Source organism: Ictidomys tridecemlineatus, chromosome 3 (assembly GCF_052094955.1).
Source record: "Ictidomys tridecemlineatus isolate mIctTri1 chromosome 3, mIctTri1.hap1, whole genome shotgun sequence".
NCBI lineage: Eukaryota > Metazoa > Chordata > Mammalia > Rodentia > Sciuridae > Ictidomys > Ictidomys tridecemlineatus.
In genome coordinates, this window is record NC_135479.1 from 128,829,159 (window position 1) to 128,952,354 (window position 123,196).

The following is a 123,196-nucleotide window of genomic DNA, read 5'->3' on the forward strand; positions in this document are numbered from 1 at the left end:
CAGTGACCTTTTCTGGAATGCTACATTCTACCAGGATGCACTTTGACAATTAAAAATCTTAGCATTTCTGGGGCTGGGGTTATAAATCTGTTGGTAGAGTGCTTGCCTTACACGTGTAAGGCCCTGGGTTCGATCCCCAGCATCAAAAAAAAAAAAAATCTTAGCATTTCTGCTTAGATGAATTTTGTCACTGGCCTAATCTCTTTGACTAGTTCTGGTTCAGTCTTGTGCTTCTGGGAAATTACTCAATAGATGCTCCTATTACTACATCTTTATTATGAAAGAATGAATTTCATCCGCAAAAATCCTATCTAAGGTCAGACTCAAAAGATTCCTTTGTGCAGTCAGATTTGCCCCTCAGATTTCTAGGTGGTGTTGAGTTATATGTGAAACCAAAGGTTGGTTCCTCTCCCTTACACGCTGCCTGCCCTTTCCCTAGTCAATGCCCTTCTTGTCTTTCAGATGTGGTTAGTGATTTGTGACCCATTGGCCAGTGATGAAGTTAATTTGCTGGACTGTGAACAGCACTTCATGAAAAACTAAAATAAGATATACTGAAAGATGTATTTTATTGACACATGATTTTAAAAGTTTAAAAGCATTGCTTGTGGCCTATATAGGTTCAAAGAAGTTTCCATACTATTTTTCTCTTTGGTTGTTTTCTGAAGGTTCTAGAAGGAGTGATTTGGCACTCCTGGCCTCACAGTGGGCCCAAGTTGTGTTGCAGAAATTGGTCAATTCTTTTTCCAAAATACTGCCAACATCGGTGCAAGTGGTCAACACATCATTTTCTTGAACTCTTATCTGCTTCATAAAGCAAATAAGCCTGGACCTTGAAGCTCCCTGCCCCTGCTTCCCATTCAAACCCTGCCCTAGGAAACTCCCATGTCAGCATGGCTTCTAGTATTCCTAGGCTACAACCCTGGGATGACCCCCTCACACACCCTTTTGAAGTACTACCTGAAAAAGTTCAAAATTGTCGAAATAATTTACAGTTTGTTGTAGCTAACAACTGACCTCAGACATCTGAGCAGGCAAGAAGAAAAGGAAAATCTCAGTCTAAAAAAAAAAAAAAAAAAAAAACAGAAGTGAAAAACAGCGAATGGTAAACAGGCAGATCAATGCTAAGGCCAGGATGCACTAGACCTTGACAGGTCCCTAGACCAGGGATCTTGAACTATGACAGTGTACACAAACACAAAAGGAGGCATGGGCCCACAGGAACAGGGAGAGGTCTGAGCATCCAATTATCCCTGAGATCCCATAGGGAAATTGGCTGAGCATAAAGTTAATAAATGGCTGAGCATAAAGTCATAGCCAGTACACTGTCCATTGGATTTCTAGCCCAGAATCAACTCCAGAACAACTCTCCCCATGAGTTGAATCTGTGCTTCCCAAGGTTTTCCACCAAGACCTCCTAAGGCAGAAGAAGAAGAAACCAAGAGGAAATGGTCCAAAGCTATTCATGGAACACCAAATTTCTTTGGAGCCTCAAGTTTCCTTTTCAGTTGTGTAGGACTTTTGCATTATAATCCAAAACAAACCAAAATGATGTCAAGTTCTTCAGTGGGTGAGAACTACAGCCCTCCATCTCATATACTGATGCGAAAAGAGCGGGGTTGGTTGGGGCCTCAGAGATGACAGGGAAGACACTGGTAGAGGGCTTAGAAGTCAGATCTGGAATCAAAACCTAAAAGAGGGCATCCTGTAAGAGGGGGTGAAGCCAGGCAGGATGAAAGTCGCATAAATTGCAAATGAGTTGGGAAAGCTTGCTCAGAGAGGCAATGTGGATTTAGGGAGGGAAAAACTGTACTGTTAACCATTCTACAAAACAAACTTGGTGAATGTTGTCTTCTGCATTAATCTAAACTCTCTTGATTTACTGAAACATTTTAAATTCCCACCAACTACATTTAATTTCAATTCAGATAGTATTTATTTATATCAACCAAAAGAAGTAAAAAAAATCACTGATTATATACAACACATTCTTATCCATTCCATACACATTTTATTGAATAAATTAAAACTTCTTTAACTTATAAACAACATCCTTGCTTTGATCACTTAAAAAAACTACAATCTCATGAAACCAAAAATGCTTAAATGGTTTGGTTCACTATTTACGCCTATAAATATAAAAATCTGGCCTGTCAGGACTGGCTTTGCAGTATCTATATTTGAGACATATGGGAATTTACATGGAAGTTGACTCTTTGAATCATGAGATCTAACGCTTAGAAGAAAAAATGACTTTGCAAGCCCAAATTAGGACTTCATACAAAAAAAAAAATCCATTGATGTCTACTCATTTTAAAAATTATGGAGTACTTTTATTTTTCAAAATCAAATGGGACAAGTAAAGAATGAACACTACTACCTCAACTTTTATAAATAGCAAAGCTATGCTTTCACAGCTATAAAAGACTGTTGAGAATGATAATTGTTATTTCCCTGAGAGCATGGTTACTTTGAGTTCAAGGACATCGAGTTTGTACATGTGTGTGTTTCCTGAAACCACTGAGACCAGAATGGCTGAAAGCAAAAAAGAAGACATTTATCTGTCAGTGTTTTGGTGAGCTTAACTCCCTGCCTGTCAGACCAGCCTTGACCAGCCTTAACCTCTTCTACAGATTCTACTCCATCAAAGGCTCTGGGTCTTGTTATCTCCATTAGGATGCAAGACCCAACCAGGCAGCTCATAGGCCCCACAGCAAATTGCCCCAACTGTTGGCCCTGCTCTAACTTGTGCCTCAGTTCTAGGAAGTAGGTTCCCTCTTTGTTTCCTTGTGTGCAAGTCCCCTGCTCCTTTATTCTTTATTGCCCTTCTTGGGACTGGAGTCACGCTCACAAACTCCTGGGCCACAATATCATTTTCTAGACCCTCATCTTCAAAACCTGACATCCTCCTCCTCTACCATGACTATCCATGTAGAGGCCCTGCCTCAACATGCAACTGTGGCAGAACCTCCTTCTATTCCCCCTCTGAGTCCTGGGGTTGTTTCTGGGTTAGCCTCAGCTTGCTCTCCCATACTGGTGGTACATAACCGTTAACTTGGTGCAAACTTGGGGTTTTGTTTTATTAACTTGGAATGGAAAATAGATTTTAAGAGCTTATAGTGCCTAGAAGCTTAAACTCTGATGACTATACTTGCAAAGTTTCCCAAAAATGACTTGAACTTTTTTTCCTTTCCTAAAAGCTACAGGCTGGCAGCTTCAAATGCAGAACAGTAGATCATTTTTTTGGAGGGGGGGTTTCCAAGGATTGAACTCAGGGGCACTCAGCCACTGAGCCACATCCCCAGCCCTATTTTGAATTTTATTTAGAGACAGGGTCTCACTGAGTTGCTTAGCACTTCGCTTTTGCTGAGGCTGGCTTTGAACTCTCAATCCTTCAGCCTCAGCCTCCCGAACTGCTGGGATAACAGGCATGCACCACTCTAGATCTTCTTAATAGGTAAATCTGTCCCCTGACCCACGTTATTATTAAGAACTCCTGGATCTTGAATACCTGTAACTTTACCACAATTCACGTGTTTATTGGTGTTACAAAAATCATAGAGACTCCTCCCCTTATGTGCACTTAGACATTCTGAATTACCCCTGAAACTTCAGAACTGCATTTAAAATCAGGTTTATAACTTAGACTTTCCCAGCACTATCTTAACCCCCCGCCCACACACACACACACACACACACACCTCCAAAGAACTGTAAGTTTGCTGATTGCTTCTATCAAAGGATAGTCCCTATTGGATCCCTGGCAAGGAACATTCTCTTGCTGAGAGTTGTGTGCCAGTGATGTTGTCATTGGATTTCCTCTTTGGAATCTCTTCCCTGAAATGGCCTTTGGACTAGGACTGATTTTTCCTGTAAGTCACAAATGGCTCAGACAGTGATCTGCAAGAGACAAACATGTAAGCAATCACCACTAGTTGACCTAAGTGCACAGCTCTCAGAAGAGACCCCCTTGACAGGCAATCAAGTCTTGGACTCAGCCTCATAAGTATGCATCTCATTTTTGGCAAACTTGAAGAAAAGAAAAATTAGAATATTGATTGTTAGCCCATTTACCCATTTATTGAGGTCTCTCGGGTAGAGATTTGATGTTCCAAGATTGAGAAACATGCATTGAACTAGATAACATTGCTGAACTAGATTAAATTGTTGCAGTTGAGAGCTTCGTGAAGGTCACTAGAGCTTGTGGTGCATGACAGTGTGTTCTCAATATCCATAAGTATGTGTGCATTGTCCCGTCTTACTTTTCTTCTCAGGGAATAGATCACCTGACCCTAAGGCAGAGCATTTTACACACCAACATGTATTTATATAAATCATTTTCAAAAAGCTAGACATAAATAGAGATATAATTTTCCAAGTTTTAAATATATGTTTACAACATTAGGTTCTTCTGACCATAACTTTTTTTTTTCCCCTTTGTGGAACTGGGGATTGAATCCAGGGGTGCTCTACCACTCAGTACATCCCTACCCTTTTAATTTTATTTTGAAACAGGGGCTCACTAAGTTGCCTAGGCTGACCTGGAAGTTGCAATCCTCCTGCCTCAGCCACCCAAGTCCCTGGGATTACAGACTTAGACCACCACACTTGACTTGACCTTAACTTTTTTCCTGTAAATAAGTTCGCTATCAACTCTAATACCTCTGACTTCCCAAACCACTGAGAAGTACAAGCACAATATGCCCCTTCTGACATGAACTAAAACTCTATAAAGAGAACTGAAATCATACAATGAAAATAAAGTACCTGGGGTAATGCAATTGCTATGTTTTTAACTACAGAGTGTGAAACAGGATCTCTCAACCTGTTTCTCCATCTTGGGGATTAGAATGATTTTCCAGTGAGCTCATTTGAAAGCTCTTTTCTTAGCGTGAAGGGCAGACTCTGTTCTTAGAATCAAAATTGAGCCAAGCTTATTCAAAACTCAAGAAAATAGGTTTTAAAAGAGCCTGAAAACTACAGGTGAGTGGGTCCAGATCACTGTCTTAAAGTAGAAAGTACACTGTCAAGAAGAATCTGACATTCCTGCAGTGGCCAGCAGTGTTGAGATGTTTACATATTTAAAAAACAATAGTTTGAGTCTCTGGAAACCTCTTTTCTACATTACAGTACAACTGCTGGACATTAAGAGTCCAGGCACCAGACTGTGGTGAAGGTAATTCCATCTGGCAATGTCAGTTCAAGTCCAAAATAGGCCATCCAGTGACCATAAAAAAGAAATGCTTGGTGCCAGGAGAACAGAACACAAAACTTTTTATCTCTTTCAATACAAACTGGTCTTCCCAGAACTGCCTCCCCTGTCAAGTGGGATGGCCTATGAGAGAGACACTCTTGATAAAAGCCCCCAAAGGCTCCAACACTAAGGATTTCATAAGGTTTAAATACAGGAGTTAAAAGAAAAAAAGGAAAAAGAAACACTTTTATTTCCCTGCTTTGCTGAGTCAATCTTCTAACAGACTGGCCAGAACAAGACCCGAGTCAGGTTTGGGTTTTGATTTTCCTCCCCTCAGGCACATGGTGTGGAGGACATTGGCTTTGAACTGGAAAGACTTGGGTTTATACTCCTGGCTTAGCTATTTGCTAAATGAGTACCCTGGGGCAAGCCACTTGACCTTTCTGAAACTCAGTTTCCTCTCAGACTAGAGTGACAATATCCCAGCAGGCGGTCATTCCCATGGTTAAATGAGTTAATATAGAAAAAGACCTGGCATAGGGTAGAAGTGTCGCAAATGTTAAATATTACTCTTCTTCCAGCCTTCCTCCTGAGGTAGGTCATGCAAACATTCCTGGCCATTTTCAAGTGTTCCAAAGTTGTGACTTGCTAGGTGCCCCAGAGCAAGCCAGGTGGCTCCGGATGCATGGCCTTAAACACACGTCGAGCCAGCAGGTGGACACGCATGAAGGGCGCAAGGTAGAACTAAGTGCTCCCCATGGCGCCCTCCAGGGTCCCTTGTCAGTCACACAGACACAGCTCCAGGCACGATCCTCCGGATGTGGGTGTAGGACTTCCTGATGGTGACACTTCCGTGGTGCGACACCCCTCGGGGCAGGACGCACTCCTCGGTCAGTTTCTGAGCCTCGGGGTCCCAGCACAGTACCGTGGCGATGACCTCGTTCTTCTCGTCCCGCCCGCCGGTGATGTAGAGCCGGTTGTTGCAGGGCGCGATGCCGCAGCTGGCCCGCTCGTGGCTGAGCTGCGTCACCAGGCACCAGCTGTCCTCCAGAGGGCTGTAGGCGTACAGCGCTCTCATGGCCCCTCCTGGAGAGGAAGAACACACAGGGGAAGCATCCTACCATTTTTCTGGGTTTCTATCCTGTTAGCTACTAAAATTCTACTTCTGGTTAGGGCAGGACTCCCATCTTGCCAAGAGAAACAGTGGATTGATGGCCCTTTCCTAGAAAGCCAGGATGGATCCTAGGAGGACCAAGTTGCCACCGAGATGACTCACAATGTCCTTCCAATTCTGCAGTCCTGGTTCTAAAGAACAACTGGCTTAAGGTAGCTAACAAAATGTACCTTAAGACTGCTCCTGGGAAGAAACATGGTGCCTTTGGAAGATGTGGTCCATAATCCCAGCTCTGCACTTTTTATTCTGTTACGATGGGCACCAAGACCATGGTGGTTCAAAGATGCACATAAAGCATCCAGTAGAGCACTGGTTGATAGAAATCATCCATCCCTGGCAGTAGCCGGGTTGGCATCTCTTCAGAGACTCAGCATGATCTGAGACACAAGCCCAAGGTAACCATCTTGAGTTTAGACTTTTGGAACAGTCAGGAAACTAACCATGAACACAGGAGAAATCTAAAGCAAGGGAGAAAAGTGTTTTCCCCTTAATCTGTTCCAATGTTTTGCCCCCAAATACCTTCTTTGAATAGCTCTCATTCACTGAAGTTATTTATTTCCTGGCATCTTGGCATCTCCTTCATCAGTAGTTGTCTACCCTGGCTGCTCATTAAAATTACCAGGAGATTAAAAAAAAAAAAGTTATACTGTTCCCCAGCAACCTCCTTCCCTCCTGAATTCTGATTTCATTGGTCAGAGGTAAGAACAAGTTACCCATATTTTTTTCAAAAGCTCCCTGGTTATTCTAACTGGGAGCCACCATCCTTAACAACTACATGCCAACTGTGGTCTGGCTGGCTAGACTTTTCTCTCAACTAAATGTAACTTTTCAGAGCCCGTAAAAAGCAGCCAGAGAGAAATTTTCATGAACACAAACTAAGAATTAATAATAGCTACCACTGGTTGGGCACTTATTATACCATGCACATTTCAACTTTTATATCTTCCTAATGTTTACAAAACAACTTTCCTCCTGCAATGACTTCAGGCCTCTTCCTCTGGGCCACAGTATCCATCTGTTTTGTTACCCCTAAACAGTTTTTATTCTGCCTCTAGGACTGTAAAGGAAAATCCACCAAGACCTGAACCAACCCCAACTTTTCTTCCTTTTCAGCTTCACCCACTTCATCCAGGAATTCTCAAGAGAATTATATCTGATCTCTGGCATAGCTGCATGAAGGGGGACCTCAGATAAATAAAAAGCCGTCACTCACTCACCAACAACATAGATGCGGTCCCGGAAACTCACTGCATTGATGCATTTAGCCTCCACAGGCATGGCTGCCTTTAAAGTCCATTTATTGGTGGAAGGGTCATAACACTGAGTTTTGTCCGTGGCCAGTTTTCCATTAGGCCCTCCCCCAATCACATAGAGCTTCTTCTTGTGGCTGGTGGCAGCGAAGGAACTGACATGGACAAGGAGGGGTGCAGCCTGCAGAGGCATGGGGCACAAGAAAAAGGTGTCAGCTATGCTGCCTAAATTGCTGGAAGAACTCACAGGACATATGCTCTGGGATGCAAACCTGGGCATCCTTCTCCTGAACTGACAAGGCCCGTGGGCTTGACTCTTCTTAAGATGAGAAGAGAATCAAAGCATGCATTTCCCAGCCTCCATACAGGCAGGCTAGGGCAAGCTGTGTGTTGGGATGTTCCCACCTGTTTTCCCGAGTCTAGTTCTCAAGGAAGGAGAGGGTACAGGCAGAAATTAGTGTTATATAGATGAAGTCAGCCAATGTTGGAGGAAAATGATTTTTCAAACATATATATTCATTTACATGTTCATTCAGAAAATATCTGAGTGTCTACTATGTGACAGCATTGATTGTCTTTAGTGTTTATATCCAGGAATAAAAGCTAGTATATAGGTTTAACCAGCCATTTGAGGGCACATTGCAACTTTGGGGATTAAGACAGACTTGTACTTCTACCTTGTAAATCCCAGGATACTAAAAAGAATTTCAAGAGCCTATTACCTATTTGCATAACCTCTTTGAGTCATGGAGTAACTTTGTGATGGGACTTGATGATTGGGGAACATGTTGGGCACACCCCCAGAGATGTTAAGGGCTCCCTATATAGCACTTTTCAGATTGACAAGCCTTTTTTGGATGTTATGGTGATCTGGGGACCTTTGCTTGCTACAGTGACTGTGTTTTATACTTCCCAAAGCTGGAATATGCTCTGATGAGAAGAAAGAATATTTGAACTTGAGAATAATCTGGAACTACAGGAGGCGAAGTCACTTTACTTTTCCTGAGTATGACATTCACCTGAGGTCACACTGAGAGTCTTACATCTGGGCATGTACATGGTTCATCATTAATGGGGAAATAAATAAGGGCTGACTTCTAAATATGACCAAATGACTCTGGGTTCACAAACAGTGCAGTGTGTGCGGACACCCACATGCCTGGTGTGGAGACGAATCTCATGGAATGCATCTGAGGGGACAAGACTCTGGGCCAGACATGTGACCATGGGATCTACCATCTCAGGGCAGGGTAAGCCTCCCCTCCACAGCCTCCACATAGAGGGCTCTGGCTGCCCAGAGAAAGCCTCCCCACCTGGAAAGACATTATTGCTTTGCCTTGATCAGCAATGCTGAAGCCCTGACTCCTAGGAAAAGGAATGTTCAGAGCCACCAAAAATGTTCTCCATAGGAACAAGGCAATCAAAATGCTGGCCACCATCATAGGCACGTGCCTTTTTTTTTTTAAGCTCTGAAGTAATAATACAGATAGAGTTAGTCATAGAAATAATCTCCTATACCTCCGACCAGCAGTTGTGGAAGGGGTCGTAGGTCTCCACGTTGTTGATCCTCTGTAAGCCATCAAAACCTCCAATTACATAGACCTTGCCACCCAACACCACCATTTTATGCCTCCAGCGGCCGATGTTTAAATATTCAATCTGAATCCACTTGTTGATTGAAGAATTGTATTTCCAAACATCGTGCTGTGTTTCTTTGCCACCTATAAGAAGTAACAAAACATTTAAGAAACCACCAGATGAGTCATAAATGCAGCTTCTCCCATCATTTCTTAGAACTCCTAAAGCGCTAAATCCTCATGCCAGCCTCACTCCAAGGGGAGACAAGAGAAATCCTGAAGGTGAATATGGTCTATGGCAAGACTCGGGGGAGACAAAGCAAATACAGGGATCTGGGGGTGGGGTGGGTGGGCTGGGAGGGGAGCCATGGCCTCATGGTGTGCAGTGCCACATCAGTGCCACTGGAGTTTAACCTGGGTGAGTAGGGAGGCAGAGGGAGCCTGGACTCTGTGTTTTTGCCCACAAGGAGCAGGGAGTGAGACCTGGCAGAGATGGCAGGACCTTGACCACCTGGTAAATTAGAAGGCAGCTTAAGTTCTAAGTTTAAACAAAACAGTAAAGACACAAATTTGGAAAAATCAGCAAGAAATCTTACAAAGTTCTCTTGGTTCATAGCTCTGATCTAGTAAAAATACAAGTGGGACTTGCCCTTTTCTAAAATTAATTTTTGTTATAAAGTAAGAAGTTCTCACAATAGTTCATTTGAGAGTGAATTGGTCAATATTGAAGACAACTCTTTTGATAAACAGAAAATACATAATTCAGCAGTTAGTGAGAGAGACCAAGACAAAGGAGGGCTGCCTTTTGGGGTGACTTTAATAAAACATTTAAACATCTTTATGTTTCCATTTCTCCACCACCATGCAGCATCACCAACTGCTTGAAGCAAAAGACTGTATTTATCAGACTTATGAATGTGCACTAGTGGAGCAAAGAAAAATATCACTGACAATGTTCTGGGTCACAGGTTTAAGTGTTTCTATAGGGTGGAACCCTAAAGTGGGATTTCTAGGTCAGAGGCATGAGCACACACCAAGCATCTTTAGGAAGCTGTGACCTTTCCTCATGTCCCACCCACAGCTGGCAGGGGAGAGTCCCCCTGCTCCTCTCTCTGCTATCCCACTTTGGTTTTTCCTGACTCTAAGGGAGGCTGAGCTTCCATTCTCTGAATTTCTTATTCATTATACTCTGACCATTTTTCCTTTGGCTCATATACCTTTTAGAAGTCTATTCAAAACAGTATGATATTTATCCCATTTAGGTAATGTCAAAGATTATAAAGTAAGTATAAACTTTCAGAGAATATATGCAATCTTTATTTAAAATAGGAAAAAAGCTCTATGATTTTATTTCTGGATTTTAAAGAAAATCTGACTAACTGGAAAGCATAGTGTATGCGTGGGTGTGGAGACATGTTATTGCAGGGATACCAACCCTCCCTCAGGGGATCTGCATACTCAGTGCCTGAAGGACTTTTTAAAGGGAACTCTACAGGATAATTTTAAATTTCACTGAGAAAAGAAAATTTAGGATGATTTTTTTTTTTTTGGTATTTTTGTTTGTTTTTCAGGGCTCTTATGTGCTCTACTGCTGAGCTGCACACTCATTCCAAATGCACAGTCACTCTGATTGGCTCCTTGAAGGCCAATTTAAAGTATACTTTTACAAAAACTGTTGTTGTTGTTGTTGTTGTTTTTCCGGTGCTGGGGAGGAAAGCCAGGGCCTTCTTGCACATGCTAGGCAAGTGATCCATCACTGGAAAAACTTCTAAGAAATATTTGAAAAAAAAAAGAATAAAGTAGGCTTTCCTCGGCAAATATTAAAATATGCTTAAAAGCTTTTATTAAAATAAAAACACTACAGTGTGAGCACAAAAGTAGACAAACTGATTAATTAATAACAAGGATACAATCAGGACTAAAATATATAGAATTATTTAATAAATGTTATTAGAACAATTTCTATTCATTTGGAGAAAAATTAAGTTAGATACCGATTTCACATTACATTTAAAATAAAAGTCAAATGCAACTGCTGTAAAAGTAATTGGGGAATATATAAGAAACCATCTTAATAATCTTGGGGAGGGGGGGAAGATTTCTTTATTTTTTCTTTTTTTTTTTTTTTTTTGGTACTGGAAATTGAACCCAGGGAAACTTAACCACTGAGCCACATCCCCAGCACTGTTTTATATTTTATTTAGAGACAGGATCTTGCTGAGTTGCTTAGGATTTGGCTAAGTTGCTGAAGCTGGCCTCAATCTCACAATCCTCCTGTCTTAGCTTCCCAAACCGCTGGGATTATAGGCATGCACCACCGTCCTGGCAGACAGGGAGAAGATTTCTAAGCATGACATGAAACTTGGAATTATATAGGAAAGAAAATGACTATATAAATATAAATCAAAGTTAAAAAGACAACCATTATCTGTTTGCAACACAAAAGGCAAAGGATACATAATAAGACCTCCCAAATATTAGTAAGAAAAAGACAACAATCAATAGAACAGCCCAAGAGTATAAACAGATAATTTTTTATAATAAATGCAATTAGATAATAACTATGTAAAAATATGTCCAACCTCACCAATGCTCCAAAAGTATAAATTTAAACATTTAGTCTATTAAAAATGTAAATGATAATTAAAATTGTTAGCAAGGATGTTGAAAATGGGCACTGTCATCCAACATTGATTGAACAACAAATTGATACAAACTTTCTGGAGGACAATTAGCAATATATACCAAATTTCTCTATTCACAGGTCTTCTGACTACTTCCAGGAACTTTCCAAAGAGGAACACAAGTATATAAAGTTTAAGTGTTTAAGAATGCCTACTGGAGTGGGTTTTTTCCCCCCAAGGAGATTTTTAAAAAGAAAGTTGTAAAAAATGATGGGTTTTTTTTCATTCAGTAGACTGCTTTACAGCTGTCAAAAAGAAGAGCAGTGGTGTCAGGCCTGGTAGCACACTCCTATAATCCCAGCACCTCAGGAGGCTGCAGCAGAAGGATCACGAGGTAGAGGCCAGTCTCAGCTACTTAGTGAGATGCTATCTCTAAATAAAAAATTAAAAGGCCTGGGGATGTAGTTGAGAGGTAAAGCATCCCTGGGTTCAATCCCTACTACCAAAGAAGGGAAAAGCACTGGTGAAAATGATAGGTCTCATGGAGCTCTCACCATGTAGCTGACATGTAGTATGTCACTTAGCATACATATATCCATTGTGCCAACATGTAACGATACCCAGGTTATACTGCTAATGGAAGTACACGTTTCTGTTGATTTAACTGTGTTGACAAGCATGCTTGCATGTATTGCTGGTATCACTTTAAAATGAAAAATAAATTCAAGAGGAAAAGGACAGTGGTAGAATAACGTGCTGTATAAATGGCAAAGATGGATTATGACCACCAACCCTGTTCCCCACTCCCTCCCCCCACACAAGGCTAAATGACATTTCCTAGGACACCTGTATGCTGGGAGAGAAGGGTATACAGCTAGTCTTTGCCAATGGAATGTGAGCAGAATCGAGGTGCGCTTTCCAGGCTGAGAGGCTTTTATGAGGACATGTGCCTTCTCAACCCACTGGGTTTCTCTGTCTTCCCTAAATGGAGGCCACATGTGGGAAATGGAAGCATCACAAGATGGAAGAAGGCTGGGTCCCTGAGGGCCTGAGTGGAAGCAGATGGACCCCTCCCCTCACTCCCACATTCTATCATCTTAATTCACTGAGATTTAAGATTGTTACATCACTAATACTACTTACCCCCAAACAATATCACTATTTTTGTAAAAATATAGAATTATAATGGCACAAAAATATCACTATTTTTGTAAAAATATAGAATTATAATGGCACAAATATAGAATTAAAATGGTACCTATTTTCTATATTTGTATTGTTTGAATTTTCTATAACAATTACAAATATTTCTACAATATAAAATAAAACTAGAACCTAATCGATGGTATGAATATATACAAAGAAGAGCAGACTTGCCCTTCACTTTGGAGGAAACCAGCTTGGGAAACTGCTCTTCCCAAACAAGTTCATTTGCAGAAAAGCCTCCAAGGGTGGGAAGGGATGCTCAACTCTTCCTAGGGTCCCAAGTAGGGTTGAGTTTTTTGATGTGAGGATGAGAGCCTGGGACTCAGGCTCAGCACCTGGGTTGGGATCCTGCCTGACACCTACCAGGGTGTGACCCTAGTTATATTCTAGAACCTCTCTGAGCCTCGGTTTTATCCTATCTACCTTACAGAATCAATGTGAGAGCAAATGATTAAATGTTATTAAAGTAGATTCATCTACTATGCAATAAAAATGTTGAGACTATGTCATTCAATAAATATTGATTGAGTGTTTACTCTGAAGTCAGGCATAATGCTAGTGGCTGGGGACATAGTGTTGACTTGCATGGCAACTTCAGGTCTAATTGAAGTCAGCCATAAAGTAATTGTGAATAATTGACAATTTAGCAAGAAAAAATGTATGCTTTTCATATTACTTCAAAGTCTTTCAAAATATGACCTAATAAACTTAGGAGGGGGTCAGGTTTGGGAGAAGAGCAGAGGTTTTCATTCCTTACTATATTCCCACACCTGGTTCAGAGTCCTATGCTAGCTTGTAGCAGACCCTGAATAAACCCTGGTATCTCTTCTTCCTTTTCCCAGAAGGACTGGACCTGTCTGCCTGCTCCCCTAGATCCCAGTACAATGCTGCTCACGTTTTGGAGTTTATTAATTAATAATGCACTCTCCAGGTAAGACTACCTGAGCTCCTGGTTCCATGACCTGACCCAGTCAGAGTTACATCATTGCCAACTCACAGTCATTCTCATAGGATGGTTCCCTGGCTTTCACTTGGGAAAATGTGGCATGCTATCGCGGAGTATGGGCTTGCTTTGGCTCCACATGGCTCCTGCTTACCTGAGATGTAGACCTCATTTTTTAATGTCACACATGCAAACTCCACCCACTTCTTATTCTCAATCTCCAGCTCATGCTCAGTCAATGGGAGCTTGGCCACCTCCAGGCGACTGCGCCTCAGGGGATCCAGGCAGGTTACCTCTGCCACAAACCGTTCGTCCTTTGTACAGCCACCAATGATCATGAACACCTCAGATTGGAATTCGTGCATCCTGGGCTTGGTGCGCTCCGAAATGATCTGAAAATCAATGGGGGGGACATATAGGCAGAATAACATGATGAAGCACAGCTCAGGCTGTGAAGCCATATGGAGCAGGTCCCAATTCCAAAATCTGTATGTATGACCATGTGACTTCACCTCAGTGTGCCTCTGTGTCATCTATACAATGGAAATTTTAGTGTTAACTACCTATGGGTTTGTTGTGAGAATTAAGTAGCTTGATATATAGTGTGCTTACTCTTGAGCCTGGTGTGTAATGTGTACTCAATAAATGTTACCTATTGGGTTTTCTTTTATTCTGTTTTAAGAAGACAGGGTCTATTTGCCATCAAATGTACTTACTGCCCTCTCCCATGCTTCCTACCTGGTCTGAAGCCTTAAATTCTTGAATTTAATTTCGGGCTATTTCCCAGTTCCCCTGATTTCAATTTCTTAATATCTCAGATTTTGCTCTCCACCAACCTCCTTTTGGAAGGAAAGTCCTTTACAGTGACATATAGAGCAGAAACTTAGGAGGAAAAAGAAGCAGAGCCAGAGAGGCTGGGGAACTGGTCCTTACACAGTTTATGACCCTTCAGAGACTTGAATAAGGAACTCCACACTACAGGTATTCGAATCCAGTTGTAAAACCAGGGGTTTGAAGGTCAAGTACACTGGGCTTCAATCCCCTGTGGCCATGTGACTTTGGAGAAGTGATACAGTCTCTGTAAAATGCTTGTTACTGGTTCTGTGTCTTTAGGTCATTGTGGACACTCTTGATGTCATGAGGTAGAGTGGGGCACCTGGCACATACACAACCCTCATCAGATTGTCCTGTTTGTGGGAGCAGTAGCAGATGTCAATGGCTATCACTAAGAAAGGAAGAGCTGCCTCTTCCTGGTTGCATCCCATCCTTGGTTCTCAGTGGGGAGATTCCTTGGGCGTACTGATGAGAGTCAGAGAGGTAGTGCCCCCTTGTCCACCGCCAAAGCAGCCACTGTTTCCTACAAAGTTAGGCTGATCTAACACAGTTATAGAACTTTGATTTTGCTTACTGGTGTTGACAAATTGGTTACATTACCAAAGACTGAGTCCTTACAGGGTGAATTCAATGGCCACAGTACACCCAATCTTGACTTTTCCATGAGTCTTTATTTCCTTGTTTTTCTGTGCCAAAGAACCAGCTCCAATAAATTCTTGAGACTGGACCATGGCCATAGAGTTTGCAGCAGGACAAACCCTAAGCAATGGGCTGAGCCTGAGGGCATCAACAGTACAAAGTAGGAAGGTCAGGAGGGATGCTCCAGGGAACTTGGAGTCAGTTGAAGGCACCAAAGCAGCAGGACAGATCTAAGCAATGAGTTGGCACCAAAGACAAACTTTGACATTTTGCAACTTTCCTTCCAGCTACCAACCCTAGTTCCCGTCCCTAAATTTTCCCTACCTACGTCTGAGACACAACATCCAGCACCAATCTGGTCCTCTTTCAGAGGAGATTTAGGTGTGGTTGGGTTTTGTGTAAAGGACAGCATCATCCTTCAGAACTGGTTCCTCTGTGACTCTTATTTCAATTCTGACAACCAGGCCTCAGCCTTCTCTTGGAAGCTTCCTGTCTTATCCACCAGGCTTATACTCTCCTGCCTCAACAACCTTCTGGGCAGTGGAGGCTGATGGGGACCTGGACTGGCAATGGCTTTACTTCCTGGATCCCAGGGCTGACAGGGTATTCTTTGCTCCTGAATGTCAAATATTGGTGTAAACTAAAATTGTGGGTTTCAACACCAACAACTGGAGCTTATGGGTTTCTATACACGTAGGGTGAATGAGTGAATAGGGGGATGGATGGATGGATAGATGGGCAAGTTAGGTAACCCAGCCCCTTACATGGATTATTTTTTCCATTCTAAATTATTATGGTAACCATCCTCCACAATGGCCGCAGTGATCCCTGCTTTCCAGTAATCACACCTTATGTAGTTCTCATCACACTGTTCCAGAATTGATCTCTATGATGAGTAGTAGAGCAGCAATGATGGTCCATCAGGCTTCAAGGGGCATGACAGCTTCCATTTTGGTTGCTCTCTCATTCTCAGAGGGAAGTCAGCTGACATGGAGATTCCCACATGGCAAGAAACCAAGGCCTCCAGCCAACAGCCAATAAAAAAACCTGATGCCCACCAACAACTCTGTGAGTTAGCTTAAAGTGTGTCCTACAACTCCACTTGAACTTTGAAACTACTGTAGCCCCAGCAACATGACTACATCCTGGTAAGGGATCTTGCATCAGAAATACTCAGCCTAACCCCACCCAGGACTTGAGAATGTTTGCTGTTTGAATTTTTTTTTTTTACAGTGCTGGGGGTTGAATACAGAACCTTGCACATACTAGGCAAGTGTTCTTCAAGCGGGCTCCACCAGCTGTCTGTTTTGTTTTAAACAGTTGAGTTTTGGGGTAGTTTGTTTTTCAATGATTGATAACTAATACAATTAACTAATACAATCATCTTCATGATGTGATTGGTTGGATATTGAGAATTGCCTTGTAACTAAGCTTGAAACTTAATAGTGCTGAGTGCGGGCACTATCATCAAATTGCAAATTTGGTAAAATATTAAACCCCAAGGCTTGAAAGATGTCGATTTGAAGTCAGAGATTTGAAAAGTTTGTTGTAGACTTACATAAATATTTTCCAATGAATTGCACTCAACGATCAGGTCTAACCAGTCTAACTTCAGATTGTTAAAAACAGAACAGATAGGGATAGGGATATGGCTCAGTGGTAAAGTACTTGCCTGGGTTCAATTGTCAGTACTACAAACAAACAAATCAAAATGAACAGTTGTACCTGACTAATTGCTCATTGTTCACAGAGTTATACTTGAGGAAAAATAGAAATGACCATATTGGTCAACAAAGCTGTCCTCAAGAGTGAGCCTCTGCCTGCATCTTCCCATATCATACTTGTCAGAAAAACCTTTGTAATAGACCAACTTAGTCTCTGGAAACTTAGAAAGCAATTAAATGAAGAGGCGACTTTTTTCTGTCCTAAAAAAAAACAAACAAAAAACCTCTTCCAATGAAGGTTCCAGCTACTACTTTTAAACAAAATGTAGATCAACATTTGCTTTTAAGATTCTAAAATTTCTATCATTACCACCAGCCTACAAGATGGAGAAGATTCTAGGGAAGACGAGTTGAAGGTTGAAAATGAAGGTTAAGTGGAGGAGTGTATTCACAAGAGTAACCTCCAAATTCACTCTACTACCATCAGGAATAAACCTAAGATTATTCAAGCAGTGCGTAGATTACAGTTCAAGAGACCAACTGGCAATGAGACCCAATTTGGAGATCTGTGATTGATTCAGTTGTCCAGAATATAAAATGGAAATGAGAAAGTGCCTTGTTCAGGATTTGAAGAAATAAGGCAGCAAAAGACTGAGACCAGTGAAACAAGAGATTTGAGTTCCAGAGAAGAAAATGATTGATTGTGAGAGACAGAGCAACCATAAAGGAACTGAGTGAGAATAACACCAGCTTCCATTTGTGGGACACTTATCAGACACTAGACACTGTACTAAGCACTGTACTATGCACATTTCATTTATTATTTTATTCAATTTTTAAAACAGTTCTGTCTCTTGTTAGATATTATTATCCTTGTGTTACAGATTAGGACTGAGCCTTAGAGTAGCAAAGGAGTTTGCCTGAAATTACACTGTCAATAAATTGTACAGTTAATATTAAAACCCATATCTGCTCACCACCTCACCCCACCCTCTGGGCCTTGAAAACACAAAAGACAGTGAAGATGTGTAATTATAATAATTTTGGCAGAAAACAGGATAGAGACTTTCTATATGAGAGGAAAACCTTTATTGTCTGTATCTTAAGGTCTTAGAAAATAGCAGGTAGAAGCAAAAGTAACTAGCATGTTCAAGTATAGAATATTAGAAGTACAGTTAGCCAAGACTCTGTACTTTAAATTGACCTAAGAGAAACCTTTCTGCAGTTGTATGATACCCAGTGTGAATTATCTGCCAAGTTCCCGCATATCCACCATGGGAAAGGACCTGTGTGGGTGGTGATCTGGGCTTCTCCCATAGTCTAATTGCCCCAATGTCTCTGTCAGACCAAAAGGTTAGTGAGGCAGAGACTGTCTCATTAGCCAAATAAACCTCTTTAATTTTTAAATTACCAGCCTCCAGTTATTTTTTATAACAACACAAAATAGACTAAGACATAAGTTGATGTTCAAGATTTATCTGTGAAAAATGAAAGTACAGCATTTTAAAATATATGGTTTGAGTAAAAGTAATTCTTATGTGGAAATTTTCAGCACTGATGCTAATATTAAGGGAAAAAAAAAACTCAAGACCAGTGTTCTCAGCTCCTACCTTAATAAACTAGGAGAAGAGTAAATTAAATCCACAATAAGCAGAAGAAAGAAAATAATCAAGATCATAGTAGAAATATAAAAATTTTAAAAAATAGAAAAACAATAGTAAAAATAAACCCAAAAGTTAGCTATTTGAGAAAATCAATAAAATTGATAAACTTCTATCCAAACTGTTCAGGGAAACAAAAAATAGGATATGAAGTTCCAATATCTGGAATGAGAGATTGGATATCCCAACAGATCCTATAAATAATAACATGGTGATAAGAGAATACTATGAATAATTGTATGCTAAAAAACTCAGCAACTTACGTGAAGTGAAACAATTCTTTGAAAGACAAACTACCAAAGCTCATTCTAAAAGAAATGGATAACTTGAATAGAACTGTATCTATGAAAATTATGCTATTTGTAATTTTAAAAATCTCAGAAAGAAAATTTCAGGTTCTGGTAAATTCTACCAAATATTTAAGGAAACATTTCCAGAATGAATGAATAAAAAGTGGATCTAAGAATGACAGAGAGCTAGAAAATGACACACGGTGGGGTGGGGGGAAGAGCCAGAGGAGCCTCAGACAAATGATTGCTGAGCTACCTTTGGGTAAAGTTTTCCCCAATGGTCTAACAAAGAAGGCTTGGTGGCTAATCTCAGAACTCTTGTATAGTGACACATGTATATGGGTCTGCATGTGTACAAATCATTAGCAAGATCTCCCTATAGCATTACTTCCTGCCAGTTTTGTTCTTCTATAATACACTTGCTCTCACATTTATAAAGTTTTGAATAAAAAAAATTCTTCAGAAATTGTTAAGGAGACCCAGGTAGATCCAGATGCTCTGTGTATTCACCATCCTGGTATTTGTCTAAGCACTCAGTAAACATTGACCACCAACTCACTATGCACCAGAGACTCGCTTCTAAGATCTGGAGATGAAAAGTCCAGTAAGTTACATTTCCTACTATAACAAGCTCTCTACCTAAAGGAATATACAGATCCTGAACTCAAGGTTTACCACATGACAGCTAGTGCTATAATTAAGGAAGTCACCAAATGCTATAAGAACACACATAGGTCTCTGAAGAACATGCTTGAACTGAGTGTTGAGGTGGGAGTGGAAGTTGACTAGAGGAAGAAAAAGAAAAAGGCATTCGGATATCACCTGCCTTGGCCTGGAGACTGGACTACACTTCCAGTTTGGAGAACAACAAGCAACACATCAAGACTAGAGCAGAACAGGGAGGTGGGAGATGATGCCAGCGAAGCCAAGCTGGGTGGGGGTTAGGCAGAAAGGGTGGTTTTCACCCCAGAAATGACGGGGATCCAGTGAAGAAGGTAAGCCAATGAGCAAGAGATTCACACTTGAGTTTTAGATAATCCTACTGGTGGAAATGAATCAGTGTGAGACCAGACTGAGAGCAGGGAGGTGAGTTCTGAGGAACTTTCAAGAAGTTTGAGAAGCAAAGGATGAAAGTCTGAACCAAGGTAAAGTAACATAAGAATCCATCCAAGAGATATAAGGTTTCACCAGAGTGGACAAATTAGGAAAGTGGCATGCCTCTGGACAGGGCACGGTCCTGTCTGTACGCATTGCCCCTCACCAACCTCCTGCTCTCACACAATTGAGAAGAGCAAGGATGCATCAGGTGTGGTGCTGGGTGGTTTCCTCTGTCACCCAATCCTCTCAGTAACTGTCTGAAAATGTAGTATCATCCCCATTTTACAGATCAGGCATTCAGGGCTTCTGGAACTTCTTGACTCAAACTTTGAACAGTATAGCATCTTCTTTTTTTTTTTTTTAATTTTAATATTTATTATTTTTTAGTTATCAGCCGACACAACATTTTTGTATGTGGTGCTGAGGATCGAACCCGGGCCACACGCATGCCAGGCGAGCACGCTACCGCTTGAGCCACATCCCCAGCCCAGCATCTTCTAATTAATCTGGTTAAACATAGCATCTCTCATCTCCAACTCACCTCATTACCAGAAAGGTGGTACATCCTGGCTTCCTGGAGCAGTGGGAAGACCTCTGGGCACTGCCTGATGAGAGGATCTGCTTCGACCGTCTCCACAAAGTACCACGGGTCCAAAAGTGGCAAGCGCACATTCTCGAGAACACAGGGGAGCAAGCAGAGTCGTTCTGACTGTTTGTGGCGGACCCAGCTCATCACAGTCTCAAACACCTGAGATTCCTCAGTCACATAAAGGTCGTCACTCTTCAAGATGTGGTACAGAGTGTCCACGGGAAGTTCAAGGAACTCCTCGGAGTTCAGAATCTGCACAAAGTTTTGAATGATGTAATTCTGAACTTGCTTCTTTAGACTGTCCAAAGAGTGTGTGTCTGCCAACCTCAGGATTCCAACACAGTTTTCTGGGTTCAAGGCTTCTGTGAGGAAGCTGGCGCAGGCATCCACCATCCGCAGGAACTAATGGAATAGAAGGGAGCGAATCAGGCCAGAAAGTGGACTGCCACAAGGATGTTTATCAGTGAGCTGTGTAGAGCAGCAAAAGCAGAAACAACTAAAACGTCCAACAACAGCCTAGATAAATTAATGATACATTGCTCTAGTCAACAACTCCATAATCATTAAAAAAAACACATTATCATAGGATAATAAATGATGTGGAAGATACTTATAGTGTATTGAGTTCTTTTAAATCTATCACTGAATCTAATTGAGCCTAGATTTATTTATTTGTTTGTTTGTTTATTTATTTATTTATTTTTGCAGTGCTGGGGATCAAACCCAGGACGTCACACATGCAAGGCAAATACTCTACTACTGAGCTACATCCCTAGCCCAAGTCTCTAGGTTTTATCAACATTTACTGGAAATACAGTGGAAAGAGGAACATGCTAAGTGACACCATAAAAACACAATCAGCAAAATCCAGACTGAGGGAAATTCCCCAGGACAACTGATTCCGTTTCTTCAACAAATATATTTACAAGAGCAAAAAGAGAAGGAGAGGGCAAACCTAAAGATAAAGAGACTTAAGAGACATATCAGCCTACTGCAAACTAAGTCTCCTGCAAAATTAAATCTCTGATTTAAATAAAGAATAAAATACTGTTGGAGAAATGTTGATAATGACTAATATTTGGTGATATGAAGAAATTATTAATTTTAGTATTATTAATTTTGGTATTATGAGTATTTTAAGAAAAAATACTTATCTTTTAAATCCTTATTTTCTAAGATTATATGCTGAAGTTGTTCAGATGAGAAAAGCATTTCACCAAATAATATGCTCATTTACAAGTCTATTTTTATAGAGAAAAATATATATGATGTAATTACTGAAAAAAATAGACTAAAGTATTAACAGTGTTATTTCCCTGTGCATCAATATAGGTATCTTAGAACAGATTATACTGCAGTAGCAAACAACCTTCACACCTCAGGGGCTCACAAGAGAAACGATTATCTCTCACTGTTACTGTATGTCCTTCACAGGGCTCTTTATTCCAGGACCCAGATGAAGGAAAAGCTCATAACTGAAATACGCTGGTCTCATGACAGAAGGGGAAGAAAGATGGCAGAACCACACAAGAGCTCTTAGAGCTTCAGTGGTGGCTCTGTGCTATTTGCATTCACACTTAACTGGCCACAGTAAGTCATACAGCAAAATTCACCATCAAAGGAACAATAGTCCTCCCACATAAACAGGTCCCACAGAGATGGATAAGATATTCAGTAAGAACTGTAATCCAAGGAACCACACACTCTAATTAGACCATGAGAATTTTTTTCCTATCTTTATTTGTTATATATATATATATATATATATTACATATATATATATCATATATATATATTACATATATATATCATATATATATCCTCTAAAGTGAATTAGTATCATTTTAATAGTTAAAAATTAATTGGTAGAATTATTGATTGGCTTCCATATCCCAGTTTAACTTATCATCATCCTCATGAGAATCTTAATCTTTTGTGTTTGGACAGCACTTTACAGATTTTAAAGCAGTGTCATATCCATTATATTATTTAATGCCCATTTTACAGATGAGTTGCCTCAGATGCATCATCAGTCCATTCTTATTTGTTGTTCTATGGAGCTTAGCTTTTATCAAGTCCAGTCTCCTATCTTCCCTCTTTGTCCACTGGGCCCCTTGAAGAGTCGAGTTCTCAGTGTGCTTGGGCAGGTCTATTAATGAAAGGAGAGGAAAGTGAAAGGCTGAGAGGAAGGGCATGGTGGAGAAGGCAGGCTCTGGTGAGAGGATGGATGGGACAGATCTGGCCAGGCAGGGGTGAAGTGTGCAGAGGAGAGATCTGGTGATAGGATATGGGGTGGAAGGGACATAGGACTGTGGACTCTGAGGGAAAGGGTAGGTACAGGAGTGGTCTTAGAGTGGACCGAGTTGACTCAGGTTCAGAGCATCCTGGAGACATGCATCCCTGACTTTCTGAATTGATCTCAACTGCAAAATATAATCTTTCCATATCAGACCACATCTTCCCACTGTCCATTTAGAAAATATTTCCCTGGGATTCAAAGTAAAGTTGGAGAAAGCACAACTTCTGCCTCAGTCCCCTTGTCTGTGGCTCCAACCGCTCTGCTCCTCGCTTGAGCAACTGTGTCAACGGTTGAGACCCAGAAGTCTAACACCTGTTCAGTTGTTTGCAGATTTTCAATTCAAAGAACAAAAATACACAACCGAGACCAAGTATCACCGAGCCCTCAGAACTTGCCGCTAGAGTCCTATCTGGCCCTGCCCATGAAGACATCTGAGAGCTAAAAGGAAACTCTCTTAAACCGCGGCCTCCAGCGTAAGGCACCATATCCACCATGCTAGCTTCACACGAGAGGAAGACAATATGAAGTTAAACAGATATTTCTAGAAATTTAGACCCTCCATAGGGCGCCATTTAAGGCCTGGTAGCATTGGTAGTCTCTAGGAAAGGAACCTAATGGCTAGGTTCAGGGTCAAAGGGAGAATTACTTTTCATTGTTTACCCTTTTGTAGCCTCTCTCATTGTGTATAGGAATTACCTTTTTAAAATAGACAAAGTTTCTCAGGAGCAAAGACCATAACAGGAAATACACAAAATGCTAATAATGATTGTAGATAAAATGTTTTGACTTTTTAATATTTTGCTGTATAGACAATGTTTTCCATACCAAACATGACCATTTTAAAATCAAGGAAAACTTATAAAAATATTTTCTTATGGTTTTAAAGTACACAATGAGAAAAAAATCAACTTAAATGTAAAAAAACAAAACAAAGACACCTACTATATGCCAAACTCTTTATACTAAGAGTTATTTAATCATCATAATAACATGATGAAATAGATATTTGGGATCATTCCTTGTTTACAGATGAAGCTATAAGAAATAGAGCCAGGGCTGGGGTTGTAGCTCAGTGGTAGAGTGCTCACCTAGCATGCATGAGGTACTGGGTTCGATCCTCAGCACCCACATTTAAAAAATAATAATAAAGATATTGTGTCCATCTAAAACTAAAAAATAAGTACTTTTTTAAAAAAAAGAAATAGAGTAAAAGAATGAACTAATCTCATCTAATTCCAAAACTGTGTGTTTTTGCATTATTTCAAGGTGCCTCAGGTCAAATAACATGTGGAAGATGGCAGGGGGACAGGGACTGGTAGATCATTTGTACACTTCACTGCAGAGCTCAATCTAATCTGCCCCAACACAGGAAAGATGGACCAACAAGATGCCATTTCCATCCCTGTGTGACACCCATTGATAAACAAAAAAGGAAACAGAGACAAAATCAAATCAAGTACTAAAGCCCATGCTTGTTAGAAACATTGATCCAAGCCTGTCTCTTTCCACTCTGAAACTGTTAATTCAGCCATTAATCTACCTGTTCATAAACCAATATATATTGAGTATCCATTAAGTTGGACATTCTTGACTCATGCTAGATTCAGATGGTTCCTGGGACATGAGAGCTGATAGACCAGAGGAACAGAAGACACTAATCAATTAATCACACAAAGAATGTACAATTACAACTGTGACCAGTGCTGTGTACCCAAGTCCAGTGAGTCCACTGTCTGAAACCAAAAATAGTCCTCCTCCAACCCCTCAAAGCCATCCACAAGCTGGCTCTTGACATCACCATGACCCTCCCTCACAGTACTGCAGCCACAGCTAGACCCGTTGCCTCACCTCCAGACATTCCCTGAGAATCCCTGTTGTGCCTTCTGATGCTCACGCCATCTGCTTGGCCTGCACAATCCTGCTTTTCCAAGACTCTGTTAAAATCCCACATTCCTCAAGAGCCTGACTTTTAAGGAAAGACTCAGAATAGCTCGCCTGACTTTTCAACACAGGTTCCTTTTAAGTTTACCCAAGAAGGAGGAAGAGGTGATGATACTTGATGACATTACCATGCTGAATATCGAAGACCTTCATAGGGATGTTTTCTTCACTCATAGGTATTAAAGCAGAGACCAGTGGTTTGGCTTCAGACAGTCTGTGAACCCCTACAAGTATACACAAACCCTTGTTTGTGCATGTAGCATTTTTCTGAGAACTGAGTTTTCAGAGGACATTGAGTTACTCCCTGGTATCCATCCACCTGAGGACAGAGCCAGCAAATGAGGGAGAGCCACATCGAGAGAAATGGAGCCCTGTCTGGTCAGGCTGGGCTTGGAACCTTCCCCAACTCTGGACATTTTAAATTCTGGGTCAAAATTGTGTAAAAAGAAAGGAGGGGGCTGGAGATGTGGCTCAAGCGGTAGTGCGCTAGCCTGGCATGTGCAGGGCGCTGGGTTCAATCCTCAGCACCACATAAAAATAAAATAAAGATGTTGTGTCCACCGAAAACTAAAAAATAAATATTAAAAAAAAAGAAAGGAGGGAAATGGAAAATTGGGGGATGGAAAGGAAGTAGACAAATTCTACCTCTCTATGGAGTTTTTTCCCCCCTCTTTGATAGCTTCCAATTCCCCAACACAAAGTGAATTCTTCTCTCTGCTCCACTAGGTTATACCTGCCCCTTCTGTGAAGCACCTGTGTTCTGCCTTGCACTCTGGCCAGTTGAGACTAGCATCTCAAAGGCAGGTTCTAGGTCATATTTGTGTTTTTATTTCCAGCAGCAACAAAAGAAGAGAAAAGGGGGAAGGAGAGATAGAAGGAACCATTTCTCAGACACCTAGCATGTACTAAGATCTGTGCTAGACACTTTTCTATCTGTTATTTCATTCAACAAGTAAACAAAGAGGATATTAGTATTAGCATTTGTATAGAAAAAAGAATCAAGAATTCAGAGTTAAGAATGTTGCCCGAGGGCTGAAGTTTTGGCTCATTGGTAGAGTGCTTGCATGTGAGGCACTGGGTTCAATCTTTAGCATCACATTAAAAAATTAAATAAACAAAATAAAGGTATTGTGTCCATCCACAAATATATATATATATATATACACATACATACACATTACATACACACACATATATATATCATATATATATAGATATATAGATATAGATATAGATATAGGTAAAGAGAATGTTGCCTGAAGTCATTCAACTAGTGGCAGCAAAATGATCCTCACAATCTCTGCTTACAGGCTTAGGAGAGCAATTCTGAGGCCCTGTGTTCAGTCCCCAGAACTACGTATAAGTGTTCACACGCAGGTACATGCACACACATGCACACACCCCCATGCACACGCATACACAGTTTCTTCTTGCTAACTCTCCTCACTCAACATTACTCTGACAGTGTACCGTGCACTGTCAAGCTAACAAAATGCCAGAAGAATATCAAACAGCTTTATGAACACAGGGTGGGCAGGGGGCTCCAGGTTATCTATGTCTCCCCAAAATATGTTTTAATAACACTTTTGAGTGTCAGCATCCCATGATCCTGACCAAAAACTAGAAATTGGTTGATGTGATGTGCAGGGCAATCATGAGAACAAGAATTTATTTTTTAATACTTTTTTTTTTTTTTTTTGCTTTGCCACAAGATTTTGCAAGACCTTAGGGTAAATGTTCTTTCTCAGAGTATACCCATGACACATGAACTTGTTAGAGCTGAGATGACAGACAATAACAACAAACTGCCAACTTCCTGTTTTGGGAGACATGTGAACAAAAGGCTGCATACAGCCAGCACCTGACTCTCTTTCAGAGAGACCAAAAATATGATCAAAGAAACCACTTGAGACATGACTGCAGTTCCCATGAGAAATATCTGTCCCAAAGAGGCAGATATATTTGTATTTCCAGCAGCAACTAGCAAAAGGTCTGGCAAAAGATATATTTGTATTTTGTCTTTTGAAAAACATCTTGCTATTCAGATTATATGTCTGCTTTTAATTGGATTACATTTTAAGGTTTTTTGAGTTCCTTTTATATTCTGGATATTCATCCTCTGTCAGATAAGTAATTTGCAAATATTTTCCTCCATCTATAGGTTGTCCCTTCTCTCTATTGATTGTTTCCTGTGATATACAGAAGCTTCTGAGTTTGATAAAACCCCATCTAGCTAATTTTACTCTTCCTCAAAAAAATAAAAATAGATCCAGCCATCCCACTTCTTTTTATATATCAAAAGGAAATGAAATCAGTTTACCAAAGACATACCTGCATGCCCATGTTCATTGAGGCACTATTCACAATAGTTAAGATGGAATCAGCATAGATGCCCATTGACAGGTGAATGGATAAAGAAAATGTGGTATAAATACACAATGGAGTACTACTCAGTCTTAAATAAGAATGAAATTCCATCGTTTTCAGCAAGATAAATAGAACTTATGCAGAAAGATAAATATTTTGTATTTTCATATGTGGAAACTTTGAAAAATCAACCTGGGATTACTAGATTGAGAAGGGGTAAGGGAAGGGTGAAAAAATTGGATTTAATCAGTGCATGCTGGATGCCTATATGAAAATATCACACTAAATTCCATTAATATATATAGTTTACAAATGTTAATAAAAAATTTAAAAAGAGGATGTACCCTATGTTTCTCATCTCCAATCTCCTCTTCCCTTCCCCTTTACATTCTCCAAAACCTTAAGACCTTAGAGACTTCTCCCACGTGATCCTTCATCTCCCTTGAGGTGCCTACAAATCCGCTCCACAGTAACTGAAGTATTATTTTAGTCCAAATCAGCATTCCATCAACCCTAATGACTAAGTGGCCTTGGAGTTACTGCCCCCAGTCCCTTAGGATGCTCTCATCCCCCTCCTTTCAGTCCTTGCTTTAATCTTATTTGAGAGGTCTGCTTGTTCCTGGAAGCCATAAGGAGAGGGCAGGAAAGAAAGGAGGTAAGACCTGCAAAAGACCCACTCACTAAGGTGGGACAAGTGCAGAGAGACGCTGCCTGGAGTACTTTCCCCTCAACCCTTCCACCACTTGTTGAACTCTTACCCAGTCTGTGAGGTCCAGTCAATGTTCCTCCTTCCTGTCTGGAATGTGTTTGGATCAGCCACTGGGTGAGAGCACTTTGGGAATCTTTGTTTAGAGGCTTTGGGAGTAGGGGTTAGAAGCCTAATATGGAGTCAGAAGTTCTAGATTTAAACTCCAGATCATAGCTTCACCACTTGATGAACTGAACTGTCTCTGAGCCACAGTTTCCTCATCTGAAAAGTGTTAAGACTTTATCCAGATAACAGTAAAGAAATAGTTAAGCCAGGAGCAGTGACGCACACATGAAATCCCAGCAGCTAGGGGGCTAAAACAAGAGGATCACAAATTCAAAGCCAGCTTCAGTCACAGTGAGACGCTAAGCAATTCAGTGAGACCTTGTATGTAAATAAAATACAGAATAGGGCTGGGGATATGATATATGAGTTCAATCCCTGGTACCAAAAAAGAAAAAAAAGAAATAGTTGAGCTGATTTTCTTACCTAGGGTGATCAGCTACTCCAGTGTTAAGTGGATATAATCTAATCTGTGGGTCCCCCGTCAATGACAACAGAAATCTATTTGCACATTACCTACTTTTTACTATGTGTGTGGCGCTTAGTAGATACTTTAAATTGAAGCACTTTATTGGTATTAGCGTGTGGAATTCTTCCTCCTCTACTCATCCATGACATTTCTAAGAGCCAGGCCAAGTAATATTCATTGAGTTCTTAAGTAATTTATGAGGAAGTCCTACTCTGTAGTAATAAACAAGAATGACACATTCACATATTCATTCACACATTCACTCATCCAACCAATATTTATAGAGTGTCTACTATGTTCCATGGATTAGAAAGTCAGGAGCCAACCTAGGCAATTGGTTCGGCCACTGGCCACAAGACTGTCTTCCACATTGGTCTCATGAGCATTCATTTGTCACACACAGAAGAACTAACTAGAAAATAAGCAATGTTGGAATCTTCACCAAAGTCTCCTCAAATGGTCACCATGAAAAGAAGTCATGTCGCTGCTCTTAGGGTACCATGGAGGTATCATGTGACTCTTCCCAGGCCAGGCAAGATGACCAGCATCCCCCTTTCTTTCCCACAGAGAACCACCTGTGTTGATTTTTGGTTTTTGTTTTTCTTCTTCTAAGCTGCTGCTTCTAACCAACTGCTCTGTATTTTAAAAATCTTTCTCTTCCAAGATTAAATACAGGATATGGCCACCCTGACCTTACATCTTCTTACTGCCTTGTAGATAAGCTCCCAAGCCCTGATTTTTGTTTTCATGAGTTTTTATAAGAAAATGAAAAAGTGAAAGTAAATGAGTAAAAACAAAAGTAATGAGCATGGTGAAGTTCTCCAAGATTGAGAAATTTTTCCAACTTTATACAATCATTGTCCGGTGTCTATAGCTTCTTCCTGGCTGCTTACCTAGAACTCAGAGACTGGAGGTCCAGTTAAGGCACCCTGCTGGGTGATATTCATCTCAAAGACATCATCTCACAGAAAAGGATCCCTGGTCCTTTCCTTTTAGATGTCTCTCTTACCTTTATCTCTCCAAAAAGTACTCAGAGAAAAGCTGTTTCTCCTATAACCAACCAATAAATTTTGGTCAGCTTGCTTCAAAAGTCCTGTAGTAAGTAGATCAGTCAGTACTTGTACACAGTTCCTGACAGGAACTGTCCCATGTCAAGCCATACCCGATTGGTTTGAGCCACCAGTCTGCACACTGGCCAGCAGCTAATGAAGTTGCTCTTCCCAAACAGCAAGTGTTAACTGACTTGGTCAACGATTTGGCCCTTTGTGGACTGGAAAATTCTGGGAAAAACACAATTGATGGGTAACAGAAAGAGACTAAGAGAAGACATAAAGGGACAGGCAGAAAACAAACTGAGTCACCTCTGTGGTGTGAAGAAACCTTTACTATCAGGTGGGGTGGGGGACATGAGAGAATCTCACAGCCATTGATTTCAGTTCAACAAAGGAGGTGCTGGCTTCTGTGAGTGTTCAAAAATGATCATAAATATCACAGCACACTTTTCTTTACCTATGACTGAGTTAATTGAAATAAAGCATCTGTTCACTTCATACCATGTGGACATGATAAAAAAAATAAATAAACTTAAACATGGTACTTTATAATCCTAATTTGGGGTGGGGGGTAAAACACCAAAAAGATTTAGGGATGTTGTCAGGAATGGTGGTGCAGGCCTGTAATCTCAGTATCTCAGGAGGCTGAGGCAGGAGAATTGCAAGTTTGAGGTCAGTCTTGGCAACTTTGTAAGGCTAGGGATGTGACTCAGTGGTTAAGCATCCCTGGATTCAATCTTTAGTACCAAAAAAAAAAAGAAAAAAACTTAGGGATTCTTAGGGAAATGTTCTTGTAGCTCAGTGTCAGCCAGTTTATCCAAGGCACAAACTATGCAAAGTAAAGTAAAAATTAACACACAAATTATGGGAAGAGACTTTTCTTCAGCATCTATTATATGTCCAGTACTTTGCAAACATCATCTCATTGGATCCTCACAATATCGCTCCTTGGAAGGAGAGCTAATTTTACAAACAACTTAATTTTTACATCTTAATTTTACAAACAAGAAAGCTGAGGCTCAGAAAAGTAACTTGTCCACAAGCACACAGCAAACAAATGGCTGGCTTGGGGTTTAAACCCAAATCTGCTTGACTCTGAACCCATGGTTTTTCCCCTCTACCCTCTCTGCCTTATTTGAGACCATTATGGAGAACATGTCCCATCTCAGGAGACTTTAATAATATTATATGCTATTGAAAACACAAGGCTCTACACACACCGACCTATAACAATCTCCAAAATATATTATAAAACAAAGCAGGATGTGAAATAGAGTATACCAACATCTGTGTCTGGAAAATGAGAGCAATGAATGGGACTGGTATATGTGTATATCGTCTTGTATGCACCTAGAACAGAAAAAACTGCAAGACCTCACTAAGAGTGACAATGGCGAACCCTCACTGCCTTCCCTTCAGCCTTCCTGAAATTGGACATGGGCATGTTTAACCCATTCCAAAGAATAATTCTTTTAAAACTATGAAGTGATTTCAGTGACCTATTAATTTTTATCCTTCACATATGAAAGGAGTCCCAGTTTGTTTTTTCAAGTTTGACTTTCTTTTTTATTTTTTGTGACCAGTTTTTCATATCTGAGACTTCGTAGCAAGTAGTCCAGAGAAATCAGTAGATTAAATGGAGACCCAGAAGTCCACAGAGTGTTTCTCTAGTTTTCTTAAAATAGCCTTAGGGAGAAACTTAATTTTTTTTTCTTAGAAAGAGATTTGGAAAAATTTTAAGATTGGATTACCAGAGTAGAGGAATCAACAATGAACAGAGCTTGTCCTGTCTCTATCCTATCTTCCTTCTCCCACTTCTCTTGTTAAAACCAACCTCTCTATTGAGGCTCATCACCTGGAGAAGATGGGGAAAGAGGAAGAGGAGGAAGCAAAGGAGGAGATGGAGAAGGGAATTGAAGAAGAAAATATTTAATGCCAAAATAATTCCAGATATATAAATATTTAAATATCAAAGCTGTAAATACAAAAGATTAAATGAAGTTATAAGTGAATAAGCATAAGAAAAAGCAATGGAAGGCCCTTCTAAATAAGCCCTTCTAAAAATGTACACCAAAAGCAAAAAAATAAGGAAATGATGAATAGATCTGACTAAATACTTTTGTACGTGGAATAAAGCTGTAATTAAAAATTATGAGTCAAATGACCAGTGGCAAATATTTTCAAAAGACATTATAAAAGATCATAGTCTTTAATATCATAAGAGTTTTTATCTCTTGAAAAATCACCCAAAACTGAAAGGAGAACAAAAAACAGAAACATAAAACACCATCCTCAATGAAACCAGGCGGCACCAGTAACCCCAAACCACAGAAAACAAGAGACTGGCAAGTGACTCTGCTGAGAGGGAAGGTCAGGCCTAAAGGGGAACAAGCTTGCCCCTCTGAACCCAAAAGAGCAGGACTATTGAGGTCTTATGGAAGAAGGAAGGCCAGGGTAGGCGCCACTGACAGCAGGGGGACAGATGAAGAAGTTCCTGTGCCTCCTTTCACCCCCTAACTTCTTATGGTCTAATAATTCCTATCCCACTCCCACTAGAAAAGATTTAATTTCTGGAGAAAGAGGCTGTAGACTCAGGGACACCAGAACCTGAGGAAGACACATGCAGGCATCATATTGAAAATATAGGGGTTAAATGAAGATGATTTGCACACAACACACACACACACACACACACACAAACACACACACACACACAAACTAATACATGTAGTTGGCTTATAACCCTGGAGCAGGAGAAAAGAGCCTTATCTGGAGAAACTGAGCAATCCTAGGAAAAGCCCAATAGGTTCTAACATTTGGGAACCCCCTATAAAAGGAAAACTGGCAGGCTAGCTGAGAGCACTGGAAAAACTCTCCTGTCCACTGGCCTTCCACCCTGGCCTACGTACACTGAGCTTCAAACTAGCATATCAAAGCCTCTATCCAAAACATGACTAGATTACCAAGAATCAAATCATCAGAGGGTATTTGAAGAAACCCTCTGTGGAGGGTGGAATGTTGGGCCCCCAAAAGTTATGTTCATGCCATAATCCCCAGAACCTATAAATACTACCCTGTGTGGCAAAGGAGTGAATATTACTTATATGCCACATGACATGATTAAGGCAAGGAGCTTGAGAGGAGGTGTTTCTCCTCAGCATGGTACCTAAATGTACTCAGATGTACCTTTATAAAACACAGACACCTCCAGGGGACCTGTGGACAAAGAAGAGGCAATGTGGCCACAACTGCAGAGATTAGCTGTGGTCATGATGGAAGAAATGCCAGAACCCACCAGAAACTGGAAGGGGCAAAGAAATTCATCCCTAGAGCTTCCAGAGGGAATAGATCCCTGCAGACACCTTGATATTGAACTTCTGGCTGCCAGAACTCCAAGAGGATACATTTCTGTTGTCCTAAGCCACCTTTGCCTCCAGGTCAAACTGCCCCCCTCCTTTCTCTCACAAAGATACCAGCTATTATAGTCTTATCTCAAGATATTTAATTACATCTGCAAAGACCCTCTTTTCAAATAAGGTCATATTCACAGGTCTAAGGATTAGGACTCAGACATATCTTTCTAGGGAACATAACCCAATTCACTACAGAACTATTTATATGAACTACTTCAAAAATCCATAATTATTCCTTCAGTTTTTCATATCTGTTTCCAAATGACTTCCAAAAAAATTTCTACACACTTCCACCAGCAATGAATGAAAGTGTCTATTTTCTCTCGGTTTTGCAAATACTAAAAAGTATGCTGTATATACATATTGTATATGTTTCTGATAAGTCTCAACATCCAAGCAATGAGACAGTCTCTGCCTGAACCCATTAGACTCAATTTCAATGGTGTGACCTTCGACTCAGGTAAAGATGGTGACTTGGGATGGGACCCCTGATATAATTGTGGATGCAACTGACATCATCTATGGGTCTAATTATTTATGAAGTTAAATATAATTATTGTAACCACATTGAAGCCAACATAATTGGATGGGAAGGAATACATGTTATATTAAAATTAAACTTAATTCTGAGGGTTTTCAACGATACCCCATATTTTTCAGTCTTGTTCTTTCAGTCACTAGACAGTGTAATCACAACAGGCCCTGCTTCCCCCAGAACTTAGACATCACTGCCTGAGAAATTGCATGGTATTGTAGCAAGCATGTGAACCCTGGAATCAGAAAACCCAGGGTTCAAATCACAGCCGTGTCAATCATTCTCTGAATGGCCTTATTTTCCCTGGTCATGAATGGGGAAGTAATCACCTTTCCAGGTTGTGCTGAGAGTCATAGGTTATGCATATGAAGCACTGGCTGCAGGTCTGTCTCCAGTTAGACTGTTGCAAGATGTGTCATTGTGCCTGCAGTCAAGAACCATGTCTACGTTCTAGGCACCCAGATCCCCTGACTTCATCTCATGAAGGAGTCAATGTCCCATCTCACCACCTCTCATAAATTTTCTAAATGAACATCTTCTGACTTTCAAGTAAGCACAGGCCCAGCTAAGTGTGTGTGTGGTGGGGTGAGATACAGGCCTGGGAGCCAGTCCAGGTAGGTCTCTGGGGACTACTGCTTTCACCTGCCTAAGAGAAGAGCACCAAGTCCCTTTGTTCACACACCTGGAAGAGGTTGGCAGCTTCCAGGACCCGCTGGACGTTCTGCTTGGTGATGAGCGCCTTGCTGGTGTATGTGTAGTCCAGGAGTGTGTGCATGGTCTCAGCATCCACCCCTTTAATAATGATCCTCTTCTCATACTTTTCCTTTAAGTCATTGCAGAACATGGCCCTGGAAGAAAGATGAGTGAATATGAATACTCCTAGGACCCTTGATTCCAGACCTAAAGAGATCCCTTTTTAGACTTGTCTGTCCTCCTAGAACAGTGGGGGTCCCCAAGATCAGAACCCTGGCTGTGGCTGTTTTTCCAGCACCCACCACACATCAGACATTTATTCAGCGCTTCCTGAACTGAAATGTCCTGCTCTGCCAAGGCTAACTGAGGTCCCCAAGACCAGTTTCAGATCTATTTTATGGACTTAAAATGCTGGGGATCCTTCTTGGGAAATTTCAAAGCCTCATCTGTTCTTTCCTTCTTATTGCTCAGTACCAAACAGGGGATTTTTTGATGTTTATTTTATTTTTTAGTACTGGGGATTGAACCCAGGGGCACTCTACCACTTAGCTATAAACCCAGCCCTTTATATTTTTTTGTTTTAAAACAGACTCAGGCTGGCCTCAAATTTGTGATCCTCCTGCCTCAGTCTCCTGAGTAGCTGACTCAGTTCTCATACAAGCTCTCCTGTGGCCTGAACTTAGCCTCACCATTCAGAACCCAGCTTCCCTCCAACAGTGCAAATGGCTCTTGCAGCTGCCCCTCAGCCCAGAGGTTGAACACTTGTCCATGGATTCCCTGGACCAGAACTCCTCAAGGTCATTTCTCTGTCTCTTTTTTGGCCCTGATCCTCCCTAGGAATGAACTTTGCCTCTATCTTGAAAGCAGGGGAACAGGATTGAAAGAATGTTGATTTTAGCATCAGATGAATGAGGGTTTGAACATCAGCCCTCCCAATTCAAAAATGGGACGTGTTTTTCATTTCCATGAGCTCCAGCTTTCTCATCTGTAATGGGGCTTTAAGAGCTATTTTTAAAGTTTGTTAAGGATTAACTCATTAACTAATAGATAAGAGGAAACATGGGCTTTTTTTTTTTTTCACCCAATACCGGGCTCATATGTGAATTGATCCTGCTCTTTAAGTTTTTTTGTGTGTGTGTGCTGCTAGTCCTCAGGGAATTTGTATGAGCAATTTTGTTTATTTTTAAAATGCATTTAAATCTTACTATGCTTCTGGAAAGATTTCTGAAATTCTGTAACCAAATTCTGTTTAAAGGTGCCAAAAATATGGCAAGATTACGTAAATTTAAAATAGGAGGGAAGACAATAGAAAACCATGAATGGGAACATGAAACTAATCTGTGACTGAGGTCAAAATGCCCACCACGTGGCTGCAGCACCATCATCACAGGTGGTTCAGTCTACACATAAGAAATGCAATTCGGTCATATGCACAATTTCATAATCCTTGTGATAGATATTTTTAAAACAGATCCAAATGCTTAGAAGAATTATGATTGTTAGCATTACATTCTAGATGGAATTTCTCTTGCGGATGAATAACAGCCTCACAACATTCTTACCCCATGAGTCTGATCCTTAATAGCTGTAGCTGAGACAATTCCTTCAGCCCATTCCTACAAAAACCTGTTCACTCTTTGTGGCCCTTCCAGTAGATATGAGACCTCAGAAATTCGACAAGCTAAGAAAGCACAGCTTGTAAAAACCACTCCTTGGAGGTGCTGGAATTCAATTTCTTTCCATTCAACATACACTTATAGAACACTTACTTTATATAGAATACTGGGATAGGAATGAGAGGGGTTTAAATATTAAGCAGTGCTCTGAAGTGAATTGTAACCCCCACTCCCTGATCATACATTGAAACTCTAACCTCCAATGTGACTATATTTGGAGATAGGTCTTTAGGAGGTAATTAAGATTAAAAGAGGTCAAAAGATTGAGATCCTAATCTGATAGTATTGTTAACCTTACAAGAAGAAGAAAAAGAGCAGAATCCACCGTCCCCCTCTCTTTCTCCCTCTCCACCATGTAAAGACACAGCAAGAAAGTGACCAGCTGCAAGCCAAGAAGAGAGCCCCCACCAGAACCCAACCACACTGGCACCCTGATCTCACTTCCAGCCTCCAGAACTGTGAGAAAGGACATTTCTGTGGGTTAATCCACCCTTTCTATGGTCTTTTGTTATAGCAACCAAGGTAAGATGGATTTGGTTGCTAAGAAATGGGGCGTTCCTATGACAAATAATTAAAAATATGAAAGCTGGTTTGGGACTGGGTAATGGGTGGAAGCTGGAGGGGTTTTGAGGTGAATGCTATAAAAAGCCTAGATTGCCTTGAACAGAATGTCCATAGAAATAAAGGCATTAAAGGTCTTTCTGGTGAGATCTCACATGGAAATTAAGAACATGTTATTGTACATTGGAAGAAAGATGTTGCTCTCATAAATTGGCCAAAAAACAAACAACAAAAAAAAAAAACCCTCAACACTACAGTATTCTAGTATTTTGTAGAAGGTAGAACTCTTACGTGATTAAATAGATATTTAGCTGAGGCAATTTCTGAGCAGGGTTGAGGAACAGCTTTCCTTCCTACTGCTTAGTAAAACGAAAAGGGAGAGCAATTAATTGGAGATGGATTTTTAAGCAAAAAAGGAACAGAAATTAAAGACTAGGGAAATTCTCAGCATACCAACATTATAAAACATGAGAAAGCATGCTCTGAAGGGAGCACCAAGGGCTATCATTTGATAAAATGACCTGGGGTGATAAAATACTTACGGGATTACATGAAACATTGCCAGTTAGAACTGAAGGGATGGAGGCTGGGGAAATGAGGAAAAGCTATTGAACTTGGACTTGATGGTGGGGGACAAGATGATTCAGGTACTCAACTGCCAACATGCACTATTCCTCAAGAGGAAAAAACAATCACTGGAGGGTGATTTAGAGATAGAGAATCAGGGCCACCTGGTTCAATAGGTGGGACAGCCTCTGTCAAAGCTTTGGGGACAGGACTCCCACTTACAGGCATGGGAGTGATACTGCAACCTCCTTGGATCTGGAGGGCACAGCATCAAACCAAAGAAGATTATTCTCAATCCTTAAAATGAAATGTGATTTACCTTTCTAGGTTTGGCCTTTCCTTGGGAACCACCACCTCTTCCATCTTTCCTATTTCTCCCCTTTGGAATGAGAATATCGATCCTGTCCCACTATTGTATTTTGGTTTTACAGGTTCACAACTGCAAAGAAATTTTGTCTTAAGATGAGTTGTTCTTCAAATCTCACCCAAATCGGAGTTATATGATATTTACATGAGACTTTGAAGTTGACAAAGAAATAAATTAAGAGTTGGGGAGCTGTTGGGATGTAATCAATGTATTTTGCATATAAGAAGGGCATGACTTTAAAGGACCAAATGTGGAACTCTATAGACTGGATTATGTTCCTCCCAAAAGTCACATGTTTGAATCCTAACTCCCAATGTCACTGCATTTGGAGATAGGGATTTAGGACGTAATTAAACAAAGTCATAAAAATGTTATCCAAATCAGACAGGATTGGTGTCCTTATAAGAAGAGAAAAAGATCTCCCCCCTCCCACATTCACTTATATACTAAGGAAAGACCATGAAGACACAGGGAGAGGGAGGCCATTTACAAGCCAGGAAGAGAGCCCTCACAAAACCCCAACTATACTAGCAACTTGATCCCAGATTTCCAGACTCCAGAAGTGTAAGAAAAAAAAATTTCTACTGTTTAAGTCACCGAGTATATGATATTTTGTTATAACAGCTCAGGTTGACTAATACTGACAGTCTCTATTAACCCCAAACCCTAATAGTTCACAATTTAGCAGGGATATATAGGCACAAACAAAAGGCTATAAAAGACTACAATGTGCTGTGGAAGCCAGGAGTGGCTGCTCATGGAGAAGGAAAATTTTGATATGTGAAGGTTATGGATAGAATTTGCAGGTAAAAAAAAACACTATGAGTAGAAGGGACATAAAGAAGAAGGGCAGATAAAAGAACCAGCAAATACAGATGATTTCTAACTTATAATGGTTTGACAGGATTTTTCAACTTTACAGTGGTGCAAAAGGCATAAACATTGGGCAAAAACCATTCTTCAAATTTAGAATTTTGATCTTCTCCCCAGCTAGTGATATACAACACAAGACTCTCTGAAAACGCTGGGCATTGGCAGCGAGCCACAGCTCCCAGGCACCCATGTGAGCACAATGGTAAAGGGTCATTATAAGCGTCTATATGTGATTCAGCTGGGGTCCATGGATTGAAAGGAGGTAGTAAGAGGAGTCTGGGAAGGTAAACCTGGGTCCTGATTGTGAAGGGTCCTGGAGACAGGCCAGGGCACTAGGTTTTTATTCAGTGGACAATGGGGAGCCATTGAAGGTCCATAAACAGCAGCAGAGCTCAGAGAGAACATTTTTAACAGGTATACTCTCACCATAATTTGCTGGTGATGGATGCCCCTGGAGTCAAGAATTAACTGCATTCAAACAGAGTTGCAAGGCTTGTGACAATGCCAGGGATATTTCCCAGAAAAAAAATGTATTAACCGAAGCAGTAGGCTGCTGGAGAACTTCTCTAGCTAGTTTTCAATGAACTCTATAAGTCTCAGGTACCTGAACAACAGGTACAAATGAATATTGCCTGGAGAACAATTATCTCCCAGTCAAATCACTGAAATAGGAAGGTCCCAGAATGGAGCCCTGGTATTAAAAAATAGGGGTCCCCAAACTGGGACATCCATCTAGACACAGAGGGGATTATATCCTTATGTCCTGCTCCCCATTCCTTTCCCACACCTCCTATTTATTACGACTGGAAATAAATTGTCTTAAGATGAATTGTAATCACTCATCTGTTTCCCTTCCCCTTTACCTAATCTGCAAGACAAAGGTAGATTGTGGCTTCCCAGGATCAAACATCCAAAAGTCCAACACACACACACACACACACACACACACACACACACACACTCACGAGGGTGGAGGAATCATTTGACTTGCTGACTTCTCAAAGCTTTTGTTTTAGCCAGTGAGATCTTGCCCTCTGGTGTCCCTCTGTCCTCCTTTCTCTGTCCTTGTTGCTTTAACTAATGATGACCCTCCCACCCCTCCTTCCTCCTCCTTCTTCTGTCTTCCCCCAACTGGTGTCTTTCTTCTCACAAGACTATGACAACATGAAAGGAAGAGCAAATATGAATTCCAGGCTACCAAGTTAATAAATCCCAGCCTGGGACCAAAGAAGTAATGATGTCACTTGGGCAGGTGACTGATTTACAAGCCACTTTCTTCAGTCATAAATCCTCTTGGTCAGCAGCAGGGCGCTGTCTGCAGAACCACAATCATGTGCCTTTAAGAGTGATGTCATGCAGGTCTCGCCTTGCTGCCTCCTGATTTCATTTAAAAAAATCCTACTGGTCAACCATACAATGTCTCCTCAGCTAGTGCCTCTCGCTTGGAGGAACTGGACAAGCTCAGGCTGTGAGCCTCCCTTTGTTGGAGTTTCTAGGGCAGTGCTGCTAAGTAGGTCTGTAATGACATATGTAATTTGACATGTCCCAGTCATCACACTTTTTAAAAATTAAAAAGAGATGAAAACCCATTTTAATAACCTATTTTGCTTAACCCAGTGTAGACCTGATATTACCATTTTGACATGAAAGGAATATTTTCAAATTACTAATAAGATAATTTATATTATTTTGCCACACTAAGTCTGCAAAAATCTCACATTTATATTTTAGACTTAAAATCATCTTTGTTGAGACCAGCCACAGTTCAAATGCTTGACAGTCACAAGTGGTAGTGGTGCCATATTAGGCAGCACAGTTCTACAGCATCAATCCTGCACACGGTGTCAGGGTCACCCAGATCTGCAATTATCCCTCGATCATCCACATGAACATCCTATGTTCAAATACATGGAAAATAGGTCATTTAGTGGGCATGATCTTGGGGTTGGATGAAGTTTCACATAACGGATGCAACACTTCTGGAAACCCACCAGCATCAAATTTAGAAATGCTATTTCACTTCAAATGTGATTTTAAGATCAGTGAAAGGTGAATTTTTTTTGAAACCATTTGCAAGTGCTCTTCAACATTCTATGGATTCATGTGTCTCTAAACCCATAGTAAATTAAAAATATCATAGAATAAAAATGCATGTAATTAAGCCACTCAATGGTGGCAAATGCCTGTAATTCTAGGGGCTTGGGAGGCAGAGGCAGGAGGATTACAAGTTCAAAACCAGCTTCAGCAACCTATCGAGGCCCCTAAGCAACTTAGCAAGACCCTATCTCGAAATAAAATATAAAAAGGGCTGGGGATGTGGCCCAGAGTTAAACACCCCTGGGTTCAATTCCTGGTACAATCCCCACACACAAAAAAATGCATTTTACACACCTAACCTACTGAACATCATAGTGTAGTAACACGGTGTGCTATTGAGCCTCTGTGGTTTAGTGTTGTGATCAAATGACTTACTGGGAGCTGTGTGACTCAGAGCCACTGCCCAGCACCACAGCAGAGTATGAGACAGCACATGGTGAACAGGGGAAAAAAATAAAACTCAAATGTCGAAGTACAATTTCTCCTGAGTGCACATCACTTTCACACCATCAAAAAATCAAATTGAATTATTGTTAAGTCAAGGACAATTTGTGATCTTCAACATCCAGAAGAAAACTAATGGAGAGATGTTCTAACATTAATGAAGTAAGTGTGGAAATGGTCTCCTGTGACACCTGACACACAGGAGGACTCTTAAATAAATAATATGTATTTCAATGTGATATTTTATTGGTCTCTCTGGGGTCACTTGGACTTTTATTTGGGCTGTCACTGCTAGATTCCCCATCCAAATTCTTTCTTGGATTCACAATCACTGGATAACATCCTGCCCCGGCTCAGCCCATACCAACTGGTGCCTAGATTCTCCAGGAGAAGATCCTCCTATGCTAGTGATGTGTTAAGGGAGGAAGCCAAGTAAGACCAAAGTCATGCAGAAAATCACTTCAACCTGACCCTGCAAGGATCTGGAGACATATCTCAGAGTGGTCCCAAAAGAGGCAAAGGCAATAGGCTATGACAGTGGGTACTGCTGATAGCCTTCAGTTAAGGCCAACCCAGGAGTAGGAAAATGCTCAGGCACTTGTGGCTTTCTTTCTATGTGTGAATTGGATGTGCACAAGCAAAGGCGTTTTGGGGACTCTAGGGGCAAGCAAGGAAGAAGAGCTGCTAGCTAGCTGTTGGAAGGCAGAGAAGGGCTGCAGTCCATAGTAGGCTCCATGCTCAACACAGCACTCACTGCGGGACTCAGTGCAAGTGAATAAACATCAGTTTGCTCCTCTGTTCAATGATACAACAGTCACTGCCTCTGTGGATTGTTTGGAAGAATAAGCAAGGTAATGTGCATCAAGTGGTTAGCACAAAACCTGGCACCTGGTAAGCACTCAATCAAGGAAGGCCTTTCAGACCAGATCATAGGACTTTAGCAGGCTGTTGGGAGATACCCAGAGGTATCTGGGTGGACCGTGCATCGCTTCAGCTTGTGACCCTTGACCTGACAGCATTTGGCCTGATGTGTTTGGATGACTGGTATGACTGATGTCAGAGTTGCTATATTTCTGTCCACCATCCATCCAGAGCCAGGGAAACACCAACACACAGGTTGCTCTAAAGACATTATTCAGTAACTGTGCCTGAGAGAAAGGAGGGAAGTATTTTAAAACCAGTGTCCTTCTCTCACATTTGATTCCCAAATCCCAGCATTTCACTGCTCTTTTCCAAGATGTTTTTGCTTATTTTTCTGCCACTTAAATAGACTGCCCTGGGCCATGGCCACCATACTGAATATGAATAAAGTGAAACTGGGGAGAAATCTATTTCTCAAAAATTAAATTTCTAGGCCTCCCACTGCTCCCGCCGGGAGATCCAGGAAAACTGTGGTTAAAGTTTGGTCCTCACAGGTGATCAGCAATGGAATGGTGACCAGAACCTAGCATTTTGGATTTGGTCCATAACTCAACAGTGCAAGAAAATCAGCAAGAGTTCAAGGCCAAATTTTGTATAGGTGGGGTGGAGGGTGTCAGCTCAGCATCAGCCCTAAGTGTACCAGCCCACATTTTGTTCTCTGATCACACAGCTGGATTAATTGGTAACAATTTAACTCATAGTACACATTTAAGATATTGTATAATAAAAACTACTTTCCAAAGACGCTGACCAATTCTCATGAGTTTCTTGTAAAACAGAGGTAGCTATTAGGATCCTCATTTTACAGCATAAACGGTCTCATAACAGTGAGCCAGATGCCTAGTACAGTGAATCAGTGCTGACCCCAAAAAGCCTGAGCCAGCGAGCCCATCTCCACATCAGCCATGAGAACATCCACAGCCTGAAAGTGTTCTGGGGTGAAGTCAAGCTCTGCCTGGGCCCTGTATCCTTCTAATCTCTACTGGGCCTACTCCTCACTTCACATCTCTGCCCCAATGTCACCTCCTCAGAGGCTCTCCCTGATGCTGTCCCCAAACCAAAATAGTCATTCCCTAACACCTTCTCTTCCTTCACTTCCTGTATTTTTCTTCATAACCCTGCTATCACCTACTTGTTAACTGGTTTAACGATTGTCTCCTGACTAGAATGTGAACTGATTGAGGGTTTGAGTTCTGCCATATTTGCTACTGTATCCCCAAGGACTAGACCAGAGCTCCCACCCAGTAGGGACTTGGTCTCCAGAAAAAATGAGGGAATGAGCAAATGAAGGAATGAGTCATCTTGTCCTTCCTAGTTCCTTTGCTTTTGTTTTTGACAGGAATCTGCCACTCCAAGAATGGTTAAGTACCCTGTAGAGGACATGGATGGGGAGTCCTGCCCCACGTGCTCTCCACCTCCATGATGATGAACACATCACAGCCCCAGATCCCAGAGCCTGAAATTTGAGGAGGACACACATGCACTCAAGCATTCAACTTATAACTTTGATGAGTTCTAGGGGCTCCTGTAATTCTTAAACTCAGCAGCTCAGAACATTTCACCCAGCTCGACTATTTATAGCTCACTCACTCCCCAACCCACCATAGCTCTGAACTCCAAACACCAATCTAAGCCCTATAAACCCCATCAGCTCCACTATCTTATACTGGCTTCCTCCCTGCCTGCCTCTACTCTATTCTGCCTCCAATCCCATCACTATTCCCATTTATACCAAGAACTGACTCCTCTGCTTCACTGAGATAGATCTTCTGTGTTGGACTGGCTTTAACATTAGTTACAAAGTAAGTGAAGTTCTACTCAAGAATACAAGTGTCCATGTGTATGCAATCAGTTAAAATAATGTTTCAAACTAGTCATCCTGTGCTGCACAATGACCTCTATTGTTAAAAAGGGATTATTGGTTATAAAACCAATGCAGCCAATCATAGGGGTTTCCACTGCTAACAAAGCAGGGAGTCAGCAGATGCAACTGTGACCTGGTATGGCATGACATCACTCTGTATGCTTCCCAGCAACTCTAAGCTCAAGGCACTGAAATCTTCCTCCTGCTGTTTTCCACATAGTCCTAACCAAGGGAAGCAAATAAACATTCAGTTCAGCCCAATTTCTGACTTCAAGCTGTCCCTCAGTCCTATCATGCGGATCCCATCCCAACACTAGAGTCCTGCTTACATCCTCAGCTTCCAGATACAGCAGCCTCAGGAGGTAGGTCATAAAGCATGTTCCCTGGCCCAGCTGCCTAGTACTTTGGGTACCTGTTAAGAATCCAGAATCCCAAACCCCATCTACCCCAGACCTACTGAATTAAAATCCTCGGAAGTAGGGTTAGGGAGATGTATCTTATTATGCTTCTCTGGGCCTCACCTATAATTCCTTTGCAAAGTAAAGCTTAAGAATCATTGCCCTAGAAAGAAGTCACCCCATCTCCCCTACACAGGCTCCCTTGGTTCACATCTGAGAAGGAGATTCAATAAAGATTAAAGTCAAGGAAAAAATTGCTGCAGTGCTCGGGCAGACATGTCCCAGGAAAGTCCCCTCTTGCTGTAGAGTCTCCCTTTCACCTTCTGAGATCTAGCCCCCTAGAATCCTAGAATGAGAATGAATTAATCTCTTCTTCCTAACCTGTGTAGCTCAGATGAAAGAAGGCCTCATCCTGGCCTCTTAGTCTTCCCCTAGTTTAGATGCAAAGAAAAAGCACCACAGTTTATATTTGAGTAGTACAGTTCATTGGAGGTAGAAGTTTTGGAAGAGGGCTTGGCACCAAAGCTCTATTAATAATAATAGCATACAATTTTGTTCTTGTCTGCTGTGCACATGCAAACTGCATACAGTTGGAGTTTTGCCTTCTGCTGAGGTTTGTATGTGGTTTGTCCTTCAGGGGTTCATGTATTGGAAGCTTGGTCCTCCTTGTGGTGGTGTATGGTGGTGAGAACTTTAAAAGGTGGATCCTAGTGCAAAGTGGTTGGGCTGATGTGGGTTCTGCACTCAGAGGGAATTGAGGTGGTTCTCATGGGACACTGATGACTTCTCACAAGACAGTTGTTGTAGGAGAGTAATACTGGCCCCTCCCTAGTGCTCTCTGGCTTCCTGTCTCACCATGTGTTCTCTCCTTCTAGCATGCACTCCCACCATGATACACTGTTCCTGTGACACAGCCAAGGAGGCCCTCACCAAACCCAAGCCAGTGCTAGAACTCTACCCTTGAACTTCCAGAATGGTGAGCTTAATAAAATCTTTAAAATCTTTTCTTTTTAAAGTTCCCAGCCTCTGGATGTTTTGTTATAATAATGGAGAACTGACCTGTACATCTTCAGAGAAGCATTTGAATATTCATGGCCATCTCCAGTATAGATACAAGAATAACAATTCTCTACGTTTTTCTCTGGAGTTTGACATTAACTCTGAACCCCCAGCCACTGCTGAGTCTTTGCACCAAGATGACAGATGAAACTGGAAACCCAGAGCTTCCCATCATGGACTCTAAGCATTACCAAACCTTAAAAGAATTGCTGTCTGCCATGCTCCTTGGCTAAGTTCACCACTCCTCAAGGACACCTGGACCTTTCGGAGATATCAGAACCTGGCCATATTACTATGGAACTAGAGTCCTTCAAGACCCACGGGACCACTGCTGATGTCTCAACATGCCATTTAACTCACTCCATTCAAATTTATAACAGAAAGAAGAGCTTGTTTTATCCTGCACAACCAGGCTGGACAGAACATCAATCATAACAATGCTTGTGGCCAGGCTTCAGCAATGACTCAGTCTCAGATCTAATGGGCAGTTCTTGTTTTGCCTGCCCAGCACCATTCCTATCCTTTTCAGTAGGAGTACCCATATTTTCCACTGGGAGCTACCTCTCATCCTTTGTTAGCCTGGGATGTTTGGATGGGGCTGACCCTACCTCTCAGACCAGACATGAACACAGTCCAAGTCACATGTTATGTCCTCTATGCCACAGTGACTGGTTAGGGACAGACACACAACAAAGCTGATCTAAGCAAAGCCAATTCCAGAACTTTTCTGGAATTACTGAGGAACAGAAGCTCTCCTCCCATGAGATTGCTAAACTGGTAGAAATGAAAGTTCAAAGATACTTGCCTCCCTGTGTGAAGACCCTCCCTGGGAAAGGAAAGCAGTAATGAGAGAGAGAAAAAAAATGCAACTGAGTCCTGATGAGATTAGTTTGAGGACAAGGATCAACTATACATAAAACAATACTCCTAGATATCTTAAAATTACATGAACAAGCCAGGCATGGTAGCACATGCCTTTAATCCCAACGGCTCAAGAAGATGAAGCAAGAGGATTGTGAGTTCAAAGCCAAACCTCAGCAACTCGTGAGGCCCTAAGCAACTTAGGAAGACCCTGTCTCAAAATAAAAAATAAAAATGGCTGGGGATGTGACTCAGTGGTTGAGCACCCCTAGGTTCAATCCCTGGTACCAAAAAAAAAAAATTACATGAACAAGAGTTGGATGTGTAGCTGGGTGATACAGCACTTGTCCAGGATGCATGAGGTCCTGGGTTTAATCTCCAGTTCCACAAAAGAACTGAAAGCATATGAACAAATTCTTTTTTTTCCTTTATGTTTGAACCAGTATAAACTATCTGTCACTTGCAATGCAGAGTTCCAACTAATACAACCAGACAAGAGAAATCCTGAACAGCAAAAGGCCAATGAAGATTATATTACAGGTGCCCAGAAAAAGTAAACCTTGAGTCCTGTCAACATTGTCATAAAGGTCCTTTACAATGTGGTCTGAGCACTTCCTTTCCCATCCTACCGTGCAGCTATACCCAGTGACTAGCAGTTTCCAATACGTTCACATCAGCACCCTGGGCTCCAGGCAGGCCTCTCTGATATATTTTGGTGGTCTGGTTTTAATATGTCTTCTCTATTAGACTAATAAACATCTGAGGGAAAGGGATTAGATTTTATTTCTCTCTCAATTCAAATTACTGGCCCAGAGTAGACACTTCTAGTAGTTGTTGGGCAGACGGATGGATGGATGGATGGATGGATGGATGGATGGATGAATTGATGGATGGATGGATGGAAAGTAAGCCACACATACAATGTAGTCCATACTTCAAGTAAGCCCCATAGATTTGCCTACTCGACCCCAAACTCAAAACCCACATTTCTCCTCTAACTGCTATGAGAATAAATAGCAATAAGCTCCTGAGAGACTTTGTCCAAGGCATGTGTCAAGGAAACATAATACCTAGAAATTCTCTGAATTAGAATTCCTTGTTCATTGCTGTTTATCCCAGGACCTAGATATTTTTATATTACAGAAAACAGTGGTTATTCTCTGCTTTAATTTGCTTTTGGTTTTGTACATCTCCCACATCTTTGCTGGTGATGAAAACCTGGCTTCCCCTAACCAAACACCACTTCCTTCACACTCCTCTTTTGTGAGCTTTACTTAGATTCTCACTTCCCTATAGGGTCAGGAGCAAAGTCAGCATTTGTGCTTACTGTCCACTGCCACATCCTGACCAGGCTACTGCCCTGGAGGTTCCACATCACCTTCTTTTTCTGAACATTTTCCATCCCACCCCTTCCCCCCAGGATGCCGGCTAGCTTCCCTTTGACCACTCTCACTGACCAGAATTCAAAGACTGGCCCTGTCTAGAGATATTTTGAACATTCCCTGGTTCCAACCACTTAGAAATTTGCAAACTGACAGTGAGTCCAGTCTTCACCCCAAGGTATTCAGATCTTGAGGCTCCCCTAGTCAAAGCTATGCCTGTTGTGACAGGACAATGGTGTGTGTATTCCAGACTACTCTCTCTGACAGCTGTCACAGTGCAATCTGGATAGCCAGGCCTCCTCCTTAGCCTTTTGTGATACAGAAGCCAGAGGGAAAGGGGAGAAAGGCAGGAGCTCTGACAGGCATCAGCTGTGAGGCCATAGGTGGAGGAGGAGCTGCTGCAGGTTGTGCTAATCAGGGATACCAGGACCCAGTCTCACTTAGTCCCTGCTACACTTTCCAAGTCTTGCATCCTAATGTGGACTGCAGAGAAAGGGGCTCCTATTTCTAACTGGGCCTCTGAGATAGAGGGCTTTTGAAAATTTAAAGAAAAGCCTGTAATTCCAACTCTAAGAGGCTGAGGCAAGGGGATTGCAAGTTCAAAGCTATTCTTGGCAGCTTAGTGAGACCCTGTCTCAAAATAAAAACCAAAAAGAACTAGGGTTGTAGTTCAGTGGCAGAGCACCCCTGGTATCAATTCCCAATACCAAAGATAAAAATTGAAAAATTCTTCAAAGGAGGATACCTTAAAACTAACACTGGTCTGCTCCGGAAATAAGGGAAAGAGATTTTAGTAATAACTGTAGTGTGAATCTCCTTCAAAGTGTTCAAAAATTGCAAGTTCAGAACTTGACTTACTTTTAAATTATTCATTATGTTTTTGGGCATTTCTCTAAAATGGGATGCGTGGGCACATGAAGGATTGCTAGGGTCACACTACCTCCTGTTTCTCTTCCCAATCTTGAAGCTCAGAGTCAACCCTCAAGGAAGTGTGACATCTGTGTAGTTGTCTTCCAATCTTCCCACTCTCCATTCTTCCCCTTTCTCACTAGGCAGTGCAGCCTCTCCCTGGGCCATGGGAGGTCTGTCTGCCCTGCAGGCCCTCAGAGAGAACTCAGCATCTTAAGTCTGCCTCCCCAGGCCACCACCTCTGCCTTCATTCTGACCCTTATCTCCTCTCACTGTAACTTCTTGAAACCACCTGAGGGTCTCCAAAGACTGATGGGACCTTGACCCTATAGGGAGATCTCAGATCATATTGTTTTTCTGTTTAACTTTTCCTCCTTGGCTTCTCACTGCCTGTGACATGTGTTTCATCCCTCAGCTTCGCCCAACAAAACCTGTCATGACCTGACCTGCCCCTCTCCCTGACTACACATCTCCTTTACTGCACCTCTGCTCTTCTCCCTATGGTTCCTGCGTTGGCCCTGCATGGTACCTCCTCCCCAGATGTATTTTCCTTCTCCCCTTCACTTGGCCCCTTCTGGCCAATGCCTACTCATGCCTCAACTCTCATCTATTCTGGGAAGACTTTTCTGACAGCTTTTTCTCTGGCTTGATATGCCCTCCTGTAGCTCCCATAGCCCTTTTGCAGGGCTCCATCTGGTGCCTGTCACCCCATACTCTAAACATCGATTTACTCATCTCTCTCCCCTAACTAGATTGTGTCTTCCAGGTTAGAAGGAACCATAACTCATTCACCTTTGCATACCTTATGCCAGGCCTAGAGTATGTAAGCACTTAGTAAATTTGGGTCCATTGGTTGACTATATGAATGGACAGATGAAATTTCCTTAAACCCACTCAACACTACAGTAACAAAAGTTTAGTGTTTTGCATTCCCTCCTCTCCAGGTATTTGTACTCCAGGAGAGGTAATATGATCCAGGATTCTGCAACTGAAGGCTTGCCAATGAACAGTAGTAAGGTGAAGATGTGTGGGAAGAAGGATGACTTTCATAGAGGTTACTAAGAATTCTCTTCTCCATTTCTGGGTCCACCAACAAATGAGACAGCCACCTCCCTCCAACCCAACCTGCTGTCCTGAGCCTTAAGGATGCTGTGAGACACTTGATACTTTCCTATCTCTTCCTAATCTCTACTTTCTTCTGTCCATTTGTGTGTGTGTTGTGTCTGCTAACCTCTCTTTCCAGGAATTATTCACTGGGCCTCTGCCCTTCCCACTATTTTCCCAATATCAAAATGTCTTGTTCTTCTGCCCTCTTTAAACCCAAGCTTATTCTACATGACATAGGGTCTTTTGAATTGAGTAAGCTCTTACTTGACCCTGGGACCTGAATCACTACATTCAAATCTGATGAATGTCTATTACTTTTTGTAAATCCTTGATTATCTTGCTAGTTTTATTTTGATTGTGTTTTAAAGTCAGAGCAGTATCAACACTCCTGTAATTACTGAGACCTTCAAGCTTTCCACGAAATATACATGCAGTGAAAGAACACATACCCTTACAGCTGGTGGGGGGCACACAGTTGCCTAAATGATCTTCTTTCATAGCAAGGAAGGCATCTTTATATAGAGATGGACTTGCCAAAAAGAATTTAAGATGGCTTATCCTAAAGAAGGAGATGGGTTTTAAAATTCAAAGCAGTGCCAACCAAAATAAGAAGACAAGAATTAAGTGATTAAAGAGGAAACTGTTATTAAAATTCAAGCTAAGGACAGCCAAAGCAAATACAGAAATATGGTAAGTTGGCTAGTGAAAGAAAGAAAAAAAACAGGATTTGATTCCTCTTTAGTGAACATTTGCTTCTCCTTTCATCCAGGGTCTTCCTTTTCTGGGAAATTCTCTTCTCCTCAACCAGTCCTACTCAAATTATGTTATTCATGTGGGAGTTCTCACATTTTTGCAGATGTCTCTGTCTCTTTTTCTGTCTGTCTTTCCTGATCTGATTCGCTCTCTCTCTCCTTCTCCACACTCTCTCTCTCTCTCCCTGCCTCTCTCTTTTCTTTCTCCCTTTCTCCTCCCCTCCACCGTACACAAACATCCCTCTTTGACCAATGGGGAACTCCTAAGCTGAGCTGATCATAGTGCCCCCTGATGGCAGCAATTGGTGGAAGAATGGGAAATTGAATGATGCTGGACCAATCAGTTCTTTCCCAAGGACTCTTCAGACTCAAGATAAAGAAAGTCCTTCAATTTCCCTCTAGAACCAAAGCTGGGGGAAGTGAGTCTCAGATCTGCCAGCAGGCAAGCTGCCAACCATGTGGCAGAACTTAAACTGAAAATTCCGCATGAGACAAGTGAGAGGAGGAGAGAGAGCAACCTGATGGTGTTTGAGGATTGGGTTCCTCTTCTCCCTGGGCTCTGCTACATCCCAGCAATTCCTATGATATATGTTATCTCCTTGTCTGAGCTCATTTGAGTTGAGCTTCCATCCCTTGAAGACAAAAATGCTAACTAGTACGGAAACATTGAGCAACATGATGGATGGTAAGCTCTATGGCAGCTTTACCAAAAACACAACCATTGAGCATGTGGCCAGCCCTTCTCCTATGCCATTGGGTTTACCATATTAGCACTCAGTTCTATAAAAACATTTTAATGGAGGGACAGGTATCCATGGGCTTGATGCAGAGATGTGCTCATGATTTGATATGAATCATGGACGTATTTATCTGTCGTGATTTATTTGGGAGTTTACACACAAGATTATTCAAAATTGGAGAAGAATAGATGTTCTGCTCCTGGTTGAAAGGAGTCCCACATGCTTAGACACCATGAGTGGAGGTGACAGAGAAACTTTAATTTAAAAATCAAAGGACCTGCCATAAGTAAAAATGAAATTATGTCATTTGCCAGAAAATTAATGAAACTAGAGACCATTATATTATGCAAAATAAATCAAACTCAGAAGGTCAAGAAACATGTTTTCTTTCATATGTGAAAGCTAGAGAGGAAAAGGGAAAATAAAAGTAGGGGTGGATCTCATGAAAATCAGAGGGAGATCAACAGAAGAAAGGGACCATGGGTGGGAGATGGGGAGGAAGGACAGATGTGCCAGAGAGTAATACTGGATAAATTATATTGGTATAGTGTGTTCACGAACAAATATGTGATAACAAAGCCCATCATTATGTACAACTACAATGCACCAATTTTTAAAAAGTAGAAAAAAAATCAAAGGACCTGATTGCACTTCTGTTCTGAGAGCACAACTTCCCAGTGCTTAAAAAAAAAAAAATTTAAATTCCTACAAGAATCACCTACCCTATAGGCATAGCACATCTGTATCCAGATGATGATACGAGTAACCTGTTAAATCTTCAACGTTCTGAAACATTTTGGATTTTTTAAATGCTCTTTTCAATTTTTCCTGTGAAGGCAATACTTTATCATTCTTCCCTTTTCTAAAGCATGTGATAGCTTCCAAACTCTATAAGGACTTCCTGCTTAGGCCAGATGCTACTTCATCAGTAACTAAATCTGCAGGAGGAATAGCGAGGTGAGAAAACTCACTTCTAACATTTACAGGGTGTCTGCTGAATGCCAGCCATTGCAGTAGTGCCAAGGACAATGAGACAAATAATGTAGTCACAGCCTCCACATAGGTCACATTTTTCAATCTGTTTCTAGTCTACCCATGGCTGATGGCACCTTTGTGTCACATTCCCACAAGTGAACACAGGACTGCTCATGGTTTGGGGGAGAATAAGAGTGAAAGTGTGGGCTGGGGATGTGGCTCAAGCGGTAGCGCGCTCGCCTGGCATGCGTGCGGCCCGGGTTCGATCCTCAGCACCACATACCAACAAAGATGTTGTGTCCGCCGAACTAAGAAAAAATAAATAAATATTAAAATTCTCTCTCTCTCTCTCTCTCTCTCTCTCTCTCTCTCTCTCTCTCTCTCTCCCCCCCCCTCTCTCTCTCACTCTCTCTTTAAAAAAAAAAGAGTGAAAGTGCTAATAATAACTGTCCTCTTGCTTACTAGGGTCTCAGAATCCATATCTCTAATGTGACAAGAGTCACAGAGTCCCCTAATGCCTGTATAGTTTTCATGGTACCTTAGTACCTATTCTGCATTCTATGCAAGCCTGGTCCATTTTAGGTACATATTATAGACACTTGTCAGTTTCCAGTTGTCCAACATCTGAAAGCCTCCCTAGGTGTAGTGAATTATCCCTCTGAATGAGACACAGTGATGGCAGAAGCCAGTTCCCACTCCAGTAGCTACAAAGGCCTGATATTGTCTTTCTCAGTTCCTATTCCATATAAGGCATTAACATGTAAAACTCAGCCCTGGTCAATCAGATAAATCAACTCCAGGCTCTGAACTGGGAGCTAGTGAGTCTAAGAAGCAGGGACAGAGGAGAGAGCCAGTTTTAGCAGAGGCAGCAGAAGCAGTAACAACCTCCAGTTTTCAGAGAAAGCGATGCAGCAACAGCAGAGACTGAAGCTGTGCAGCTGTGGCCTCCAGGACAGCAGCAGCTGGGGAGTCCTCCCCACACAGTTCAGGGTGGCCTTGGGCTATGGTCCCGGTTGCTGCCTGACCTCCTTTGCACCTGTCTGTTTTTTCATTTTGGTTCTTCAGATTTGTTTGGGGATTGGGGGGGGATTTCCAAGTCCTACTATCATTTACATAAATTCCTCTCCTCAAATAAGCCAGAGTCGAATCCTGTTCACTGAAACTAAGAAATCTGACTTATTGATGAACATAAAATGTTTGCAGACAAATAAATTCACAAATAAATCCATTTTATTATTTGCATTTCATAGCAACTCACCAATATAGGTAGACATAAACCACTAGCCTGACTGTATTGTAGGTACCATTGCTGAGCCCCAGACAGGCCAAGCAGTCCCTCCAAGATTTACACGGCCAGTAAATGGCAGCATCTGGACTCAACTTCCAGAGTCATGAATTCTTTCACTAGACCAAGTAGCTTCTGGTGCTGGCCCAGTGATGGCCTACAGGATCTTGAGATCTTGTTCTTTCTGAGTGTGTGTTTACCTCACATACCCTGACCCACCCTCTTACTTCTTATTAAACCCTTTGCCCTAGATGGGTGTTCTCAGACATGCTGGGTCTTTGTTGCTTTGGGGTCTATTTGCTGAGACCTCAGACAAAAATTGGGATGAATGCTCTGACAGCATCCTGCCCATGCGTGTGTGAACCTGCACAGGGAGGTACTTTTTACATTTTCTCCTCATTTTCAGCTTATACAGCCCACACTAGGTGCAAGGGGGTTGGGGAGACTTAATGGTCTTACACTGGAAAACACCCTACCAGCCACATTTCTGTCCTCTGGGTTCAGATCTGTTTTCCCCATGGAAAAGTCATTCTTCCTATCCAAGTGAGTTCCACTGAAAGTGAAATGGAGACCATGCTATATACTTGTTATCTAACTGTTGAGATTGTAGTTATCTAACTGTTGAGATTGTTATTGTGAGGGTTCAATAAAATCAAAGCAAAGCAAGGTGCCTGACATGTAGTAAGTATTCAAAAAAATGTCATCCTTTCCATATTCTAAACTACAAAAAAATACTTAATACAAAGATTATCATGCCACATCATTTATAAAAACAAAATTTTGGAAGCAACTTAAATGTCCACAGAGAGAGAATGATCTTCATATTATGCATCTGGTAGCAAAATAAATAAATAAGTGATAATTACAAAACTATGGAATACCATAGGGAAAAAGATCATAATGACAAGAGGGGGCAAAGCAAGATGCAAAACTGTATGAAAACTGCATTTACAAATATGTAAAAACATGCATGTGAATAAAAGGTAGACAACACCACAATGAAACCTGTTAACTTTATGAGAAAGTCCCATAATCCCTTTCCCAAAAATCTTATAGCCACATGTGCTCTGGAATTCAGAATTCTTGTATTGAATATTATATAGCACCTCCAGCACAACTTAATGTGTTAGCATTACAGGAGAGAATATATCAACAGTTGCCATAAGTAGCCTTACCTCAGTTTAGGGCAGGTATCTCCATCAAATTACTACAGTTGAAGTTGGATTTGGTTGTCAAATAAATTATTTTTTTAAAAAAACACTTTTCATCTAGCAGCTCTTTGGAAATTTTGGAATTGTAGGAAAGTGATTATAAAGCTCCAATGCTTAAAATATTAACCACCTTATTGATTCTGGTCCACAAAATTGGGAAATATTAAAAGTATAAAATACAGGACATGACACTGGTAATGTACCTACAATGACGGCCATAGTCCTCAACGCTTTCACCATTTGCCAGATTCTTAAATTCACATTCAGCCTTGACTCATTCCTGTTTTCTTCACTTACTCTATCACCTAGACTTGCTGGCTCCTCTCTAGACACCTAACACCATTATGGAGAAAGAGTTAAAGATTACAACATGGAAACATAGCCTACAAGTAGCCTCTTGCCCCACTCTCTGCCTTCCAGTCACTGGTTAATAAGTAATAATGATAACGAATGCATGGACTGTACCCACAATTCCCTTCTCATTCCTGACTTTATGTTTGATTGTTGTAGCTTGTGGGCTAAATCTCCTCAGGATAAGCTCCGGGAATGAGACCCAGAGACTGAGGTACACAGCAGGGGTCAGAATCCAGGCAAAGACTTCAGGCATTAGCAGCAACAAGAGAGTTTGCTGTGGATTCAGTCTCAGCCTGACAGCTTTTATACACCTATAGAAAGGGCCAGTCATCCTATGGGACTGAGGGAAGCCTTGTAACAGCTTCCTTATCACTATTACGTCCCATTCTGACACTCACATACTACTGTCACATAATATGCCATATTCTGTAGTGATATGAGCCCCCCAAGTAATGAGAAGCCCTGTTTTAGATGGAAGCCCTTCACGAGGTAGGACTCAGAACGCAGCACACACAACCCCTTCCAGTGACTGATTTGGTATCTGTCCAAAGGCATAACATAAATGGCAGCTTTATTGTGAACTTATAATAGACATTAGTAATTTCATAAAATAAAGAATATATTAGAGATGTTAAATCTATACTTCCCCAAATTTTCTGCCATAAAAATATTTGGACATCTTGCCATTTGGCTGTTTGACATTTAAATGTATATAGGCTACTTTTTAAGATTTAATCTCTTTCACCCTTTTCTCAATCTCAACCAAACATTTTCCCCCCAACTTCCTCATTCCTACCAAGACTTTTAAATAGACTTCCAAAAGGAAATACATTGTCTGAGTTATTAATGTACTCCCTATTTGGTTAACATGTTCCCACCCATTGGTCTCCTGGCATCACAAATAAATTCTTGAAATTGCTTCTCTATGTGTTTGTTTGGATTTAGGGACAGTTTGTGGCAGAAACAATGGGATACTTGGTAGCCAAAAAGGTTTTCTCCCTCATATAAAAAGTATCACAAAGCATTGGTTTCATTATCTCTTTAGCTAACAGAAATCTAACTAGTCACAGAGTAATAAGAGCTATTGCCATATGCATCCTCTGCATTTTGCTTAGTTCTTTACGAGTAGCAGGTCTTTGCAAAAATCACCAATTATCACATGTAAGAGAGCAAGAAGAGCTAGGCATGGTGGCACACACCCGTATCCTAGCTATTCTGGAACCTAAGGCAGGCGGATCACAAACTTCAGGCCAGCCTGGACGACTTAGAAAGACCTTGTCTTAAGATAAAAAAAAAAAAAAAAAGTTTTAAGGGACATGGATAGAACATTTGCCCTGGTTGATTCAATTCCCAGTACAATTGGGGTAGGGGGAGGGGGGACAAAGCAATACTCTGCCTTCCACTAGCTCATGACCTTGGGCAAGTTACTTAACCACTCAGGATATCTCAGCTTCTGCTTCTGTGAAGTGGGGATGATAACCACACTTTGAAGTAATATTGTAAAGATTAAACAAGATACTGTTATAAAGCACTTAGGTGCAATGCCTGATACCAAAGATAAAGCCCAGTGCATCGGGGACAGAATGACAGCTAGTTTTATCAGTACCTCCTCTGAGAGTCACAGAAGACTAGACATAGAGCTGAGCCTGGAATGAATTCTACTTCTTGCCATCTCAGAATTCCTCCTGAGAACTGGGAAGGTAAAAAACTCAGAGAAGATCCATATGGAAGAAGCTGAAACCAAAGTGCCACTAAGACATCCTGAGCTGGTCCTCTCCAGAGAACCCCAGAAAGACTCTGGTTACCCATGACCACCTTAGAAGATGAAGGTGGGATGCAAGGAGGGTCAGAATAGGACCAAACACAGGCACTGGTTGAGATTCTATATAAAGAAGCAGTTTCATCTCGCTGCGCTCAGATCACCATCCTACCATTCCTGTCAAAGGAACAATCACTTAAGGACACATAAGGTTTTTTCTGGAGAAATTTAACCAATTCATGGACACCTGGCACAACCTGTGTCCCCAAGCACAGAGGAGAGAGGGGAACCAGCAACAGGAGAATTAAATATACATCTAAAACCCAAAAAGTGATATACCCTGTCTTCTTCTTTTCCCAGAAAGCAAACAACAAATCTTATATCTTCCTAGGTAGGAATATGGAGATTCTTTCCTTAGAAAGTTGGTACAAGGAGCAAAAACCTTTAATACTAATATCTGGAAATTCCCAACAAAAAGTGTGCTCAATACCATGACTCCAGAACAAAGCCTCACCCCACCCCATCCTAGCATCCATTAGCTTTTTAGTGCTTCACTCTTCACTTGTAAGTATGAATTGATATCTAAAGATCACTAGATATTTGAATATATATTTGAATATAGCCTTTGAAATAAAAGATAGAGACTAAAAAGAAAAAATAGAAATGTAGAACCATCAAAAGGAACTGAAGAAAGAAAAGTATTTTTTAAAATATATATATAAATCTCAAAGAGATTAAGGAAAATACAATCCACATTAAAACAAGAACAGGATGTTGTCAAAAGCAACACTTCAGGGGCTGGGGATGTGGCTCAAGCGGTAGCACGCTCGCCTGGTAGCGCGGCCTGGGTTCGATCCTCAGCACCACATACAAACAAAGATGCTGTGTCTGCTGAAAACTGAAAAATAAATATTAAAATTCTTTCTCTCTCTCTCTCTCTCTCTCTCTCTCTCTCTCTCTCTCTCTCTCTCTCTCTCTCTCTCTCAAAAAAAAACAACACTTCATAAAATAAGAAAGGGCCCTTGGAAATTAAAACTGAAATCCCAGCAGGTGGGAAGACAAATTTGAGAAATATAACTAGAGAAAGTAAAATAAAAAGATGATGAAAAATAGAAAATAGAGGAAAAAAGAGAAGAAAGCTAGAGGATTAGGAATCTATATCAACTGAACAGGTGACCCAAAACTAGAGAATAAAGAAAAAGTGGACAGATAATTACTATAGAAAACCCAAGAAAATTTCTTAGAACTAGATGATATAAGTCTTCAAGTTAAAAGGTGCCATTTAATCCATATCAAAGTGGTTGGAGGAAAATACCTGGAGAGAGAGAGACAAACACATAAAACATAACCATGAAACAAGGAAGCACTGAGGATGGAAATATATTCCATGTATGTATAATTATGTCAGGATGATATTATGTATAACTATAATAAAAACATTTTTAAGAGAAAATACTATTTTCTAAATTTTTTAGAATTTTTTTTAAAATTGTTTTTTAAAAATCCTAAAAATTTCCTAGAGAGAAAAAAGGATCACAGACAAAGGATCAGAAATCAGAAGAGCATCAAACCTCTTCATAGCAATAAAGGAATCCAGAGACAATGTAGCAATACTTTCAAAATCTGGAAGGACAATTATTTTCAAGAATTCTCTGTGGTACATGTCTCTAATCCCAGCGCCTTGGGAGGCTAAGACAGGAGGATCCAAGTTCAAGGCCAGCCTTAGCAATTTAGTCAGACCCATAGCAGCTTAGTAAGACTCTCAGCAACTTAGTGGGCCCTATCTCAAAATAAAAAATAAACCGGACTGGAGATACAGCTCAGTGGTAAAGCTCCCCTGGGTTCAATCCCCAGCACCAAAAAAAAAAAAAATCTATATCTTAGTATATTAATTTCATATAGCTACTGTAACAAACTACTGAAAAACTGTAAGCATTGTGGCTTTTTTCCCCCCAAGTCCTGGGGATTGAACCCAGGGCCTCACGTATGCTAGGATCCTAGGTGAGTGCTCTACCACTGAGTTACATTCCCAGTCCCAATTCTGTTGCTTTTGAAAAAACAAAAATTATGGTTTTGCAGTACAGGCAATCAGAAATGCAAAATAGGTTTCACTGAGCCCAAACCCAGGGATCAGCAGAACCATGTTGCCTGTGGAGGCTAAAGGAGAGAATCTGCTTTGTTGCTCATTTCTTCTTCTAGAAGTTATCAACATTCCTTGAGCCCTTCTTGCATCTTCAAAGCCAATCACTCCAACCTTTGCTCCCACTGCCATGGCTCCTCACTCTGACTTTGATCCTCCTGTCTCCCTCTAGTAAGGATTGGTTATTACATTGAGCCCAGCCAGACAATCGAGGATGATCTTCTCATCTCGAGATCCTTAACTTAATCACATCTGCAAAGTGACTTTTGCCGTTTAAAGTAGCATATTCACAGTTCCAGGATTAGACATAGATGTCTTTGGGGAACCATTATCAATCTCTGTATCAAGTGAATAGAGATATTTTTCAACATGCAAAGCCTGGAAAATTTACCTTCCATACATCCTTTCTTAAAAAGTTATTGGAGGATATGTTTCATCAGAGTAAGAAGGAGAGAAGAGAGGGGGATGAAGAGAGAGAGGCTCTATATGACAAAGCAGAGTCAGAGAGAGTTTGGGGGATGGTGGGAAGCAGCTGGGCAATAGCTGGGCTGCAAGTCCAGAAAACATGTGTTGGATATGAGAACTTGGGGTGGGGTGGGGATGGAACTGGTAGGTTCTTAAAGAGCATGATGAGAGACTGTGAGAAAAGGACACTTCAAAAACTAAGCAAATGAAAATGAAAAAAAAAAAAACTAAGCAAATGGAAAAAGGAATGGATTTTTTTTGTCTTTTTGTGGTACTGGGTATCAAATCCAGGGTCTTGCAAATACTGGGCAAGTACCCTACCACTAAGCTGCATCCCTAGCCCAGGAGTGGACTAGTAACTTCAGACAAAACAAAAATGTTTACAAGGGGCTGGGGCTGGGCCTCAGAGGAAAAGCACTTGCCCAGCATGCATGGGGCACTGGATTGGATCCTCACCAGCATATGAAAATAAAATAAAGGTATTGTGTCCACCTACAACTAAAAAATAAATGTTTTTTTTTTAAAAAAACTTTACAAAGAAGGAAATATATTGTATTTTTTGGCTCCACAGGAAATACTATATTCACGAACATGATCATGTAAACTCAACAGAGATTCAGCAAAAAGTTTACAATGACATTATGTTAAAAGACAACAGAGAAGACTGGGGTTGTGGCTCGGTGGTAGAGCACTTGCCTAGCACTTGTGAAGTACTGGATTATTGAAAAAATAAACAAATAAAATAAAGTTTAAAAAAAAGAGAGAGAGATTGGGGAGTGTATGGTAAGGGAGTTAGGTATAAATGCTATGTTCTTATCTGAAATAAACAAATGATATCTAATATTGAGAAATCAAGAAATAGCATAAGTATATTTTTATAGAAATATAGAGATAAGCCAAGCCCAGTGGCCTGTTGACACATGCCCATAATCCAGCGGCTTGAGAGGCTGAGGCAGAATTGCAAGTTCAAAACAAGTCTCAGCAACCTAGCAAGGCCCTAAGCAATTTAGAAAATTTTTATTTTTGTCTCAAAATAAAAAATTAAAAAAGGGCTGGGGATGTGGTTCAGTTGGTAAGCGCCCCTGGGTTCAATCCCTGACACCGGAGGATGAGGGCCGGGGGTGGGGGGGGGGAGAAGAAAGAAATATAGAGATAAAATAGAAAAAAAAGAAGTTGAAAATGGTGGCCTCTGGTGAGTAAAACTGAAGGATAGAGGTAGTGAGGAAGAATTTTTGTTTTTCATAATTCTATTTGACTTTTTGTTAACTATTTGCATACCTTTGATAAAAAAAATGAATTTTAATTTTTAAAAGTAAACATGATAATTTGAAAGACAATATAAAGACACAGTTCACAAAAGAAGAACTTCAGATCACCCTGAAACACATGACCTTATTAAAATAAGAGATATGCAAAAATAAAACTAAATTGAGATATTCTTTTTCATCTATCAACTGACAAAAATTCAACGGTTTAACAGAAAGACAAATACCATGTGATCTCACTTAAATGTGGAACCTAAAACGATTGAACTGATAGAAGCAGAAAATAGAATGATGTATGGCAGAGCTGGGGCTGAAGAACTTGGGGTGATGATAATCAAAAGGTACAAAACCTCAGTTCAATGTTCTCGTTGCAAAAGATGTTAAATGTTGAGGTGATGTTGGGTTGATTGGCTTGATTTGGTCATTCTTCGTTGTATTAAAAAATCATAACATCTTTTATATCCTGTAAATATATACAGCTCTAAGTTGTCAGTGTATAATACAAAAGTTCAACAGTTTGATACTACTCTCTTTTGGTAAAGTCATGGAGAATGTAAAGTGATTCAACCTGTCTCCGACAGAAGTTGGCCAAATCTCTTATGACTGCAGATGCATTTAACTTAGCAACCATCTTCAGAAGTGCATCCCCAGATACACTTGCGCACATATGAAATGGCACATGCATAAGAGTATTCATTACAACATTGTCCACAGCAGCAAGAGATTCCAAACCAAATATCTGTCAGTGTAGGACTGGTTAAGTAAACTATAGTCAGCCATTTAGAGCAAAGTGTTTATTTTCTCAAAGAAACAAAAGGGGAAAAGCCTATATAATTTTACAGCCAGCTTCCAAACCCTCCCAAAGCACAGAAGGCTGTGTGAGGGGAGCCTCTTTGGCCTTCTTAAGTCTGAATATAAGAAGAACCCAGCTCCAGATGATTTTCAAAACCTTAGAAACAGCAGGAGAGGCAGGGAGGCAGTGTCAGACTCAATCTCAGTCTTCGTTCCAAAGCCTAACTTGGCTACTTTCTTATTAAGCTCTTCCTCTGTAAGATGGGGATGAAATCCCTACCTTGCTGCATTGTTGTTCCCATTAAATGGGTTAGTGTATGTGACACTGGTGGTACAGGGCCGGCCTACACAAAAGTTCAACAAAAAGAAGCCATTACTAATAGTAGTACTGAAAAAAGAATCCTGTCTCCAGATCTGTGTTCATTACAGAAGAAAAGCCACATTGGAAATCCCTAGATCTAAAGTCACTGTTCTGAAGATTAGAAGGCATTTCCCCTCATGACCAGTCAGTTTGGGAAAAACTTTGCATACATGGAGAGATAAGTTCATCCCTGTGTGCCTCCAACTTCTCATTGCCACCACCTCCTCTGAGGACTGGCAGAGACTTGCCCTAAGTGTCCTCGATCAACAGGGCTGGAAGGATCTGAGCCCAGACACCTTCTGTTTAGCAGAATAAAACCCAAGGACTAGAAGAGAGCAGTGATGTGCCGAGGGCACACAGCCAGTGGTCCTGTCCCATAGGCTGACCCATTAACAAAATTACTAATCAGGTATACATTTTATTTTAGCATTTCCCCAGTGACTCAAAACAGAAAGAATGACTCTAAAACAAGTACCCAGGGCATTGAGCAAAATTAGCTTTCATTCACCCACAGAAGGTCTGTGATCAATTGTGAAAACAAGTGATTGATACTATTGGATTATCTATGACAACGCATTTTTATGGCTATGACTGCACTCTACTTTCTAGGCTTCCTGTGAAAAGAAGCCCAAAACTTGCATTAAAAACCAGGACCTCTAGAATGTACAGATTCCCTGCTGCAATAATGACCAGATATAAAATGTTGGGTTTCTATTTCCTCATCTGTAAAAGGGGACATCAGTTATCTCCATCATACCACTACAAAAATAAATTCAGATAAATATGTCTACCGGGTGCATAACAGGCATGAATTTCCACAAACTCAAGATTATCTCCTTACCTTATCAACATACGGGAGCTACTCTATCCCACAACAACCAGCCAATTCTGCTCTTTGAATTCCAGAGAGACATTTTTTTCCCCTAAGTACCTCAAAAAAATAAAAACATAAAATGCCTTCCAGGATACTTGATTTCCTCAGCCAGAGTTAAAAAGAATCTTGATAAGCAAAATGATAAAGGTATTTCTTTTTCACATTCCCAAAATACCTTCTGCATTCACACTGTCTTCCTGGACTGGTTCCCTGCCTGAGTCCCTGTTCACGTGGACAACACTGGATCCAGCTGTGTTCACTGGGTTCTTGATTCTCCCACTTTCCTACTGCAGGGATTTACTCATGGTAAACCCTCAAAAAGTAATTCTTAGCAGAATAAAGCAGAATGGGGTGAAGAATTTCAATGAAGATACATGAGAGTCCACCATATGCCAGGCACTCTGTCAGACTCTTTTCACCCTCGTGTTTAAATATTGCAAGAATCCTGAGAGGTAATCATCATTGTCCTCATCTGACAGGTGACAAATTCAGAACATTAAGAGACTCCCCTCCGTCTAGTCTCATGGTCAAGAGGAGATCAAATGGAATGGAACCCAGGTCTCCTGACACCCGGTCCTCCACTGTTGAGACCACAGATCTGTTGGAACCAGAGCCTTTTGCTCTAAATTTCCTACTACCTCCTGCATACACCCAAAGGCTCTTAACTTTGAGCAAGTCACTCACTCGCTAACTTCAAAAGAGGAGCCACATCCTTTTTCTCTATTTCTGTTGATGAATAAAGACATCATTATTTTTCCAACATGTTAGTCAGAACAAAGACAGGGTAAAAAATCCCCAGGACTTAAGTCATATCCCATCCTTTGGAACAAGGACATACATATACACAGAAAGTTCACAATTATATATAAACATGCTTTTAAATGATGCCAGTCTCTCTCAAAATGTGGCCTACATCCTAAAATCTAAAGTTCAATACCTCCTTTTCTGGTACTTTTAAGTAGACACACAAACCTCAATAGATGTATATAAACCATAAATGTGAAAGCAAACTAGCTAGCTTGGGCTTTCACATCAACACTGATTTTCTTTGCAACCTGCACCCAGATTGGCTCTGGTTCCAGGCGCGCTGACCTGAAGTAGTTGCTGGCCGCAGCAAGAACCACGCGGTGGCAGGAGAATTCCTGAATGTCCACACACAAGATGACATCTGTCAGAGCGTTTTCCACTCGGAGGGTCTCCAGGCCACTCTGAAGAATTAAGGACAGTCCTGAGTCGTCAAATTTCACCTTCTCCCCATTTAAGATTTCTACCAATTCTCCACTTTTCTGGGAGGGCTCTTCTGTAGAGGGTGCCAGGGGCCCTTCCAAACTCTTCTCTACCACGTCGCCCATGGTCCAGGATTCCCTTTGTCCCGCCATGGACATCCTGACTGAAGGAGCGCCCAAGTTTCAGGCAGGTCACATTGCAGAAGCTGAGCGGATTTCCTGTGCAGGGCCCTCCACTTATCACCAGCTGTCACACGCACATAACAGGAAGTCTCGCACTTTCTCATCCTGTTACTACAAACGCCAGCAACTCCCTATTCTTCTTCTTTCTGTGAATTATCACAGACTTAGAAATTACTTAGAGTGGGCGTGTAGGAGGGAACTCTAGGGGAGAAGGGGTGGCTTCTCAGAGTCTCCCACTCTCCAGAAGTGGTTATTTTGGTTCATCTCCCACCTCACATCCGTGAGCAGGAAGCTCTGGTTATTTACATTTGTATTCCGTGTGCTTTGAGAAATCCCACCTATCTCTAACTTTCCTGATGCTGCTGGCCCTACACATCTTGGGTATTCACCTTCCTCCCTGCTCAAGGAAAAACGTCATTAATGTCTCCCACCCAAAACACACGTCTGTTGTTTTGAATATACTTCTATAGGAAGAAAAGAAATCATTTCCAGAAACTCCATCCCCAGGGTCTTCTCTTAGAAAACTAGTTAGAGTAGTTTGACACCTAATGACCCTAGCAAGTCTTAAATTGGCCCCATCTCATCCAACAGCAACAGACTATGTCTCGAAAGGTTATAAAGTATGTTTGTTATCTCTGTAGATCTCTATTACTTAGCAATAGCTATCATTTGAAATACCACTATATCCTAGGGAATTTATAGGACTTAGTATATCTTAACCCATATAGTAATCCAGTGGGGCAGATATGAATTTCCTCATTTTATAACTAAGGAAACTGAAGCTTAGATCAAATGAGTGTCAGGGCTCCAACACCCCTGTTTGGCTCCAATGCCTCTGTTTCCTACACCACCATTAGCTACCAGGGCTGAAATACCCTGTTGGCCCTGACTCCTCTGTCTCCCATAGATGGAACTGTAGACTTTCCTCCCATGGCTGCAACAGTCCACAACACCTCAACAAAGTTCTACTCCTGCTTTCATCCACCCTTGGGCAGTTGGGAATATTGCCAGTCCTCCTGATGGATGAGAGTCCATCCCTTCCCACAGTCAGAGGTATTCAAAGTCCTCTCCAGGAGATCCAGTTCTGCCTGGCTCTCTTTTATGGATCCCTGCTCCTAACATCAGGGTCTTGTTATTCCTCCAAACTTTATTCTTTATCCTAAGTTCTCTCAATGAAGATGCTTTGGGCTTTAGTAACAGAATATCTTATCAAAAGTGGCTTAAATTCTAGGCGTTTCATAGTAAAAGAAGGTAGAAGCAATGAGTCCCAAGTTTGATTCAGCATCTCAGGGCAAAAGGACACAGGATTTTCCCATCTTTCTACTTTCTTACTTTCATCCTATGAAGATGTCCTCTTAATGTCTCGTAATCTTTTCCACAGTGCCAGACATCATGTCTTCACAAAACCCCAATCCAAAATCAGGAGGAAAACTCAGGCAAACCTTGTCTCCTCCATCTCTCTTTAACAAAGGAAAAGATTTCTTAAGATCCCCATCAGACCTCTGGACCACTTGGCCACTCTAAATCAATCTTAGGAAATACAGAAGGATTACGGCTATTGGCAGGGACTAGATATTATTCCTCCCCTGGTACTAGACCATCTTTTCCAAGATGGAGGAACAGCTATCTGATGGCTGAACAAAATTGGATCCCAATAACACACAGAGGGGGAAGGAGCCACCTCCTGTGCCTCTATAGGGCACACACAACCCTCTCTCGTCCCCTGGGTCTTGACCAAGAGACTCGACTTCCACCTACCTGATTCTAATTCCATCTTCCAGGAGGGGTGAGGACAGCACACAACCCATACCTCTCATGCCTTATCTCCTGGAACCTCTCAAATTATAAACAACATTGGCCACACTCTGCTCCACCCATCTCAAATAAAGAATAAAACTCAATTCCTCATTAATGACAGAGACTGTTCACCAAATTCCCTTATTATTTTTTATATTCCCACCTCCAACATGAGCAGATTTCTGTTTCTTTTTTACTCCCCTTCCATTTTCCTCTAGGCAAGCACATACAGAGATATACTAAGGGCATGATTATATCTATGATTAGATCAATGGTAAAATAAAACACAATCAGTTTGGCATCTATGTCAACATGGATATACGTGGATATACGCTGAGATTCAGCATAACCTGGTAAATGTTTTTCACTGGTACAAATTCTGTCCTGTGGAAATTTTACTTCCCTACAGGGCAACAAAACACACAAGCTATTGGCAAAAGCTTTACTGGTGAGAAAATAATTGTATCTTGCTAGGCTAGTTGACTCTATAATCTGATATAAAATGGGTTCTGTTCCCACAGAAGTGGGATGCTTCAAAGAAAAATCTCTATCCCAAAGCTACAGATTGCATATTCTGACTCCAGTCAGTTGTCTCCTTTAACACAAATTATAGTGATAAAAGAAAATTTTAAGTCAGGTACAGAGGAAGAGTCATTGTCTTCCCACATTAATGTATCGCCGCTAAGGCTATCATTTATGGACATTAACTATGTTCCAGGGACTATAATAGGCACTTTTTATGGTTTTGCTATGAGCCATCCCCTGTGTTTCTGCAGGAATATTCAGAGGTGAAATGATTGAATTTTGAGAGCTGTATCTTAATCAGCCCATCCTAGTTTGAATGGACTAACTGAGTGATCACTCAACAGTGATCATGCAGATGGGGCATGGCTGGAGGAGGTGGATCACTGGGAGAATGCCTTTGAAGACCCTGAGGATGGACTGACTCCCTCCTCCTTGTCGTCCTCCTCCTCTCTTTCTGACCAAGTCATGAGCTGAGCAGCTTCTTGCTTCCTCTGGGCCTTTACCCCATGATATTCTGCCTTACCTTGAGCCCCAGCAATGGAGTCAGCTGTCTATGAACTGAGACCTCTGAAACCATGAGCCCAAATAAGCTTTTCTTCCTGAAAGTTGTTCTTGTTCTTTGGTCACAGCACTGAAAAGTTAGCTAAAACACACTTTATGAACTTTAATGTACTCAGACTTCCCACTAAACCAGTGCAGTTCAGTACTCTAATCTCCATTTGAAAGTCATGAAAGTGAATAAGGTCACAAAATTGTAGCACCCACTATGGTGCCATGCCGTATCCCCTCTGACTATTCTGAAGGTCACCCACAGAAAGTTCACACACACACACACACACACACACACATAAAAAGCATCACTCTGCCTGAGCTACAAGTACATGCCAGCTCACCAGAAATGCTAGAGAGTTTCAACTCCCAAGAATGACCTTCAATCAAGGGCCAGGATTGTGTAGACAGATACACTCGCTCCCATGTCCCTTTGTGGAACAATACTGAGGTATATTCTACACCATCTCTCAGAGTATCCCCAGAGCATTGAATTCTAATTGTCCATGGTGTAACTCACTCATCCTCTAAGAGTTTTCCTCTATCTCATCTATCGCCACCCTGTCACCATGTTATGGTTTAGATATGAAGTGTCCCCCAAAAGTTCATGTGTGACACAATATCTAAGAGAGACTTTCATAACACCCTTTATCTGATGTCCTCTACCTGACCTGGAAATTGAGCCTCTGCCTATGTGTGTCAAAGTGATTTATATTCACCAGACAATATGGGATATCTTGTTCTTAATTCCTCTAAGAGCAAAGTTTCTGATATTCTGTGGTAGTTAGAAAACAGCTTTCTTGAAAAAGAATGCCCTTATGACACTTCATAGTTGAAAGGGGTCATTTGGAGAAATCAATATCTACCTAATTATTATAGGACAAAGCCGGGTGATAACTAGACTCCTGATTTGTGCTCCACCTAGCTGGTCGTGCTAGGTAACCTCATCAATTCCATGGCTTTAAATGCCACCTATATGTTGACCGTGCCCATACTTGTTCCTTGATCTTGGTCGCTCCCTGAATTCCATATTTATATACTCAACTGCCTCCTTAACAGCTATACTTGAGGTCTAACAGTTGGGGCATCCTCCAGCTAAATATATCCCAAGCTAAAATCTTAAAGGAATACGCTAAATGTATTACTTTACCAGACTGACTTTGAACTGAAACACATGAAAAAGAAAATTGGAGTGATTGACAAAGCTCAATTTCTTGACCTTAGTGGTGTTTGCAAGCATGTATGTGCTTTATGATAATCCACAAAGCTATTTATTTGTTTAGGCCATTTTCCACATCTGTTTTATTTCACAATAAATGGATAACAACAATAATAATAATCATAGTCAATACTTATTGAAAACCTACCAGATGCAAGCACTTAACCAACCACTACCTGTTTTTTTTAATTTGTTCTTTTTAGATATACATGACAGTAAAGTGTATTTTGACATATTATACCTACATGGATTATAACTTCCCATTCTTGTCATTGTACATGATGTGGAGTTTCACTGGTCATGTGTTCATATATGAACATAGGAAAGTCATGTCTGTCTTTCCTACTCTAATCCCCCCTCCCTTCCCTTCATCATCCTTTGTCTAATCCAATGAACTTCTATTCTTTCATTCCCCACCCTCCCTTGTTGTAGGTTAGCACCCACATATCAGAGAGAACATTTGGCCCCTTTTTTTTTTTGCAATTGGCTTATTTCACTTAGCACGATAGTTTCCAGTTCCATCCATTTACCATCAAATGCCATAATTTTATTCTTCTTTATGCCTGAATAATATTCCTTTGCATATATGTACCACATATACTTCAAAGTAGGCATTGTTGTTCCTCAAATTAAACATGTAGAAACTGAGGCTTATAGAGGACTAATGGCTGTGAGGTCACACAGATCCCAGTGCATCTCTTTTCTCACTTAGTTCTTTGATCTTAGGAGACAGAGTTAAGATTTAACTCTACTTTCCAACCCAACCGATGATGTGGAACTGCCACTAAAATTCCATTAAAATAGACACATACATAAGAACTCTTACAGGGAAGACCATCAACCCAAAGGTTGAATCCTTAGATTCAACATCAAATGCAAAGGCCCAAGATCCAGGATAAGGAAGAAATTCCTCCTGACCACTAAAGACTGACCCCTTCACTGGCGGGCAACTAGAAAATAGACACACTTTGTCTGACGACGATTTTCAAAAGGAACTCACTGTTCATCTAGTGTTGGGATTTTGTGGTAGTGCTAAGAGAAGGAAGAAGACTTACACCACTCCCAAGAATAAGCATGAGAGAAAGAAGGCTGAGCTCGCTGTCCTTCAGATGAATGTGGCCCTGGAGTCTCATGGTAGCCACTTTAACGGACATTTTAGGGCAAGTGTTGCTTCAACGAACCAAAGACAAGTGAGTGTATGAGTTCATAAAAGACATGATCTAACATCAACGAAGATTTAAACCCCATTTGTTCACTCCAAAACTAGGGCATTCTTCTGCTATGATTTTGCAACTACATAGTTTATCTCTAAATCTGCTCCATTTTTCTGCCTTGATCCTATGTTTATTCCTTTTGCTTAGAGTCTCTGTCTCCTTTACTGCCTGAAGAAATACTGTGAATTCAGATTGCAAAACAATGCATAGATTTAATAACATTTTTATAAAATTCAAACAAAAAAGCATGTATGTTCTAGATGAAGGCTGCCAAACCATAGTACCACTAACACTCAGGTCTGGATGATTCTGTGTTGTGGGTAGACATCCTGTGTATTATAGAATGTTTAGCAGCAGCCCTGGCTGCACTATGTTAAGGTCTGTAGACAAGTCAAAATAACACGTGGTATTTTGCCAGAGAAATGTTAGAGTTCATAAACAAGTCTGGATGGTGCCTGGCAAAATGCCAGAGGGAGTGGTTTGAGAAGTAACAAAAGCAAGCCATTAAGTGTGGAGATTCCTTATTGGTTGACTGATGTATCTAGTTTATGCTAATTAAGATAAGCTGTGCAAAATGTATAAATAGCTCTGTTGTCCTACAATAAACGGCTTCTATTCCTGCTGCATCAACGTACAGAAGTTATTCGTCACCCCCCGGCAGCACTACCCACTGGATATGTCCTCTCTCAGTTGTGACAATCAAAAATGTCTCCTGCAATTGCCAAATGTCCCTTAGGTGACAAATCCCCCTCCTCAGTTGAGAACCTTGTTCCTAGATACATACTTATGAAAACTGTCATCATTGGGGATGTAGCTTCATAGTAGAGCATGGAGATCTGTCAGAAGTTCCACAGATGCTTAATAAAATGGAAAAGAGGACTCCAGTATAAAATTTGAAAGACCAGCAAGTGGAAGAAACTAGAAGATGCCTCCAATGGACCAATTAAGAGCCCATAGGAAGGAGTTGTAGGCAAGCCATCTGCAGACCACTTAGCAAGATTCTTAAATCCTTAGAGCTTTCCTGGGCTAGCCTACAAATATCTCAACAACGCATCACAAAACAATGCCAGAATAGCCAATGGTGCACTCTGTAATCCCAGCTACTTGGGATGCTGAGGCAGAAGAATTGCAAGTTTGGGGTCAGCCTGGGCAATTTAGGGAGACCCCCATCTCAAAATAGAATAAAAGGGCCAGAGCACTTACCTAGCATGTGATAGACCCTAGGTTCAATCCCCAGTACTTAAAAAATAAAATAAAAAGTCAATGATTTACCCATGGCTAGTTAGTAGCTGAAATGAGACTGTAGCTCAAGACTTGCAGCTCCTAAATTGGTATTTTATCCACCCTCTACTGAAGCACCATAGTTGGGACTTTTGTGTATCTTACTTTTGAGTGTAAGATAACTGAAATATCCACTCAGGCCTCAAATAAGAGCAGCATTACCTCCCAGTTTGTGGCCTCATTCTGGCTCCAATTACTACCTGAGGACCCAGAGAACAGAGAAGCTGCCCTTCTACCTCAGGCTAGGGCTCCACTGTGTATCCTGAACTCGGCAGGGGGAGGGCCCCAGCCTCTCACATTCCCATCCTGCATCCTGGCCTGGCCTCTCCTTTCTGCTTCATTTAAGGCTACCCAGTGCTCCTGGGCTCCTGTCTATCAATGCCCAGCCCTGGGCCCCTTAGGCCAACCCCTCCTGCCAACCACATCCCATCATAACAATAACAAAAGATAAATAGCTCCATAAATAATAGTGAACCCTTAGGGACTGCCTTAGTCAGAAACAGGAAGTTGGGAAGTTGCTTGAGGAAGAGCAGAAGGCTGAAGCCCAGAACAAAGATCTAAGGGCAAAACTGGATTCAGATGTTCTATAACTTAATCCCAAAGGGATTAAACTTAATCCCAAAGGGATTATTTCTCTCCCCCTCCCCAGGGATTGAACCCAGGACTGTGCACATGTTAGCAAGTATTCTACCACTGAATCACATCCCAGAGGAGATTGCTTTTCTAAGATCTGTGTCAAGCCTTTGTGTTCATGCACAGATTTCACACACAGTACACAGTTTCCATGGCATATCTTTTCACTTTTGGTCAACATGATAAAAGGCTTATTCTGTGGTCTGGGGTTGTGGCTCAGTGGTAGAGCACTTGCCTGGCATGTGTGAGGCCCTGGGTTCGATCCTCAGCACCGCATATAAATAAATAAATAAAATAAAAGATCCATTTACAACTAAAAAGTAAAAAAAAAAAAAAAGAAAGAAAGGCTTATTCTATATAAATTACAGCTTTTAAAAAACTTTCTATTCAGGGCCACATAGCCTGGTCCCTAAACATCACCCTGGAATGTCCTTTCAGAACCTGAATTTAGGAAAGCCAAATGCTCCCACGACCCCCACCATGTGGTTCTGATCAACCTCTCCCTGAAACAATGCCCCACAAAATAGGGAGGGATTATTTATTTTCTTTTGGGGGGAGATACTGCAGATTCAACTCAGGGGCACTCAACCACTGAGCCACATCCCCAGCCCTAATTTTTGTATTTTGAGACAGGATCTCATTGAGTTGCCTAGTGCCTCCTGTCAATCCTCCTGTCTCAGCCTCCCAAGATGCTGGGATTACAGGCATGCACCACCAAGCCCAGGTGGGATTATTCCTTAATAAATCCACTTAAGGGTAGCTGTGAAACCAAACCTGGCACAAGTCCACAGTTGGTCCCAGAGGCAAAGAGGAAACTGATGACCTAGACTGACCCTGGCAAAGGGTGAAATCAAGGAAATTTGTTCTTAATGCACCACTCCACATCCCACATATCATTCCCATCCCACCCATCCCAAGAAATTCCACATTTTTTAAAAATTAACTTTTGCTATGGGTTTTCTGCTTATAAAGCAATAATAAAAGTACCTTGTTAAAAACTTGGAAAATTCGCCCACCAAGGTGGCGCACACCTATAATCCCAGCAGTTTGGTAGGCTGAAGCAGGGGTATCGCGAATTCAAAGCCAGCCTCAGCAACTTAGCAAGTACTAAGCAACGTGGTGAGACTTTGTCTCAAAATGAAATATAAAAAGGACTCGGGATGTGGCTCAGTGGTTAAGTGCCCCTGGATTCAACAGCAATTATTTAAAAAAAAAAAAAAAACTTGGAAAATTTAAAAAGAATCAAAATTAACATGTAGTATACTGGGGGAGACTCACACCAACTTGAAAGAGTTTATGGTGTTTATTTCTTCCCAACTTTAAGTTCAATGACCTTTTGTGGTTGAAACTGGCCATGACAGAAGTGCTTACATAGACAGAAAGCAAGTGCTTTCTGTCTTCTTGAGAGCTGGCTATTAAACACTGACCATCATGCCATCATCCTCACCCTTCTGAGGTCCTCCTTGAATTTGCACCTTCCAATTCAGTTAAGGCTCTCTTCTGGGATTTCAGAGAAATTCTGCCTAGCCCCTATCTTAAGGTGCGTGTATGGAGTCTCGTCCCTTATGCCCAAACGAGCTTCGCTGGAAAGGAAGCAGAGCAGTACTGGACACTCCTCTGTCTCCCTGCACGCTGACCATCATAGCATCCTTCTCCACAGAGCTCGTGCTGTCCTCCCCATCTAGTACTCACTATGGACACCACATTGGTTCCCTCCAAGCTTCCATGCCTGCCCTAAGGGTAAATCCAATTTTTCCTTGAAGGGAATTTTCCAACAGATACTAATTTTTTGAAACATTTCACCCCATAGCCTCACACTCTTCCTGTTTTGACATTACATCCTGGTTCCCCTCTGGACCAGACTTACTCAGGTGACAGCCCTTAGGAAGCTGGCCTTTAGGTTTGGGTCTTGTGAAAGAATGCTAACCTTGGGAAGAAGTAAGGAGAGCAAGGTCAGACTCCAGTTCTGGAGGAACAGTCAGAGGACCAAGGGATAGAGATAGGTGTAAGGTCAAAGCAAGGTCAGTTATTGATGGTTTTTTTTTTGTTTTTTTTTTTTTGTTTGTTTGTTTCTTTAGCACAGGTCAATGTTTCAGTTTCTACTCAGGTAAATTAAAGATAATAATAGTATCCACCCCACTGTCTTGTAGAAAGGAAGAAATGAATTACCATATGCAAAGCCTCTAGAACAATGACAGGTGGCTGGTATATATTAAGGATTCTGCAAGAGTTAGTTATTATTATTCAAACCTTTCTGAAGAAGAGAAAGTATGTGCACTTCATTCTAAATCTGGCTGCTGGCCTCAGACCAAAAATTCTTTCAGTACAATAGTCTTTGTTAGTATCAATAGGCCATCTATCATCCACATGTTATCCTGGATCAGTTCCAGGTAGTCAAGGGAGCTGCATCCATAGACTATCTCCCCAGGGAAATAAACATTTCCTTCACCCCCACCCTTTGCATCAGAAATATTATTCTAACCAGAGTCATAACAATTCACAGAAGAATTTGTCCTTCCCCAGGGAAATCTTCCCCAAAGTAACTCAGATTAAAAATGTAATTTAAAGGGCCAGGGACTATTGCTCAGATGTAGAGTGCTTGCCTAACATGCATGAAATCTTGAGTTTAATTCCTAATACCACACACACACACACACACACACACACACACACACACACAAAGAAACTTGAAAAAATATTACAGATGATATAATAAAGAGCATCAATTATTGATATGTTCCTGGGGTAAGTATTCTATATGTGTCCTATCTCCTTTTATCCTGAAAACTTGATAATATTGATTACTTTGCTGTTTTACACCTGTTACTGAAATCTCGGTCCTTGTCCCAGTTGCCAATCCAATAATGAGGACACCATTTTAAGAAAAAAGAAATTCTATTACTTTGCTAGCAAAGGAGAAACACAGGGAACTTCTGTCCCAGAAGCTGTGATTCTGCCCATCAAGGGAAACAGGGGACTTTTAAAGAGGTGATTCAAAGGCTGTATTCCATGTGTTCTCTGTTCAGAGTTGTAACTCACTTGTTAATCTGGGAGACAGTCATTTCCGAGATCTTCTGGTGTCATCCCCAAGTATGAATTACTTTGTTCATGTGGTGGCTGTGTGCTTTAAGGACAAATAACTTTTGCCCAGGATGGGGAAAAAAGGTAATCCTGTTTCCCCTGAGATTAGAGAAAGGGAAAGATTAGGGAGGAGGAGGGAGAGAGGAAGAAAAAAGAAAAGATGGACATTTTAAAAATAAGTTACAGTGGCTAAGCAGCAAGGGCTATATTCAAAGCATAAAGTAGACCACTGTTATATAACCAAGGAAACCAAGATGCAAAATTGAAGTTGGGTGCTTTGTCCCAAGTCACATAGGCTGTACTAGGAAAGTTGGTTATAGTATTTGACCACCTTCTTCTTCTTCTTCTTCTTCTTCTTCTTCTTCTTCTTCTTCTTCTTCTTCTTCTTCTTCTTCTTCTTCTTCTTCCTTTCTTTATTTTATTTTATTTTATTTATTTATTTGGTACTGGGATTGAACAGAGATGCTTTGCCATTGAGCTCCATCCCTAGCTCCTTTTTTTTTTTAATCTTTTTTATTTTGACACAGGGTCTCACTAAGTTTCTTGGAGCCTCACTAAGTTGCTGAGACTGACCTGAAACTCTCGAGGTCTTTGGCTTCAGACTCCTGAATTCCTGGAATTGCAAGTGTGCACCACTATGCCCAGCTCCTTTGTTTTTAAAATATTTATAGTTGGACACAATACCTTTATTTTATTTATTTATTTTTATGTGATGCTGGGGATTGAATCCAGGAGCACTTAACCACTGATTCACATCTCAAGTCCTTTCTGTGTTTTGTTTTGTTTTGGTTTGGTTTGGTTTGGTTTTTCAGGAGATACCAGAGATTGAACTCAGGGGCACTCAACCACAGAGCCCCATCCAGGACACTGTTTTGTAAAGGATAGAACTAGGGCCTTGCATGTGCTAGGTGAGCGCTCTACCCATGAGCCACAATCCCAGCCCCTCCCTTGCTCTATTCTAATGGAAAGTTGCCAGTCCATATCCTCTGTTGTGAAGGAAGTCATTTCTGATATCACACAACTCTTGTCATTTCTCCGTGTTATTTGATCTAGAGAAGGTGCTATCATCCAAGACAGCCAAGTCTAGAGACTAGTTCAAGGATGCACACCTGGCGCACAAAGATTATATGAGACTATCGAAGTCCCTCTTTTTCTATAATTTGAAATAAGCACAGAAACCAGGCCCAGCAGCATACGTTTTTAATCCCAAGGGCTCGGGAGGCTGAAGTAGGAGGATCACAAATTCAAAGCCAGCCTCATCAACTTAGCAAAGACCTAAAAACTTATTGAAAATTATTTCAAAATAAAAAGGACTTAGAGCAGGGCGCAGTGGTGCACGCCTGTAATCCCAGCAGCTGGGGAGGCTGAGGCAGGAGGGTCACAAGCTCAAAGCCAGCCTCAGCAAAAGTGAGGTACTAAGCAATTCAGTGAGACCTTAAAATACAATACAAATAAAATAAAATACAAAACAGGGTTGGGGGTGGGGCTCAGTGGTTGAGCACTCCTGAGTTCAATCCCTGGTTTCTCCTGAAAAAAAAAAAAAACATAAAAGACTTAAGATGTGGCTCAGTGGTTAAGTGCTCCTGGGATCAATCCCCATTACTAAAGGAAGGAAAAAGAAAGAGAGAGAGAAAGGAAGAAAAGAAGGAAGGAAGGAAGGAAGGGGTACAGAAGGAGTTTGTCATTTAGATTCTGACGTAGGTTCTAGGGACTCTCAGCACATAGAAGCCCATCTTTGGGATATCTTTTCTGAAATCCTAACAGAGTCCAAAAAATAATAATAATAATAATTTTAACAATGTCCCTGTGCCTGTAGCAAGAGGGAGAGCTCTACTTCTCAGAACTGGAATTGGGGATAAGAACAGGAATGTTCCTACCAGGGGAAGAAAGACAAATCAGTTTGATGCTAAAGTGGCTTAGGCAACCCCATGTTTCTATGCAGATCTACCACCTTCCAAATTGGAACTTAGTGTCCTGAGCAGATCTATGCAACATGAGGGAGCCACTGTGAGCTATGGTCAGGTTCAAGATCCAAGTGTTTCCCTGATGATTGAGGTCTTCAAGAAACCCAATAAGCAGCAATCCTTTCTCTTTCATCCTTAAGTTGCACCAATTGAAAAATGTAAATTTTTAAAAAATAGTTAAGAGGTAAAGGCCAAATACTTTATTAACAGCTAAGTTGGAATGTCATACTGTATAATCAATAGATTATCCACTCAGTTATGGCAACAGTGGACTGGGTCTGGTCCATGCCTCCCACCTAATCTCCAGAATTGCAAGGTAGAAGTCATGTTAGAGCAGCCAGTCCCCAAAAGAAGAGGAGAGGAGCCTAGGCCATATATTCACAGTTTCTAGTTCCTAACTCATCCTTTTCCCTAAGGCAGAGTGAGGGAGTCATATGAGGATACAGAAAGGCAGAAGCAAAAGGCTAATGCAGAGAAACATGAGACGTGGGAGCCAGCTCCTACCATGAGTTCACATATTTGGCATCTGGTTGATTAAGCAAGCTCCATACAAGGTACCATGCTGCCCCGTGTACCTTTGAGTGTGGTCCAAGTTAATTGTGTCTAGCAACAGATCAAGACTCATTGATTTTTAGCAGAAATTAAATGTATAAACAGAATATCAGGAGTATAATTCTTGTTCAGATTCTGGATTTTAAAAAGAAAAACAATGCTCATATTCATAGCAGCATCATTTACCATAACCCAAAAGTGAAAGCAATCCAAATGTCCATCAACAAATGAATGAATAAACAAAGTGTGGAAAATACATAGAATGGAATATTATTCCACCTTAAAAAAGGGAGAAATTTTTGACACACACCACACCATGGTAGAACCCTGAAGACAATGCTGAGTGAAATAAGTCATCACAAAAAGGCACTGTGTGATTCTATTTATACAAGGTACCTAGAGTGGTCAATTCATAGAGATAGAAAGTATAATGGCACACATTAAAACTACACTGAGATTCCATCTCACTCCAGTCATAATGGCAATTATCAAGAATACAAGGAACAATAAATGTTGGTGAGGATGTGGGGAGAAAGGTACACTCACACATTGCTAGTGGGACTGCAAATTGGTGCAACCACTGAGGAAAGCAGTAAGGAGACTCCTCAGAGAACTTGGAATGGACCCTCCATTTGACCCAGATATCCCCATTCCTCAGTATATACTCAAAAGACTTAAAATCAGCGTGTTATAGTGATGCAGCCACATCAATGCTTATAGCAGCTCAATTCACAATAGCTAAGTTATGGAACCAACCTTGATGCCCTTCAACAGATTAATCTATTAAGAAAATCTGTTATATATACATAATGGAATATTACTTAGACATAGAGAAGAATGAAATTATGTCATTTGCCTGTAAATAGATGGAACTGGAGACTATCATGCTAAGTGAAATAAGCCAATCCCCCAAAAAACAAAGGCAAAATGTTCTCTCTGATATGTGGATGCTAAAACACACTAAGGGCAGGGGAGAACAGAAGTTCATTGGATTAGACAGGGGAATGAAGGGAAGGGAGAGGAGAAGGGAAAATAGGAAAGACAGTAGCATGAATCAGACATAACTTTCCAATTTCATATATGAATACACAACCAGTATAACTCCACATCATATACAACCACAAGAATGGGATCCTAATTAGAATAAATGATATTCCATGTATGTATAATATGTCAAAATACATTCTACTGTCACGTGTATCTAAAAATAATAATTTTTTAAAAAAAGAAAGTAGAATGGCAGTTGCCAGGGGTTGAGGAGAGGGAGAAATGGAAGTTAGTGTGCAGTGGGTACAGAGTTTCAGTTTTGCAAAACAAAAAGAGTTTTGGAGGAATTGGCTGCATGACCAATGAACATATTTAACACTATTGAACTATACACTTAAAAATGTTTAGATTTTTTTCAAAAAGCAAAATAAAACAGGCAAGACATTTGGGGGTTTTGTCTTTTTTTTTTTTTTTTTTTTAGATTCAACATGTAAGGAATATTGGGCACAGGAGATTCCAGCATTCTAAAAGTATTTACATCAAGTATTTTGTGTTTTAAAATATTCCTAGATGAAATGATATTGAATTTTAATTTGGATTTGAAATAGAAAATTAATGAAAGTTGAGTCCTGGAATATTTAAAACTATCTAGAGCATTTTCAAATTTATCTGTGAAATGATCTAGCACAAAAGTGTTATTGAAAGTCTGGATATGGACTGGGGTTGTGGCTCAGCAGTAGAGCATTTGCCTGGCACATGTGAGGCACTGGGTTTAATCCTCAACACCACATACAAATAAATAAATAAAATAAAGTTATTGTGTCCATCTACAACTAAAAAAAAATTTAAAGTCTGATTATATTGCTTCCTCAAAAAAGCAAGCAATAAAGACACTTTCAGAAAGTAAGGAATATGAATGGACTTGAGTATAAACTAAACTTGGTGATATATCAAGGCTGCATTTCTTACATGTGATAATGGCATTGTGGCTTTGTAGGAGAATGTCCTTGTTTGCAGGAGATTCATGCTGTTTTAGAGGTGAAATACTATGACATCTGCCATTTACTCACCAAAAGAAAGTATTTTATATAAAGAGTGAAATAAAGTAAAAGGACATGTGGGAACTTGTTATACTTTAATATTTTAAATTTTAAATTTTTGAGGAGCTGCATGAAGATCACAATGGGTGATGTATGGTTTGGATATGGTGTGTCTTCCAAAAGTTCATGAGCCAAAAGCTTGGTCCCCAGTGTGGCAGTGTTGAGTGGTGATGGTATCTTCAAGAGGTAGAGCCTAGTAGGAGGTTATTAGACCTTTACAAGGAACTTCTGTTTTGAAGGAATGTATTCCTACCTCTTCAGCATTTCCCACAAAGCAGGTGTTATAAGCAAGCCTGGCACCTCCCTCTGAATCTCTCCTCCACGTGCACTGCCACTGTGATGCCATCTGCCATAAGGCCCTCACCAGAGCCAAGCAGATATAGGCACCACACACAGACCATACTCTTAAACCTTTATAACTTTGAGCTAAATAAACCTCTTTTCTTTACAAATCATAAGCCTCAGGTATTTTGTTATAGCAACATAAAACAGACCAAAAGAGATGAGTGACTAGGCTTGAAAGATGAAGGCAACAAGGCTCAATATCTCTCAAAGGATTGACCTGATGAGGAAACCACTTTCATCACCCCTAAGTGTTAGATTCTACAGCTTACACCTCTGACACTGCTGGTGGAGGTTACTGAATGCCACCGCCACCTACATCCACTGTCATCACTTCCCCACGAACTCAGTCTTACTCTGGTTGTACTAGAATTAATGTTGTGAATCTGCTCAGCTAAGGATAAGACCAAGGCATAGCAGTAGGTAGGGAATTAGGGGATGGGGACTTCCAATCAATCTCATTCTGAAACAACCAGATGTCCTTTTCACCCTTAAGATACTTCATCTAGGGTAAAGAAATTCGGTCAAGACTGTTTGAAATCTCAAGCTACGGAATTTCAATACATCTTTAGATGAGAGGTGGAAAATAAGGAAAATGAAAGGTTAATAAAATCTGCTTTTTCAACATCTCCATTTCAAGGGAAGTTTTCATATGTATCAACAGAGCTATCACCCCCTTTATCCAGAGATCTCTGAATTAACTAAAGTTTTTCTAGACTTAACATCTTAAATCTGATGCAAATGATATAATGCAATAGCTCTGATCTTTTGTGATTCTTAAAAAAATATAGAAACATTTTAACAGGTTCAAAAGACACTTAAGAAGAACTTTCAGAGAAACCCAAGTTTGGATTAACAGCATTGCTGGTCAGCATTGTGCATGTACACCAATGAAAAGAGAACACATTAAAAAGATGTCCTAAAAAGCCAATGTAGCATATCCATAATAGTGTTAATTATCACATTAATCCTTCCTGGTGCAAATGTGGCAAGAGAAGTTAAGGGTGAAAAAACTCACATTGAGACTCCCTGGGGCTGGGTGCACTCCTATAATCCCAGCAGCTCTGGATGCTGAGACAGGGAGATCACAAGTTCAAAGCCAGCCTCAGCAAAAGTGAGGCACTGAGCAATTCAGTGAGACCCCATCTCTCAATAAAAAACAAAATAGGTCTGGGGATATGGCTCAGTGGCAGAGTGCTCCTGAGTTCTATTCCTAGTACCTCCATACACACACTAAAAAAAAAAAAAAGTGTGGGGAGATCTGGGAATGTGGCTAAGTGGTTAAATACCCTTGGGTTCAATTTCTGGTACCAAAAAACAAAGAAGGAGGAGGGGGGAGGGAGAGGGAGAGGGAGAGGGAGAGAGAAAGAGAGAAAGAAAGAAAGAAGGAAGGAAGGAAGGAAGGAAGGAAGGAAGGAAGGAAGGAAGGAAGGAAGGAAGGAAGGAAGGAAGGGAAGGAGGGAGGGAGGGAGGGAAGGAAGGAAGGAAGGAAGGAAGAAAGAAAGAAAGAAAGAAAGAAAGAAAGAAAGAAAGAAAGAAAGAAAGAAAGAAAGAAAGAAAGAAAGAAAGAAAGAAAGAAAGAGAAAAGTGAGACTCCTTCTGAATACTCTGTGGACCTTTTACAAATTCCTCCTTCTGGGTGGTGTACGGGACACCACACTCTCAGAAGGATGATTGGGATTTTAAGCACTCCTAGCTGAAAAAAGAATTCTAATATGAAAATCTGTCATCCCATTTTTATGGGTTTAAGGGCCCTGTATGAGGAAGCAGGAAAACAAAAGATCTTTGGAAAGTGCACAAACTCTACAGTCAGACAGACCTGAATTTAATTTCTACTTATTGCATTTACCAGAGTGTGGTCTTGGGTAATTTGCTCAATGTTTTTGGATCCTCAGTTTCTCAACTTATAAAATGGACTTGAAGTTGGGGCTTATAAGGTCTCAACTCACAGCATTGTGGGGCTATTAAATGAAAGATCGTCATGGAAAGTTCTTAGTGCTGCACCTGACATAGAGGAATGCTAAGTAAAGAGCAGCTACAGTTAAATAAGGAAAGTTTCAAATAGACAATGAAGAGCGGAGACATGAATTTCCTCCAGACTTAATGAGAACCATTTTGGCTACTAGACTGACCGACATGTAAATAATTTCTAACTCTCTCAAAATAACCCCCTTCAACGGAAAGTCACCTCTGTGTCTAAACTGAACAAAGTATACCCCTTTCACAGGCTGCCCCTTCCTCTTCCTCTGTAGGCTCTGTTCTGAGTCATCACCTATCCAAGAAAATACCAAAGAAAAGGATTTTCAGGCAGGTCTTTTTCCAAAAAATAAGTTTAATTGATATTTATTAAATATCAAGGATTTTCCAGCCATAGTGCTGGACACCAAGGGATACAGAAGTGAATAAATACTGTCCACCAGCCTTGCCCTCAAGGAGCTTCCAGCCTCGTAGGACCAACAAGTGAACAGAAAAATTTTGAGTGTGGAACGGGCAGTTTACTGTGAGGAAAAAAAAAATCCTAAATTATATATCTGTGAGACACAAGCTATAATCATGTTTCTAGCATTTAAACTGGTCTTCAATTTACTTCTTTTCCTTAAGAATAAACACGCAGCAAGTGGGTGCTCACAGCTGCAGACGTGTTTTGCAAGGTGCTGCTGGCCTGGGCTGCCTTGAAGTTCCCAGTGAAGATGCATTGATGGACCCTCCGCTGGAGAAAGTGGTCCACAGGGGAGCAGCAGCTGTTCCCTCAATGAGCCTAGTATTTGAAGTTGTGCTTTACTTTCCCTAAAAACCCACTCTTATTGTAGACTTCTAAGAGAAGCTGTAGAATATAATGGTTCAGGGAAGTACACACCGTCAGATGGATTGAGTTTAATAAATTGAGTTGAATCCCATCTTCATCACTTACTTCATGTGCCCTTGGACAAGTTAGTTAAGCTCCATGTGGCTAAGTGGTTAAATATACCCCTGGGTTCAATCCCTGGTACCAAAAAGAAGAAGGAGGAGGAGGAGAAGGAGGAGGAAAGAAAGGAAGAAAGAAAAGACTCCTTTCTCACTTCTGAATACTCTATGAATCTTTTATAAATTCTCACTTGTTAGACAGGATTGATAGTAATTGCACCTATCTCGTAGGGTTGACGAGATCTTCCATGAAATATTCCCAGTAAATGTTATTTTAGTTCTTTTCCTTTATAATATACAGTTGGAAGATAAAAATCCAAAGGACAATCCATGAAGGATAGTTATGTCACAACTCCAAGCCTGCCAAGTTGTTTCCATGTGTGCCTTAATTACATAAAGCTCTCACACCTGTAGTCCACTGCAAGTATCCTCAAATTGTGGGCCTGGGAAGAGCATCACCTGAGCATTTGTTAGAAAGGCAAACTCTCAGACCCACTCTAGCTCCACAGAGTCAGAAATTCCTGGGATGAGCCCAGAAACTCAGGTTTTAATGAACCATCCTGGTGATTCTGATATTCACTAAAGTTGGAGAACCAGCAGCCCAATGTTTAAGATCAAAGGCCCTAAAAATTGCCTGTGTGGGTTCAAATCCAAGCTCTGCCACTATTCAGCTGTGTAAACTTCAACAAGCTGCTTAACCTCTCTATCCCTCAATTTCCTACCTAATAAATAAATAAACAAACAAATAATTTTAAATAGATAGATATAAACTACTTTCTATATTATTGTTAGGTAATTGTTAGAATTTAGTGAGTTGAGCAGGACTTCCACTCGTGCATGAGGCAAGCGGAGCCGGAGATGAAACCAGAGGCCAAACTCCAGATCTGATAAGATGGCCAGGCTTCCCTGCAGGATCATCAAGGAAACCCAGCATTTTCTGGCAGAACCAGATCCTGGCATGAAAGCAGAACCATATGAGAACAACGCCTGTTATTTTCTTATACTCAAATTGCTGGCCCCCAGGTTTCCCCCTTTGAGGGAGGGACTTTTAAGCTTAAACTATTCCTTCTAGAACAATACCCAATGGCAGCACCTAAAGTACATTTCATGACCAAAATTTATCTCCTAATGTAGACAAGTTGGGAAGAATATGTCTGATATTGAAAGATAAGTGGTCTCCAGCATTGCAGATCAGCACAGTTCTGCTATGGATCCAGGCTTTGTTAAGTGCTCCTAATCCAGATGATCTGTTAGCAAATGATATAGCGGAGCAGTGGAAGACCAACCAAGACCAAGCCACAGAAACAGCTAGAGCATGGACTAGTCTATATGATATGAATAATATTCAAATCCATCTGATCATCAAGTGTGCTTCACTTCTCCTGTTCTGCCAAGACGTCTTCCTTTTTTGTTTGCATTTAGTGGACACAGTCTTAATAGAAATATTACAAAATGAAAGCTCAGACATCTTCAGTTCTTTGGTGATTAAATGCACATTAGCAAATCTTTGCTTTGTCCTGATTTACTGTTGTAAAGCTTGAGCCAAGGGCTGAGTTGTAGCTCAGTGGTTGAGCACTTGCCTCACATGTGTGAGGCACTGGATTCAATCCTAAGCACCACATAAGAAAATAAATACATAAACAAAGATATGGTGTCCATCTACACCTAAAAAAAAAATGTTTAAAAAAGCCATGGCTAGAAGTTGGATTATTGTGAAATGTTTAAAAGCAGTGGCTCTCTGCTTATAAAAGCCCCCATCATGGCTTAAGTATAAAGCACTGTGAATGAAGATAGCTATCAGGGTTAGCTGTCAGGGGTAAGGGTGTTTTGTTTTGTTTTTGTTTTTGTTTTGAGGGGAAAGGTAGTTTTAATTTTATGGGCTCCTTTCTCCCCCCCTTTATAGTGAACTAATTGCATTGGTTAAAAGCAGCTAACCAGTACTTTAGAATATGCACTGTAGTCAAGTCTAACTTCATTTAGATTCTGTAGATGGACAAGCTTGATTGTTTGAATCAAAATGGGAACATTAAACAAACATCACAGCCCTCACTAATAACATTGTGATTTTGCTGTCAGGTATAGATTCCCCCCTTCAAAAAGAAAAGAAAAAAAACTTGCAATCATTTTGTATGGCTTGTCTGGAAATTTCTATAAGTCTTATGTTTTAGTAAAATATTTTTTGTTATTCTTTAAAAAAAAAAGAAATAAGTGAGTTGGATAGTACCTTTTATCAGTCAGGGTCCAATTAGGAGATGGAAACCAGAATCAGTTATTTTAACAGACAGCATTTAATATAGAGAATGTTCGGATAATAATTGTTAACTCTGTAACTGAAAAAGCAAAAGAAGGAGAAGGAGAAGGAGAAGGAGAAGGAGAAGGAGAAGGAGAAGGAGAAGAAGAAGAAGAAGAAGAAGAAGAAGAAGAAGAAGAAGAAGAAGAAGAAGAAGAAGAAAACACCAAGTTATTGCAATAGTAACAATTGCAGGAAGCAGCTTATAGGGATGGGGGAACAAAGGGAATAAATTGAAACTATTGAAACTTAGAAGTTCAGAGGAGATTCTGGTGCATGGGATTGGGGTCAGACATGTGAGGAGGAGGTACCAGCTGGCTATTGCTGGTGTCACTTTGAAGATGTGAAGTGACCGGCCTTTGCAAACTGTAACTGCCTCTGCCAGTGAAGTAGCACCATTGTAGCAGCATTGCTGGTTGATGACAACAGGAATAAGAAACCAACCAGAAACTGACTCCTCCCTTTTTCAACTAGCCCTGCAGTCTCCCTTTGTTATTTACTTAAGAGGCTAACAGGAAGAGGGTAGCAAAGAAGTGTAATTTGTAGAGTCCTAAGCCTAACCCTCACAAGGCCAAATGTGGAAGAGTGAGATGATAGTGTAATAACTATAAACAGAAACTTATTGAGCACAAAACATTTGGTAATTCCTAGAGATGCAACACTGGATTTCACACGGTCCAGTTTCAAAGATCTCAACTAACATCTCAGAACCTAGACAAGCAATGACAATGTAGAGTAAGTGCAACAATGGGGGTCATACCAGATATTTGGGGAGCCTAAAATAGGTGAACTTGACTTAGACTTGAGGAAGTTAGAGAAAGCTTTCAAGGAGGAAATAACATCCAAGTTGAAAGCTTAAAAATAGGACACTAGCAAAAATTCTAAACAAAGGGGCCCACAAGAAAAAAGACCTACAGACTAGGGAACAAAGAACATCCAAAGAACTAAAGGAAGCTGATAATGGCATGAAAGTTGGAGTGGCCAACAGATAAAGCTAGAGAAGGGTCATCAGAACTATGTCCCCAAGAGAAGTGTGAACCACAGCACCCTGAACAGTAACTGGAGGGTAGTGTACAACCACTAGCCTTTTTTTTAAACCAAGTTGACAATCATGTGTGCTTTAAGATCAGCTCCAGATGCCACAAGAAAGATGGCTTGAGTGAAGTAAGACAGGAGGTGGGGAAATCGGAAAACAGCTTCCTGTTGGCCAGATCTGAAAATGGCTTCCTATTGGCCAACCAATTAAGAGATGATGAAGGTCTGATTCAGGAAAGTGGCCTAGGAATGGAGAATGTGAATGGACTCAAGGAATATTAAAAAGGTAGAGCCAACAGGATTTGGTAAATGACTAGAGGCAGGCAGTAAGGAACAAGGTAGAAATAAAACTGAGAGGAATCAAGAAAAATGCCCAAGTTTCTACTTTGGGAAACTGAACAGATGTTGCTATCCTCTACTGAGATGGGGACGCAGGAAGCAGAGTAGTTTAAGGAAGGAGATGATGGGTTGAATGTAGACAGGTTGAGCGTAAAGTGTACAAGGGCCATTCTTAGGGAAAGGAACTGTAGGTGATTAGATTCTCTGCAAACCATCTAGCTTGGCTTAAATGCCCCCTCAAAAAAAAAAAAGAAAAGAAAAGAGAAAAAAAACTCCTGTTGATATTTAATGCCATTGTAAGGTATTAAGAGATGGGACCATATGGAACCTTGGGAAGTGATTGGGACATGAGAGTTTTGCCTTCATGAATGGTTTAATCCATTCTTGAATTAATGAATTCTTGATAAAGTAGGCTCGTTATTAAAAAATAAACTTCTTATTGGAATTTTTATTCTTCAAAGGAAAATTCTAAATTCCACAACAGGAAATCAGATTTCCAAATATGAAAATATGGCAGGTTTAATATCAGAAAATATTATAATTAAAACATTTTGATAAGTGGTGATTTTTAATTCAGACATTCCTACACATAAGGCTCTTCTGAGTGAATTTTGACCTGTATTGGAGTGTAGACACTGTACTATTCCACAGTAGTGAAGTGACAGCCTTGGAGGAGGTGAAGTGTTTTCAGGTGTACAGCTACTTTCCACAAAACCAGGGGTGTTGAGCCCTGTAGAGGACCTTGAGTGAAACTGCACCTTTGAGAGTGAGAGAATCAGAGAGCCAGAGCCCAACCCAAAGGAAGTATATCTATTGAGAGAGTTTCAAGAAGACCTCTTCCTCCAGGAAGCATGCATCCATCACCCTATTCTGCCTGGGTTAGGTTTGCCTCTCATTTGCTCCCATAGAACTCTGAGCTTCTCTGTCATGGCACTTGACACTCCTTATTGGAAATATCTGTTCAAGTGACCATTTCCCTGCTAGACCTATGCAATGTGAGGGCAGAAACTGTGTCTTGGACATTTGTAAGAACACTCTATTATCAAGAAATGTCTGAATTAAAAATCACCACTTATCAAAATGTTTTAATTATAATATTTTCTGATATTAATGATACTTACATACAGATAAGCATGCAATTTTATAAAATCATATCCTACTAACATAAGATCCAGCCCCTGAAAAGTCCTTTTTATATATGCCCCAAATAAATGTGACTTTCTCCCTGGTTAACCACTATATTAAGTTTGCCCCATTTTTTAAAAAATCTACCTCCGTGGGGCCCGATTCACATATATATCAATCTGAAAGGTATTCATTAAGTGCATATTCCTGGGAGGCACTGTGCAAAAGGCAGGATATATAGCATTGAACAAGATAGACCAGGCCATCATTGATGTTATTATCTAATGTCCACTGATACCTACTCACCTCCAAAACCCCAGAGATTCTGAAACTATCTCATAATCATAATATACTTCTGTCTTTGAAAGTATAATACATTTATAAGACAGGCCCGTGTTTATTCAGAAGCATCTGTAAATTTGCCATCCAAATTTAAATAACAAGTCTGCTAAAAGTATTTTAATTTTCTCCCAGCTACAGGGAACTGAACAGTCCAAAGGGATCCAGAGTAAGGTACATCCAAGTGTCTCTTGCCTTATTCAAGTACCCACATAGGAGTGTCTCATCCTGATCAGCATCTCAAGATAGCCCAAGGGAGACATTGAGGCCCACCCTCATACTGCATGATTTGCTGAGGTCTTTTAGCCTGTGTGAATTTAGGAATGGTGCTCCTCTGGACAGACACAGAAAAATACATCACTTCCTCCCCATGAGTTGCAACCCCACCTAATGTGCACAGTTTGGTGAGTTGAGTTTAGTTAGGATCTCAATCCAATGTGTCCCCTCAGCATAGTTTCATGCCGAGGCCCCACTGCCAACTCCCTATTCCTTAAAATGGGTACAAAATATGTCAGTACATGTCCATTACAGATGTTTCAAATTAGCACTCATAAATAGGGAAACCAATTTTCAGAAATTACTAAACTCTATGGAAATTCTAAAATTCCAACAGCAGCCACAGGAACTTAAAATGTGACTCAAACTCATTAAATTTCTTCCACGATTGCAACTTATTTCCTCCAAATAACTCTGTAGCTCTTGAAAACCTGTGACTTCACTAAGCTCTGAGCAATTCAGAAATGGAAAATGAGCACAGTCTCCAGTTGTACCGTCTGAGACACAGGCTCTGTGCCTGTCTGGACAAGTATCAAGGTCAGTGTTCCAACAGCCTGCCAAAGTTATCACTAAGGAAATACAGCCCAGGGGCCTTTGAGTCTCACTGAGCTTAAGTTCCCAATAAGTCATTTTGTTTTGTTTTTTTTTCAAGAACCAAGTCAACAAATACACTCATCCTAACCACGTTATATTTTTTAAATTTTTATTTGTTTTTATTTTTAATTATACATGAAAGTTGAATGTATTTTGAGATATCATACATACATGGAATATAGCTTCCCATTCTTGTGATTGTACATGATATGGCATTACACTGGTTGTGTATTCATATATGAACATAGGAAAGCTATATCTGATTCATTCTATTATCTTTACGTATTATATTAATGGTCTAGACTATCTGTGTTCAACTGCTTCCAAATGCATGTAAACCGATAAAATGACTTAGAGCACAAGCATAAAGAAAATACACAATCTTGATCATTTCCCCCATCTCATCTTTTGTCAGCCAGGATAGTCACCTGACCCTTTAAGATCTAGATAAGACAGGTTCCAATCCCAATTCCACGTCCTGTGAAAAGTCCAGGGCTCTCCAGGAAATTTCTGCAAATGGAGTAGCACAGAATACACTGTACTCACAACTTCTTCAACTCTGATTCCCAGCCTCCCCTGAATTGGGCTCTCCATTCAGGCCCCTAGGTCTGTTCCTTTATCTTGCTCCTGGTATTATGCATATGGCACCTGCCCTTTCGCTTGTGACTCCTGGAAGCCACTGAGGTCACAACTGGCATCATAATGCTGCCCTATACCAGCTCAGACATTCATGTATACAACCTGTTCTCCAAGTCCCTTTGGACACCCAGAACAGCATCTTGCTACCCACACCTGGCCCAGGACACCAGGAATAAATGGGCTATTTTCACCTTCAGCAGAGGCCCGACTTCTTAGTTTGCTTTAACAACATTCATCCTCTTTGCAGACAGCTGCTGTTTCAAAGAGCCATTTTCTTTTTCTTCTACTTTTCTGATGAATGGGGCAATGTAAATCAGGCACAAGAACCTCTTTCTTCAGCTTGAATAAACAGTGGAAAACTTTTTTACTGCACTCAGGTTTTCCAAACTTAAAGTTCCCAAATTATGAACTGCCAGGTGGTTTGGCCTGACTGGTTTAGAGTTCTAACTACTTAGGTTTAAAACTGAAAGTGTTTTAGCATTTAAATCTTGGTCAGGCCACAGCCTGAGGTCTGACAGACCCCATTTCATTGATGAGCTCTGTGTTAACAGCCTGTCTCAAGGGCACTGCCTTGTCCAGGCTCATGCCATTTGCCCTGTTCTCTCTACTTCCACATCAGAAGCAGAAAAAAAGGAAGATTCTAATTTGCTACATTATCTGAAAAAAATAAAAAGGGACAATTTTTCCTGTGTATGTGTGTATGTGTGTGTAAACAGATGTAAATACACATATAAACAGATATGTGTGTGTACATATATACATGTTTGTGTATGTACATCTTCTCATAGACTCCTAGAGCTCATCATAGCAATGCTCACCCTTACTACACACTAAAATCACTGAAGAGCTTTTGTAGAAAAACTGATACCTGCACTTCTTCCCAAGCCAGTTGTATTCTTCTCTCTAGAGGTAGATCCTCAGCATCTGTATTTATTTTGTATGAGTACTCTGTAAACTTCCAAGGAGATTCTTATGCATATATATGGTTGAGGACTAGTTATAGCTCCTCCAAGACCTTGCTACTCAGGCCTGACCAGAAGCAACAGCATCCTGGGTGTTGCAGAATCTCAGATCCCACCCCAGAGCTACTGAAGAAGAACCTTAGTAAGAACCCATGTAATCTATGTGCATATTACAATTTGGAAGCACTGATCTATTTACTCGCTGTTTGACAGATGAGGCCATGAGAGGCTGAGTGACTTCAGAAGTCATGTTGTTTAATGGAGACTCAAATGGGACCAGAGCACAAACCTCTTTACTGCCAGATCCTTTATTTCTGATATATTATTATTTTTCAGATCTAGCCAGTGATTAGATATTCCTCAAATTATGACTATCTTTCTCAAGCATTTCACAGCTCTCTCTGACTTGCCCAATTTTTAAAGTATCTCATTTTAAGAAATTTAAGATGATCAGAGGTTTCCTTTTCTGCTGGAAGAGAACAAAATGATTAGATGATATGACCAAACAAATTATTTATTATTATTTTTATTTTACTTTATTTTTTATTTATTTATTTGGGGAAAGACTTAATGGAGCAGCTTTGGAGAAAAGATGGAAGATGTTTAAAGAAATAACTGTCACCTAATTTGTGGAGCAAGAGGTTGCAAGAACCGTGACTAGTATTGATAGAACAGAGATTGCCTCCAAACTAGCAAGCCTAATTCTTGTGACAAATCAGAGCTCAGCATGCACAAGACATCATGCCTCCGTTTCAGATTTGAGAAGGAGCTCCCAAAATATGGGGAAGTTGATTGTAGGCTTGCAGATTCCATAGGTGCATTCTTGTAAGAACAGTCCAATTTCATTAGCACAGATTATGGGAATGAAAAAAATCCTATAGAACATATAATCCAAAGTTTTGCAGTCAGAGAAGCCCACTATATCAGTATGGGATCAGTCCACGCTTGTACATTCCCAAGAACTTGAGGAAGTCCCCGCCACCAGGTTCCATCTGTGCCACTAATCTTCCATCTGCACCCTGTACAGCTACTTTTAGCCTTCATACCCACCCCCAGAATCACAGAACCCATAGGGAAGGAAACTCCTTCACAACTTTTCTGTTGACAGCCTTCATTTTGAATCAGACTCCTTGGCCCATTCTTCACACTTTATTCCATTCTGCTTACACTGCTTGTTTTGGGAATGATTTTGGTTCTCCACCCTGGCTACATGGCCTCAAGTTGCTTCAGGAAAACAGCCTCTCCCCTCACTGCCTGCAATCCTCCTCCCCTGAATACCCCTTAGATAGAACAATCCCTAGTCCTGAGAATGGCTTCAGGCCACCAGAAATCCCCAGTCCAGTCCAGCAGCACTCACCCTCTGTGGCTTTCTGGTCCTAGCCTTTTAACATCTCAGAACAACTCTCAGCATTACTATAACCCCAAGGTTGCTGACCCTAAGAAGAAAGGCCTCTTCCTCAAATTATTATTATCTTTCTCAAGCTTTGAACCAAGAACTGATCACTGTTACAGCACTGATCCAACCCACTCCCAGTCCTGATGTCTTTGCTGGGGCATTTTCCTGGCATATTAATGCAGCTGCTTCGCCTCTCCATGAAATTTGTAATATCATGACTCTGATTCTCAGGAGAGGCAGGATGAGTGTTGTTTTGGTTCCCTGCCTGATGAAGTGACCCACATCCAAGGACACATTCCTTATGTGATATGCACTGCCTCTCCAGTTATCTCAAACGAGCTCAAATAGCACAAAAGTCTTCTGCTAATGTCAAGGGTTACGAAAAGAGACCCTTCTGCAATGCAAAGACACCATGCTAGCAGGGAAAATGCCCCTCTATAAAGACATGCAGAAACTATTTTCCAGCCCTTTGGGTTCCTCCTCTCAGGAAGCCAGCTGGAAGCCATCCCCAGGTTAGGGCCACACCAGAAAAGGAGGCAGCAGCTGTTCCAGGATAATTAAAGTCAGGCAAAGCACAGAGGGGGCCAGGAGCCTGATGGGAGAGGCAGTTGGGGTCAGACAGGACAGGAATCAGCACAGGGATTTAAAATACCCATTAGTTGCCATCAGACAGGAATGGCCCATCTAACCACTGTCCAAAGGTGAGAAAACTCTGAATGTAGGGTTATAAAAAGTTGTCTTTCACAGAGCAGCACCACCAAATCCACTCTCTTACTCCCAAATCCTTCTACAGAGGCTCCTCCAAGGAGGCTGAAAAATCCCTATGTCTCTTGTTATCAGATGACTTAACTAACAGGTAACATATTGAATGATTGATTGAATGAATGAATGAATAAGAGAAGGAGAAAATTCTATGGGTAGAAGCAGAGAACAGATTGATTTATTTAACTGTGTCTGAGAATCACACTGACAGCTGAGTTTCCGGAATGCCCAACATGGCTAGAGGCATGATGTTTATGAGCTGGTACGCAGGATCAGAGTAGTAATAATAACAGTGATCATTTGTCAGAGAGGTGCTGTCATGTACTAAGAGTTATGCTATATGTTGTGTTATCAGAAATCTTGCTGCTATGGAGTAGCAAAACTCAAACCAAACTGACAGGTTGGATATTAACCTTGACCCAATTTCACTTGAAATAAGCTTTTTGCTTTAAAGCATTGGATTTCTCTAAAAAGCTTAGATCCTCCAGGGTTTATAGAGATGAAAAAAGAAAGGCAAGATAAGCTTTGCATTTTACTATGCCAGTGAAGTATTATGGGACATTGAGCTATAAGCCAAAAAACTACCTTCATAGTGATCAAAATCTTGAACCCAAACCACTGTGAAAAGGTAATTGTTTCATAGATGGAGATTAAGGTTCACAATGGTTAAACATCTTGCCCAAGGTCATTAAGTCAGGAAGTAACAGAGACAGAATTTGAACTCAAATGTCTCTGATCCCAAAGCCCATGTGTTTTCTACTATCCCATGCTGACCAAAGCCATTATCATCTATCACTATTTGCTATTTGACTCTGGTGCTAGAGGAGGAAGTGGAAGTTATAAATATAGAATGGTGTCCCAGAACTTATCATCACTGGGCTGTGTGTGGTGGCACATACCTGTAATCCCAGTGGCTTGGGAGGCTGAAGCAGGAGGATTGCAAGACCAGAGCCAGCCTCAGCAATTTAGCAAGGCCCTAAGCAACTCAGCAAGACCCAGTCTTTAAATAAAATACAAAAAAAGGCTGGTGATGTGGCTCAGTGGTTAAGTGCTCCTAGGTTCAATCCCTTGTACAAAAAGAGAAAAAAAGAAGAAGAATTCCTCATCATTTCTGTGACTCACAGTGCTTCATTCAAGTCACCTTGGATCGTTTATTAGTTGGGTGTACACTAGACATTTTCAGTCCTAGGAGGTCTTGAAGGCAGGTGTTCTGACCATGAGGAGGGAAGTCTCCATCTAGGTCCCCTGCACTGAAGAGATTGTCACTTGAAATACATATTGAAGAGTAGGGTGCTTAACGTATTGATTGCCCTTCTTGCCATTCTAACAGGATTTTCTTGGGGAAGGGATACATAAGCCTGGAGTAATTTCCTTCTCTGTTTATCTCCTAACTTCAGAGAAGACAAAGCAAAGCACTTTTAGTATCTGGCTTCCCCTGACCCTGAAGGTTTTGCCTTCTTCCCAGATAACACACTAACAGGGGCAGAGACCCCCTCGTTGGGAGGAAATCCCACCTTGAAGTCACATCCTCCCCTATGACCAAGCAGTAGAGCCCTGTGATTTCACTCTGAGCTCTTCTAACATAGGGCTACATGATGTCTACAGAGATCACCTGCTCATTATCGAATGTTGCTCTTTCATTTACTCTCTTAGTATTATTGAGTACTTACTATCTGCCAGTTATAATTCTAGGTGCCAGAAATGATTCAATAAACGAGATGGAAAAGTCTATGTCTCCAGAAAATTTAGACCGTGGCAAAAGGGATAGAAAATTAATTAAGTAAACATGTAACAGTTAATTTAAATTTGTGCCAAGTGCTGTGGGTAAAAGAATAAGGCAATCAGGTAGAGAGTAAGGGAGGTTGCAGGAGGGCTCACTCTACAAAGCATGCTCAGGAAAAGTCTCCCCATGGAGATTATTTGAGCAAAGAGCTGAAGATTGAGGAGGATCCAGCCTTGTAAGAGTTAGTGAAAGAACCATCCAGGCAGAGAGACCAGAAAGTGCAAAATCCCTGAGGTAGGCAAGAGACAGACATTTAAGAAAGAGTGACTGCAGCATGGTTAGCATGAATGGGGGGTGTTAATATAAACTTAAAGAGAAAGACAGGGACTAGATCAGAAAGGCTATTGTAGGCCAGGGTTAGGAATTTGAATTTTCTTTCTATATAAAATGGGAAACAATCGAGGATTTAAGTAGGGCAATGCCATCAGATATCTGTTTCAAAACTCATTCTGGTGATGTAGAAAAAAGAATAAACAGGACAAGCATGAAAGAAAGGAGATCAGATAGAGGATTTGGCAGATGTCCAGGCAAAATATTGTAATGCCTTAGAGTAAGAGATGGCAATAGAGATGGAGAGAAGAGGATGAACTAAGGATACATTCTTTAGAGAGAGTCGACAAGACTTGGTTTAGCGCTGGATACAGAAAATAAGGTAAAGGAAAATCCAAAGCAGCTCCTAGCTTTGGGGTTTAAGCAAATGGTTGGAAGGTGATGTTCTTTGTTATTATGGGAAACTCCATTTGCTATCCAAATGGAGTTGCCAGTAGCAACTGGATTTGTGATTCTGGGGCTCAGAGAAAATTTGGGGCTAACAGTACACTTTTGGAGGACATACCTTTACATGTTAAGGAAAAAAATAATGTATCAAGAGGGTTCAGACAAAGGAGGGGAGAAGACTCAGGACAGACCTTGGGGCACAACTTTATTTTGAGGTTGGCTGGCAGAAGGAAAAGCCAGTCTTAATGATACATTGAGCAAGAGGAATGCACGCAGTATAATCACAAAACCACCTTATTCTTTTCTCTCAATGCCCGTTCAGACTGTCCCATGCTGAAACGGATTGTTTCTTGTTCCTTGAGCAAAACCAAAGGCAAGTTTGTGAGTTTTCTGAACATTCTTAAATAATAAAAAGCCACTGTTCATTGCTGATCAGACACAGTCACATTTAAGAGCCTCATTTCAGTCTTAGGAATGATCCAGGTTAATAAGAAAATCTTCCAAATCCATGGCAAGTTGAGGCTCTTCCCTCCCCCAGTCTGGAGCCGGTGGCCCTTCTCTATCTCACCTGAAACGTGAAGTCCCCTTTCCCAATTCCATAGGCCACCTCTGGTTCCTCTGGGATGGAAGGCCAATGTGAAGGAGGAAAAGGTATGGGAAAGGAAAGCTCTGATTTGCCTAGTCTCGTTGTGAACTAATCAGAGCTCCCTGGGCTCCACAGATGTCTAGAGCTTATTCTTTCTCTTGTGAGACAATATGATGGTTTCTTCAGACTCCACCATTTCAGGAAGTCTTATAGGGGCAGCTCACTTACTAGAAATAAATTCATCATGGTCACTTATAATTCCTCCTTCACAATTCTAGAAACTAATGGGAAATCTCCATCATTTTTGTAGTTAGTGTAGGTGTTGTTCTCCAAGAAGATCTCTTTGGCAGGATCTAAAAGACCCACATGCCTACTCCCTATCTATATTTTATCTCCATTGGAAGCACTCAAGAATCATTTGCCAAAAGTGTGGAAGAACATCCAACATAGCACCAACTCTTCCCCCTGCCATCAGAACAGCCAGCAAGCCACATTCACAGTCCACCATACTTTGCTCAACAATGATCCCCAGCAAAGCCCATTTCCCTAAACTGGCAGGGAGACACAAGCATCCCACACTGTCTCCCTACTGTGGGGAAAAGCTTGTATTACAGACCTCTCTAAAGAAATATCCTTTCCAATTTCTCATGCACTTTGATCTCTAAACTCTTTTATAAGCTGGGGATATATTTAATCAACTAAGGGAGATAAAACCCATTCCAGGTCTTTTTTCCTTGATTGTCTTACTCCTTATTTCAAAAGATGGACATCTTTTGCTCCCATTGGGCTGGGAAGCCAAAGATCAGGATAAAATAGGATGAGTCTTGGTTCAAAATCTGCAACCCGGGCTGGGACTGTAACTTAGTGGCAGAGCACTTGACTAGCATGTGGGAGGCTCTGGGTTCAGTCTCCAGTACTATATATATATATATATATATATATATATATATATATATGTAAACAACCAACAAACAATTCTGTGCCCCCAACCCAGAAAACTTAGAAACAGCAACCAGAGGGGAAAATAAAACCAGGAGGATATGTTATGGGAAGAGATACAAGGTACTCAGTTATGTCAAATATTGCTAAAAGGAGGTGCATGATGAAAGACAAAGAAGCCCACTGGATTTGGTACTTCTAGTTTCAATTTAGTGTAGTGTTGGGAACAATAGTTAAACTGAAATGCTGAATACTTCTGTTCTCCCCTTCTTCCTTGCAAAGAGAATCTCTACCACCTGCTCAAGTGGAAATTCTGATTGGTTCAAGGCAATCACTATGATCTACTTTCCTTCAATAATGATTAGTTTATGAATGGGCATAGGATACAGTCTTGTTGTGTGGTTTGGGTTTTGGTTTTTTGTCTTGCTTTATTGCAGTGCTGGGGATGAAACCCAAGGCCTCATGCATGCTAGACAAGTGCTGTACCACTGAGCTCCACCCTTAGCCTGCATGTGGTCCAATCCTACCAATGAGATGTGAAGAAGTCTGTTAAAGAACTCATATACAGGTATCTCTTTTTCTTAAAAAAAAAAAAATTACACAAAAAGAAAACAGCTCCTCTTATTTCAATAGTTATTGTTATTTCTGCATGTGTCACCTAATTCTGTGGAAGCCATCTTGACACCAGCCTGGGGATACAGCCAACCCTAAAGAGAAGGCTATAAAGATAATGCCCCCAGCAGAACCAGAGCCCATAGCTGGAGCCTGCTCTACCTGTGGAGTTCTTGTCATCTGAGCCAATTAATCCCCATTCCCATATTATTTTACGCAGTTTTCTGTTATTTAATGCAAAAGAAAAGAAACAGAAACAGAAATATACCCCCTCCAAAAAAATGTATCCTAAAAAATAGGGGAAGGGAGTTGAAGAATTGAGGGCAGAATGTAGATAACTGTTCTGAGTTGTTTTTCTGAGAACAGAGATATGGTCTGGAAGCTGGATAAAGATAAGCCCTCTAGTGAAGGATTTTTAAAATGTGAGAGATACTGTAGCCAGTTTGTAAGGAGATGGAAATGATCCAGCAGAATGGGGCTGGGACAGAGCTCAGTGGGAAAGCGCTTACTTTGTTTGCCCTAAGCCCTAGGTTCAATCCCAGCCTCGGAAAAGGCAAGAGAAGGAAGGAAAAAAGAAAAGGAAGTAAGGAAAGAAAGAAGAAGGACTGCATAGCTGCAAGAGCAAGCATCCCCTTACCACCTCACTTAAAATGCAAAGCGTTTCTGGCATCTGCCCCCACAATCTTGCTGATTGACCCTGCAAGGAGGAGCTGCTACTTCTCACACTTTTGTTTCCATTGTCTGACCGCAACTGCTCACCTGTTCCCTTTCTAATGATCTGTTGGTAGAGTCCCTCCAGCTCATCTGAGTTCTTTCTTTGACTCAAGAAGCAATGGCTGGGGGCTGGAGATATGGCTCAGTGGGTAGAGTGCTTGTCTTGCATGCACAAGGCCCTGGGTTCAATCTCAACACCAAAAAGAAGAAGAAGAAGAAGAAGAAAAAGCAATGGCTGATCCCTAAAGGGCTGGCCTTATTACCAAAGTCCTGTGCTTGAGGCCCACCTCTGGGTGTCCCAACAAATCAGATCCAGTCACTTGCCCCAAAGACCAAATGGAAAAAGTAATGGTAAAAATGAAGAAAAGACATTGATGGATATAACCATATTGGGAAGGCAAGTGAGAACAAGCATCTCAGTCATGTCTTTGGGGTATTGACATGAGGTGTAGATTTAAACAGGGGCAGGGAATGAGAGGTAAGCATATTAAGGAGTCTTAGACTATAGATGTTGATTACTTCAGTCCTCAGCACTTGAGGAGACAATCTCCATCTGCTGCTCATGGACGTTTACCCATCAGACCTGTGATCCTGGAGGGGGACCATTGAGTTCTCAGGAGGCAGTTGCTCTGGCTCCACTGGCCCTGGAGGGTACAGGGCAATGACTTTGAGATTTCTGGACACTGTTGGGCTTTGGGGGGGGTGGGGTCAGGGTACTTTGTAAAAACTGGCAGTCAATGTCCCTGCAAATCTTGAAAATATCTTAGTTATTCTTATCTTGGTGTCCTGGGTCTTAAATGGGGCAGATTACCAGCTTTAGATGAACACTCCTTGAAGGATTAACCTGCCTATGAGCAGGAATCTAATCCAGAGTTTAAGGTGATGAAGAAGATGGATAGAAATGAAGGAGTTACCAAAAGCTGGGTCCTTGTCCTCAATATCAATCCAGCAGTTTTTTGGGGGGGGGGGGGGAAGACGCTTTACTGTTTTGCTAGCAAAGGAAAAACACAGAGGCAGTGATTCTGCCCATCAGGGGACCAGGGGGCTTTTAAAGAGGTGATTGAAAGGCTACCTGCCACTGTCTAGAGTTGTAATTCACTTGTTAATTTAGGAGTCATTTCCCAAAGTCTGAATAACTTCTTTCCTGTGGTGGGTGTGTACTCAAGGACAAATAACTCTGCCTAGGAAGTGGAAGACTTGTAATCCTGTTTCCCCAAGATTAGGGAAGGGAGAGATTAGGGAAGCAGAGGGAAGAAAAAAAGAGAAAGAAATGTCCATTTTAAAAATAAATGGTGAGGGGCTGGGGTTGTGGCTCATAGGTAGAGTGCTCACCTAGCAGGTGTGAGGCCCTGGGTTCGATCCTCAGCACCACATAAAAATAAATAAATAAAATAAAGGTATGGTGTCCAACTACACCTAAAAAATATTTATTTTTAAAAATAAATTTTAAAAGTGTGAGCCAGGCATGGTGGCACACACCTTTACTCCCAGCGGCTAAAGCAGGAGGATCTCAAGTTAAAAGCCAGCCTCAGCAATTTATTAAGTCCCTAAGCAACTCGGTGAGACCCTGTCTCTAAATAAAATATTTTTAAAGAGTTAGGATGTGGCTCAGTTGTTAACCCAATTGTCACTTTGTAAAGTCTCTACACTTCACCTGGATTCACCACTTCACCACTGGATTCAATCCCTGATACCAACAACAACAACAAATGTGGCAGTGGCACAGCAGCATAAAGTGGACCACTGTTACAAAGAGAGAGCTTTCATCCTGCTTTTAGTTATCCACTGGGCATTTTCAGGCTCCAGTGAAGAGTTAGTATCTTTACCAAAGACAATCTCTCAAGTGCCTGTTGGTTCTCATAGTAGAACTTCTGCTCTGGTTAGACTGACAGGAACTCAGCTTTTTATTCTTTTGAAGTTCTTCCCAAGGAAACCCCAATCTTAAAATATTTACTTCTTCTCTGAAGAAACAGGAGCTCCCAAGAATCCAACAGTCACTAATATGGCATTAAGTAAAAACGTGGATGTGTAACCGATGTGATTCTGCAATTTGTATTTGGGGTAAAAATCGGAGTTCATAACCCATGTGAATCAAATGTATGAAAGATGATATGTCAAGAGCTTTGTAATGTTTTGAACAACCAATAAAAAAAAAGAAAAAGAAAAAGAAAGAATCTACCTTGCAGTGATTGGCTTATCTGCCAAGCACCCACCCTTCAGCCCCACTTCACCCAGGACTGCTCAACAAAGGACAATCGTGTATTACTCACCCTTCCTCTTAACATTCTACCTCCCAATTATAATTGTGCAAAACTCGTCTCTCTCAGCCACCTGAAGTCATATGCAAATTACCTTAAGATACCTGGTCTTTCCCCAGGAGAACAAAAACATTCAATCCCATCTGGGGCTTGAGCTACACCAGCCAACTATGTATTGAACATCTAAATGGTGATCCAAAAGAGCCTTGCTATAAAGTATTTCCAGTAAAAATATAGCAATGCAAAAGATCAAATCAAGAGCAACATTGATTTGCCTTTCTATTGCTTCCTGTCCAGAGCAATGATTTGTTCCGCATTTCACTTCTCCTCTTCATTTAGCAGTAACACAAGAAGTTATTTAGCCTAACATGTTTAACACCCATGCTATGAGACGCAATTATCTGCAGTCATATAGAAACACCTGGTAGAAGCCAGACAACTGAGTTTCATTTCCTTATGAAATTTTGACAATTCGTTAACCAACACATTACACTGACCAAAATATTCTAAATATCTAAAACCAGCTCCCTCTGTAGGTTAAATTCAAATTGATTTACTACTTCTGGTTTTATCACATTTTCTTACTAATGTCTTTTTGGCTAAAAAAAAAAAGAAGAAGAAAGAAAACACCAACCGTCACTTTGTAAAGTCTCTATACTTTACCTGGAAACATTGAGAATGAGATTTTCCACTTAACATAGTTATCCAAACTATTGACTTGTGATTGAAATTTTTAATACTTTTATATTAGCATTTTATACTAAATGTATTTTTTCTTTCAGGCACAGGATGTTAAAGTCTGCATCTAAGCACTTCATATTTCAAGATTTAGCTACCTTGAATTCTTTTCTTTCTTTTTTTTTTTTTTTTTTTTTTTGCTTCTTTTTAGGCACGAGGCATTGAAACCAGAGGTGCTCTACAAACTGAGCTACATTTCAGCCCTTTTTATTTTTTAGTTTGAAAAAGGGTGTCTAAATTGCTAAGATCAGCCTTGAACTTTTGATCCTCCTTCCTCAGCCTCCAGAGGCACTGGAATTATAGGTCACCACGTCCAGCCTAAAATTCTTGCTAAGAATAAGACAAGCACTAATTATTTAATTACTATTGTGATGGTCTTTGCCTTCATATAAGTCCCCACAATGAACATCAATGAATGGTTATACGAGACTCTCCTGGTGGTTCTCTTCAGAACTGCCTCTTCCCACAAGAGTAATTTCCACAAACTTCTTGTTTACTTCATTCTATTGGTTACACTTGATTGGTTCAAGGATTGGTTCAAGAAACAATCTGATTGGCCCAGCTGGACCAATAAGATAGTTTCTTGCGGAAATTGGACCTGAAAACAGTCATTCAATGTACTTTTTGAATACTCTGGATGTATGGGAGAAGGGGAAAAAAAAGAAGCAAAGAAAAGTGGAGAATGATGCACAATCTCAGAGAAAGCAGAAGTCAGACCATGGAGCCTCATAAAGAGAATAAAGGTGAGATGGCTTTGTTCCTGGTGGCTTTCCAGCACCTATTTCTGGCACTAGCTCTTGGGTTCTGTGAAATAATAATAATAATTCTTGAATTCTTTTTTTAAAAAATATATTATTTGTTTTAGTTAGTTACACATGACAGTACAATGACCTTGACATATCATACATTTGAATCAGATGGGATATAATTTCTCATTTTTCTGAGTGTACAAGTTGCAGAATCATATCTTGGATTCTTTTGTCCCTTTTAAGCAATTTTAAGTGAGTTTCTGGAGCTCAGAATCAAATCTTCCCTAATATGATAATGAGGCCTTCAGGGTGTGTTAAAGCCTAGAGGATGGCCTACCAATGGCAACACCACCACTAGATTTCTAGGTATCCTGGTAAGTTCTGAAGTTTGCTCTTTGTTTCTTTGTATATCTGTGTTAAGCCCCTACATAGGCTGACAAATGCATTCAAAATATTTCTGATCACAAAGCACAGTACAAAATATGATTCGTATCATGACTCAGGTGATATATTGATATATATAAATAAGAATTCATGAATCAAATACTGGTTTTTATTTTTATTTTTACTTTTTTTTCAGATCTGAAAATGGAACCAGGGATACTCTATCACTGAGTTACATCTCCAGGTCTTTTTATTTTTATTTAGAAATCTGGTCTACTAAGTTTCCCAACTGGCCTAGAACTTGAGATCCTCCTGCCTTAGTCTCCCAAACAGTTGTGATTGATTACAGACATGTGCCAAACACTGGATTTGATTCCAAGTCCCAGTGTTTGACCTAAGGTAGATGTCCAATAAATATTTGCTGAACTAGTTACATGAATAAATGAAAGCAGCATAAGAAAAAGAGATAAAGCCATGAATACTTACATTGACTTCAGAAAAAAAACAGAAAACTCAAAGTATATTAAACTGAGTTTATAATTATTTTTAAAAATTGAAACTAAAAAATTAAAATAGGTAAGGAAATAATAATAATATAATATTTAAATCAAATAAAGACAATATAATGTAAAGGTCTGGCGAAATGTCGGAGAGAGAGACCACCCAAGAGACTGACTCCATGCAATTGGCAAAAGGGGATATTTATTGGGGATCCATTCCAGCGCGCTGGGACTCTGTGCTCACTCAAGAAGGGAGAGCAGCCCAGAGCCCAGAGCAGAGTTCAAGCGGAGCTTAAGTACACTTTTTGGAGAGGGTGGGGGGCTTTGCATACATCAGAACAAATCATCATGAGGCGCGGGAAAATTGAACAACAACCCTGAGTCAGGATTAGTGCATACATTGGCGGGAACAATTAGGGCAGGAGTGATTGGTGCTCCTAGGTGGGGTACACATTCAAACTGATTGGTTTAGGTCCTGCAATGCCTACGTGCCAAGCAACTCGGAACCCTTAGCTATTAAACAACCAGAAAGTCAGTGGAAATATTTACTGGGCAGTTCCAGTATTGTCCTAACAGCTACAGGGATTACAGGTTTTGGGGGTAGCAGAGGGACTCTAACAATACTAGTCTTTTACTTTTTAACCCAATCCCTGCACTTTGGAAACTTTAGGATGCCTGGTCTTTTACACTTTAACTCAGACTCTTGCAGCTTAGAATCAGCTTGGAAATTTTACCTTTACAATAAAACTATAGGAATCATAAATATTTAATTTTATGAAATATCAAAAATTATAAATCTCAAGCTGAAGTTATTAAAAAAAGAAATCACAAAAAGCTCTCTTTTATTTGAGAATGATTTATTATATTTTATACAACACAAAGAATAATAGGAAATTGATAAGTGCTCACACAGATATCATTTTGCATAGTTTCTGACGAGAAGTTTATTCTCAATCTTATTTTTGTTCCTCTGTACAGAATAGGTCTTTCTTCCTTCAGGTTGTTTTTCATTTTTTTCTGTTTATCACTGGTCTTCAGCAAATTTATTAAAATGTGCCATGGTGTGGAAGTTTTTTGATGTATGTTTAGCTTGGGGCTCATTGTACCCCAAATATGTTGTATTTTGTGCCATGAATTTATGCTTTTCATCAAATTTAGAAAAAAAACTTAGCCATTATTTCTTCAATTTTTTTTCAATCCCTTTACTTCTCTTTTCCACTCCATCAAAAAACTTCAATTATACTATTTCTTATATTGTGCCACAGATCTATTCATTTATTTTCAGTATTTTTGACTCTGCCTCATTTTAAATAGTTGCTGTTGTTAAGACTTCAGATTCACCAAGGTTTTTCTTCTGCACAGTCTAAATCCACTGTATTTTTCATTTTATATATTATATTTGTCATCTCTAGAAGTCTCATTTGGGTCCATTTTATATCTTTCATTTGTCTCTCATGTTTTCTTCTACCTTTTTGAACATATGAAATATGTTTATAGAAGCTGTTTTAGTCACTTTTTTCACTGTTTATAGAAGCTGTTTTAGTCACTTTTTTCTTTTATGACCAAAAGACCTAACAAGAAAATTTAGGGAAAAAAAGTTTACTTGGAGGGTTCACAATTTCAGAGGTCTCAGTCCGCAGATGGCCAACTCTGTTTCTCAGGGCTCAGGATGAGGCAGAACATCATGGTGGAAGAGTGAGGTGAAGGAAAGTGGCTCAGAAAATAAGGAACAGGAAAAAGGAAGGGAGAGAGAGGGGAAGAGAGATTAACTCCCCTCACCACAGACAAAATATATATACCCTAAAGGCACGCACCCAAGGACCTACCTCCTCCAGTCACACCCTACCAGAGTAGTTACCACCCAGTTAATCCCTATCAGAGGATTAATGCACTGATTAGATTAACCCAATCATTTCATCTCTAAGCATTCTTGCATGAACTTTCTGGGGGACACCTAATGTCTAAACCATAATAAAAGCTGTTTGAACATCGTTATCCTCTAGTTCTATCATCTTTGTCATTTCAAGGTCTGTTTCTATTGATTGATTTTTCTCCTGGCTATTTCTAGGTTCTTTGCATACCTGGTAATATTTTATTGAATACCTGACATTATTTTTATAATGTTGGATGCTGAATCTTATTTAATTTCATCAGTTAATGTTGACTTTTGTTCTGGTTCAGTTAAGTTACTTGGAATTAGTTTTTTCCTTTTAAAGTTTCTTTTGAAACCCAAGAAGCCTTTGGTCTGAGGTTAATGTATCCCTATTATTAAGGAGATAAGCTTTGAGAACTCGGCCTGATGCCTTGGAAATTATGAAATCTTTCCACTCTGGCTGGTGGCATAATCCAGGCCTATGTGAGCTCTCAGAATTTTTCAAAGCTTTCTGCTTTGTGATGATCCTTTCCATGGCCTTGATAGTTTACTGTCTCATGGGTGGAGTTTGTCCCAGGGAATTCTCTGCAAATATCCAGATCACTCTCAACCTCCTCTTTGAACTTTGCCAAGTTCTAGTTTCACTGACCTCTCAAACTCTGATTTATTCTTTTAACTCATAAATGTTACTAAGCTGTTTGTAACTTTACAAACCAAGTTCTAGAACTTATATCCAGGCAATACACTGGGTGAGTTGTAGAACTCACTTCATTTCCATTCTCTCAGGGAATACAGTCTACAATGTTTGCCATCCAGATTCCAAAAACAGTTGTTATATATTTTAGTCCAGAGTTTTATCTGTCAAGGTTAGAGGATAAATTCAGACCCTATTATTCCATTATGTCTAGAAGCAAAATCAAGTCATCTCAGTTAATAACATAAATCAATCAGGAATCCCTTCCAATTGCACCTTTCATTTAAAATACCACTAATAATTATGGTAGTTATTATTAGGACAACAGAATGAAAGAAAAATCAGTATGATAACATTATTTACATATCAAATCTTAACAAGATTGTTCCTGGCTATGCAAGTTCCAGTCCTCAACCTACAGAAGAGCTTGGCAAACCCACGTATAAAAACCAGTGAGACAATGACCCATGCTTCTCTGACTGCTTTAATCAACCTTTAGTCATAAAGTTACAATCACATTGCCCTCTTATATTTTATTACTTTTGAAAGCATATTCTTCCTACATGTTTAATGTAAAAAAATTAAAGCATACAGATAAACAAGAATAAGATGAGCATTCACCCAAAGTTTAGGTACAGATAACGGCAAGAGATAACAATTAAAATACTGTAAGATATTTTAGAATAAAACTGTTGAGGATGTTTAATAAATAAACAGACTAGCAAAAATATAAATAACCACTTAGATAGATGTAATCATGACTATGAAATTTGTTTGGGATGAAGCAAAAATCAGGGGAAAATGACAAATGAAATTTAATCAAAAGGCTAGGATTGTGGCTTAGTGGTAGAATGCTTGCCTAGCATGCTTGAGACCCTGGGTTCCATTCCCAGCACAGCAAAAAAATAATAAAATTGATGCCAGGCATGATGACACTCTCCTATAATCCCAGCTATGGGGAGGTTGAGGCAGAAGGATGGTAGTTCAAGGCCAGCCTGAGAGATTTAGTAAGACCCTGTCTCAAAATAATTTTTTAAAAGACTGGAGATGTAGCTCAGTGGGTTCAATCCCAATACAGGAAAAAAAAAGTTTAAATCAAGATCCGAGAAATAGACTCAAAATACAAAACCATAAGCATGGTACAAGACAAGTCATACCCTGTTCACACGAAACATTATAAATTACAAATCTTAGAAAATAGATAAATAATTCTTTTGGGTGTGAGTAGGGAAAGAACTGCTAGGGATCAAACCCCAAGCCTTGCACATACCAAGTACATGTTCTACCACTGAGCTACACCCACTCCCAGATCAGTAAGTCTTTAACACCCACTATTCACAGTATTCAGCTGAAGATGTGTTAAAGGACAAAATGTCTTAAATTTTTATTTCAATGTATGGTAAGTTTATGATTATTAAAAAAGAACAAAATGTACTTTCCATGATGAGATAGATATATTTTAATATATCCAAAAATCTTGTACAATAAAATGGAATGGGACACTATCACAAATAAAGCAGACTGGTGAAAAAGTATATAAGTCAGACTGATAAAGCTCATTAAAAGAATGAAGATTTGATCCTCAGTAGGCTAAGGCAGATGGACTACAAGTTCAAAGCCAGCTTCAACAACTCAGTCAGTTGTTGAATTTAAATTTTTAAAATTTTAAAAGGGGGCGAAGGGCTGGAGATGTGGCTCAGTGGTTAAGCACCCCTGGATTCAATTCCTGGTACCAAAAAAAAAAAAACAGCTCTTACCACTCACTCAGTAACTAATATTTAGAGACCAGTCAAAAATCTTACATTAGAAAAAAATGACTAAGCCGTTTTATGGAAAAATTCTTTGTCTTACTGACAAGAGACACATAAACACAAATATTTTCAAGGTATCTTTATTCACCAAACTTTCAAAATAAATACGCTTAGATTTTGCTTTTGCATTTCAATTGGTCCCATTGTTTTTAGTATCAACCAGCTGGACACAAAGCCATTTAGATCTTTGACCTGGTAATTTCACTTCTGGGAATATAGCACTAAGGCAATTTATATTCTAGGCAAAAGTTTTATAATAGGACAGTTTTGAATAGTTGTTAGACAAACAAAACCTTAGAAACACCAAAATCCCCAGCAACAGAAAAAAATTAAATTTAAAAATTAAAATTACGGGGCTGGGGATGTGGCTCAAGCGGTAGCGTGCTTGCCTGGCATGCGTGCGGCACTGGGTTCAATCCTCAGCACCACATACAAATAAAGATGTTGTATCCGCCGAAACTAAAAAAATAAATATTAAAAAAATTAAAATTAAACTAAGATATTTCAACATGGTAGAGTACTTTACACAATATTAATAATTTTAATTTAATTTAATTTACAGAGCACTTGTTATATGCCAGGTACTAGATGGAGGTTTTAATTATCCTGTTTATATTTGCATTTACTTGCTTAAAAGTCTCTGTCTCTGGTAGATATTCACAAATGGGGAAATTAAGTCTCAGAGACCTTATGTAATAAGTTTAAAGTATATAAAGTATATAATAGGCTCTAGGTTGCAATTTAGAACAGTAGACAGATTAACTCAGCTTTATCTGACTCCCAAACCTTTGATACTTTTTTCACTGTATTCATCTGGGAAGTTGCAGAATCCAAATAGGGTAAGCCTCAGAATTTGGAGAAATGGCCAGAAGATATAAACCTTTAAGATCAAAGTTTGAAATAATCAAAATAAAATTCTCCATTACTGAACAGATAAAGAGATCTTCCCAGGAAGATTTATAATTATGATTGCAATATAAATTTTCAACACTATACTATATTTTAAATACTTAAATAGCAGTATTTAGTGGAAATAATACTTTCAATCAAAACCTTCATGCATGCTATTTGACTGTCTTCAGGCCCTTTTGGTGCACCTTTTCTTCCTCCTTGACACCCTGTCCCAACCCCTCCATCTTTTCCCACCAGTTCCTGCTAGTCCCCTGTTCCCTCCTATCTCTTCTCCTCCCCTTAAAGTGCAGATCTGCTGCAAAAGGAACTGAGCAAGACCCAGGACAGAGCCATCTCTTCAGAATTGGTAAAGGGAATCCAAAAACAATACAATCGGTCATGAAAGCTCATGACTGAAGAGAACAGCCACACCAGTGGTAACCAGAGGGATGTTTTATAATAGGTTTAAATGTTTTCCAATTGAAAATATCTTAAGAACATAGTTTTGATGATTTTGGTTTTATTTTACACATTCTGAGATAAATACAGAAATATATTGCCATTGTGCAAACTAATCTGCATGTGTGTGGCTGGTAAATGTGATTGCTTCACAGTTTCCAGGAAGGGGTCCAAGATGTCTCTAGTAAATGCAAGTCATGAATTTAAAATGCAACTAGTGGGAGTGGAACAGTAGACTTTAAAATAGTGTCATGTCTGGGAATCATCAGAATACTTCAGTGAGTAACAGTGAAAGAGGAGAGAAAGAATTGATCTATATAAGCCACTTTCTTTCCATGGGTTCCAGATACACCAATTCAGTGATGAATTTAAAAATATTTTTGTCTACACTGAACATGCACAGACACTTTTTCTTGTTACTATTCTCTAAACAATACAGAATGATAACTATTTTCATGCCATTTACATTTTAGGTGTTATAAATAATCTAGAGATCATTTAAAGTACATAAAAGGATGTATGTAGGTTATATATAAATATACCGTTTTATATAAGGGACATGAGCAACCTTGTATTTTGGTAACTAGGGGACTCCAAGAATCAATCGTCCAGGGATACCAAGGATCTACTGCATTTCCCTAGCATTGTCCATAGGAGAGAGATGGGATTTAGTGAATCCTAATCTCTATAAGAGTATACCTTATAGCGGAGGAAGATAAATTCTGCACATCCTATGTTAGCTCAGCTGAAGCAATCCCACCGAGAGGTGGCGGGGACTGAACTCTAGATGTACAAACAAATAAAGATTTTATTTCTTACCAGTGTCCTTTAACATGCCTTAACAGATCTCTTTTTTTAGATCCTGAACAATCTCTGAAGAATTTAAAGTTTTTCAGGCTCTTGTGATTGTATGAATAACCTCATCTGGGGACATTTACAAAAGTCCAGTCTAGCGTATTTTAAAAACCTCACATCCAGTTCAACGCTTTTCCCTACCTGGCTAGGGGATCAGCCTCGAAGAAGAAGGCATGTATGGTCTGCAATTCTCCTCTCCTTGGTCCACCTCATCCACCTCTCTCCCTGCCGCTTCTGGATTAGGGAGAAGGGACAGGAAGCAAATGTCCTTTTACTTGGGTTGGTACTGTTTGTGTTCCCTCTTGCCTGCCTTATTTGGCCAATGTTTGATTGCTAGTTCTATAGAGGGGAGACATTCATGGGTTCTTCAGAGGCCCCACGTGGTAATTTTGTAGTGCTTGGTCCCTGGTGTGAGGTACTCTCTGGGTACTTTACTATGCTCTCTTCATTTTGGAGTCCTCCCTGTGGGGTGGGACCCATAAAGACAGCTCTAATCCTTCTGCCCATTGCAGAGTCAAGGAAGCATGATCCAGGAAATTCCCATATCTTTACCCCACCAAAGTGTTGTGCTCTCTCCTTACCATCACACTGTGATCTTCTCTAGCCATCGTCTTGCCCTCAGAATTCTCCAGATAGGAAGCAAATATTCAAATATTGGTCTCTATGTTTACTAGAATTACCTCAACCACCTTCTCTCTCTCTCTCTCTCTCTCTCTCTCTCTCTCTCTCTCTCTCTCTCACACACACACACACACACACACACACACACACAGACATTACAAATTCCAGAGTCTACACTTCAGGCTTCCCAAGGTCTCTTTAAGCCCTCAGACTTGGCTCTGCGGGGGCTCTGATTCTTTGTCAGAACATCAGGTGACCACATCACTCCCTCATAGGCAGGCTTTCTGTAAATAAGCCCCCTTAGAACTTCTAGGTGCCTGTAATGCTGAAGGTGAGTGACAGAGACTGATAGTCACGCAATCAGCCATGTCATCTTTTAGGAAGCCCTAAAGAGATGTCTAACAGCATTCTTTCCTTTTTTTTTTTTTTTTTTTTTTTTTTTTTTTGAGAAAGTAATATGCTGAAGCTAGCCTCAAATTTGCTATCTTCCTGGTGAAGCCTCCCAAATCACTGTGATTACAGGTATGTGCCAGTGCCCCTGGTTCTAATAACATTATTTAGGAAGGAAGGGATCCTTATCACTATCTTTTGAGAATTTAGCCAAAACTCTGAGATATCAGGAAAATTCCACGCCTTGGTCATTTACATTAACAACAAGAGCCAATTTAGTTCCATTTTTTTTAACCTGGTTGCTTGTTTGGGTGTATTTTATTTTGGAAAAACAATTCATGAGCAGTGTGCTTATGCTTCCTATACTTCTCTTTGTGTGGGTTATTATACATCCATAAACCTATAGAAAATTACCCAGGACCTCTTGTGTATTGTATTCTGTGCTAGGCATTTTACATATGTTATCTCATTTAATCAGGCTTCCCAGCATTTACTGAGCACCTATATGTCAGCATTGTTATATTCTTTTTTCTTTTAATTTTTATTTTGATATAAAATAGACATAGAGAATGTGTTCAGTGTAACAATTAGTTATAAAATGAACACACAAATAACTACTATTCAGATCAAAAAACATTTCCAGCTGGGCTGGGGATGTGGCTCAGTGATAAAGTGCTTGCTTCAGATGCATGAAGCCCTGGGTTCAATCCCTTGCACCACCACCAAAAAATTTTAAAAAAGGCAATATTCCAGAAGCCCCTCCTGCATTATTTCCTTATCACAACCCCCTGAAATATTCTTCTTATGCATTCTGGCATGTTATGATCAGTGGTTTCAAACTGAAAGATTCCCAGAGCTTGCATGGATCTAAGTAATATTTGAGTTCTGGAGGCAGAAACCTAATTTTAAGTACTGGGAGCATTCAGTCAAGACCCCAGAGGAGTTGCATCTTATTTATAGGACTGCACTTATCACGTAGTAAAGGATACTCTAGATCCACAATAACGAAATTTTAAAAATAAGCTTTAGAAGAATCAAACCTGCCTCCCAATCATTTAATTGTTTTTCACTATGAAGTCCAACATACTTTAAGGAAGAAAGCAAAATTCAGCACTCAACAAATTTCAAAATGTCTGGCATCCAATCAAAAATGAAAGCATCTGAAACAGCTATTAGAGCTGTGTTCAAATATTTAAAAGAAAATGAACACAATGCAAACATTGATAAAGATATAGATAAGAAACAAAGAAATTATAGAAATATAATATAATTATATATTATGTAATACTATATAGTATACAATATGTAAATATATGATAAAATTATATAATATAGAAAATATAATGTCTGAAGTTTTAAAGAAATGTACTTGAAGGGCTTAACAATAGATTAGGAAGTGCAGAAGAAAAGTTTAGTGGACTTGGGAACCTTGGATAGAAGCTATCCAAACTAAAGTACAGAGAGAAAAAAGACTGAGAAAATTGTTGGATAATATTAAATGATCTAAAATACATATACTAGGGGCTGAGGATGTGACTCAAGCTGTGGCGCGCTCGCCTGGCATGCGTGCAATCTGGGTTCAATCCTCAGCACCACATACAAACAAAGATGTTGTGTCTGCCGAAAACTGAAAAGAAAATATTGAACTAACTCTCTCTCTCTTTTAAAAAAATAAATAAAATAAAATACATATACTATGTGTACAAAGAAAGACATGAGTGACAAAAAATATTAAACAAAAAAATTTCTGAGCCGAGATGCAGCTCAGTAGGAGAGTACTTGCCTAGCATGTGTGAGGCCCTGGGTTCAATACCCCCAGCACCATTTAAAAAAGAATTGCTGAAATTTTCCAAGTAATAGAAACTATTAAACCACATATACAAGAATTCCAAATGGAACTTTAGATTGACATAGAGAATAAAAATGCTCAAAATGGTATACATATATAAATATATATAAAAATTTTTCCCTCATATTTTAAGTCCTATAAAAGATAATTTCCATTTAAAGAAAAAATAATAAGTATAGTAGAATTTATGACATACGGGGAGTAAAATGTGACAATAATAGTAAAATGACAGAAAAGTGAAGGTACAGTCATTCATAATGACATTTCAGTCAATAACAGACCACATACATCCCATTGATTTCATAAGACGATAACAGAGCTGAAATTTTTCTATGGCCTAGAGATGTCATATGCATCATAATATCATAGTATAATATATTACTCACAGGTATGTGGTGATGCTGATGTATACAAGCCTACATCTTTCCCAGTCATATTAAAGTACAGCACATACAATTATAATACACCTCATAATGTTTGTACAATGACAAAATGGCCTAACAACATATTTCTCAAAACATACCCATTATAAATCAGCCCATAACTATATAACTATTATAAGTTTTTTACATTATACATGAAGCATAATATTATTTGAAAGTAGATTAAAACACAATCATCAAAATATATTAAATGTAAATGATCTAACCTTCCTGTTAAAGGACAAAGATGATCACATTCACTAAAAAAGCAAAACTCAACTATATTCTGCTTATAATAAACTTATTTTAAATATAAAAATATGGAAAGGTTATAAATAACAGGACTTATCTCAGTAAAGTTTTTTTAGCAAAATGAAAAGAAATAGTATACTATAAAACTCTAATAACAAAAATCTGGATAATCAAATGTTCTAAAATGAGATTGTGCTGGATACAGTAGGACACGCCTATAATCCCAACAACTCAGGAGGCTGAAGCAGGAAAATTTGAGGTCAGCATGGACAACTTAGTGAGACCCTGTCTCAAAATTTAAAAAACAACAACAAAAAAAACTTTTTAAAGAAAGGATAGGGGGTAGAGCCTGTGTTCAAACTGCAGTCCTGCAAAAAAAAATAAAATAAAATAAACAAATAGAATGAGATTTTAGTGATGATTACATAACCATATATGAAAAAACCATTGAACTGTACATTTTAAATGGGTCAATTGTTTGGTATGAAACTGTATTTCGATAAAGTTGGTTTTTAAAAAAGAAAACTGGAATGCCTATAAAATATCAGACAGAATAAGACTTAGAAAATGATTTTAAAAATTTATAGTGATAAAGTGATCAATTCATCAGAAATATATTACAAGGCTGGGGATATATAGCTCACTGATAGAATACGTGCCTAGTATGCATGAGATATTGGGTTCAATCTCCAATACCAAAAAATCAATAATATAATATAATATATAAAACAACACTTGATATGTCTATATCTAATAACCTAACTTCAAAATACATGAAGCAAAATTGGGAGAAAAGGGGGAAACACAAATCTATAATTATATAATCTAAAATATATAAAATTATTATATAAAATAATCTAAAAATATATAAAAGCTCTATCAATAATTGATGGAATAGGCAGAAAATCAGTAAAGATATCAAAGATTTGAACAACACTATTGACCTGTTTACATTAATCTGTGACCAAAATATCTGACAAGAACAACTTAGAGGAAGAAAAGTTTATTTTTGCTCACAGTTTCAGAGTTTCAGTCCATGGTCAGCTGATTCCATGGCTCTAAGCCCAAGGTGAGGCAGCATATCATGGCAGAAGAGCAAGGCAGAGAAAATCTGCTTATTTATGACAGCAAGACTCATTCATTCAATAAGCATTTATTGAGCATCTACAATGTACCAGGTACTGAACAAAGAATTGGAAATGCACATAGCCCTCAATAGCTGACATGGTCTCTTTTCCACAGTAGATACTGTTTACTAGGGGATACAGACAAGTAGCAAGACAATTACAGAGCATTGTGAAATACCCTGAGTGAGCAAGCCCAAGAAGTTTGAAAGTACAGAGAATAAATATTTAATTTGGACTTGTGATTATGAAAGATTTTCTGGAGAAAATTAAATCAAAGCTGAGACCTGAAGGATAAATAGGAGTTAGCCAGTCAGAATGATGGGAGGAGTGAGCAGACTGGCTCATTTGGAGGTGCGTCTCCAAAGCCACCTTTTATATAGTCCAAAATTCTAGGTTGGGGCCTCAGCAATCTTTGTTTTAACAAACCTTCAGGGAATTCTGATTTGTGGCAAAGTTTGAGAATTACTGCTCTAGGCTGTGGAACAAAATGTACACGGGTTTGGAAAAAATATGGCATCCACTGGGCACAGTGGCACACACCTATAATCCTAGTGACTTAAGAGGCTGGGGCAGGAGATCACAAATTCGATCCAGCCTCAGCAATTTAATGAAATCCTCAGCAATTTGGCAAGGTCGGCAATTTTGAAACACAGTCTCAAAAAAAGAAAAAAAAAAAAAAAAGCAGGGGGTAGCCTGGGGATGTAACATGGTAGAAAAGTGCTTTGGGGTTAAATCTCCAGAACAACAACAAAAAAATTAGGTGTCCTTCTCCCCATATAATACTCCATTTATGAGAATGGTGATCCTGGTGTTTCATCTGAGGTAGCAACACCAGGCCTAGTTCAGTCCCCACATAAAAGAAAAATAGAAAAGAAGAGGATTACTATTTGTTAAACAGATAGTGTACACCAGGCCCTTTACTGGTTTCTATTATTCATGCTCAGTACATTTCTATTTGCATATCCATTTCACAGATATGGAAATTGAGATTATAGAATTTGCCTAACCTTACTCAGAACTGGAATTTGAACCCAGTTCTAACTTCAGAATCCAATGAGTTTTCTACACTAGCCCACTGCTTCCAGGGAAAAGTTCAAGACTTGAGAGGTTACAACATCTAGGATCCACTCATTGAGGCTTCTGGAAATGGAATAGGCTGATTGGGCTTTTCAACTTAATGGGTAGGCCTTTGGAGATGGAGCCAAATGAGCTAATCCATCTTTGTGGGTCAGAAAAGTTCCCTACCAGATAGTGATTCTAGCTGTGCCCAGGTGAAATGCTGCTAGGTCCCCTGGGCTTAAATCAGAGCAGATCCAGCTCTATTTTTCCTACCAAAGGAAATTTTTCCTTGTGTTAACAGCTTGGAGAAAGCATCACATTAAAGGTCTTTGGTAGCAGTTGCCATCACATAATGAGGTGTGGTGTTGTTAGCCTTTGAATGAAGAGGAGAAAAAAGAATTACAAGTGTTCAGAGTTCAGCAGAAGAAAGAAGCACTTGAGAGAGGAATGATTAAACTTTTCTCCAGGACAGTTACACAAGCCATGTGTGAGCAGTGTGGGTTGAAGATAAACGTGGGTAAAATTGCAGTGTCTGCCTCTCAAATGGGCCCTGGAGCATGCTGGTGCCCATTTTCTTTTGTCTGTTTGGCTGGTAAAGAGCTGCTGGTCGACCTCATCTATTTTTATCAGAATGGAAAGATTCACTGTGGCAGGCACTGTGCTAAACAGCTCAGCCACTGTGCTCATCATGTGATGAGATAATTTTGTTGATGAGTACACAGAAGCTGAGAGGCACCATTGGCACATGAAACCCTTCTGCCACCTTGAGTGTGAAACAGTTGCAGGAGAACAAGGTGAAGGATGAAGAATAAGCACCTGTTCTGCTGTGACAGCTTTGAGTCTCTATGCAAAGCACTGCGAACCTGTGGGGAACATATTGGTGTTGATCATGATCAGATAACCTATAACAGGTAGCACTAGTGTGCTACAGAAGTATGGTTTTTTGTTTTGTTTTGGTTTTGGTTTGGGGGGGTTTAAGGGGGAAGGGCTTTGTTTGTTTGTTTGTTGTGTCCCATGTAAATCCTCTTTGTTGGAATGGCCCTTCCTTCCCAAACCAGATCAGATTTGTTGGTCAAAAACATGCAGCCTTGGCTGGGCACGGTGGCACATGCCTGTAATCCCAGCAATTTGGGAGGCTAAGGCAGGAAGATTGCAAATTCAAAGCCAGCCTCTGCAGATTAGCAAGGCACTTTGCAACTCAGTGAGACCTTGTCTCTAACTAAAACATTAAAAAGGGCTGGAGATGTAGCTCAGTGGTTAAGCACCCCTGGGTTTAAACTCCAGTACAAAAAACTTTAAAAATGCAGGCTTAGTAAAGTCATTTATGCCTCAAATTCTTCCAATTTGGACTTTCTCAAGACACTCCAGAAAAAGTATCCAAATAGGTAAAAAGCAGTTGGTCAGTGAATCAGTGTAGTCTCTCCTCTTATCCTCTGCTCTGAACTTCAAGCCTCCTGACCCTTCAGGCAATGATAATATCACCCTTTATCAGAAATGCATGATCTGTATCTCTCGGGACAAGAACTAAGTATTGTCAATGAAGAATTTTGAGAAGGCAGAGTACAGCATAAAACTCCAGAAGACCCTGAAAATAGGCTGAGCATGAAGGTTATATGACAGCTCCTTTTTAGATTTGGTGACACAAACCTCTATAGCCACAGCCAGTGAGATGGATATTTGAGCCAATCCACATTGAATATTTGATAACATGGTTAAAAATAAGACAAGGTAAAGCAAAACAATCAGAGCCTTGCAAATAAAAACTACCAATCCAACATGTATTGAATGACACAGTCTCAAGATGAGTGGAGTGATTCTGCATATGGCACCAGCCAAGCCCTGCAAGCCTCCAAGAACTGGATCTGAACCATAGGCTTTAAAATATAATGATGATCAAACACAGGGCACAAAGATTCCCTGGAGTGTTTGTCAGACTTGAAACCAGAGCAACACATTCAGGATTCCATAGATTCTTGGCTTTGTCTAATATCACAGTAATTCAGTAGATGAAAAAAAGCAAACTGAAGTCATTATAATATTCCCTGTGAACTCTGAGGAATTAAAGGCAGAAGACTGAGAAAATAAGCAACATAGGAATGTTGAGCTTTTCTACACCATACAGGAGTGCAAAGTCCTTAAAAAGTCTAAGTTCAGAATTGCGTCCAGAAAAGAATCATGCTTAAAGAGAAACTAGTACATCTGCCAGTACTCAGAAGATCCAAGGCACAGTCCAGATCACAGCAGGTCAAGTTTTCAGAGGATGTCATTAACATGGAAACTATGACAACATTAATATTGGGCAAACTCCAGTGAGTGAGAGGACTCTGGTCTACTTTTTTTTTTTCTTTTTTTCTTTTTTTTTTTTTTTTCTGGTGTCAGGGATTGAACCCAGGGGCACTTAACCACTGAACCACATTCCCAGCCCTTTTTTATTTTATTTTATTTAGAGACAGGATCTTGCTGAGTTGCTAAGTGCCTTGCCAATATGCTGAGGCTGGCTTTGAGCTTACCATCCTCCTGCCCTAGCCTCCCGGGCCACTGTTGGGTCTATCATTTTAAAGAAAGGGGATCCAGATCTCAATACTATTTTTACAAGAGAAGTAGGAGTTCCTGCTCTGACAAATTCTGATGTTTATTACAGAAAGAAAATATTCTCCCAAGGCCAGTCTGCTTTCCCTCCTCCAGTAACAATGAGTTATGTGGAATAAAAAGTGTCCAGGAGATCCATCCATGCATATATCCAGAATACTGATCTCACCTGATGTGGTAACCCATACCTGTAATCCCAGCCATTTGGGAAGCTGAGGCAAGAGGTATAGAAAGGGCTGGGGATATGACTCAGTGGTTAAGCGCCCCTGAGTTCAATCCCCAATACCAAAAAAATACCCAGGATATGGATCTCGACAGAGAGTATGCCCATGCCATTTTTGATTATGCACTACAGAGCCTGGGAGTGAACAGGTTTCTGGGACTCTGTGGTGAGGTTGCTGATTCAAGGTGCTCCTTCTCTTCCCACTCTTTCTTCCTTTTTCTCCTTCTTATTCTCTTCCTCTGACTGACAAAGATATCTTCTTGGTCTCTCAATCCCTCAACTCCAGCCACAAAGATACATCTATACAGACTCTTCTAGCCCAATATCTGTATTCCCTATCCTTCGGTTGGTCAGAAGACAACTAAATCCAAGATGAAAAAGGGACACAAGGAAAAAAGCTGTATTATTCCCTAACCTAGTAGCTATGGAGATCAGTTATTTAAAACTTATCTATTGACCATCAGAATCACATCTTCTTTTTTTCTGTAAGAAATTTACTAAAATGGTTTAAAGTGCTTTTTTTTTTTTTTTGCCATATAAGTGGCAACTGCTGTTTGTAGTGTCAGATTAACCTTTGAAATGTGCTTTCCTAGGATGAAATGTGCTTTTCCTAGTAATGGGGTGCATTACTTTTTTTGTTTGTTTGTTGTGCCGGGGTTTGGACCCAGGAGTGCTGAGCAACATCTTTGTCCCTTTTTTGTTTGTTTGTTTAAGAAAGTATCTTGCTAAATTGCTGAGGCTGGCCTGGAACTTGGTATTCTCCTGCCTCAGCCTCCCAAATCACTGAGATTATAGGTATGCATGACCACAACCCGGCTGCATTACAATTATTACAGTTTTATATAGCTGCTTTGGTGTCTAATCCTCAAAGAATACTCAAGAAGCTGTCTGAAGGTGATTGAAGAGGGGTGATTATTTTAAAAGATAGAGAACTCTAGACACCTTTATAAATAGTTTGTCATTTAGGTAAATCAGATTGGCTCAGGTCCTGACTGGTCTGTCATGTGAGGCATGCAGATAATCACATCAACCTAGCTGACACTGTGCATCCTATTATACAAAGCCAACTCATTCCCTTTCAAAGCCAGGTAAACACTGGATTGTATTAGCTCCTGCTAAAGATTGGGGAAAAAAACCCTGCTGTTTATAGTATATTATTTCATAAATTTAAATGTATTCCTAATTTCAAGGTATAAATATTAATGTACATTCTATATAGCTGAGATTTTAAAACTGATATTTTTATGTCCCTGAACTATAAGGATTTTGTTACATTTAAGCCCAGATGGATTTGTTAGGGAAACAGCTACAACATTTATTAATTAAATGATTTGAGTTAGAGTTTATAAATTTAGATGATTGATTGCCTAGTGTTGGAAATTTTAATTTTTTTAAATTTTTCAGTATGACATGGTAGAGCTATGTAAATACTATTTAATATGGCTGTATTAATCTTACAAGTGTTATTTATGGGCTCTTCATATGTAAACTGGATAAATATAAAAACACCGAAACCGAGGCTGGGGTTGTGGCTCAGTGGTAGAGCACTCGCCTCTCACGTGTGAGACCCTGGGTTCAATCCTCAGCACCACAAAAAAATAAATAACAAAATAAAGATATTGTGCCCATGTATAACTAAAAAAAATTCTTTTAAAAAACAACACCAAAACCCACACATACCCCTGAAATATATAGTAAAGAAAAGGAGAAGTTGAATTTTCCTCTTTGGGGGTGGCAGGAAGGTGCCTGTCCTATTCTGAGCAAGGTTGTGAATACCTCATGGGATGAGGCCAAAACTATAAGAATCTACTTTTTGTGGTAGAGGACTTTGAGCATTTATTTATTATATGAGGTTATTTATATGAGACATTTATTTATTATAAGAGGTTATTTCTTTTTAGCCCTCCCTTCCAGATCACTTGTTGGCCTTTAACAGTAATTTTGAAAACTAGGTCTTCTGGTTATGTTTTTCTTTTTAAAAACTTTAGATTAAAAGATTTGGTACCACTGAGCACTTCAAGTTAATACGAGGTTCTAGTTTATGGAATATAATGTTGGATTTGATCTGATTAACTGATGTCATGATCTATGCCATTCTTGCAGATATGTCTCAGTTCTAATGTTAGGGAAGTATTTAATACATGTTCGTAAAAAGCACACCAATTAAAAAAAAAAAAAGTCAGGAAAAGATCAGAACATGGACTTGGGCTCTTGGAGGGACAGGACTATCTAGGGTGGAAAAAGGAGATCCTAGTGTCTCTCAGCATTGCCTGCTCAGACTCTCCTTTCTATGCCAGAGGGGATGACCAACAGACAAGAAAAAGGGGGCTGAGCCTGACATGCAAGTGAAGTGGGAGTCAAGAACTCAAGCTCAGGATTTTTCAACTGAAAAGTCCTTGTTAAAGTCTATGCTAAACACTGAAGGCTTATGAGAAATAAATGTTACACTTGCCTGATAACATGTAGCAAGATCCTTAAATAAGCTTTTAGATTCAGCCTTAATAATATCTATCTATATACAAATTGTAACCATAAGAATAGTCATGAAATAGTATTAAGAAGATTATCTGGTGCAATGATGCGTGTCTACAATCACAGATACTGGGGAGGTGGAGGCAGGAGGATTGCAAGTTCAAGATCAGCCAGGACAGCACCCTGTCCATCCTTCCCAGTGAGTTTCTGGTGCGTTGAGAAGGGACCAATTCACCTCTATATCCCATAGGAGGACAATATCACCATTTCATTGTTGTCAATGATGATTTTATCAGTAGCTGCCCCTTGTGTGCATCAGGACAGGATCCAGCACTGGACTCTTTCACCCTAGGTCATCAAGCTGCCATCTACAGGCCAACTTTGACCTTCCATCACTAAAGTTTTATTGCAAAACACACACACACATACACACACACACACACACACACACACACACACACAAGAACTTTTGTAACTATATTTATTTTAAAAGGGAATACTTGGGATGATATACAGCTCAGTGGTAAAGTATTTGCCTAGCATGCATGACACCCTGGTCCAACCCCCAGTACTACAAAGAAAAGAAAAAAGATGGGATAAAAATTATATAAACTGAGTGATTCCAAGCATGTTTAAAGTGCTTAATTAAAAACAAACAAATAAAAAACAGATGATGCTGGGCATAGTGGCTCAAACCTGTAATGCCAGAGCTCAGGAGGCTGAGGCAAGAGGATCACAAGTTAGGGAGACCTTGTCTCAAAATTTAAAAAAATAAAAATAAAAAGTGTTGGGGATGAGGCCCAATAGTTAAGGGCCCCAGGTCCAAACCCTGGTTTAAAAAACAAAAAAAAAACAAACAGAAATTAGTTTCTCACTCATCTAATACTTCCAAAATAGACTAAATTTGATAGATTAACATAATAAGATGTTCTTTGAAGTATCTTAACAAAATGATAGCAGGAAGTAAGGCCACAGTGGGCTATAGTTAGCCCACTGTTATGAAGTCAAGTCCTAACTTTCCTCTCTCAGAGGATCTACCCTATTGTGTTAGGGATTAAATATTGATCCAGGGAACTCCAGATTAAATGGGATTTATTCAGATTTAAATAGAAGGCAGTTCTGCTTAAATCTCACCTCTAGCTGATTTACCCCCAGCACCCTGACCATCCTTCCCAGTGAGTTTCTAGTGGGTAGAGAAGGGATCAATTCACCTCTATATCCCGTAGGAGAACAATATCACCATTTCATTGTTGTCAATGATGATTTTGTCAGTAGCTACCCTCGTTCTGCATCAGGACAGGATCCAGCACTGAACTCTCTCACCCCAGGTCATCAAGCTGCCACCTACAGGCCAACTTTGACCTTCCATCACTAAAGTTTTATTGCAAAACACACACACACACACACACACACAAACACACACACACACAAGAACTTTTATAACTATAAGATTATGATGATTTACTATTAAGATGAAAAAGCAGAATAAGTGAAAACAAAATTTTTAAAAAATTAAAGTTTACACATACAGATCCTCTGAGACCCAATCAGGTTTACATTGCTAATAAAAAGAATAGAAGGGAATACCAAAATACTAAGACACCATCTCTCTCATCTAATACAATGATCCTTTATAATAATGATGTCCATTCTACAGAGGAAGAAACAGAGAGGTTGCCTCTGGAGAGTGGATTTGTGGATGGTTCATTCTAATTCTTCTACTGTTTTCTATATTCTTCTATAATCCCGTATCTTGATCCTTGGTCAGGAATTGGGAAAGAGGGTCTTAAAAGGAAAAAAATCAAAGCTGTTCTGTGAGGCTCAAATGCCCAAAGATACCATATTGTCATCTGTCATTAGGCCTCTGAGGAGATGAGGTTGAAGATGGGCATTGGGCTTCCGTGCAAGGCCTGGTCTCCTGAAGGCCTAGAAAGACCATTCTGTGCAGGTAGAAAGACCATCCCATAGCTACCTATAAAACTTGATTTGATTTGATCCAAAAACCATGAGCGGTTCCAGCTCCCTGTGACCTCCCCTCAGGTAAACATACAGCTTTCCTGGTACCATCTCAGACCCTTGGCCTCCATTTCTGCCTATCTCTTTTTTTTTTTTTTTTTTCTGCCTATCTCTTTGATTCAGTGTTTCTTTTTAAACCAAAGAACAAGCTTCCCTCTGATTGTTTACTGATCTGATACCTCTTTATGCTCACAGCTCACATGGCTCCTGTCTGAGGCTGTTGGTGACCCAGCCCTTTGATCCCATCTGACCTCATCTCTCTGGCTTTCACCGTGCTTCTGACTTCCTGGTTCCTGCCCCTGCTGGCCACTTGCAGCCACCCTTCCAAGTGAAGGTCTCATGCACCAGCATCCTTGTATCAGTTGCCAGTCCTGTCCTCAGCACACATGCAGCACAATATTTTGTTGGAGAAGGTGGCAATCCAGAGGAAGTAGTCAGATTTTATTTCTGGTGGTGGCATCAGCAGCAGCTTAAGTCGGTCCTGACTATAGTTAACAGCACTGAAACTAACTCAGACAGTTCCAATACTTTCTATTTTTACTGTTTCTATCCCTCTGACTACACTTGCCCCTCCTCATTTGTGCCATCAAGCTTTGCTGCTACCATTAAATTGTGTCTCAAATGGAAACTCTGATTCCAAGCTTAGTCAGACCTATCAATCATACCTTAAATGTCTCTGCTCCCATGGTTCTATAACAAAGCTTGAGCACTTGTGAAATAAACAGTGGAAGCGGGTGTGATAGCGCACACCTGTGATCCCAGTGAAGCTGAGGCAGGGAAGCTGAGGCAGGAGGATCACAAATTTGAGGATGGCCTCAGCAACTTAGTGAGATCCTGTCTCAAAATAAAAATAAAAAATAAAAATGGCTGAGGATGTAGCTCAAGGGTAAAGTGCCCCTGGGTTCAATCCCTGGTAGGAAAGAGAGGGGGAGAGGAAAAGGGTATGGAAGAGGGAGAGGGAGAAGGAGAGGGAGAGGGAGGGGGGCGGGGAGGAAATGTCTCCAGCACCACTGTCCTGCTTCCTGTCCTGCAAGGTTTTAAACTTTACATCCAACCTCTAGGCTAGAAATTCAGCCTAATCTTAGTTTCTAAGGAAAATTTTATTTCCAGGCACCTTGAGGTACTTAGATCAATAACTCTGCCTTCTATATATACCTAGTTTTGTGGCCAGCTTTACTCTGAACTGGCTAATGGAATTGGAACAGTTGTAATAAAGCCCCTGCCTTGAAATTCCAGGCACTTTGATCCCCTTGCTTGGGTCCCCAATGCCAGGCCAGCCTGAGATCCCAGGATGTGAAGTCACTTATCCTGCAGGAGGGCCAGGGTGCTGTTGTTATAGTCTTGTGAGCAGAGGTAAAAGGATCCCACCTGGGGTCTTGGCTTAGTTCTGGCTCAAGGCAGAGGGGGACCTTGGCTGGTAACCAAGGGGTGTGGACCAACCTTCACTGGGGGAGAAAGCCTGAGCTGCTGATCTGGAGTCCACCAGCTGCTGGGGCTATGCCCCTCCTCCTGCCAGGTTCTGAGAAGTCTCTTAATCAGGTTGGGCTTAGTCAGCAGAGAATAATATCTGTTCATAGGGCCAGAGAGATGGGGTCAGGAAAAAAACCCTCACGGGACTTTATTTCCTCAATTGTACAATGAGGAGGTTGGATCTGGTGCACTTCAATTTTATTTCTGGTTCTATGAACTCTCCAGAAGGCCTAGACCATACTGTAATCAGATTATTATAGCTAAAGGTGTGTAAGAAACAAATTATATAATATGTGTAAAAGTACTCTGTGAAGCAATAAAGCCTTTTGTTTATGAGATTATAACTGCTATAAATTATCATAGTTATCATACTGTCTCCCATGCTATGAATCATTAAATCCTGTCACTTACATCTTGCATCCCCAATGTTCCTTTACATTGTCACAA

The 123,196-nt window shown here is 40.3% G+C and overlaps 1 protein-coding gene and 2 pseudogenes across 1 annotated transcript; 2 read left to right on the forward strand and 1 right to left on the reverse strand.

The window, feature by feature from the left end:
* Window positions 1–4,058: 4,058 nt before the first annotated feature.
* On the reverse strand, window positions 4,059–63,809 carry Klhl6 (kelch like family member 6). The gene is made up of 7 exons (XM_005331068.5): window positions 63,475–63,809; window positions 34,313–34,478; window positions 20,696–21,145; window positions 14,123–14,360; window positions 9,137–9,339; window positions 7,586–7,799; window positions 4,059–6,280 (listed from the first exon to the last, which is right to left on the reverse strand). The coding sequence occupies exons 1-7, from the start codon at window positions 63,765–63,767 to the stop codon at window positions 5,979–5,981; spliced, it is 1,866 nt and encodes a 621-aa protein (XP_005331125.1). The 5' UTR covers window positions 63,768–63,809; the 3' UTR covers window positions 4,059–5,978.
* A 19,022-nt stretch (window positions 63,810–82,831) lies between these two features.
* LOC101971134 (ubiquitin-conjugating enzyme E2 N pseudogene) lies at window positions 82,832–83,480 on the forward strand (annotated as a pseudogene).
* Window positions 83,481–112,845: 29,365 nt separating this feature from the next.
* Window positions 112,846–117,205, forward strand: LOC101970842 (prickle-like protein 1; annotated as a pseudogene).
* The last annotated feature ends 5,991 nt before the right edge of the window (window positions 117,206–123,196 follow it).

Excerpts from the sequence above, each read along its gene's own strand:
- Klhl6 (XM_005331068.5), bottom strand. The coding sequence starts at position 63,767 with ATGTCCATGGCGGGACAAAGGGAATCCTGGACCATGGGCGACGTGGTA. Across the intron at positions 21,146-34,312 it reads AAGCTGCCAACCTCTTCCAG|TTCCTGCGGATGGTGGATGC; the intron begins GTGTGTGAACAA and ends CTATTCCATTAG. Across the intron at positions 7,800-9,136 it reads TCCACAACTGCTGGTCGGAG|GCTGCACCCCTCCTTGTCCA; the intron begins GTATAGGAGATT and ends ATGCCTCTGCAG.